Genomic DNA, 144,179 nt, shown 5'->3' with positions numbered 1-144,179 from the left:
TCTGCTGATTAGTTTTTAAAAAGAGAAAACTAGAAACCCTTGTAAGATATTTTGTATTAAAAATACAAAAAGATCTAAAGCCACAGATAGTGAAGTGATAATAATTTACAAAAAAAGCAAAGCCCATGAGCCTTGAAAACATTGCTCCTCTGTTCATACTGCATTCCCAAGTTCTGTGTGGAGGCTCCCTGGAGAGTTTTATATTTGTCGCAGTACTAGTTTAGCTTTCCACTGTACAGCAGCTAGTGTACCTTCTACACTCCAGGATGCTGTACTTTGGCCAAAGCAAACCTAATCAAGGCTCTGTGACTTAGCTCAGGCTCAGATATGACTGGGATCCTGTCAAACCAGGAACATCGAAATCCTGAATCCTCTCGTGTGTTGCTCACCGTAGGCATGCCTGTTTTGCTGCGTTCCCTGGAGAACTAAAATCAGCTCTTGCTTCTCTCTCTTTAACTTGGTTCATAGCACTCACCTTGGGCATCTTTTCCTCTTTACTTCTTCCCTCTGACAATGCTGCTCTTTTTCTTCACAACATATACAGGAAGAAAGGAACCACTATCATTTAAAATAAAACAGAATTAAAATGGTAAAAATGCCTCTGTATTTGAAAGAGAAATAATATAGAACTATGTGATTTTTTTCCTGGTATCAACTTGGATACACTGCTCAATAATTTTCTTTTCTGGTGAAATTACTGTGGCTCGGTTCTGGTGCCCCTTAGTCCTCTGAGTGAAAGAGTCTCATCCATCACAATATGTCAGCTGATTTCCTGACTGCTGCATCCATGGGTGTCCATTGTGGAGGCAAATAAAATTAAATTAATGACAAGTTAAGTATTTTCTCCATTTAAATATGTTATCCACCTCTCATGATGTTAGTTATTGGTCCAGTTGTATATTAGTTTTCTTTATGTTGAGAAATATTTAGTTTTTAATCTTTATTAGTAAGTGCTTCAAATTCTCTTCACAGTCAGCAAGCAAGGTTGTGTAATTTGTCTCTTCCAGTTTATTAGTGAAGCTTCCTCTAATCCTGGTGCCATATTCTACTACACATAGTCCAGTTTCTCATATCAAGTATGCAACACACAGATTGAATAAATATAGGGAAATAATACAACTCTGACACACACCTCTTGTGATTTTTAAATCTCTCAATATGCACTTGTTCTGGTCAAATAAGGGCCTCTTTGTGTGGGGTTTGCATGAATACAATGAAGTGTTCTGCACTTTCCTTTCTTTCCTATGTCACCCAGAGTTTTTTATATGATCCACACCTTCAAATGCCCTTGCAGTCAATAAAACACAGGCAAACATTCCTCTGGTGTTCGCTGCTTTCACCTGACATCAGCCATATTCCTTATTCCATGTCCTAAACCTGGCTTGAGTTTATCACTTTCAACTCAATGTACTGCTTCAACAAGTTTAAAATTGTTTTTCAATAAAGTTTTATTTGCATATGATATTGCTTGACAATTTCTACATCATGTTGATACTCCTTTCTTTGGAACGGGCATATGTATGGATCTTTTCCAGGTAGTTGGAAAGGTGACTGACTGTCTTTTGACTTCTTGGCATAAACAAAGGAGAGCTGCTAACCATCCACATATAAAACTCTCTGAACAGGTATTCCGTCAATTCCTAGAGGCAAATGCTTTCAATGTAAGAAAATCTGAAAGCAATTCTAAAATATATGAATTCCAACTATCTATCTATCTATCTATCTATCTATCTATCTATCTAAGAATACCCTAGTGATGCAGTAGGTTAATCACTGAATCACTAACTGTAAGGCTGGTGATTCAAACCCACCAGCTGCTCCATGTGACCAAGAAGAGACTCTCTCCTCCCATAAATATTTAGTCTCAGAAACCCTATGGAGTAGTTCTACTTTTCTTAAAGGGTCTGCATGACTCAATATCAACTAGATGGCAATTAGTTTAATTTGATATATATGTATGTGTGTGTAAATATACAAATTTGTATATGTGTGAAATACATTTAGAGTTATAGTGGATTAAATATATATCTATGAAACAATAGAGAAAATATGATTTTGTTTTTAAAATATTAAAATATAAAAAATAGTACAATAAAGATAATTTAATTTAGTGAATATGTAAAGAGAGGTAGAGATCTAAAGATGTAATAAGATAGGGGCCCAAAGTAGGCTTGAATATTGTTGGAAATACTAAAGTTACTCATTGGGTATGGATGTATAGTTTTGTTCAATCATATTCTTTTATATGCATAAAACAATTTGTAGTTTTAAAATACATTAAGAAAGCTTTTGCTATTATCCAAGGCTTATTTATAGCTATAACTTGTATTTTCAAAAAGTAAGGCATTGCCTTTGCAAGTAAAACTACATTAAATAAAATTAGCTAGAATCGCAACAACTAATGACCTTTACTTTAAGGTTCAAAGAGTAGAAGCAGTTCTGACTGAAATGAGGAATGTGCAGAATACATCTCTTTCCTCTTTCAGGCTCCCTGTTGAGAGTGTGAAATCCTGAGCACCAAGGGCAATAAGAGAAATGAGGTTTATTTCACAGAGGTAACAAATGCTGCCAAACCTAGCAGTGAGGATGAATTATCATGCACATAATTCAAAAGTTTCCTTATTTGGTCCAAAGGCAAAAAGAAAAAAATTCTTCTTGTTGAGCTGAGAGCTTCTGCGGGAATGAGACAAGTGGCAAGTGAGGGGGATTAAGTAAGTGGCTGCCTAGTGAGTGCTGTTGGGTTTGCCTCTGAGCATGTTTGCTTATCCACTGGGCTCACAACCGCTTCATTCACACACACACACACACACACACACACACACACACACACACACACACACACACACACGAGCATGTAAAGTATGTTTTACTGTTCTTTAAAAGGGCTCAGTGGTCTGGTTTGAAACCACACTGTGCACCTCCTTAGCAGTCTGACATCTCTCTCACTGTCCACGTCGTATCTTTTAAGAGACTGCAATTTAACCCAAACAGCAGAAGAAGACAGTGGAGCACAGGGACTTCTCAGGCACAACGCAGTGACAACATATTACTGTGCAAACATAGACTTTCATTCCCATTTTCAAATTTAGGTATTAAAGATGATTATGGACATCTATTTAGTATAATAAGGCGCCTTGGACAAAATGCATTGAAGCAGCGGCGGCAGCAATGGGCTACAAAAAGGAATTATTGTGAGGATGGCAGAGGGCGGGCAGTACTTCATTCTGCTCTCCACAGGGCTGCCAGGGAACAGGCCAATGGCGCAGCGCTTCACACCAACAGGGACTCGAGCCTCTGCAAACATCTTCCTCAAGCTGGGACCCAGTCCTTCCGATCGTCGATTACCAAAGACAAAGATTTCTGGTTTTGCAATGTTCCTTTCATACAAATATATGTTTTCTTTTTTCAAGACTCACTGGGAAAAAAATGGGAAGTTCTGTTGTGAGTTGTTCCCCTCCCCTATATTTTTCAACTTCAACTGTCAGAGAGAACATAACAACATAGCATAGCATAACATAACATAATATAACATAACATAACATAACATAAAAAACATAACACAACACAATACAACATAACAGCAACAGCAAAAACCTATAGTCCCTCCAACCCAAAGACTGAGCTCCCTATCTGCTGCTTCCCCATCTGGTTAGATGTTCTATAGCATTTTTCACATTCAAAGTACAATATGAGAAATGCATAACACTTAAGGCAAAATTTTGAGTTCTTTTGATTTCCTGAATAACTCATAGTCTAAAAACTTCTACAAATTATAAAGTGACCTCATAGTTTTTGCACTAGATTCCCTTCTACAGTATCAATATTAAAAGTAAAATCTCAAAATATGAATGCTTAAAACCCTCTTATCTAACAATATTTAGGTAGTTTGAATAGTTCTGCAATCGTTAAGAAGAGGCCATGGGTTTAATAACAATAATCTAAGAAATATTATATGTACAAAATAATAATTGAAAACTCCTCCAAAATTAGTTATTTTAATGAACTAAATAGTCAGGTTTAACATTTTTATGGCAAAACAAACGAATTTTTATAGCAAAAGGACATGGACAGTTTACATCATGTTTAATTGGAAAGAAAAATAAATTCAACATGAATATCATCCTTCAACAATAATAATTAATATATTTGTCAACTATATTTAGCCATCATTTTAGGGAGTTTTTGTCTTACTTTTTCACAGTGTTATTTATGTTTAGGAACATATGATTGCATTTTTCAACACATTCTACTTAATACATTGTCATAGAACATGTAAAATGAGGTTCCACTGTAATCTTTCTTAACTTACCAAATTATTTCACCAAAGTTGTTTGCATTGGATTTTAAAACAAACCTATGTTTTTGGTTGGAGCAGATATTATTGTTCGCATTTTTTTGTTATTCAGAGATTTTAAATAAAGGGTTTAATAATAATAAAAATCGTGAGTCTATTTTCCCCATTTTGAACCCATAGATCATCGATGAGAAAAACTTAAAAATATATATATTCAGCTAATTTAACTACTACACATCTTCCTCAAAGTTTTCCTTCTGTATTTTCTGCTGCTTATTTACAAATCGGCTTTTTGAACAAAGTAGGTTTGACCTAGTGGAATAAAACGTGTTTACCTTCTCAACTTCAGGATGAAGTTATCAGGATTTACGGGCAACTAACTCTCTAGACAAGTGTATTCAGCAACATATTTCCGAGAATAGAAAACAGGGTACAGTGTTCAAAAATAGCATTCAAGTAACAGGTTCAGAATGTAAGCGACCCTTATCCAGTGGTCCTCAACCTTCCTAATGCTGCAGCTCTTTAATACAGCTCCTCATTATTTTCATTGCTACTTCATAACTGTAATTTTGCTCCTGTTAGGAATAAGAATGTAAATATCTGATGTGCAGGATGTGGTTTCATTACAAATTGAACATAATTAAAGCATAGTGATTAATCACAAAACAATATGTAATTATATATTGTGAAATATTTATGTGTTTTCCGATGGTCTTAGGTGACCCCTCTGAAAGAGTCATTCAAACCCCAAAGGGGTCGCGACCCACAGGTTGAGGACCACTGCCTTACTTAACATTCAATGCAGTCAATAAGTTACAGTGTTACTTGTGCAAATAGAGACACCGCATCATTTGTACTCACAAAACAAGATTTGCCTATCAATACTCATGAGAGCAATTGGAATTTGCATGATACAAATATTCATTGGGTAAAAAAATTCTATTAAATACTTAAAATCTCTGGATGGTATTGTTTTTTTTAGTTTCTCATATCTCACTCTTTGTGAATTGACTTTACTCTTGACCATTGGAGACTTTCACTTTATGGTTACAAAGGGCTCCTTATTTTCACATCGTGTGGTTTTCTTGAGATGACTGATTCTTCAGCTTTAAATATACCAAGAGAGACATTGCTGGTAGACCAGGCATCCATACAGAATTACTCGAAGGAGTATGGATGGGGGAAGAAGTTGTATTTTTTCTTGGTTTAAGTGTCTTGCTCTCTAGAGCAATTACATGTAGACAAAATGGTAGAGTCTCATAATAGGTACTTAATAAAATTTTAGTGAGAAGAAAATAGGTCAAATTAGGAGAGTCAGTTCAGATTTTTCTAAATTAAGAAAAATTTCAATTTGATGCTTATAAAAAGTAAATAATATACATTTTAAAGTTTTACTACAAATTTTACATAGAACATAAAATAAGAATATGTACACTGAAATGATAATAAAACGTTGTTTAGTTAAAAATAACCCCTGTTTTCATATTATGGGTGAAACATTATTTTAAAATTTGAATTAATAGTCATGTGTTCTTATTTCTGATTAGTATATGAAGTCATTGCTTCATTTCTCAAAGTAACTCCAAGTATAGAATGTTTAGGTGGCATTTCCCCTTTTACAGGACAGTTTTGTTATCTAAATTATTTTATCATCATTGTAAGTCCAAGTTCCAAGGTATACTAACTTTAGTCAACAGTGAGCATCATTATACATAAGTAATATTAAAGTGTTTTTATTTGAAAATACATTCTATTAAAGGCTTGGCTACAATCTTGAGGACAACACAGATATAGTTTACGGATTCATAATGAAGGAAATCACAGACCAGAGAAAATGGTCTCATAGACTAGACCAGTGGGAAACAAATAGAGTGTTCCAGAAGCCATAATGAAAAACTAATGGCAATGAGAGCGTATACTACAAAATTTAAATTCTAACCTTATTGTCAAATATATGATATAAAAATTCCAACACTCTCTGCTGCCTCTGCTCCTATTTCTTCCCAACAGGTCCTTAACAATTTCCCAGCATGGCATTCCCCTGCATCTCTGCTTCAATGCCCCTTCTCTTTCCGACCTTGATTGTTTTTTATACTGATGTTCAACTCCTCACCTACAGAAAACCTATGACTCAAGAGCTTTAAAAAAATACATTTTACGAGATGGCATCATATGGGCCATGCCCTTAGCAGGATGATAAATATAAGTAATGCATTTAATATTCATAATTAAACTTTCACATCAGCTCCTTCCTCGAACGCTGCTTATAATCAAACAGAAAGACTTCCAGTTTCTGTGTTCTACATATTTCTCAAATAATATCCCAAAGCGGTGGTTTTCTTTAAGCCACCCCTGTCCTCCTTCATGCACTGCTTCAATGGTTTCCCAGCCCTTTCGGCCTCGCAACTTTCTCCTTCCACTGCACTCCCCACCATGAGGGAAATGTGACTTTGTGAGACTTCGGTAAAACCGTTCACAGATCCCCAATGTGTTTAGTGTGAAGTCAAAGTTCCCATCCAGGAATTGAACATCCATGCTTTCTCATCTTCCTGCTCTACTCAGTTATCTCCTATTGTGAAACACTTTGCAACACGCTTTCAATTCTCTGGATTTGTCATGTCTTCTCTGGCTCCTGAACTTCAGTTCAGACTGTCTGGTAGCTCTCCCACTTCCACAACAGACCTGCACTCTTCTCTGCAGAATACACCCATCTTCCTAGCACTTACCAGGTTTTTTGTACAATGAGAATTTGGAACTGCATCTCTGACCTGCTGGCCAATGTGAGGCCAGAGCGTACCATAGCTCATAGTTCAGAGTAGGCCCCTGGATTGTATTTGTCATGATATATTTTTTATCTCAATTAGGATTAAACTAAAAACTATAGGTGAAATAAGAATCTTAAGAAACATTTCTAGAAGTGGTTAAAGTAAAATATAATTTATTTGGCACACCATATAACTTATTGGCAACTTGCTGAAAGAATAATAGTCAATAAATTGACTTAATATTGAAAATTGCTTTAAGTTTAAGAGAGTAAACTGATAAGCTGAATTGTAAGGAAATTTGGCAATCACGCATAACAGAAAATTTTCAAATGAAGTATTTCATTTTCAAGAAGTGAGGGGCGTGTCTAAGAAGGGTACCTTTCAAGCAGGTGTCTTAGTGCATTAAAGCAAAAGAGACAGTATAGGAGCAGGATCTCTCCAGAAATGTCACCCAACTGGAGCTAGATTGATGTGTGCAGCAGAATGTGAGCTTTAAGTTCTACCTGTTGTTGCGTTTTATATAAACGAATATTTTTTCCAGTCACAAAACAGTGAATACAAAGACTTTTTTTTAAGGCTCAAATTTTGAATCAAAAATAGGTCTAAGATCTACCTAAAACCTAAAGTAGTCAAGTTTTATTAATTGAGTATTGGATTTGGGAATATTACTTTTATTATCCAATTAACTGGGAGTCGTAAGGAAATTCAGTGAGTCTTATGGCAGAGAAACTTCTGCACAGACTAGTGGAGCTATTTGAAAGGCACACATCGAGTGCTGCTTACAAAGTAATTTGATAAAAAAGAATGTGAGACAGAATACCTAGTAGATGATATTTCTGACAAAAGGCCTGAGAAAAATCCAAGTGTCTCCCATTTAAAGTTATTTTTTCCTAGCATGTATTCTGAGACAAAGAAAGAACAGTATCCCTTGCATTAATCAGAGTAGAGAACCATAATCAGTAGCTTCTAAGATTTGATATGGTCGCTGAGAACAAACGGGTGCATAAGGAAATGTGGCGAAGAAAGCTGATGGTGCCCGGCTATCAAAAGAGATAGTGTCTGGGGTCTTAAAGGCTTGAAGGTGAATGAGAGAGAGGCCATCTAGCTCAGAAGCAACAAAGCCCACATGGAAGAAGCACACCAGCCTTTGCGATCATGAGATGCCAAAGGGATCGGGTATGAGGCATCATCATCATAAAAAAAAATCTTACCATAGTGAATGAAGGGGGAAGTGCAGAGTGGAGACCCAAAGCCCATTTGTCAGCCACTGGAGATCCCCTCAGAGAGGGGTCTAGGGGAGGAGATGTGTCAGTCAGTGTGTGATGTAGCACCAATGAAGAATATAGCTTTCCCCCAGATCCTGGATGCTTCCTACCTCCCAACTAACATGATCTGAATTCTACCTTGCAAATCTGGATAGAGCAGAGGTTGTACACTGGTGCATATGGGAGCTCGAGGCACAGGGAATCCAGGACAGATGATATCTTCAGGACCAGGGGTGTGAGGGGTGATACTGGGAGAGTAGAGGGTGAGTGGGTTGGAAAGGGGGAACTGATTACAAGGATCTGCGTGTGACCTACTCCCTGGGGGACAGATAACAGAAAAGGGGGTGAAGGGAGATGCCATATAGAGCAAGATACGACAAAATAATAATTTATAAATTATCAAGGGCTCATGAGGGAGGGGGGAGCGGGTAGGGAGGGGGTAAAAAGAGAACCTGATGCAAAGGGCTTAAGTGGAGAGCAAATACTTTGAAAATGATTAGGACAAAGAGTGTACAGATTTGCTTTATACAATTGATGTATGTATATGTATGGATTGTGATAAGAATTGTATGAGCCCCTAATAAAATGTTTTAAAAAAAGATTTGGGAGAAGAAAATAAAAAGATCAGCACGTAAAATCTTTAGAACAGGAAGGGACACAATCTAACCCTGGGTACGTATTAGATAAGCAGCACAGGTGTAGTAGTGAAACGTAGGCATTGCCAAAAAAAATCCGTGTTCACAGAGTTTAAATAATCATTCAATGACTTGCTGATGAAAGAGCAAGATGGAACAGGCAAATCTAAATAGCTCTTTAGTAGAGAATGAGATTGAGAGAATATTTAATCGGGATACTTTTCATGCATTTAAGATTGTGTTGTCAAGAACCATACAATTAAATGTATATGTTTTGTTCCATATCATAATTTATATTCCTTATAGGATTTATAATTGATTGCAATTATTTGTGTTTGTGTAACTTTACATATGTATGTGAATCATGCTCCAAAAAACTGTGTATTATCGAAAATGTTTCCATAAGTTAAAGTCAACAGTGAAAATTTAATTTATCATTTGTACTTATAAGTGATTTACAACTGAAAATCATAGGAAGTGAATTAGTAATTAAGTAATTTCTGAGGATGGGTGACAGGACCTAAATCTGAGAAGGAAGAATGCTATTCAGATTATAGGACATGTGATTTAGGAATTTATTATAGAATAAGCCTTTTCATGATGCACGGGTCCTTCACATCTCAGAATCTTCTATTGCTTCTGCCAAACTTGAAAATCCAAACTATGGACATCAATTAATTCTGATGCAGTCATCCTATAGGATGGAGTATAACTGCCCACGGGTTTCTGAGACTAAATCTTTCCAAGGGTAGAAAGCCCCATCTTTCTCCCACAGATGGGCTGATGGTTTTGAAAGACTGACCTTGCAGTTAGCAGCTCAGCATGTGGCCTGTACTGCTCTCCAGGGACCCTTCTATAAAATCAGAAGCCAAATGCTTGACTCACTAGAAAAATGGAACATACGCCAAACAAGATCACCTGACCTGAAAGCATCTTTTTCATGACATTTCTTCAGTGATGAATAAGTGAATTAAATAGTCAGATAAGGTAATACATGGAATGGATAATTCAAGGAAACACAAATAAACAGATCTTAAAAAGTAGGTCCAATGAACCTGGTTGTTTATTTTAAACATCAGAAAGAAGAACAACCCTCCACCAGTTTATAGTTTCAAAATCCATGTGATAAACATGTTCTGAAATAATTATCATTATGGGTAAAAATGTATCCCTGCAGCCCACTAGCAATGTGGAGGATGCTTACTAGGGGTCAAGCAGTAAGTGGAAGTTCAAAACTCTTCAAATTTCATTACATGTAATGGACTCCGCTGCTGAGATTTCTCCCAGTAATGAGCAAGGGGCTTAGATCTTGTCATCTAAGAAAATCTTGCTGTTGGTTTCCTTTTATTTACCTTTGTGTGTGTGTGTGTGTGTGTGTGTGTGAAAAGGACATAAGAAAGACTATAGAGGCACTCCTGGATTGCTCTTGGGAGTCAATATTAAATCAAAAGCAACCCTGCATTCTTGTGGGAATCAGACAGTAAATCGGGAAAACTTTAGGAGTGATATTTCCTAGTATGTTTCTACCTAACTCTTCAGTTTGGTTGAGGCAGGAGATGGAGTGGTGCTGCAGAACTATGGAGTTTTATCTTGGATTTAATTAGATCATTTCTCCAAATGCAACTACTATCCCAAACGTGTTTTCCTTACTGAAGCAAATCCATACAGCCCCTGGCACCTGGTAGGCTGCTATTGATTCAGAGATAACTCCCCACCCCCCAAACCAATAAACAGAAAACATAAAAAAAGCCCTCTACTTTCACCAGGCAGGGACAGAAAGTCAGCAGGATGCATTGAACTTTAAAACACCATCAATTGGGGAAATTCCGGGAGAACAAGAATAAAAAGAACTTTCTTAAAAGTCTTGTTAAGTACATGGATAGCCACCCCACCTCCGAGAAGAATTTACTTCAGAGGATAGCACTGAAGCTACAGCTCAGGGAGAGGGACTGGTCTGATCAGAGTACATGGGAGCAGATGAAGGGGGAGGAAGAGAGAGTGGAGCACACCTGGCCCACCAAGCGTTGAGGAGGATATTCTTGCTCAGGGCAGCCAATGCACAGAGAGGACCATATGGCCAGCCCCACTATGAGACATGGCATCCTTCACTGACCCATAGCCCTACAGGGGACAACGCTGGAGACACAGGGTGGGATGTGTGACTGATCTGACCCCACCACACTGAGGCGTGCAATAGAACAGCAAAGGGAGCAGAGCAAGGAAGTCCCGAGGGAATACCAAAAATAGACTTTGGGGCCAGGGTGTTGAGTCATCAGACTCAACCAGAAAACACTCCTAAAGGTCAACAAACAGACCTTGAATTATTTACAGGCCCTTTTTTGTCAATTTTTTTTGTTGTTTTCTTCTTTTTTTGGTCCTTTGTTTTGCTCTGTGTTGTTTTTGTGCTTAGTATTATCTCTGCAGGTCTATCTAGATAAGATAGGTGGGATAAACAACCTGGAGGAGAAAACAATGGGCGAATGGTTCTGGGGGGACATGGGAGAGTGGGAGGTGGGGGAAAGAAAGTGGTGTAAAGAAAACCCAGGGATGAGAGAACAACAAGTGATCCAAAATCAGTGATGAGGAGGGTGTAAAAGGCCTGTTAGGGCTTGATCAAGTGCAATGTAACAGAGTAATTACTGAAACCCAAATGTAGGCTGAGCATGATTGTGGGCCAAGAGGAAAGTAAAAGGAAATAGAAGAAAGAACTAGGAGGCAAAGAGCATTTATAGAGGTCTAAATACAGGCATGTGTGTGTATATATATATACACACACACATACATATATATATGCACATGTATATACTGACAAGGAAATAGATCTATGTACTTATATTTATAGGTTTAGTATTAAGGTAGCAGATGGACATTGGGCCTCTACTCAAGTACTCCCTCAATGCAAGAACACTTTGTTCTATTAAACTAGAATTGCATGACGCTCACCTTTCTGGCACAATTGCTGAAGACACAGTGGATGCATAAGTAAATGTGGTGAAGAAAGCTGATGGTGCCCAGTTATCAAAAGATATAGCATCTGGATTCTTAAAGGCTTGAAGGTAAACAAGCAGTCATCTAGCTCAGAAGCAACAAAACCCATATGGAAGAAGCACACCAGCTTGTGTGATCATGAGGTATTGAAGGGACCAGGTATCAGGCATCAAAGAACAAAACATGATATCATTGTGAATGAAGGGGAGTATGGAGTGGGGAACTAAAGCCCATCTGTAGGCAACTGGACATCCCTTTACAGAAGGGTCATGGGGAGGAGATGAGCTAGCCATGGTGCAGTGTAGCAATGATGAAATATACAACTTTCCTCTAGTTATTTAATGCTCTCCTGCCCCCACTATTATGATCCCTCTGATCCCAATTCTACCTTACAAATCTGGCTAGACCAGAGGATGTACACTGGTACAGATAGGAACCGGGAACACAGGGAATCTAGGACGGATGAACCCCTCAGAATCAGTGGTTAGTGGTAATACAGGGAGGGCACAGGGAAGGTGGGGTAAAAAGGGGGAACTGATGACAAGGATCTACATATAACCTCCTCCCTGGGGGATGGGCAACAGAAAAGTGGGTGAAGGGAGACGTTGGACTGTGTAAGATATGAATAATAATAATTTCTAAATTATCAAGGGTTCAGGGGGTGGGGAGGTCAGGGAGGGAAAAATAAGAAGCTGATATAGAGGGCTCAAGTAGAAAGCAAATGTTATGAAAATGAAGATAGCAACAAATGTACAAATGTGCGTGACACAATGGATGGACGTATGCATTGTGATAAGAGTTGTATGAGCCACCAATAAATGATTTAACACAAAAGTCTTGTTAAGAAAAATACTTGCCCAAGAATATGAGGCAAAGTTCATGAAAATATATACTTAACCACTCACTAACATTTCTGGAAGACTAGTGAGTTTTCCATCGCTTACTGTTCTATTTAAATTAGTAGAAAATGTACCGTGTAACAATTGCACTAAGAATGATGTGAAACTTCAGAAATTTCATAAAAATTCAGAAGGAATTCTGGTTACGTTTTTGAGTGTTGTCCTGACTCATTTACTAAGTTATTGAAAGTTTTTTTTTTTACCTTTCTAGCCAGAGGATGATAGATTTTCCATCTCTTTCAAGTTTTAAATGGAGAAATTTGATATTCAGCCTTATAATCAAGCAGCTCCAATGATCCCTAAAGTTTTGGTATCTAAATGGGATGTAGTATTTAAATCCTTGCAAGCCCTAATAGAAGACCTGTAGAGGCCCTTGCTTCTTGCTTTCATTATAGTTATTTTCTTAAATAAACAGTGGATTTCCTTTTTAGAAATTTCTTTCATCACCTACAAGACACATAAAAATAGAGTACCTGAATATGGAACAAAATAGGACAACACACTTCTAAACCCCATTATCCACTATGGAGTGGGTGATGTCAATCTACTCATCCTCGGTCAACTGTGCCCTGCAGCACTCTATCTTCAAGTGAATGAATTTTAAAAGAAAACAGACCAAAAGATGATGTGAAAGCCCATTTTGCCGCCACAACCCCAGGTTACTCGCATTCCCTACATCATCTCCCCTGCTACTCCATCCTTAATCCACAATTGAGATTTCATGTAAAATATCTGTGGATAATTGAATGATGTGGAAAACATATGCTTACCTACAAATGGTTGTACTTAACATCAGTCAAAAATGGGGTTCTGTGCCATTAGAACTCCACGTGTTTCTCAAATCACTTAAATGGAAAATCTCTTGGTCAAAACTCTAAGTATATATTGACTTTCTACTTTGAAATAAGATAGTTTGAGATAGAATTCTTCTGGAACTCTCATGGGTATGAACAATGCTGTATCATCTTTTGTCTAATGATAAATGGCTTGGAAGGAATACAATTAAGGAATTTCTGATAAAGCTATTTTAGGAAGAAGCATATGATGGGACTTATAGATATTGTAAATTAATGTACTCTACCTATATACTTGTCAATGGAAAAGGCACCTCTTTATATGAACATCAGTAATCTCTGAATTAGAATTTGTTTTAACTACAGTTAAATAGTTCTATAGTTTATAGAACTATAAAAATACATAAATTTAAATACTACATTTTTTCTCTAATACAAAATGCCTTGAAATATGTTGTTTACAGGTATAATTGTAGCTTCAAATTCATGAGTGGACTACTCTGCTATCAAGTCAACTGTGACCCTATATCACAGGCTGAAACTATTCCTCTGGATTTCCAAGACCTAAGTTGTTATGGGAATAGAAAAGCTCATCTCTCTTCCAAACAGTGGTTACTGGTTTTGAACTGTTGACCTTGTGGTAATCAGCTCATTACCCACCGCACATTTTTTAAAAATTTTCTTTCCCTTTATTTGCATTACTTTTAAATACAACAGTCAACACATGGTCCAGAGTTGTTTGCATTCCAAACAAAACTTTAGCATCCATCCGGGAATGAAGGAAGACAGAAATACAAAAGGGTCGATGCATCAGCTCATTCAGCTCATCCTAAATATATGTACTTATATCTGTCATGACACTTTCACACTAGAGACTGAGGGAAGAGCTCAAGACTGAAGCATTTATGCTCCCACTGGTAGGGATAACTTTCATGACACTGGGAAATTCATTTCGTCTTTATTTTCTTTTAAGGAGCCCAGGTGACACATTCGTTAAGCATTGTGCTGCTAACCGAAGGACAGCGGTTCAAATCAGCAGTTCTACTTTGTTCTGTAAGGTTGCTAAGAGTCAATGTCAACTTGATGACAGGTTTGATGGCTGTGTATATATCTATGTCTATTTGATATGTTATTTAATTACTTGTACTTTTTAGAAAATTTACATTTTATTCATATTTTAAAAATTAAGAAGTACTCCTTTTCTTTTTCCCCCAGAGCATTTTGTCATGGTTTTCCAATTCTAACTTAGATATTAAGGCCTAGTGGTGCTGTCAGTAAGTATTCAGACTGATCCCAAGGTTGGCGGCTCACATCCACTAGCAGCTCCTATAGAGGAGAATGCAGAACTAAACTCACTTCCATCCAGTCAGTTCGAGCTCATAGTAACCCTGCTGGGGTGGGGTAGATCTCCCTCTGTGACTTTCAGGTACTGTGGAGAGCCCCTCTTTCTCCCACAGAGGGCCTGGTGGTTTCGAACTGCTAACCATGTGTCAGCAGCCCAACACCTAACCCCTGAGCCTACAGAGAAAGATGAGACTACCTGTTCACTTATAGATTTCCAGTCTAGGAAACCCGATGTAGGCTCACTGTGAGTCAGAATCTACTCAACGGCCTTAGGGTGAGTTGGAACCAAGACACACATGTTTGCTCACATTTTCAGTTTATCTATTTTTAATATTATTCTTTTTACTGAAATAAGGTATTCAATTTTATAATTTGTTATTCATTTAATTTAAAATATCATTTGCTTTCCTTCCTTTTTACTGTAATTATTGTGGATAGACTTGTCTACTGCATTTATGTTATTGTAATATTTGGGGAGTGCAGAAAAGGCACGTGAATATGTATGTCTCTACAAACACTCTTAATAAAACTTCTCCCAACCTTCCGGTTTTTTAATATTTATTTTAAAAGTTATTTTGCTGTTGTTGAGGACATATGAAAGGGGGGTATTCAAGAAGCCATGGGAAAACTTTATTATCCTTCAACTCAATTTTCCACAAACGTTTTGAAGGCCTTATGGTTACGGAAAGCATACAGTTAGTCAGCCATTTCTACATGTACAATTCACTGCCATTGATCTAGTTTTGGAGGTTGTCTTATTTTTATTTTGTTTTGTAATCTTGAGTTAAACAATTAATTCCTGAGTTATATTCTTTTTTTTCCTTAGAGAAAGAAAACAAACCAGATATTAAAACAATTCATTTAATTCTAAGTATTTCTTTTTTAAGCAGCACACACATTTTATATTATTATCTTTATAAACCAGTTCTGAATATTTAATATTTTGTATTATAGCTTTGTATTCATGAATCATTTATGTATTTTATTTAAATTAAAGGATTTAGAGAGTTTTAGTTATATATTTTTATTTATCTCTAAATTTATAGCATTCAGGTCAGCTATGAGATTTTATATTATATTGATGCTTTGGTGTTTGCTGAAATTTCAGTTTAGAATTTTTGCATTATATTAATTTAAAAGCCAACAAAGTAAAATTGGTATGTCGTTACTGTGAAATTTTTTTCCACAGTTAAACAATAATCCTCTTTATTTAAAATAAGTAATTTTGCCTGAAATTCTATGTGTCTAATATGGTGGTAAGTGTCCCATATATATTGGTCAGTATATAATTTCTGTATCTTTCCTATCTTTTAATTTCAATGTAAGTATGAATTATACTTTGTATTTGTTCCTTTTAAAAAAGTGTAGCTTTAAGGGTTATTAATAGTTCTGAAAATCATGTAGCAAACATTCTTTCTATTAATATTTGCTGTGATTTTTCATGTTTTCAAAATTCATTTCTATAATATCATGTTGCAATTAATATTTCTGCATTATTGAAGAACAGGGTATAAACTGTTAAAACTGGTTTCCAAAATAATAGTGACAATAATTATTCAAGTATGCACAGTCCACGAGTGGAATGCTGATTCCACAGTATTTTATATTCAATCCCTTTTCTTTGTCTACAGTCCTTAGGGTATGACCTTTGTCTACATAGTTCAAAACTCCTTTCCTCCATCAAGTTTGCATTGCAGCCTGAGAAAATTAAAAAGGGAAAGGAAAATCATTCAACTTTCTTTTAAAGAAGTAAATTAAAAGGTGACCATACATTTCCAATAACATGCCCTTGATAAAGAGGCATGCATCTGGCCACAACTAGCTACAAGGAGCCTCGGGAATGTGGGTATTATCAGTGTGGCCCTATGTCTAGGTGTTTTAAAAATTTAGGGAATCAAAATAATGGTGAAAATCTGGTATACTTTAAATGCAGTTCCTTACTTCAGTAGCTATAAGTATGATCTCATATATTTTTTTCATCTTTCTAGGAGCTTCTCTAATAGAAGAAGGACACTGCACTTACATTATATATATATATATATATATATATATATATATATATATATATATATATATATATATATATATTCTTTTGGGATCATTTCATTTGTGGAGTTGAAAATAAAAGAACAAATCCATCTTTAAGGAAGGAAGTAGACTTCTGAGAGATGGAAGAATGGACTTGCTGACTTTGGCCACATCAAGAAAGACTAGCCATGAGAAAAGGACAGTAAAGTTCAGTAAAGTATTGTTCGGTAACAAGAAAAAATACTTGTTTTCATTGGCTATGATTCTATTATTATATACCAAGTTATGGGTTTTTTTCCTCAAACTTGAATTTCTCAAGTCAGAATAATTTTAGCCATTTTCACATTAAACAATGCATCCTCATGATTTCCTTAGCAAGCAGATTATATTCAGTGGGAAGCCTACTTTCCGGGCCAGCTGTCCTCCCTAAAGTCATTTAGCAATCCCCTAGACTTGATTTGACCCATGGAAAGAGAAGAAAACTGAACAAGGACTTTTTCATTGGTTCTTGTAATACAGAAGTGCTATGGTCTCATTTCAATTGCCAGAGCCAGGGATGAGCCAGATCAGGTGCAGTACAGCACCTATGAAACACACAGCATTCCTCTAGGTTTTTAATGTTCCCCATCCCCATGCACACACCCACTGTCATGACCCTAGTTCTTCCTTACAAATCTGGCTAGACCAGAGCATCTACGCTGGTAGAGATAAGCACTCTCAACACATGGAATCCAGGGCAGATAAACCCTTCATGAGGGTAGGGGGAAAGTGGGGGAAGAAGGGGAAAAAAGGGGAAACCAATCACAGTGATCAATTTATAAACTCTCCCCCCTCAGGGGGATAAATAATAGAAATGTAAGTGAAGGGAGACAGTGGATGGTGTAAGATATGAAAATACAATTTATAATTTATCAAGTGTTCATGAAGGTGGGAGGGTAGGAGAGGGAGGGGAAAAAAGAGACGCTTATACCCAGGGCTCAAGTAGAAAAAAATGTTTATAAAAGGATGGTGGCAACAAATATACAATGTGCTTGATACAATTGATGTATGGATTATTATAAGAGCTGTCAGAGGCCACAATAAAATAATTTATTTTAAAAAATGAAAATTAAAATAATAAAATTAGCCCCCTAAAAAAGAATATATACGGAGATAAAATTTTTAATTTCCTTTGTTGGATAAAGAATTTTTGAGTGTATATGTGTATATTTCCCCTGAGTATATGGCCCCTGAAACTCTGAGACAAATATCCCCTTTTCTAAGCCTCATAGTTCATCATCTTGGTACTCCGTGACCCACCTTGATCCTGTAGGTCCTTCTCTTGGGCAGCATTCCACCTCAAGACCCTCCTGCAGAGAATAGTCCCAGGGTCCTCTCAGTTTTGAGTGAGTCTGAGAACAGGTGCAGTAAATACATCAGCATCCTCCAGTCCACTGTCACCCAGAAGGAGCCACCTTACTTGACCCATTATTCTACCAAAGAACATTTCTGAGAAGTTTGTTTAGAAAGCATCCAAGAAAACATGATCCAGAAACTGGACCTCCATTTATAGACTGAGGCAGGCTAGAGAAAGGAATCAGAATCCTAGAAGCCTGAAGGGAGAAAGGACCAGGTGTCTCTAATTCAGTGACCATGAGTCATTTGACTTCATTTTGTTTTTATTGTTTGCAATGGAGTGTCCACTTGATTTCAATTGGATATTTAGTTAGGACAAGGACTTACATATTTCTGGGATAAAATGCTAAGCATGTTCCTTCAGGAGTTTTAAATTAAACATACTGCTATGCTGAGCCCAAGCCCTCAATTACACTTCTGAAAGTAATGCTTCCATCTCTCTACCGCTCCCTGCGTAATTCTGCTCTCTTGGAGTCACACCTGTCGAGACATCATTGGGCGTCCTCAGGTGATATAAATCATGTTCATTTCAAATGGTCTTTGACTTCAGGGAGCAAACAGAAGATAGGAGAGGCAAGATCAAGAATGGAGTATGGTGGGATTCAGATTTCCCAAGGGTTCTCAAAGCACAACCCCTCTTACCCCCGAGACACATGGGTGCATTGCTGTTATGAGGTGGGATTGGGGGTGGGGGCGGTACTTCCTCAGTGCAACACCCTGGGCCTTTTTCTTAGCAATACAGCTTCCAAATTTCTTACAGCTTCTTCACAATAATCCCCATGATTAAGCTGTGTCCTTCGAAGGAATCTATCAAGATGACCTCTTTGGAATCCCAGAACACAATTGCCATACTCTTGTGTGTGTTTTGAATTTCAGGAGCCTAACAGAATCTTCAGGAAGCCACTGTTTGACTAGGTCTTTCAATTGAAGTCAATCCAAGGCTAAGACAAACGCATTGCTGTGAGAATAACTCCGCAGCTATTCACTGAGTATGACATGTTTTGACTTACCCGCATGTTCTTAGTTTTTGGCACCTGATGAGAATTTCATCATCTATTGACTTTTCTTTCCTTTTCTTATGAAATCTGTTTTATACTGATATTAAAATTTTTTTTTACTTGGCACACAGCTTACTATAATTATTCTTTCTGAATCTTTTCATTTACTCTACTTAAGAATTGGTATGTTATTTCAATTTAGGCACTTATATAGTCTTAATTATCTATATTTCTCAGCCATTACCTCACACAATTATAAATCTCTGCTAGTTTCATATTTATCCTCTGGTTCTGGAACACATATTATGTCTATATTGACTCATACATTGTCTTTGTTGTCCTTTAGAAAATTTTATCTTTCATAGGTCAATTTTCTATTTTTGCTGTGAAAAATTACTGCAAATTTATTGGCTTAAAATGATTCAAGTTTATCTTACAGCTCTGCATGTCAAAAGTCTGACATTAGTCTCACGAGGGTAAAATTAAGATGTCAACAAAGCTATGTTCCTTCCTGGAGGCGTTTGGAAAAATCCATTCACATGTCATTGACTGCTCTTTTTGTTTGTGACTTACTTTGTCCATCTTTAAAGCATACAATGCTATGTCATGTCCTTCTCATCCTCCTGGCCCGTGTTCTGCTATTGCCTCTCGCTCTGCCCACAGCTGGAAATCATTTTCTACTTCTTAGTATCCATGTGGTGTGAACAGATTGAACTAACAGCTCATGCTAACTTTCCCTATTTCATTTCCAACGTGCTTTTTTTTTCATATAAAAGCTTCCAGCATTTAGGACATGAGCGTCTTTAGGGACCATCATTCCACTTATTATATCAAGGTCCTGGCATGTAGTAAGCATTCAAATAAGGTAGCTTTCATTTCTATGTCCTTACTGTTTTTCCTTAGCAGGAACCTAAACATATCTAAAGTTAGATTTGAATCTGACTTTTCAGAGCTGTGATCCTCTAGGCCTTTAGTATGGTTAAAGTACGTGACAATAGTGCTCTCGCTCCCTCTCATCCTATGAAATAGAAGTAGGTATAGGCTCTCAAAATTGGCCAAATGATTACTATGCTGGCTCCTACCCTAAAAGTTGGAGGAATGAGGCAATCCAGGGCACTTTGGAAGAAAGGCCTATATTCTACTGAGAGAAAATGAAAAGCAGCCATTGAAAACTCTGTGAAGCACAGTTTCACTCTGACACCATCTGGGGTCACCATAAGTCAGAATAGACTTGAGGGCAACTAGTTTCAGGACTACTTGAGAAATTATAGAGTCTGTCCTGACAAAGTATATACTGTTAGTATATATAAATCATTTAAAGGTTAAAATAGTCCAATTATTTTGTGGACCTTTGCTTTTGGTCTGTAAGTAATAGTCAATATGTTGATGGATAGAGACTTGGAAAGGATATCGTCCCACAGCCAATTAACATATCATAGAGGAGCCTCATGTATATGTCCCCTGCTTCCCTCAAGACAATGGGGCCCTCAAGTCAAATGACCCCAAAGAATTCCCAAGGTATCATCTCTACTCCAGCAGATTGCCGCCACATCTGTCTCCCGCACAGGTGGGTTCAATCCTGTTTGCTTCAGTAGTTTGCCCCCTGTACTACCAGGGGGCAAACTAAAACAAAAAAGTGAGCCTGACATTAAATCAGTTCCATCCCAGATCAACCCTTTGTAGTTGTTGTTGTTAGGTGTCATCAAGTCAGTTGTGACCCTGTTTGTGTTCAACAGCACTAAACAGTGCCTGGCCTTGTATGGTCCTCACAATCGTCCTTACACTTAAGTCCATCTTGTCAATCCCTCTTGTCGGGCCTTTCCTCTTGTTTACTGCCCCTCATTTTTGCTAAGCATGATGTCCTTCTGCAGGGATTAGTGTTTCCTGACGTGTCCAAAATACCTGAGATCAAATCTCACCAGCATTGGCCTCTAGGGAACATTCTGTGTTAGTCTGGGTGGACTAGAGAAACAAATCCAGGGAGACTCATACGTGCATAAGAAAGAGCTTTATATACAACAATTGAATATTGAGAAAATGCCCCAGCCTAGCCGAGATCAGGTCCTTGAGTCCTGATATTAGCCCATATGCTCAATACCAATCTATAAAGTCCTCTTCAGACTCACAAAACACATGCAATGATGCCGAATGCAAGAGGGTAACAGGCCAGCGTGTGGGAAGTCTTGTGGATCAACTGGTGCTGTGAGCATCTCAGCCCTCGTAGGGGTCTCCATGTGGCTTCTCCAGTTCCGAGGCTCTAGCTGTCATGTGCTCTCGCTCCATGTGGTTTGTCAATGAGGATGTCTCACAGGGACTGAGCGAGCGTCCCGCCTCCAGCGAGCTATTTATCTTCTTAGCACCTCCAAATGAGGTCATCAAGCTGTGACCTGTCTGACAGGTAAAATCCACCCCTTCACTCGTAAGACTCAAATTGACAACAGATTATGTAACTACTACAACTTCTAAGACAAATTGTGTGCTTCTTTGGCAGTTGATGGTTCTTTCAATATTCACCATTATCATAGTTCCAATGCCTCAATTCTACTTCAGTCTTCCTTATTCAATTTTCAACTTTCAATACTTATGAGGCAATTGTTAATACCATGTCTTGGATCAGTCACATATTAGTCCTCAAAGTAACATCTCTGCTTTCAATAGTTTATGTCCTGATGGTGTAGTGGGTTACATATTGGGTAACACACCAGTTACTCAGCTGCGAAAAGACGAGGTTTTCTACTCCCAGAAAGAATTAAAGTCTTAGAAACCTATGGGGGCATTTCTTTCCTGTCCTTTGGATCTCCACGAGTCAGAATTCGCTTGATAGCAGTGGTTTTTGGTTGTGTACAGCAGATTTACCCAATGCAATGCTTCATTTTATCTCTGCCTTGATTGTGGATTCAAGTAAGACAATATCTTTGATAACGCCAATCTTTTCTCCATGGGTCATGATGTTACCTACTGGTCCAGTGTGAGGATTTTGGTTTCTTTGTATTGAGTTGGAATTCATACCAAAGATAACAATCTTTGATCATCGTCATCAAGTGCTTCCAGTCTTCTTACTTTCAGCAAGCAAGGCTGTTTCATCGGTATACTGCAGGTTGTGAATAATCCTTCCTCTAATCCTCATGCTGCTTTCTTCGTTATATAATCCCATGTCTCTGTTCACTCAACACACAGGTCGAAGTGGTAAATGAATATTTTCACAAGAAAGCTTGAGAAGCCAAGCCAAATATTATACTTAAATGTACAAAGACCTAGAGTTAGTAAATCAATTACGGAAGGACATGCTCAGCATTTCTTAAACAGAAAGAACTAAAGGGAAAAATGCTGCCTTGAGTTTCAATATTAAACTATCAGACAGGCAAAATATTGAAGGATGCAGGAAGCAAAGAATACACAAAGTCACTATACCAAAAAGAATCCTTTACAGGAGATATATATATATATATATATATATATATATATAATTTTTTCATTTATGGCAGCAATGAGAGCAATAGATGGTAGCTGCATAACAGACGTCAAGAGTCAGTGTAAAGGGGTTAGGCATATTGGGATTCCATGTTGAGCCAGTGGGTTCAATTAAAAGATTATTTGCTTTCTTCAATTTGTCAGCTGTTTCTTTGCTCAGTAATTAAATAAAACTTAACTAATGCCTTGGGGAATATAATTTTTAAGAAGAATAAAAATAGAAGCATGTACCATTTATTACCAACTTCCAATGTTTATTATTAGTATAAATGTCCTCCTTCTCAGTATGGAGCCTGAGAGGAATAGTGGTTACTAGTTGGGCTGATAAGTGCAAGGTCTGTAGTTCGAAACCATCATGCACTCTGCTGGGAGAAAAACTGCACTTCCTACTCTTGTAAAGAGGTATAATTTGGGAAAACCATAGAAGCTGTTCTACCCTTTTCTATAGAGATGCTGTGAGTTGGCATTGACTTGATGACAGTGAGGGGAATTGGTACCAATTACCAAATTAAATATGAACCATATTGATGATAACTCAGCCGTTGGAACTATACTTGTGTATGTCTGTATGTATCTAAACAATGGTGCCAGCCATTAACTTTACTTTTACTCATAACTGCCATGGAGTCAGACACTGACCCCCCCCCACCACCACCCCACACGCCCCCTGGTGGGTTCCTAAGACTGTCACTCTTTACGGGAGGAGAAAACTCTCCCATGCAGCTGCTGGTGACTGAAACTGCTGACCGTGAGGATCACAGTCCAACACATAGCCACGACGCCCCCAGGACTCCTGTGACAGGAAAGAGTAGACATATCCATAGGGTATCCAGGGCTATACACAGTTACAGCAACTTTTATTGTGTGTGTGAAGGTTCTGGTAGGTTCAAATCACTGATCTTTCAGTTAGCAGCCACGCCCTAACCATAGTAGTTGGTGAGTTGAAATGACACACCATTTGCTTAGCCATTGAGCACTTTATCCACTATATCATCAGGGGTGCAAAGTAAAACAAACAACCAAACAAACTTACGAACAATGAGTCAATTCCACCTCAGATCATCTCTATTCTATGGATAATATGTCACAGTCTTCCAAGTACATTCACGTGAGTCAATCAGTACATGGAAAGGAGAGAAGTAGAAATGACATGCTATGGAAAACTGCGTTCAACTACTGGCTCAAGCCTGAGCTGATATTCAGCTGGCAGAGCACCAGCCAGGTAAAGCAATCATCCGTTTCCTGTTGTCTTGGTGCTTGCAGTAGGGTTTGTTAGAAAAACAGAATCAGAAGACTCTAGCACCCATAAGCACAATCCAAATTTCTGGAGACCAACTCAAATTAAGGTCAGTTCTTGCTTCCTGTGACTTTGATAGTCTTGGGTGCTGTGCAGCAGTGCGGGCCTTTGTCAGGTTGCTAAATCTACATGCCTGGCCCCAGAGTCAGAGAAGAAGAAAGATATAGAATAATATTAAGCAGGTGCTGACCCTGTCACTGCCTTATGCCAAGGAGGTGAGCTAAGAGTTTTATAGTAAACATGTACAGGTACTAAATGGTTGTTCTTTCACTTCTGTTCATAAAAACTATCGCTAGCGAACATGCAAGAAAATAGAATTCATCCTGGTGCCATTAGTATTTACATTAATGCCACCACATAGTACCTGTTTGTCTTTTTAAAAATAGCTCCTCCAGGATTTCTTATATGCAAAATTTAGAGCAAATAAGATTAGAGGTTATCAGAAGGAGTATATTTCATTAAAAAAGCATAGCATCAAATATAGAAAGGTCTTGCAATGTTAGCACATTTGTTAAGTCGTGTGAATTTTTAAGTATTTCAGTAACTTGGGAAAGTAATAAAAACATATTTTATTGTAACTGTGCTCTACATAATTTCTTTCCTTACATTCTGCAAGAATGAAGTAAAATCATAGCAATCAAAAGTTTTTAATTACACCCCAAAATAAATTGCACAATGGGTCTATGGAATAGGAGAAAATCTATGAAATTTCTTAAGAATGCACTTCATTTTTTAAATACATGAATGTATAGTGCATTTAAAAATGAATTATTCATTAATGAATATAAAGGTATTTTAAAGTGATTACTAATTGTATATTATTCACTTATAAGCTCACACTATTAAACTGTTTTACCTCTTCTGAATCCTGGTTATCTTGAGCAGACTCCCTCTCATTCTCCCTTCCTCACCCATCCACAGCCTGCCCTCTCCATGAAGCAATAAAGCGAAGGCTACTGTTAATTCAATAACTTCCATTTCCTCACGAGGGTGACTATGCACTTTAAAGTCTGATAAGTAGCACAATCATTTTGAGATGACATAGTTAGTTATCTGCTTTTGTTAATCTTAATATTCATTGTAATTAAACACGGAGAATTTTCAGAAGTCATATTTACATTAATCATGTACTTTTTATGTCTATATGTGCATCTTGATATTCTTCACCTTTATACACTAGCAATACAAATGCTAAACATTAATCTATTACATGAGTACTTCATGTATTTCCTGCTGTTTAATATTGTTTAGGTCTTAAGTTATTTATTACATCCAAGTGGTTCATGTTTCCTCCTCTTACATTTTCCGAAGGGGGAATTGTTGCTTAAAAATCAAAAAATAATCCCCAGGTTACTTTTTAAGGCTGATTTCCACTGCTGTTTCACTCTTACAACTCAAAACATATGTACCACTACCTTAAAATTATTCATCTTACCTAGGTATTTCATAACTCACAAGGTAACGTTTTGATGGCAAAAATTATGTCTTTCAAAACAATATGTTATGAATAATTCTTTCAATGGGCATGTTTTTATATTATTGTACAATTAATATTTTCAAGTGAAACGGGGTATTAAAAACTTGATATGTTTTTTAAAGCTGCTAAAGCATATACTTAATTTTCCAACCACGGCTAAGACTTAGAAAAAATGCTATTTATTCTTTTTCTTATTTGTTGGGCACTTTTTCTTTTTAAAAGCTTTTATTACATCATATCAGAAATATTGAAAATAATGTGTGTAATATAGAATTAAGAAGTACATATACCAATCTATTACCCAATTTAATATCCGCGCATCATTACGATTACTGAATCTATTTGTGTGTTCCTTCTGCAGTATCCATCTTATTCTATTGCACCTCCCATTCCTATAATCTAGTTAGCTGTGAGCTGAAAAGTAACTAAGGGTGAAAACTATGTTCATCCTTCTTACACTCCACTTTAAAGAAGTAAGAATGTTGAGACTCTGGTCTCGCCTTGGCAATGTTGTCCAGACAATCCCTGGGGAAGGGCATCATGCTTGGGAAGGAGAGGGACAGACATAGAGGCAGGCTCTGCCACAATGGATGGACACCGTGGCTGCAACAGTGGGCTCAAACAAAAACACAATGGTGAGGCTGGAGCAGGCCTGGGCACGGTGTCATCCTGTGGTACTAGGATCCCTATGAGTCGGAACCAACTACATGGCACCTAACAGCAATAGCGGTGTTATAGCGCTTAACTATGCTTACCTCGGGCACATCTTTATAATAATGTACCATATTTTATGTAGTCCTTTGTAACTTACATTTATGCATAATTGGCTTTCTTCTGTAATTATCTAATGGTATTCTAGTTGTTAAACAAGCCACTGTATGTTTATTTATCTCACCTCTACAGAAAAGGCGCCCCTGCGGCACAGAGATTGTACCCCACCAAGCCCCTGAGTGATAAAGATCAGCCTTTCAGCGCCCTAAGTATCTACAGCCTCTGAAAGCAGAGAGGGCACTTTTACTCCTCCCTACAGAGTGGACTGAGTCAGAACGGACCGCATTGAAGGGAGTGGGGGTTTGGTTTTGTCTCATGAAAATTTGGGGTTCTGCTCTGAAGAATTTTGTACATATGTACTACTAAATGCCAAGTGATTTTTCTCTACTAAGTCTCTAGGGGTGGAATCTCTAGGTACCCGACCAGTCAGAGGTGCTCTGGTGATGCACTGGTTAAAGCATTGGCTGCTACCAAAATGGCAGCTATTGAAAACCTCCTGCTGCTCCCTGAGGAAGGCTAGATGGCTGGTGTCCACAGATTGACACCTTGGAAGCCTGATAGGCCAGTTCTTCTCCACAAAGGGACGTTATCAGTCTGATAGGATTCGTAGCAGTGGGGTTGGCTTTGGTAAATTCAGAGTGTGGCCAAATTTACAACATAATACAATTTGAAAACTAGTCCAATTTACATTTTAACCAGTGTACAGGTGTGTACACTAGCCTTAACAACAGTTGGTATTATCTAATTTACTCATTTTTAACAATTTAAGCCACACACTATTAGGTGGATTTCATCTTAATTTAAATTTTCCTGTTTAGTGATAAAGTTTAGCATGTTTTTATTAATTAATTGCTATATTTTAAACTAATATGAGTCTTGTTTCTATTATGTTTTTTCTCTTATGACATTGTCATATTGTTTTGTAGTTCTTCGTATATTCATGTCATTAAATTTCTTCTCTTAAAAATATTGATGCTGACTGAAGACAAATGTGTGCATAAGAAAATGAGGTGAAGAAAGCTGATGGTGACCAGCATCTGGCATCTTAAAGACTTGAAGATCAAGAAGCGGCCATGTAGTTCAGAAGCAACAAATACAAAATGGAAGAAGCACTCCAGCCTGTGAGATCATGAGGTGTCTAAGGGATCAGGTATCAGGCATCATCAGAACAAAAAAATCATATCATTGTAAATGAGTGTGAGTGCAGATTGGAAACCCAAAGCCCATCTGTAGGCAACTGGATACCCCCTTACAGAAGGTTTGTGGGGTGGAGACGAGCCAGTCAGGGTGCAGTGTACCAATGATGAAGCATACAACTTTCCTCTAGTTCCTAAATGCTTCCTCCCCGCATTATCATGATCTGAATTCTACCTTACAAATCTGGCTAGACCAGAGGATGTACATTAGTACAGATAGGAAATGGAAACACAGAGAATCCAGGACAGATGATCCCTTCAGGACCAGTGATGAGATTGGTGGTACCTGGGGGGTGGGGGAAAGGTGGGGTAAAAAGGGGAACCGATTACATATAACCTCCTCCCTGGGGGATGGACAACAGAAAAGTGTGTGAAGGGAGACGTCGGACAGTGTAAGATATGACAAAATAATAATAATTTATAAATTATCAAGGGTTCATGATGGAGGGGAGAGCGGATAGGGAGGGGCAAAATGAAGAGCTGATATCAAAGGCTCAAGTTGTACAAGACTCTAATAAAATGATTTTAAAAATATTGATGTTGTTGTGAACAATAATCATGTAAACTTACAAGGTAAATAGCTAGATCATGTCACACACAAAAATCCTTAATAGGAAGTTTATAGAACAGTTAAAATATAAAAAACTTATCAAAAATTTTTATTATGTATTTTTATCGTATTTTATTTTTAGATCATTTTATTGGGGGCTCTTACAACTCTTATCATAATCCATACATCCATCCATTGTGTCAAGCACATTTGTACATTTGTTGCCATCATCATTCTTAAAACATTTGCTTTCTACTTGAGCCCTTGGTATCAGCTTCTCATTTTGCCCCTCCCTCTCCACTCTGCCCTCCCTCAAGAACCCTTGATAATTTATAAATAATTATTAATTTGCCATGTCTTACACTGTCAAATGTCTCCCTTCATCCACTTTTGTGTTGTCCGTCCCCCAGGGAAGGGGTTATATGTAGATCTTTGTAATCCATTTCCCTCTTCTACCCCACCCTCCCTCCACCCTCCTAGTATCACCACTCTCACCACTGGTCCTGAAGAGATCATTTGTTCTGGATTCCCTGTGTTTCTAGTTCCTATCTGTACCAGTGTACATCCTCTAGTCAAGCTGGATTTGTAAGGTAGAATCAGTTTAATCATGCTAAGTCAAAGCATTTCTAAAATAATCAATCTGACATTTATTAACCTAATAATTTATGCATACAATTAAGTTGAAGGAATTTTATTTGGAATTTTCAATTTTTGTTGTTAAGTACCATCAACTATATTCTGTATTATAGTTCATATTTTACACAATTGGTTTTCAGAAGTCTATAGTTTCCAATGGGATACAAATACATTTTGGATCTTAGCATACATTCAACAGCCTTTGAGTTCTTTCTGGACAGTAGCCACTAATGTAAAATGCTTTGTCCTCCTGCAGTGTATTTGACTCCCCTAAACAACCCAAGGAGGAAAGTCTCACCCTCACAGATGTGTCCGGACATGCCCTTAATAGAAAGTGATGTATTCGTCTCCTCTGAGTCATACTTCTTAAGCTGAGAACTTCAGATCCAATCCTGTACACTTTTCTAATGTGCAATAATATCCCAATTATGTCTCCTTACCTGTTTCTGTGCTGAGACTGTTATAAATAGAACTGTGACACGTCATGATTTTGTGATGAATTTCTTTTGTCTTCCCTTTTCCATAACTAGCAATACGTCCACGAGTCCTTTGGACAGCTACAGTGTTGAGGTTGGAACACACAAGTTAGGTCTTCCTATTTGCACATGGACCGATCATTGGTTCATGACACAAAGGAGAAAGGTAGTGCACAAGCCAAAGAAAAATAAATTATGTACTCACTATTATGTTAATTGTCATGCTACAGTTCCACCTTTCTCTCTCACTGTCATTGAATCAATTCTGACTCATAGAGATGTTATAGGACAGAGCAGAAGTACCTCTGTGGGTTTCTGAGACTGTAATTGTATGTTTAAGTTCCTAATTTTAAATAAAGTTGTATATCTAAGATGTAATATTTAAGGTGGCTCTGTTTCTTTATCATATGACTCAAAATGCATTAATCAAAACCAAAAAATGGTATATAAATAGAGAAGTAGAAAGCCTCATGATTTTGCTGAGGAGCAGGAGGTGGTTTAGAATTCTTTACCATGTGGTTGGCAGCCCAATCCATAGCTGACTACTCTTTCAGTGTGTGAAGATTCTTATTAATAGTGTTATGTTAGCCAATAGAGTTTACTGTTTGAGACTTCTAGAACCTGTACAGGGAAAGGGAAAGGGACACTCTTGTTGCCCTTTTATCAGAACTAACACACCTGCAGGAGGAAGGGAGTATTTGTTCCCGTTGTATGTAGCACCATAGTCAATCATGCACATTTCTCCATAGGCATAGCAGGGGCCAATATATTTTTAAAACATCTGAAGCTTATTAAAAAAATCTCTGAGATCTATGATATAGTCTGTATATTTCACACAGGAAAAATACCCAGCAGAGTCTGTCTAAATAATGTTAGGTCTATAAGAAAATAAACTATGATTTACAGGGAAGCATGACCTAAAAGTCTCTGAAATTTGGGTGATCAGGCATTTCAATTTGTTTTTTACCCTCTTCTCAAGGTTACCATGTTTTGTTATGTCTTATAAATCAGATTCATAGGCCAGTCTGTCATTCTTATTGTATGGTAGCTGAGTTTTTCTAGCATTTTTCTTCTAACATTATTTCAATAGAGAAGTATACACTGAAATAAATAATATATTAACAAATCACTGCTTTGCCTCACAGAGGATTAATTTATTATGTAAGCCATTTCAACCATTGTTGATTAACATAATTTTCCATTTCATAGATGAGTGATTGACATTAATATATTAACAACTGTATGATAATTTATTCTCAAATAATTTAAATAAACAGTGAACCTATAGCTATGCTTAAAATAACCAAGAAATTTTATATTGTGATAAACAAGTCTTGAAAAGTGGAAAAGTAACTTTAATTGTACATATGGCTTTTTATATTTTTGAGGTAACTAATCATTAGGTTAATAATAATACTGTTTTCCTTAGAAAATACACTATGTGGCTAATATATTAAGTTCCTAATTTTTAATAAAGTATATTTTCAATGTAATAATTGAGGTGTTTCTGTTGGTTTATTCTATAAATCAGCACATTAATCTACAACAAAAAATGGTATATAAGTGGTTTTAAAGGAGATATTTCTCTAGGCTTAAGTCACTTTAAAATATGTTGGAATTTAATACCATGGGGATTAGTAGAAGATAATGAAGAGCTAGCTTTGCTTTTTTATCATTTAAATATCATCACATCCATGGTGAGTACCCAAACACTTAGAATAGTACGTTGTAGTTAGAGATCAGAGATTTAGACGAGATAGAAAGCCAGAGGCAAAGGGAGATACAAGGGGCCAGCAGGCAAGCATTGGGAGCAGCAGGATGTCTTCAAGAGTGATTTCAACAGTCCAGGATAATTTTAAATCAGCAGTCACCAGACCCTGAGCTGATTTTAAACTTCAGAGTCAGCGCACACCTGACGCTTTAAACTGACCCATTGCCTACAAGACCCAGCTGCAGACAGAGCATGATCAGGTTCATGATTGTACCTAAGATATGTGACCTGACCCTGGACTGGTCCATTCATAACCTGGAGACAAAGACAACCAAGTACCCCACATACAATAACATGCCTTAGTTCATTTTGAGAGTGAAAGTGCACCTGCTTCAAGCCATGTTATGTTCAATCACTTCATATGCATGCTTAAGCTGGGTAATCAATAAGGGCCTCTGAAGAAATGGTGCAAGTCATAGGTGAAGAACATGAAATATATCACGGACTAAAGGAAAAACCAGCATATTTATCTTGACAAAGTACTACCAGATCCTCTGTTGAAGTGAAAACAGCAAGACTTTGTCTTGCATGCGTAGATATGTTATCAGGCAGAAGCAATCCCCAAAGGAGGGCACCGTGCTGGACAAGTGGAAGCTCCTCAGTGAGATGGAATTGACACAGCGGCTGCAGCAGTTGCCTGAAACCCCGGAGCACTTGCGAAGGTGGAGAAGGACTGAACATAGTTTCATTCTACTGGACATAGTGTCTCTGTGATTTGGAATTAATAACACCGAAGAATGACCGAAAGAAAAAGATCGCCCAGGAAGTCGTAGTGAATAAAAATGAGTGGCAAAAGAGGGAAAGAAAAAACAAAATAAAAAACCCAGTCATGAAAACAGTGACTGGTGGCTTGAGCTACATCTCCAGTTCTGGAGCAACTGGTGGGTTCAGATCCCGGCCTTTCAAGTAAGAGCCCCATAGTCACCACTGGACCACTGGGGATCCTTCTTTAACAGGGACATGCTCCATAAAAGCACTGGTGCCTCTTGTGAGTGAATTCCATCATTAGAAGGATACTATATTGGACTTTTATATTTGGCATTCTTGAGGGATATTTAAGGATATATTTCACTAGAAGAGAGTTTTATTCCAAGCATTTATTTATATTCCAGCATCAGCATAATATTTATATCAATGTACATCTAGGTACACCAGAAAGAAAATATTTCTGCAATTTGCTTATGAGTGCCGCCATGGGTCCCAGAAACTTCTTTTTTCCAGCTTTTTTCTTTAAATAAGGGAATATTGAAAATCGTTCTGACTTTTCAGATGTTGAAAGACCTAAATATGAAAACGAAAGCTTTACCTATTAGAAAGCAGATAGAAAAATTTTGTAAAAGATTTGACAGGAAGAAGTTAAATAATATGTTATAAAAAGATGATTGATAAAATGAAAGGATGAGTTATTTTACTATATCAAAACTTATTTCTATCAGATGAAATACTCAAAATGGCAAGACTAAAAGAGATGCCCCATGGTGGGAAAAGGAAATATGCATATAACTGAAAATGAATCTCAAGAAAACAAGTGGTTAGTGGATTCAGATAACTGATTTGGGGTTATCAGTAAAGATTAGAACTACTGACATCTAGATAAGTTAAAACAGTATAGAATGATGGAAGCAAATCGTCAATAGGATATATTACATCATCAAGGTGATACGGTATTTTTCACAAAACATATTTGAAAGTTTACAAGAAACACTGGAGAGGGGATTTAAATGGGAAAGTAAAAAGGAATGCATTGCTGTTGCTAATTGCATTAAGGAGATTCCCATGCAGGGCACCTCTTGTCTTACAGAACAAAACTTCTTTGTTGGATTTTTCCTTGTAAATTTAACAGAAGCGGATCACCAGACCTTTACTTCTAAGGTATCTTTGGATGGGTTTGAACTTCCGACCTGCAGGTTGGCACTCAAATGAAAACTGTGTGCTTAGATTGGTGCTGCCATTGTGTGTTTGTGTATGTTTTGCAGCAACATAATAACACAAATATTTATTAATTAGTAGCGGTAGAAATAGAGGTGATATGTTCTTTTCCTCTTTGCTGTCAGTGATGTATCCCGATTCATTTAAAACATACAAAAAAGATGTTTTAGGAAACATCTTTCTTGTAGAAAGAATCATTTGATGTAAGGGAAATAGGTATCCTCTCTCCTTGAGTATCCATATATGGAGACTGTTTAGATTCTCCCACAAAACAGTGGGCCAGTGCTATACAGAGGTTGCCTTTAAGGAAGAAATAATCAAACTTGTTTTGTAGTCGGGAATGGGTGCAAATGGACACTTTTTCTTTCAAATTATTTATGATCTTTTAAAAGGAATTTCCATTGGCATCAAAAGTCAATGCATTTCTCCACAGGAGTTTACATGTGGGGAATAGAAAGGTGGTCTGAGGTCTCTGTGCATTGGCAGGGACTACACACTGCTGGAGCAGAGTGGTTCAGGCATAGCCTGTGGCTAAGGCTCAGTTACCCTCCCCAGACTCCATAAACATCTTTGTAAATCCTTACATCTTTGTGAAAGTAGGTAGTTGAAGCGGTTAAAATGATAAAGCTATAAAAACAAAGAAGCAGAATGTGAAACACTTATGTAACCCATATTGAGAGATTGAGATTGATTTAACCATTTTCTTAGCTATTTTCTTACACCAAACTGATGATGTGGTTCATCGGATTAGAGACATACTGCACTTCAGTTTTCGAAATAAATCTGCTAATGGTAGATCATTTTAAAGTCTTTACTACCACACTTGGCTCATCTTAGAATGGAGTGTGCTATTTCTCAACCTCAGATCTAAAACATTTGATCCTACATATTCAGACAGAAACAAGAATCAAATAATCAGTTTGACTTCTATTTTATAATAAATTATAATATACCATAGATTTCATAATCATTGGGAAGCATATTTTTATAATGGACCAGAAGTTCAGAGAGGTTTAGTCATCAACCTTTAATTCATCAGCCTGGTGATAAGAGGCAGGTCATTAGTTTTGGAACAATGAACAAATATTTCAGACTCAACACCATGCTTCCAACAAGAAATGACAACATGGTTTGTATTCTTTCGCCATAGTGCACACTAACATTTTATAAAATTTTGTACAATTTGTTGTACTATCTTAAGACTGATAATTAGTGTTTAAAATATTTTTCCCATTTGATTCACAGGACTTTTATAAGTTAATATTTTTTGCAAACCTTTTCTGCTTCATATATAGCATGGGTAACTTTTCATGCATGAATGAGTCATGAGTTTCAATTCAAAAATATTTCAATGAATCTCAGGAATATCTTGAGTAATATACATTCTGGGCACATTTAAGATGCTATTTAAAGAACTACTCAAGTTCAGCCTTTGGGGAGAAAAGGTTTCATGAGTAAGAAAAATGTTTAAGAGTTTACTGTCTTAATTATGAATTAAGGGATTGTCATACACCCCTCCCAGTTGCTTTGGGCATTGTATAGTCATTCAAAGAAAGTATCAATCACAGCAAACACTTGAAAATAATTGTAGGAATAGTTGCTTTTTGTTCTGCACATTTTAATTTTTACTTTAGTGTAGACCTTGTTGATTTAGTTAGTGGTTTTGAAATAACCAGGAAATTTTCAGAGATTATAAACCACAAGAGATATTTTGTTCAAATGTATACAAAAAAGTTGCCTGGTTTGGTTACTGTAGCTACGCAACCTCACCTTTCTGGACTGGACTTGAAAGTGGGACCTCAGGCCTGCTCTGGAAGTTCAGAAGCAAAAGGGGAACATCTTGTCTGCATCATGAAATTTGCAAATGTATTCTTTTTAAAGCATTCCATATTTTTGCTTAAGAAAATTAAATATCTGGCTTTGTAATAGTGATTTCTTTTTCTTCAAAGGAGTTTGCAAAGAGTAAAATTGAGCTCACATTTAAAAAGGAAAGTGATAATTAAAATGATAATGCCAAAGTCAAATTCCTAATATTTTGACCTAGTCTATAAGAGATATTACACTTTTAAAGGATCCACTCACTGGATCTCTGAGGGACTCAATGGCTCTCAATGAGTGGTTTACCAGTGTTTTCACTCAGTGGTAACCAATCACATTTCCTTTGCCTTATGGGTTTATAAATAGACTATAATTTTCATTTTCCACTAAGCTTTAAAAGAAATCCTGGCAAAGTGGTTAATTGCTCAGATGAAAACTAGTAATTCAAATGCACCAGCAGATTCACAGGCAAAAAGACCTGACAAGCTTCTCCTTAAAAATTACAGCTTACAAGAGAGTTCTACTCTGCATTACAATTTCACTCTGAATCAAAATAAACCTGATGATACACAAAAGCAAGACTATGCAAAGCTACTACTCGTCTGTCAGTATAGGCTGAGTGTTGCTGTGATGTTCAACAGGCTACAGTGAGCTTTTCAAGAAGACAGAGCTAAAAAACATTCTTAATAGAGAAGTGGAATTTATATAGGGATAATATCCATTGGCTTAAAAACTATCATCTAACAACCTTGACCCATTTGAGAAAGTGTCCTGGGAAACCTGGCTTTCCAGGAAAGCTCCTTAGCACTTAAATAAAGAAAATATGCAGAATTATTTCTTACTCAATATATTATTAAATTATTATTAATATGTTTGTTCTTTGTAGGTGCCATTAAGTCTGTTCTGATTCATAGCTACCCTATAATTTAATAATATAAATATATTTTCCATACATAATATTGAAATATAGCCAACAATTTTAAAAGCCTATGAATTCATCTTCATTTAAATATATATTAAAATAACATTAAAAAGTCTGACAAACACTAGCTTGGTGAGGTGGACAAGGTTAATATCATCAATTAAAAGTCATATTTATAGCATTTACCCGTGTCTTGATGTGATTAAAAATGATAATTTATCTGTGTTCTTTTGAAACCCCAGTCAAATCAAGAAAAATACATCAGACAAACCGAAATTGCAGTACATTCTACAAAATACATAACAAATACTTCTCAAAAGAGCAAATGTAAAAGATACAAGGGAAGGCCCAGAAGCTATTAGAGAGCAGAAAAGACCAAGTAGACATGACAGCTAAATGCCCTGCGGTATCAATGGGATCCTGGGAGAGAAAAATAAATCAGTCATTAGATGAGTGAAACTTGAGTCAAGTGTGAAGTTTAATGACATGGTACCAGTGTTATTTGCTTAGATGAGACAAATGTGCCATAATAATAGTAATAGTCACATATGTTATAATGTTTCTATTTGCAATACTATATATTAATAATGCCAGATATTAAGTCCAGGGAAAACTGGATGAGGTATATATCAAAGATTTTAATTTTTGAAAAATATTGTATACTTGCCTATTAATTAAAATGATGCTCAGCTCTTCATATGCTGTCTGATTTTCACTTTATTTGCTACTGCTATTCATTATGAAAAGTAGCTCTCCTTTTGTTTCTATTAGATTTTAAAATCAAACTCCCTGCCTTCTAGCTGATTCTGACATATAAACACTAAAAGACAGAGAAAAATTTCCCCATTGAGTTACTGAGATGGTCAATTTTTTAATGTACATCTTTAAACTGTAATTTACTAAAATTTCACTCATCAACAGAAACAATTTACATACTAGCATACAACACCAAGGACTAGATAAAAGCTCTTATAACCTTAATATTTTATATAATAAATATCTTAGACTGTTTTCTAGAGGAGCAAAACCAATGAATTATATATATATATGCATATGCATATTCTCTATATAACAAGTTTTCATAGAGAAAATGGCACACAGAGTTTTGAGCATGGGGAGTTCTCAGTTCATTGATAAGATCACAGAATGGAGGTTTTTGGTGACTCATGCAGCTGCATGAATATCTCATCATACTACCATAACCTGTAATGAAAGTCAATGGTAAACTATGGCAACAGGAATGCGAAAAAGATTATAGATGAAAGTGGTTTTAAATATCAGTTACAGTAACGACTGTAACAGCTTTGGTAATTTCTTATGTGCATGTTTACATCAACTATTCTTGTTTTGTTCACTTATACAATGTAACATAAATTAGGTTAGTGCATTTAAACTGTACGTGTTAATTGTGGTATGTTAGGTGTAAATATGACTTAAAATGTTTTCTTTATAGATCAAATATGGTGAGAAGAGTTGTATGTAGATATCAAACTGACAACAGGTGGATTTTGATCATTAAAGTTTTACTCCAACTTGGCTTGGTCAAAAATAGTCACCATTTTGACAGGTAAATCCTTTTAATCATTCAGGGTGAGCTCTGACGTAATATAATGACTCCCATGTGGAGGTTGTGGAGCTCTTCGACAAGTAGCCAGTCAGCTGAAAATGTTTCATCAGAGATATGGCTGCTTACCATGTAAGTAAGTAAGTGGGACACTGTGGCAAAGTTTGCTTTATTTTAATTGGATCTGGATCCTATGTCTGCCTTTGTATCCAACCTGTCATTCTTTGGACTTTTGTCAGTGACCTGTCAAGTTGTCTGATGATCCTGGAAGTTGTTAACAGCCTGCTATCTTTCTTTCTGACCTTGAATTAATTTACCTCTGCAACCATAGCGTGCTGTCATTATCCCCTGCATGTACATGAGACTATTTACAGGACCAAATGGTCTAATCTGGCTTCTGTGAAGCAGCTGGTGGGTTTGAACTACTGATCTTGCAATTAGAAATTCAACGTGGAACCCATTAGACTACCACAATTTTCTAGTAGATTTGTCTCATGTAATTTGAAGTCCCAGAATTGGGTAACTTAGATATTTAAGAAGGCTATATGTCCTTTACAAATTTAGTCATTTATGTAATATCCCTCTTCATCTCTTCTAATAATTGATCCTAGTCTACTTTGTCTTAAATATATTTAGCTTTGCTAGTTTTCTTTCTGAAATCTTTATGCATAACTTCAAAGCATTCTCAGATATTGAAAGCCTAAATAAAGGAAGCAGAACAGTGTTGAAGATGATGCCGGAGGATGAGCCCCTCAAGCCCAAGGGCACTCACATTGGAACTGAAGAGGGACTGATTTCTCCGGAGTGAAGAAGTCCGTGGGGATGTGAGTCAAATATCACCTGTGGGCGGGCGTAAAGCCTCCAGGAGCTCATTAGTTGATGGCAAATAGAAACAGTTGCAACAATCTGCTAATAATCAGAACTTAGAATGAATCTAGGAAAATTGGAAATCATCAAAAATTAAATGAAACACATAAAGATGGATATCCTAGGCATTAGTGAGCTGAAATGAACACATACTGGCCATTTTAATCAGGAAATCATATGATTTACTATCCTGAGAATAGCACAATCCATTCTGAAGTACAATGCTCTCTGTGAGAGGATTATATTTCTCTGCCTTCAATGAAATCCAAAAAATACAACTATTATTCAAATGTATGCACCAACCACATAGCTAGTAATGAAGAAATTGAAAAAATGTTTCCAAGTACTTTAGTCAGAAATTAATCGAACATGAAATCAAGATCAATTCAAAATGATTGATGATAGAATGCAAAAATTGGAAACAAAGAGGAAGGATAATCGTGAGAAAATATGTGCTTAGAGACAGAAATGAAGCTGGAGATTACATGATAGAATTTTGCAAAATCCATGACTTGTTCATAACAAATATTCTTTTCAACAACACAAATGGCGACTATATGTATAGACTTCCCCATGGAACACACAGATATCAGATTGACTACATCCGTGTGAAGACATGAAATAGAATCGCAATGTCAGTAGCTAAAACCTGGCTAGGGGCAGACTGTGAAACATACGTAAATACAGAATAAAGCTAAAGAAAATGAAGATAAATCCACAAGAGCCAAAATGCAACCTTGAGTCTATTCCACCTAAATGTTGCAAACATCTCAGGAACAGATGTGATGCTTTGAACACAGATGCCATAAGACTGATGAGTTGTGGAAGGACATCAAGGACATTACGCATGAAGAAAGCAAAAAGCCAATATAAAGACAGGAAAGAGAGTAAAGCTCAAATGAATGTTGGAAGACACCTGAAACTTGATCTCAATATTAGAGCAGCCAATGTAAATGGAAGAAAGAATGAAGTCAAAAAGCTGAACAGAAAATTTCAAAGGGCAGCTCCAGAAGACAAAGCCAAATATTACAATGAAATATGCAAAGACCTAAAGAAAACCATAAAGGAAAAACATGCTCAATGTATCTGAAACTGAAAGAACTAAAGGAAAAAAATCACACATCAAGTTTAATTTTGAAAAATTCTAAGGACAAAATACTGACTGATGCAAGAAGCATTAGGAGAAGATAGAAAGAACACACAAAGAAACTCTACCAAAAAGACGCATTGAATAGCTACCATATCAGGAGGTACCATAGGAACAAGAAGCTCTAGTGCTGCAGGAAGAAGCTCAAGCTGTACTGAGCGCACTTGCCAAAAACAAGTCGACAGGAATTGCAATGTTTGAGAAAGTGGAGGAAGCACTGGACGCACTCACTACTGGGCTATGCCAGCTACTTGTCCAAATAACAGGAAGATATCCATATTTGTGCCCATTCCAAAGATAAATGACCCGACAGCATGCTCAAATTACAAAACAATATCATTGAAATGCATGCAAATACAATTTTGCTTAAGATTATCCAACAATGGTTGCAGCAGTCCATTGATAGGGAACTGCCAGAAGTTCAGATCAGACTCAGCAGAGGAAGTGAAACACAGGTATCATTCCTGATGTCAGGTGGTACTTAGTGCAAAGCAGAGAATACCAGAAAGGTTTACTTATGTTTGGTTAGCTATGCAAATGTACTAGACCATTGGTTTTCAACCTTACTAATTCTGCGACCCTTTCATACAGTTCCTCATGTTGTGATGACCCCACCAATCATAAAATTACTTTCGTTGCTACTTCATCACTGCAATTGTGCTACTGTGATGAATCGGGCAAGCCCTGTGAAAGGGCCATCCAACCCACAGCGAGGTCTCAACCCACAGGTTGAGAATCGCTGTATTAGACCGTGTGCAGCATAAGGAATTTTAGATAACCTTGAGAAGAATGAGAATTCCAGGACATGGATCCTGAGGTAGTTCTAAGAACAGAACAAGGGCATATTGCATAGTTCTAAATCAGGAAAGGTGTTCATAAGGGTTGTATTTTCTCATTATGCTGGTTAGTAAGTCTTCTTCCAATCCTGATACCACATTATTTTTCATATAATTCAGCATCTCGGATGATATGCTTGCTCTTTAATGTTAATAGAGTTTTCCAGTGGCTTCTCATGGTTACTTAAATAGTATTTTTAAGATAATTGTTCATTGTCTATTTCCTTTGAATTTGTTTGCATCTCTGAATTTATAGTGCATCTCTTCCACAGAGCCTACTTTTATGTTTGCTTGCTTTTTAATTTCCATTAATGTCATCTTTTGGAGTGTAGTATTTGATGATTCACATTTAATGCAGTTATCCACAGCAGGATCTACTATGTTCATTGTTTTGTAGAGTTCCTGTGTTCTCTGTTTCTTTAACCATTCTTCTATAGGATTAATTTATAATGTAATTTATTATATATTTTTCATTTATTCTTTTGATATTCATAATTTTGTAATATTCACCTATGTTCTTCAATTTTATACTGGATCTCATTGAGGAATGCATTATATGCTTATAATATTAAACATTAAGAAAAAAACATGGTAAAGTGATTATAATGCTTATTTTGGAATAAGATGATAAATAACTTTTAGCACACTCCTAAATTCTGAATTCTTGAGAGCAGGTATTGATTTTATACTTCCTGTGGTTCAATGATTACATGTTTCTCTTAATGTTCATTTAGGTTACTCAGTCTAAATGCACCTATTAAGTAAAAAAGAATAAAATGCTGAATAAAATATGTAGGTAATTTGCAAAAGTATTTTATTAAATGAAAATATCAAAATGTGAGGTTATAAATTCCCCACATATCCTACATTTAAGCCTACACACATCTAAAGTTGGTGTTTTTATTTCTAGCCTTTCTGTAGGGAATTTGAACTTTGGTATTTTTTACCACAAAGTGGTGATTTGGGCATGCTTGAGTTAATCAAATCACATTCCTTTAAAATGCTCTTTTATTGGGAAGTACTAGGAAGTATGATGGGGAAGCACCAGGGCTATACAGTGGATGCGGTAAAGCTTCCCAAGTTGTCACAGGACAACTCTGCTTCCCTCAAGAATGAATATATATTCATTATTATACTGGGAGGACAATTCCTGCATGTGATTTTCCTGGCATATTTCTGTACCAAAGCTGTCATTATACTTTGTCCTTTGAAGATTACCTTTTTTGGTGTTTCCATAAAAAGAGCTTGTCAAAGTCTTCATCTGACCTGATCTCTCTGCCTTGAATTCATCTCTGCTGTCCCTACCATCCATGAAAGACTTGATCGACTCATAAACTACTGTCTTGTGTGGGATAGCACTCATGTGTGTTTGTTACAAAGCTTCAGTGCTTTAAATTCTTCAATAATTTGGTAAGCTCTCTATTTGAGTTAAAATTTTAATATTAGCCCTGACCTTAAAACAGTTTTTCCATGGCACAAAAAATATACTTCCCTTTTTTTTCCCTGGAAGACATCCTAACTAGACTAAGACAATTATATCACTGACAGACTTGTCTGTGCCCCTGCTGTGTTCACAGAGACATATAGAATGCAATTTTTTGGTAATTAACCTGTGCACGTGTGAACCAGAACAATAGTAGCAGCACTTAATGACTTACCTTGATATGAAGAACTTTCTACCTTAAGACACTGAAGTCTTTGGGAAAGTCTGATTTTAGAAAGGTCAGAAGAACATGAAAACAAAAAGTCACTATTTCTGTGAAGTCATTTACTGGTCATCGTCTTTATCTTTCAGGGGCAGTGAATTATTTAATGTGGCTCTTCTAGCTAAAGTCTCCAACCAAACATTTCCCTGCATGAATCTAGTAAGAAAGTAGGGGTGATACTGTTAGGATTCAACTGTGAGTAATTTGGAATAGGATTCTCTGGAGTGTCATCTGCTGTGTATAAGGTGAGCCCTCTAAGAAGCAGGAGAGGTCTCATTACCAGCAAAAGCAAGGGGTGGGGTGTGACCTCTGAACTTGGGTTATCCATTGGGCTAGTAACCTTAATGTCTGCAGTTCAAAACCACCAGACACACTGTGGAAGAAAGGTGAGGCTTTCTACTACTCTAAAAAGTTGACAGTCTCACACTCTGTCCTATATGGTCCCTATAAGTCAGATCCAACTCAATTGAAGAGTTTTTAATTTTATTTTGTGGTTTAAGGGATCATTGCATTGGGTAAATCTCATACAAAAGACCTCTTCCAAGTGCCAAGAGCTCTAGAGTGTGTCTGAACCTGTGACTGCATATGGATATAAAATATGAACAATGAATAAGGAAGACTGAAGAATAATTAGTATATTTGCAAATATGATATTGGCTAAGGATGATGAATATATCATAAACTTCCAAACTAATGGGCGTATCTGTCTTAGAACAAGTAAGCCAGAATGTTCCTTAAAAGATAAGATGGTGAGATTTCATCTCACATGCTTTTAGAAGGGATCAGAGCCCATTCCCTAGAAAAGGCTAACGTACTTGGTACCCTGGAACATCCAAGAAAAATATCCTCCATGACATGGATTGACACAATAATGACATGGATTGACTACAACAATGGGCTCAAGCTAGTAATGATTGTGAGAATGGCATATGACTGGGCAATGCTGCATTCTGTTCTGCAAGTTCATTATCAGTCAACACCGACTCCATGATATTTAAATACTTAACAACAATAGCAACTCCTTCAGTGTGAATGGACCAGGACTTATTTCTAATCCTTAGAATATGGAAAAGATAAAATAACATTGTATATGTAAGCATAGTTGAAAATAAACTAGCTTTAAGTAATGAAAGGGGTGATTATTGTAGGTAGACTTGATTTAAAAAGTCCTTTAAAAATCCTTAAGAGACAGACTGGGATCTTCATTAAGGCAGACACAATTACAAACCCTCCTTCAAGAAGAATACCTTCATGTTAAGTCAGAGAAAATGCCCCAAAACATTTTATTTCAAGGGAAGAGCAGAGATACCACACTCTGCAATGCAATACATAAACCCCCATGTGAACCACGAACTCTAGTCAGTATCAATGCTATGCTAAACATGGTTCAACATAACAGATAGACTACCTTAATGTAATCATCAATGGCACTAGAAACATGTTTGGGAGGTAATCAAAATACTTAAAGCAGATGAGTTATCTACAAAGATAGCATACTTTCAGCCAAAATACAAACTTTTATTAGGATATTTTCAAATCATGCCTTTTCTGTAAAAGGGCTTGGGAAAGATGAAAGCATTTATTAAGGACAACTCTCTTTGTTGGCACGGGAATTTGGCACAATCATCAAAATATCATGGTTTTCTTTCTTTTCCTTGCCAGAAGTGAAGCACCACAATGCTCACTTAGGCTCTGGCATTCTGAGGATCACTTTATAATTCTACACGATTCTTGTAGAATTTGAACTATCTTGAATGCCTGAGACATGCCTCTCTCTACTATAGGCTGAAATGGTCATTTGAATCACTAGAAGCAATGACTGACACTCCTATGATTCAGTTAACTGAGAAAATATATTTTAGCCATTTTTCAGAATGCACTATACTTGAATCAATTTATTGGTATTCAAAATATCAAGTTCTCAGAGTATGCACTTAAAAGGAAACTCACTTAAATATTTCTGAGATATATATATATATATACATATATATATATGCGTATAATTACCCGTCTATTAAATGTTTCATAAACAGCTTTTGTTTTTTGTATTTGTTTACTCAGAACAAGTCTGTGTTTACAATACAAAGTCATTCTAAGATATCTATACAAAGTATCAACCCAGGCACTATGAAAAATGTAACTTAGTTCTCACTTTTCCTAGCAACCTTGCTTTTCTTGTAATGATAAAATTAGACTTTCAACACTGAAATGTAGTCTTTAAAGTACAGTAAACATTTACTTTTATTATAGCTATTTTATTTCCTATAATAGTCGACTATAGGTACTGTAATAGAATATTAGCCAAGGCAAAGATGACTTTAGAATATAAGCAAGATACCGATCTATTAGAACATAAGGAGAAACAATTTTTAAATTCCAGGTTAGAAAGGTGTCACTTGGCAGAGGGTTAACATTTCAACATTATACTTAAATTATATATGTATATGATCAAATACATAATATATGTATGCATAGATGCATATTATAATAGGGTTTTTATGCCAACATGCACACATAAGAAGATATGAGTGGATTCTAGTCTGTGCATCAGTCACAGCATGATGGTGCCTTCTTCTTACAACCCAATGTAAGAAAACCAAAATCATCATCACTGGACCAATAGACAGCATCATTATAAACAGAATTTAAATTTTTGAATATTTCATTGCGATCATATCTGCAATCAATATTCATGGGAGCGACAGTGAAGAAATGAAACAATTTTTAACAGTGGATAAAGAACACTTTGTAGCTTTGAAATTTTACAAGAATTATTAACGCTCCTTGTTTCCTTTCTAAATATTTTGGATATTTAGCAGATGAACACAAATTTTAATTTGTATAGAATTTTAACTTTTTAAATATGAAACTATCACTGGTCTTTCCATGAAATAGAACCTGTATTCCTACCAATTTCCAGTTATTTCCCAGACTTCATAAGTATTCAAATTCAGAGTGAAGCAAATAAGTGAACTGGATAAAGGGATAGATGGAGACAGAGATGGTACTTTACCAGAATTAAAAACATTGCATAGTAGAAATGAGAGGAGCAAAGAATTTCAATAAGATGATTTAGATACTAAAAGAGGAAAGTAAGAAAATAAATACTCTTGCAATATTATCTAGACAACTTGAGACTAAAATTGTCCCCATTTTCTATTCCAGGAAATGGTGGTAGAGGTAGGTAATGTTGTTAAAGTTCTGTCCAGTCGGTTCTGACCCACGGTGACTTAGGTACAACAGAATGAGCATTGCCAGTCCTGCCCCATCTTCACAGTTGTGTCGCTGCTGGAGTCCACTGTGTCAATCCACCTCATCGAAGGCTTTCCTCTTTTTCATGGTTTCTCCGCTTTACCAAGCACAATAGCCTTCCCTCCTAATAGCATGACCCAGGCAGCGCTAGTGGTGGTAGGAGTACTGGTAGCAGTGGTTACTTAGTAGCAGATGATTGTAGCAGTACCTTCAGTGGTAATGGCGTTGGTGATGATAAAGGAGTAACAGCAGCGGCAGCGGCAGCAGCCATGATTTCTGCAGCATGGATATACAGATAATAGCAGTTTTATCTCATTAGATGTTTCAATGTTCCAAACACTGCATTGAGTGTTTGAACAGATAATGTTTTTCCAACACACCTTATATAGAAAAAGAAATTGATAATAAAGAAAATTTAAATTTCTCCTAACTGGCAAATTTTACCATTCAAATCTGCATTGGATTGAGTGAGGATGAGAGGAGGCCCAGGTTTTCGATATCTGCATGAGTCATGGTATGGTATAAATTAAAGAGATGAGGAACAAAACATATGTATATGTATAAATATATGTTTGCATAAGATCTAGGGCATTTCTCTAGATTTTAGGTTATACTACTTTAAATCATTGTTATTGCCATATTTGTGTAAAACATTTTTAAAAAAATGATTTCATCCCCTATCAGGAAAGGAAAATCTTCCCTTATGTGACTTATCAAAAATAAAACAACCCAAAACTTATTTGTACTTTTGGCCAACATGTTTTCAGTGTTTTCCTTTTATTAGTTTTTATACTCTTTCCCCTAATATACCACCAAAATTCCAATTAAAAAATCATTTTATTGGGGGCTCATACAACTCTGATCACAATCCATACCTACATCTATTGTGTCAAGCACATTTGTACATTTGTTGCCATCATAATTCTCAAAACACTTGCTTTCTACTTGAACCCTTGGCATCAGTTCCTCATTTTCCCCTCCCTCCCCAATCATCCTCCCTCACGAACCCATGCTAATTTATAAATTATTAATATTTTGTTATATCCTACACTGCTTGACATCTCCCTTCACCCTCTTTTCTGTTGTCCATCCTCCAGGGATAAAGTTATATGTAGATGCTTGTAATCGGTTCTCCCTATCTATCCCACCTTCCCTCCACCTTCCAGGTATTGCCACTCTCACCACTGGTCCTGAGGGATTCTTCTGTCCTGGATTCCTTGTGTTTCCAGTTCACATCTGTACCAGTGTACATCCTCCAGTCCAGCTGGATTTGTAAGGTAGAATTGGGATCATGATAGTCAGGGCGGGTGGGATTGGGAAGGAAGCATTTAAGAACTAGAGGAGAGTTGTATGTTTCATCGATGTTACACTGCACCCTGATCGGTTCATCTCCCCCGCGACCCTTCTGTAAGGGGATGTACAGTTGTCCACAAATGGTCTTTGCGTCCCTACTCAGCACTCCCCCTCATTCACAATGATGTGATTTTTGTTCCTTGATACTTGACACCTGATCCCTTTGACACTTCATGATCACACAGCTGGTGTGCTTCTTCTATGTGGGCTTTGATGCTTCTGTGCTAGATGGCCACTTGTTTATCTTCAAGGCTTTAGTAACCCAGATACTTAATCTTTTGATATTTGTGCACCATAAGCTTTCTCTACCACGTTTTCTTATGCATCCATTTGTTTTCAGTCATCATATTGGGAAGGTGGGAACACAATGATATGATTCTTTGTTCTTTGATGCCTGATACCTGATTCCCTCCACACCTCATGGTCACACAGACTGGTGTGCTTCTTCCATAGTGGCCTTTGTTGTTTCTGAGCTAGATAGCTGCTTATTTACCTTGAAGCCTTTAAAACCCCAGGTGTTATATCTTTTGATAGCCACGATATCTTTTGAATTTTTTAAAAAATTCCAATTAAAAATAGTTTTAAATTTTTTAATTTAAAAATAACTTTTTAATTGATTTTTAAAATCCAATTTATTATTTTCTCAAAATTCAAAAATTAAATCAATGAAATATTTTAAAATTAGTAACCTGACAAACTATGCAAAAATAATTATTCTCTTTGAGTCTTTCAAAAAATAATTAGGGAGTTAACAGTACCCCAAGAATTTGGGAATTTATCTTTGTAAAATCTCTATTACCAGTTGTCTAGTCTTTTCATATTGTTTGAAAAGCCAGAGGAATACCATCATGCAGCCCTGGCAATGAAAAATAAAGATACTTTGTGGAAGTTCTACTTACTCTATTACACAGAGGAGGGAGTGAAATAATTCATTTGCATTTTTTGTGATATGATAATTACTACAATTGTCACTCTCTAAAATCATGTATAAATAGTAGACTTCAGAGAATGCTTAAAAATAGGAAACCTTTAAGGCCCTTTCCAACCCCCACATTACTTAATTTCAAATGATGTTGTCTGGAAAGGCGGTGCTCCCGGGAGTGTAGGAAAGAGCTTGCATTCAGTTCCCTGTCATTTTCTTTGGGTACGTGCAGTACCAAAGGATGAAGTACTGAGCTCATCTGTGTCCCAGAGGAAGGAGAGAAAGTGATGCTTTCATGCCCCAGCAAAAACTGTGACCCAGTTTGACAGTACACAAAATAGAACCCCATCAAGATAATTGTCGTACTGAAAGCTCCTGTTGAAATATCTTACTTGTATATGTCTTATTTTTTATGACAGACTAATATTGCCTACTTATCCATCTTCTTGAATATCAACTAAACAATTTATCAGTTGGAAGAAGTGTAGCAATTTTGAATGTATCCTGTTTTTGACATAAGAGCTAGTCATTGACAGACAGCTTCTGCTATCAGAGGAAAACTATTTGTTATCAACCACATCCTCTTAAATTTCCTGAATTTTTAATAGTCATAATAATTGGTAGTTTTCAGAAAATTTTGAAGGGGAGAAAGATAAATGTCACTTTTCAAGCACAAACACACACACAAACACAAAACTTTTTGTTTTGGACACTTAATTACTTGAACACACCAAGGAAACAGGGTGAATGACAATCTGAGGTCACATTCTTAAATCATTTGCCTTTGAGAGATTTGTTAGAAGCATTGTATAATTCAGTATTTCTTAATGGAGAGTCCACATGTCCTCTAGAGCGTTAACACCGTGGACAAGAAACCCAGGAGCATCACCTGGGAGCTTTTTGGATCACAGAACATCAGGCCCCATCAATCTTGTTACATAGGGGAAAACCTTTACTTAAAGGAGGTTAATTAACTTGACAGAGGTTTAGCATTTATTAAGACTTAAACCATGATTTATCAACTATCAAACGCCACGCTTTTAAACTTTTACTAAAAACAAAACAGAACTTTTTGGTTTTGCTCTATATTTTTTATTCTTGGGTTTCCAGGCACAGAGGAAGGGCTGCATGCAGGGCACACTTGTTCTTTGCTTCGCACACACTAGCTCGTAGCTGCTTCTAAGCTTCGCACACACTAGTTCTAGTATTTGGAATGTGTTCCTCTATGTAGGAGGTTCATCTTGTGATTTCTTTTGGGCACCCACAATGGTGATGCTTCTCTGTGTTTTTATATTCTCCAAAAGAGCTTACTAAAAGTAGGACTTACCATCATGTAACTTAATTGTCTATATTACCCAATAAACTATGAGTTGAGAACTGCTGTGGCCGACAGAAGGGCAGTTCCACCCAGTCCTGTTGAGTTGCTATAGGTCATCATCAACTTGATGGTAATTCTAAATTTTTATGACAGAGTAAAATAAATATTTTTCTTAGTCAATGAATATGCTTTTGGTGGTTCCCAAGCAATCTCATCCCATTCCATTGTCCAAATTACTTCTTACCTGAGTTTTCTTCCTTTATAATCTACTATTGTCCTAATACATGAGTTAATATAGTCATTGGTATACATGGGTGACACGATCCTCTTTTTTCTTTCCCCAAAAACGTTGCCCTTATTCCTGACCCACTTATGAACATATTATTCTTTAGTCATCTCAAATGCCAACTCTTCTGTCAATTCTTCATTAAGTGTCCATTCTCACATTATTGTGGTTTATACATGCTTTCTTCTAATTTCATTTCTAGAGAATGAGGTTTTATATTATCCAGACTTACATTAAAAAGTTTTGACATAGCACTGAAATATGCTTGTTATAAATAATAACCACTATTATCTCTCACAATCATAAAGACCAAAACCAAATCTATTGCTAATGAGTAAAGCTTAGCCATTTTTTCCCCTTAAGATAGATGTACTCTTCTCAGTTATTTAGAGAAACACTACAAGTTGGCATGTCTGACCAAATGATGTAAGCAACCCTTATATTTAAAAAAATGTCAATTTTCAGTTGTAGGAAATTGGGTCACTTTCAGTGTACACATTCAATATATCTTTATAAATAATATATATAATTGTATATATATAAATATATACACAAATATATAAATATGCTGCACAAGACCTCTTTAAAGTGTTGAAAAGCAAGGATATTACTTTGAGGACTAAAGTATGCCTGACTCAAGCCATGGCATTTTCAATAGCTTAATGTACGTGTGAAAGTTGGATATTGAATAAGGAAGACCAAGGGAAAATCAACAGGCTAGAACTATCATGTTGGTGAAAAATATTGGAAAGATCATGGACTGCCAAAGGAACAAACAGATCTGTTTTGGAAGAAGTGCAGATAAAATGGTTCTTGACGGCAAAGATGATGATACTTCATCACTGGACATGTTATCAGGAGAGACCAAACCTAAGAGAAGGACATCCTGCTTGGTAGAGAGGAGGGGCAGGGAAAAGAATGTCCGCAACAGATGGACTGACAGTGACTGGGCAATGGGCTCAGACATAAGAACCACTGGAAGGATCACTCAGGCATGGGCGGTGCTTTGTTCTGCTGCCCATAGGCCTCTGTGAGTGAAAACCTTCTCAATGGCATCTAGCAACAACAATAAAAACATAAAATGTGAGGCAACTCAGAGTAAACTGAGCTCAGGGATAATCTGCCTGAAACACATGCAATTAGTTTGATTTTAAAATTTATTATATAGAAACTTCTCAGTGTGAACTAAACATTGGATCACATTCTGCATTCATGTTGTTCAATTAAAATTGGTTTCACTGAATATTACATTACTTTCACCTGTAGTGAACAATATCTATATTTTTAGTTCACTTTCTGGTTCTTTCAATAGAGTGATTAAATGATTTCAGGACATTTTGAAAGGAAAATAGCAACCATAGATTTTGTGGAGACATAACATACAGTGGGTATTGGATGCAGTGGGCATCTCTGCAGTATAGTGACAATATGCTTAAGCTATTTTATTGGGTACATGTATATTCCTTTTTAAGTACATATAATATTAACACATTATTAAGTTAAGGGAATCAAATGAATTAATGCACGTTGAATAAAAGTATCTGAGGACAAGTAAGTTCATTTAAAATATGAATTATTTTTAGTAATAGTAGTAGTAATAGTATAACTTGTGTTCTTTTTAAGGAGCCATTGTGTTATAGTGAGCTGATAACTGCAAGATTGGGGATTCAAATTCACCAGCAACTCTACATGAGAAAGATTGTGGGGAAAATGGCCAGCCCCCCCACAACTAAATTATATATATATAATTTATATACATATATATAATAAAGTCATAGAGAGCATAATAAATAGGAGATTGAAATAATGGAGTCAGACACATTTCATGGTTGCATGCTCACCCCAGTCCCGCTTGGTGGTCCACATGGAGATGGGAGACCAGAGGGCAGGAGAGAGGGACAGGGGAAGGAGAACAAGGGAAAAGGAAACAGGGGAGTGAGGACCTGGAGAGGAAGGGGTAGCCGAGAGAGCCAGGGAGAGAGCCTTTATTGCTAACTAGCGCTTACATATATTTGAGGGTCATGAAGGCTCCCTAATTACAGGTAAAGACATATGTAACAGGAAGGGGCTGCACTACAGGTAATACAGTAATGGGAGGGGGAAAACCTAGGGGTACACATGCAATAGGAAGAGGAGAAATTGGAGGTATACATGTGACAAGATGGGTGGATCCTAGAGTCAGGATGGCAGCCTAACTTTGGATTTCACTGAGCAGCTTTGACCTGTTCTCTGGCTCTCTATAGAAACCATTATCAATAGGGTGTGAACCCCACCTACAGAGACCACACTAATGGTCACAAGCCTTTAGGGAGAAGTTGTCCTTTGTCCTTAACAGCAGGGAGTAGGGCCCTATGTGGTTGGAACAGACAGTAGTCCGGCAACTGACTGCCTTCAGGGAGGATGTCTGTGAACATCTGACCTCCCACCATCTGGAGGCAAATAGCTTCTAATATTTGGCATATCTTTGGGAGAGACAAAGTTGGGGAAAAGGGTCTTTATAATCCCACAAAAGATGAGAGTATGTAAACTAGTAAGGAGCATGGCCTCTGAAGCCTAAAGAAGCCATCTTACTCTGACTTATGCAGTGGTTGTCATTCAAAGTCAACTCAATAACACTGACATGTACTGTATTTGGCAGCATGAAGAGGCCTTAACACTCTGTGGAAAAATTAAAAATCTTTGAATTCCCTCTTATTATTACTGTGAAGTCCTGGTGGTGTAGTGGCTTCCTGTCAGGCTGTGATCTGCATGATTGGCAGTGCCAAGCACCAGCAGCTCCACAGGGGGAAGACTCGGCTTTCTGTTCCCATAATCAGTTACAGTCTGCAAAACCCACACGGGGTCATTATGAGTCAGCACAGACTCGATGGTAGTGAGTGAGCGAGTGACATATTACTGATACTGTAATTCGTACTAATGACTAAATTAATGGTCCTAGATTATATTTTACCCTGGCTACTTTAATACATTTAATTAAAAGAGATAGGTTATAGTCTTTAATAAAGTGTAATAACTGTAGCAAAATGGATGGATAAGGAGAGTCAATTAGTGAATGTGAATATCAGAATGGAGAATTACTGCAGGGCACCAAACCAAACTCTCTGCTGATGGGGTTCATTCCGACTCCTATCACCCTCTAGGACACAACAGAACCTCTCCATAGGGCTTCAAAATTAATTCGACAGCAACAGGTACGTGTTTTGGTTTAATCTTCATGGAAGTAGATTGTTTCATCTTTTTCCTACCAAGTGGTTTGAACTGCTGACCTCCGGTTAAAACATAAAGCTGAAATATATCCCTGTTTACATTCAAAGTTATATACCATATGTTGATAATTTTTGCTTATTGTTCAATGTAATAATTGCAAGAAACAATAACACAAATGTCAAAACTAGTCTGTTGACATATTTATAGCAATGCACAATAATTCAGATAAAGTTAATTTTTACCACTTAAAAATCAGATACTTGATAAACTTCTAATTTTAGTATGGAATGTAATGATCGGAGAAATCATCACTCTCGACCTCACCCCCCAAAAAAAAAGAAAAAAGGAAAATCAATGAATTTTTTTAGATCCCTTAGCTTCATGAGAGATTGGAGGTCGAGGGCACACCACCACCCTGAAAACTGAAGAGACAAATAATCAGAGCTGAGAGCAGTTTCTCAGAAGCAGACGCTGGTAAAGTTATCAAGTGATACTCAAATGCTGTGCTGAGTTTTCTACTTGTAGCAAACCTACAAAGAGGGTAGAACTGACCTTGTGGGTTTCTAATAGTGTAACTGCTTATGCGACTACAAAGCCTCATACTTCTCTAAGGAACAGCAGGTGGATGCTAATTACTGACTTGTGATTGAACAGCTCAAAAGGTACCCACTATGTCTCCAGGGGTCTTCTCAGTAACTGATTTCAATTCACACCCCAACTTGATTTCACTAGTAGCAACCCTGTAACCCAGAGTAGAGCTGGCCCTATGGGCTTCTGGGGTTGTCACTTTTTACTGGAGTAGAAAGCCTTATCATTTTCCGCTGAAGGCTGCTGGTGGTTTCAAACTGCTCGTCTTGGGGTTAGGAGCTCGACACAACGAAACCACCAGGGCTCCTCAGTAACGGACAGGAATACTTAAAGGGTTATTGAATGGCTGGAGGTTCAGTGTGATAAAAGTTGAGAAGTTTTATCCAGGAGGTCTAGTCTTAAGGAATATTGCCAAGGTACACTCAATAATGATTTTTCACTTAGACCTAACATTTTGGTCAAAATATCAATAAAGACAAAAGAAATCTTTGTGAGAGGGAAGTAGCTTCTGAGTTTGAGCATTTAAAATCATTAAGTGATGAATGAAAAGGGGCTTCCAGACTTCCTCACTTTCAGGTAGGGAGGTTGTGTCATCTGCATAGCACAGGTTGTCAAAAGTCGTCCTCCCATCCTGATGGCGCCACATTCTTCATTCAATCCAACGTCTTTGATCATTTGTTCAGCATGGCTAAGGGTGAGGGAATACAAGTTTGACACGCCTTTCCTGATTTTAAACCATGCAGCATTCCCATCTCTTGGTACAACTCAACTGTCTCAACTCATGTCCAAGTTCCAAATGAGCACAAAGGAATTTTTTTTGAATTCCCATTCTTCTCAAGGCTGTCCATAGTTTGTTAGGATCCACACAGTCAATACCTTTGCATCATCAATGAAGCACTGGTAAACCTCTTTCTGGCATTCTCTGCTTTGAGGCTCCACCCATCTGACATAGCAATAATACCCCTTGTTCCAGATCTAACGTCAACATGAATCTCTCTGGAAGCTCCCTCTGAATATACTGCTGCAACTGTTGATGGATCATCTTCAGCAAGATTTTACTTGCATGTGATATCAATGATCTTGTCCTGTAATTGAAGCATTCTGTTGGCTCACTTTTCTTTGGAATAGGTACAGATACAGATCTCTTGAAGTCAGTTGGCCAAATAACAGTCTTCTAAATTTCCTGACATAGATAAGTGATTGCTTCCAGGGCTTAATCAGCTAGTGGAAATATTCAACTAGTTTTCCATAAAGTCCTGAATCCTTGTTTTTCTCTAAGGCCTTCAGGACAACTTTCATGTCTTCCTTTCATACCATTGATAGTTGATCATAGATTACCTCTTTAAATGGTTGAATGTTGACTAGTTCTTTTCACTACAATGACTCTCAATACTCTTTCCATCTTCTTTTGACGCTTCCTGCATCATTTTTTAAAAACTATTTTCTTGAGGGCTCTTACACCTCTTGCCACAGTCCATACATCAGTTGCATCAAGTACATTTGTACATATGTGACCATCATTATTTTCTAGACATTTATTTTCTATTGAGCCCTTGATGTCAGCTCCTCCTCCCTTCTCTTGACCACTTGATAAATTATAAATTCTTATTTTTGTATCTTCTACCTACCTCTGTCTCCTTTCCGTCATAGTTTCTGTTGTTCATCCCTCTGGGAGGGAGTGGATGAGTTATGTGCCAATCATCACAATCAGTTTCCCCTTCCTCCCCTTCTGTGCCCACTTTCCTCCTGCCCTTCTGGTATCTCAATTCCCATTCCGTGTGTTGTGAGCTCTTATGACTTATGTACACCTGTGCACATGCTCTGGTCCAGCCTACAGTGGAGGCAGGACTGGGGTCATGACAGTGGAGGAAGAGGAAGCCTCAAAGAACCAGAGGAGTATTGTGTATTTCATCGGTGCTTTTTTGACCATAGAATTTTTCATCATTGTACCTCAATGCTAGATTTTCTCTTGAGTTCTTTCAATATAAGGTATGCTGAACATGTTCTTCCCTTTTGGTTTTCTAACGATAGGTCATTGCACATTTCATTATATTTTGCTCTTTCTTCCCAAGCTGCCCTTTGGAATTTTCTATTCAGCTCATTGACTTCATCAGTTCATCCATTTGCCTTAGCTACTCTAAGATTAAAAGCAAATTTCAGAGTATCTTCTGACTTGCATGCTAATCTTTTCTCTTTCCTATCTTTTTAACGAGTTTTTGCTTTTTTCATGAATGATGCTTTTCATGTCCACTGTTATTTTGTTCAATACATCAAATTCATTCTCAAGCTATTCTTAAAATTCAGGTGGTATGGACTCAAGGTCTTATTTTGGCTCGTGGACTTGTTTTAATTTTCTTCAGCTTTAACTTGAACTTAAACATGAGCAACTGGTGGTCTGTTTCACAGTTAGCCTAGTTTTAACTGATGGTCTAGTTTTAACTGCTGATACTGAGCTGTTTCATTGTCTCTTACCACTGTAGTCAATGTGATTTCTGTGTATTCCCTATCTAGAGAAATCCATGTGTATGGTTGATTTTTTTTTATTGATTAAAGGGTATTTGAGATGGTGAAACTATTGTTCTCACAGAATTATATAATTTCAATCACCAAGACCATATTTTCCAGCTATTGTTCCTTCCTCTTTGTTTCTAATTTTTTTCATTTCAATTGTCAATAACTATCAATGCATCTTTATTACATGATTGATGACTTTTTGGCTGAAGATGTTGGTAAATTTCTTCGATTTCCACATCACTACTTTTAGTGGTTGGTGCATAAATTTATATAACAATTGTATTTTTAGATTACCTTGGAAGAAGAATAGACACAATCCTATTACAGTCAGCCCTGCACTTCAAGATAGACCTTGAAATGTCCTTTTTGACAATGAATGCAATTCTATTCCTCTCAATTATTTCATTCCTGGCACAGCAAAGCATATGATTTTCTGATTCAAAATGCCCAATACCAGTCCATTTTAATTCACTAATTCCTGATATCAATGTTTATGTATTCCATTTTGTTTTTGACATCTTCTAATTTTCTTAAATTCACACTTCATGCATTCTAAGTTCTGATTATTAATATATTTTTGTCGTTGCTTGTTCTCACCTTGAGTAGTCCCCTATCAGCAAATGAAGATGCTGAAGACTCCACTCCCACAGGCTTTACTCCATTCATGTCACAATGGCCAACCAGACTTGGAGAAAGCAGCTCTTCCTCGGTCAACTGTTGAGTGTCTCCAGACCAGGGGGACCCAATCTCCTGGTCTAGCTACAAAACCTTTCTGCTTCCATTCATTAGGCCTTTAGGATCTCACAATGTTTCAATGCTATGCATAAGATTATAGCAACTCCTTGCGCCAAAGTGGATAGCCTGCTACTTCTTCATAGTCTGTTCTTAGTCTGGAAGCTCTGCTAAAACCTGTCCACTTTGAGTGCCCTGCTGGCATTGAGATACCAATGATATAGGTTTTAGCAGCACAAGCCACCACAGTATCGCAAATTGAAAGTGGTAAGGGATCATCTTGAGGCCAAATGTGAAACCACTGCCATCAAGTTGATAACAAACTCATAGCAATCCCACAATAGGGTTATGAGGCTGTAAACACTTACATGGGAGCAAGGAGTTTCATCATTTCCCTTAGAGCAGCTGGTCAGTTTGAACTGACCACCTGTGGTTATCAGCCTACTGCTTATCTTACTATCACCAGGACCATAAAGTGATACAAAGTGCCTTGGATAGGAGCCTATAAATTAATGCCAATGGAGAGTAAACATAAGCACAGTAAAATTATTGAATTAGTTAGTTTATTGTGCCAAACTGGCTGATTAAATCATGTGGAATTCATTGAAGGGCGGAGGGATAAATGGCTCAGTGAGACTCACCTTTCTAGTTCTCGGGTCTCTTGCTTTCTGACGGTCAGACCAGGATGCAGCTGCCTTAGCCAGTTCCCTGCTTCAGCTGGCAAGGCTCAATTCCTGTAAGACATCCCTGAGGAGAAGCCACATGGACCTACCCTGATGCAGCCCTGGGTACTGGAGCAGCTCTGCGGAGACCCTGCCAGTGCTGAGATGCTTACATGTTCACTGAGTTGGCTTTCCACCTGTAGTTCGCATCATTGTGTCTGTCTTGTTAGATGAAGGAGGACTTCGTGGATTGTGTTGGGCATATGGGTTAATGGGTTAATGTTGGATTTGTGGCCTTGGGCAGCACTGGGTTGGGATGTTTTCTTGGTGCACACTTACCCTTTATATAAAACTCTGTCTTATACTCTGTGGATTTTTTTCTCCAAAGTACCCAGACTAACACACATTTTAAATAACCAGCTTACAATTCTGTTTCATTTCTAATTGTCACCCACTAGTATTTACAAAAATTATTATTAAAATACTCATTATGTAGCTAAACATTTTATTTAAGAAGCCCAATAGCATGATCACTAAATATTGAAATATTGAATAATTTTATAATTCAAAATACTGCATCCAACTATGTATATTACAGGTGATGAACTATACCGGAAAATTGACAACTGATTTAAAAAGTCTCAATGAAGAAAAATATGTATCATGATCCTAAAAATGTTTGATATCTAACATGTTAATAGCATCTTACAGCTCATATTTTATGATAACTGTTATATCTACTTTTTCATTAATTTTGCTGGTAAATAATCTTTCATAATAGCTATGAAAACATCTCTGTTTTCTCACCAGAGAATACAGTTCAATATGTTCAATACTTTTAAAATATTATTCTAAAATAGTATTGATATTAAAGAGCTCCTGAAAGTGTTGTGAAGGCTCTCATTGTTCTCTGGGCTAGACTTTAAATATCTGTTTATTCTGTATATAACTGGAATTTCAAAGATCCAAAACCCCATGACTTTCCAATGTCAATTTTTCAACTGAAATGATAAGAAATACTACAATTAATTATATAAGCATATTTAATTTTATCATATATATTGTATATAATATTTTCTTGCAATGCTCTTACAAGGATTTTACTTTGCAGCAATAAATAATTCAAATTAAATTTATCTGAGTTAAACTTATCTTGTTCCTGTTATATGTGCATTCAGGCTGACCATAACTCTGTACCCAAGAGAAGGAATCGGTGCCCCGATTCTGCATCAAACACTAGTGTTGTTAGCTTTCATCTCATTGCGGCAGTCATTATGTCAATCCACCTTGTCAAGGGTCTTCCTTCTTTTCGTGGACTCTCTACCTAGCCTGGTAATGTCCTTTTGCTGGACTGGTGTCTAGTGGCGATATGCCCAATCCTATCCCATTGCCAGCGAGTTGATGCCAACTCATAGAGACCCTTTAAGATAAGATTGAACTGCCCCTGGGACTGGACTTCTTTAAGGGAGTAAAGAACCCTGTCCTTTCTCTAGGGAGCACCTGTAGACCTTGTAGGTAGTAGCCCACGCACAACCACTATGCCACCAGAGCTGTGCAATATGTGCAAGTATGTTACATATAGGGTTGGCCTTTTTGCTTTAAAATAGTACTTCTTTCAAAATAGATTTGTTCACTTTTTATCTAAGTAGGAAAACAATAATAACAACTTAATACATATCTCAAAATATGACACTTACATGTCTGAGAACAAAATCATTTTTATTTCTTTCATATTGCTAAATATGCATGCATAAATAAGACTGACTATTGTTTATTTTCCTTCTCAAGATAAAAGAATTTGGTCACTAGGATGCTATCCTTTGAAGAAAGCATGAAAAGGTGAACTCTAGCACATTTCGAGCTCGGATAAGGTTGAATATCAGTGCATATTAAAGACAAGAGAAATTAACATGCCCTGAGAGAAAATTCAGAAGAAAGAAACTGAACACGAAGTTTTGAAGAGAAGGCAAAGTTGAGAAGAGGCTTGTCAAAATGATATTGTTCCTCATTGAATAAAGAATAATATATAAGAAACTTGGCAAATAGGAATTTTCTGCTTGTTGATGTGTCCAATTGGATATCAGTAAGGTGGTTTCTTTGTTACAAATTTGGTTGCAGAAACAAATCATGAAAATATCATTTGGTTGTCTGTTCAAAATATCTGTAATTAATATAGCAAATAAAGTAAGGAGTCGGTCAAACTCAAAAGCAAGTATTGTAAGATAAGATAGACCTTATCTTACAAATCCAACATGTCTAAGAGGGGCAGCTCAGCATTTTCACATTTCATTTATCCTCTACTCTAGCTTGAGTAGTCCACATTACATGAGAATCTTTGTGCCATTTCTGTAGAAAACGCTCAGTTTTGATGGATTCTTGTTGTGCAGCCCCTGCTATGGTTACGTTGGGTGGTGACGGCTATGAACCCTAACGTAGTAACAATGAACATTCCAATAAAACGTTTATGTCTTTTCAGCAGTTCCGGTAATACATTAGTTAACACATTAGTAACGGGACCTTCTTCCCAATGTCAAGACATCTGCATTGGCAGCTACACTACCAGATGGGACTTCCATATGGGAAGATTTCATTGTTTAAATTCATCTGCATAGAGGTGTTAATACAAGTGTACAATCTACAATTGCTGCAAGTAACCTTTATCATTGCCAAGTTAATGCTTTAATGTCCATTAACAATCACATAAGGCAGTTGTACACAAGAGGTTAACATAACCAGTTTAATCAAGTGTAAAGTTATATCTGAAAGGTGAGTGACTCATGCCTCCAAATTCTCCAATATAAGAAACCAGAGGCGGCGCAGCTAAAGGCCATTTCCACAAGTCCCACTGCTTCGTCCAATTGATGGAAACAAAACATGAGGAAGAGGAGGGGTGAGCCCACCCTCTGACAGGCCATCGATTCCATAGTGTGAGCCAATGAGAAGATCCTGGATGGTTCCAAATAGCATTCTGCACATAATCACAAAAGTTTCATTTACTTCCTCAGAACCATTTGTCAGAAATTTACCATAGGGATCCCAATCAATAATAGCGACAGAATCGTTAACAATAAATTTCCCATCGTTATTGACAGCATATTCAATGCCATTATTTCTGCATGTTATGAGCACATTCAAAGAGACTTCTCCTTGTGGTTTTTAAAAGATTCCAGCACTGTGGGGTGTTTTGCAGTCATTGCAACTGAAAGAAAAAACTTTACCAGTGTCGTCTGGTCCATAATCCATTTTATGGGATTGTGGAATGCCTACAACAAAAAAGTAAGTGAAGGGGAAGGGAGGGGAAAAAAGGACCCATATCAAGGGCTCAATTGAAAGTAAATGTTTAGAAAATAATGATGGCAACATATGTGCAAATATGCTTGATACAATTGATGTGTGGATTGTTATAAATGCTATGAGCCCCCAATAAAATTATCTTTTAATTAAAAATTAATCAATAAATTGATTTTTTAAAAAAATGTAATTCAAAAATTAACATCTTTTGTAGCCTCATTTGTATAAGGTGTAGCCCAAATAAATTCAGAACAATTGCTAATAGAGACATGCACTAACACATGTTTCCCCAAACTAAGTACATGGGTTGCATCTGTAAAATTCAATTCAGCTTGTGATAACACATTCTGTGCCACAATACAAGAAGTAATCTAAAAATATCCAACATTTACCTGAAGATAATTATAATCTAATTGCTCAGTATATTCTCAAAAAGCAATTGGCTAATTAAAAGTTTGTAGCAACAATGTGTTCATCTGAGATGGCATAGAGAAAAAGTCTTTATAATTGGATCATGAGCAATTAAATGTATATATTGAGTCCTGTCTTGTGTAATTAACTCTGCTATCTGGTCAGGATAAATTCTGTATATCTAGGAAAATGATTTTTTTTTAATTCCATTCTAAACATGCTTCCCCCTGTGTTAACACTCGTATGGGTAAAACAGGAAAAGGAAAAATAAATGCATCAATTGGCCTCTGAGGGTTTATCTAGACTATAAAGTCCTAATTCCTTGTTCAATAAATCCTAATTCATGACAAGATGCAGGGTTTAAAACTTGAGTCCTGCTTAAAACAGAATCTCCCTGAAGAATGGCCAAAAAAAATCTGGCAATCTGCTTGTATGGAAGCCTAGATATGGACTTACACAATTAATATTTGTAAAAAAAACTCACCTTTTAGAAATCATTAAAAGTTTATAAGTCAGCCTTTCTTAACTTCAATTTCCCTAAATATTGGTAAGGCTCTATAATTTGAATTTTCTTTAAGGCTATGTTTTATTCTGCCACTTGAATACCATCAAAGAAATGAACAAAGGGGGCTGACAATAAACCAAATCAGCAGCTCTCTGCAAATCAACGAAAACTCCATGCTTTAAATTTTCTCTTTCTGACCAGGCATCTTGATTCCCCCTCTAGGCCACCAGCTAGGGTGTGGCATATAATTGGAGGGTGAGATATAAACCCTGATCAGAGCTATCCAATGGGTAGAAGTAAGCCATTCCCTTTCAGCCACGGATTCTATCACAATGAATGCAAAGAGAAATGAAGCTCCACAACTAATTACTGCCTCTTTCACCTTGAAGAAAAATGTATGCACCGTATATACTCGAATATAAGCCGACCCGAGTATAAGCTGAGGTACCCAATTATTACCTGGGAAACCAGAAAAACGGATTGACTCAAGTATAAGCCGAGGGTGGAAAATGCAGAAGCTATTGGTGAGTTTCAATAATCAAAACAAATGAAAATAAAATTACTAAAAATTGAGACATGGGTGGGGTTATGTATTTAAATATTTATTTTAAATTAAAAAAAACATAAATAAAAGGACAAGTCATTTAACATTAGTAAACCAGCACAGTAAGTGGAAAATAGGTTCATCAAAAACAATAAGGTATCAACAATGATACTTTAAGAGTACTATTCCCTGAACTCAATCAGCAACCAAGCTAAAATGTAAAGAGTTAAAATGCTTCAAAACTGGATTCCTCATCATCATCCGTATCCCAATGCAGAGCTTCAGCTGGTGTGAGGTCATCATAGACGCTGTCCTCGCTGAGATCGCCGTCATCACCATCACTACTGCCATTTTCATACAAAGCGCAGTCTTCACTGCCATCCATAGCATTGATAATACTACATTTCTGGAAGGCACGTCGCACCATGTCTTCTGGAATGCCTTCCCATGCATCTTGAGCCCACTTTGCTATTAACTCTATGTCAGGCTACATGAGATTTCCTCCTTTAGTTAGTCGTGCTTGATCAGATGACATCCATTCGTGCCACATCCTTCGCACACGGTCTTTAAAAGGCTTATTCAAAGATACACATCATAGGACGGCTCTGATTGGTTAGATGTGAGTCAACAAACATTCAAAGCCCTGCAGTGTCAGCGGGCCTTTGAATGAACAGCGGAGAAACGGCAATCACCCATGAGATAGTGGACACTCGTCCTGTTACCTCTGCGGGGGGAAGCCCAGTGAGATGTTACACCTCGCTGGGATACCACTGACCCATGTATAAGTCGAACCCCAGTTTTTCAGCACATTTTTTTGTGCTAAAAACTCGGCTATACACGAGTATATATGGTCTATACAAGCCATACAATGTCTAGCTTATAAAACTCAAGGTTAAAATTTCATTTTGGTTGACTTCCAAAAACAAAACCCTAGCCACATTTGATGGAAGAGAAAAACATTTCCATCAATGTCCTCCTTAGGATGCTTATCTTTCTCCAATGTACTTTCATTTAATCCATAGGGATGCAGTCACTCTTGTATTGGATTATGCACAGATGGACCTCCACACGTTCCTTCTTTACATGCAACGACTCAAAACTGTTCAATTAAAGCTTACAAACACCAAGTGTCTGTCACAAGATAGATGCTCTCCCACACAGATGCAGTTTACTTGTGAGGAAAAAAAATGCTCTCTGCTTACATAAGTCAGAAAAAGCTTTAAAAAATTAACTGTTCTACTACAATTACTTAGACACTGCAACACCTGCTAAATTAGCTTGTCTGTAGTGACATTCCTTTGTTATGGCTCACAGCCAGAGCAACTTTTACAAAAGCTTACCTACCATACCAAGCTTCTAAATCAACTCTTCCCTTCCCCAGGAACTACACAAGTTCTTTTAAGCTTCTTCACTGTTCTGTCCCTCCTTGCTGGGACCAAATATTATACTCCCTAAAAAATGGAGGAAATTTTCATCCCAGCGTAGTTGTGTCACTTTGCGTAATCATGAGAGACAGAAGATGTGGTTGTAAATGAAATTCTGGTTACTGCCTTGCCTCATAACCCCAAAATATGCCTGAAAAATCCCACCTGTTCCTTATTTTCCTTATTACTCAGGGAACTCCTTCCTAGGGGCTTTCAGACTGTGCTGTTTATTCTGCGTCTAGTTACAGTTTCCTTGTTTCAGTTATAGATGGACAGTTTTTCTTTTTTCCTCTTTTTATGGGGCCTTACCCTCAACCCTGTTGGCTGCCAAATTGTAAGATAACATAGAGACCGGCTCTTATTTTACAAATGTAACAGGTTTGAGAGGGGCATAATCTGCAATGAGAAAACTCATGGATAAGAAGGATAGATGCAATTCAGGCATAGGGGACCCCGCAGTGTAGACACTCCAGGGTCCTTATGTTTATTCCAGGCAGGCTTAAATACCTTTACTGAACATGGCCTGCAACCCATGACAGGATTACATAATGAGGCAGTTACAATTCTTTGAAGGTTTACAAAGAAGCATTAACACATCAGCCAAGTTATTCACAGACAGGAGGGGAAAGGACAGATCAGAAATGAAGAAACTGATATATTTTTAGACGGCTGTCTTCTGCAGCTTTAGTCAGAGAATAGGAGTCAGGTGTCTGTTTATCTCAGGTGGAGAGACATGCCAACCTTTGGGACAGCTCCCATGGCTGAGCCATAAGATTCACTCACAAGTCGTGACACAAGGAAAGTGGTAGTCCTGTCCTATTTGCCTAAAAACAAACAACTTATCCTCACCGAGGTAACTAAAACTGCATTAAAACTGATTATTGGTATTTGATTTAAAGCCAAGCTTTATTCTTCCAAAATTTAGCTTATTACATGCATATCACTTGACATGTATTAAAGAACCAATTTTTGCCTGTTGGATTAGGCCAACAAGTTAAGTAAAATTAAGAGGTAAGGAATTAATTTCTCCAAATAGATTTTAAAAATAATTTCCTGAATTTTTTCCCTATTCAACAAATACAACCATATTGTTTCAGAGAATTTCACTTTAAGAATGTTTAATATTCATAGTATATTAGAAATCATTACAGTAGTCATTCCTTCTACTTATACATTTTATTTTCCTGTTAAAATGCTAATATATTATCTGGATGAATGAGCTCATTAAATCATTAGAGCCCATTAGACATGTAGCTCAATTAGATAAATTTTCTTCCTCTACTACTTGAAAGAATTAGGCCCAATTGATGGTGTCAGAAGGACTAGCAGTCAGAACAATGAGTCATTGACTTGAAAGAAAGAAAAGAATAAAAGCTCTCCTTCATAAGCTTACAAATGGGAGGCTTTAGGAATATTATAACTAGGAATTAATAACAAAATAAGATAATCTCTCCACTGCCATCAGGTCAATTCTGACTCACAGTGAGCCTGTAAAACAGAGTATAATTGCTTCTTAGGGTTTCCAAACTAAATCTTATGGAAGCAGACAGTCTCCTCTTTCTTCTTTGGAGCAACTGATGGGTTTCGATTGTGATTGTGATTAACAGCTCAGTGTCTGTCTCACAGTGCCATCAGGGCTCCTAAACTATAAGACACTAGTAATATACTTGACTGAAATCTTCACAAAATGCTTTACACTATTTAGAAATTAGGTATTTAGAAATCAGGCATTTTCATTTTTAGTTCTTTTAAAAAATAAACACATTTTAAAGATTAAAAGATCATTTTATTGGGGGCTCTTACACCTCCCTATATTAATTGTATCAAGCATATTTGTACATATGTTGCCGTCATTATTTTCTAGACATTTACTTTCTATTGAGTCCTTGGTTTCCGCTCCTCGCCCGCCCTCCTCGTGAATCCTTGCTAAATTATAAATTATCATCATTTTCATAGCTTACACTGACTGCTGTCTCCCTTCCCACATGTTTCTGTTATTTGTCCCACTGGAGGGTGTGTATTTGTGGCTATGAGTCACTCATTTTGATTGCTAAATTATAAATTATTATTATTTTCATAGCTTACACTGACTACTGTCTCCCTTCCCACATGTTTCTGTTGCTCGTCCCACTGGAGTGTGTGTGTTTGTGGTTATGAATCACTCATTGTGATCTGTTCCTCCTTCCTTTCCCCCACTCCCCACCTTCCCTCTACCCTTGTGGTATCCCTACTCCCATACCTATTGCTGGATTCCATGTGCCTTGAGCTCGTGTCCCTTATCTGTACCTGTGCCCATGCTCTGGTGTAGCTCAGTGTGAAAGGCAGCACTGGGGTCATGATAGTGGGGGGTGAGGAAGCTACAAGGAACCAAAGGAATATTGGGTGTTTCATTGGATTATTACTGTTCCCTGATTGATTTATCCCTTCCTTATGACCCTTCTGTGAAGGGATGTCCCATTGTCAACAGATGGGTGTGAGTCTCGACTCCGACTTCCTATATCCCATCTACCCTGCCCCCATTCTCATTCTCAACAATATTGGTTTCCTTGTTTTGGGTCTTCTTATGCCTGTTAACCAGTCCCTATGACATCTCATGATATCACAGTGTTCTTCCATGTGGGCTTGTGCTTTTCTGCTAGATGGCCCCTTGTTTAACTTCAAACCCCACATACTATATCTTTTGATAGTCAGGAATCATCTGCCTTCTTCACCACATTTGCTTATGCACTCATTTTGTCTTCAGCGATTGTGCTGGAAGGATAAGCATCACAGAATGCCAGTTTGTTAGAATAAAGTGTTGAGGAAGGATATGAGCAGAGGCCCAAAGTCTGACAACTACTTCAGTGTATTGCCATATAAATATATGTACCTATTATATTGACACATATACACACGTATGCTTATCCCTCTATCCATAGCTTCCTAGATTGTTCCTGTTTCCTTTTACATTCCTCTTGCCCCAATATCATGCTCGCCCTACTTCCACCTCTTTGTAATTATTTTCAGCTAGATTGCTGTTGTTCCAAGATCTCCATGATCTCTATGTCCTCCTTGTTGATTTTAATTCCCTAGTTGTTCCCTTGTCTATGGCATTGTTTGCTCACCACTCCCTCCCCCTGCTTCCTTCTCCCCCAAGTCCCTCCTGGACAGTTGGTCCATTGCTTTTTCCTCAAGCTTGCTTCCCATGGCTATCTTACATAAGTAGGCAAATCAACAATAACAGAAAACAAACAAAAAGAAAACAAAAGATTGAAAATAAAATAACATATTAATTCCAGGTCTGTCTGCTGACCTTTATGACTATCTCCCCATTGGTCTTGGGAGCATTCTGTGAGCTGCCCCTCCTAGCGTGAAGTCTATTTTTGAATGCATACATTCATGGAATCATGGGATATTTTAATTTTAAATTAGGTGGGTTTATATTTAAGATCACAAACTTTGAATTCAACAGTTGCACTACTCACCAACGCACCAATAGCTAATGCTTCATTCAGTCTCCATTTCTATTCTCCCTCTTGTGGATGAGGAAGTAATGGAAAGAAAATAACACTTATATTTCAAATCTGTAAAACCTACTCTAGTGACAGTCATTGATGTTTGGTTGTTTTTTTTCACAAAATCATTTTATCAGGGCTTCTTACAGTTCCGATAACCACCCATACATCAATTGTAACAAGCACATTTGTACAGAGGTTGCCACCATCATTTAAAAAATATTTTCTCTCTACTCAAGCCCTAGGTATCAACTCCTCTTTTCCTCCTCCCTCCCCCACACTCCCACCTTGGTGAACACTTGATAAATTATAAATGATTATTATTTTCAAATCTTACACTGTCCTCTCTCTCCCTTCATCTACATTTCTGTTGTCCATCCCCCAAGGGGGGTTATATGTCTATCCTTGCAATTTGTTTCTCCTTTCTCCAATTTCTCTCCCCACCTTCCCCCTACCTCATGGTACTGCTACTCCCAGTACTGTTCCTGGGGGGTTTAATTGTTCTGAATTTCATGTGTTGAGAGCTCTTATCTGTACCAGTGTACATCCTCCATTCTAGCCATGTTTGTAAGATAGAACTGGGGTCATGATAGTGGAGTGGGGAAGAAGCATTCATTAAAGAACTAGAGGGATGGGGTATATTTTGTTGTTTCTATACTGTACCCTGGCTGTTTCATCCTTTCCTTGTGATCTTTCTGTGAGTAGATGTTCAATTGTCTATACATGGGATTTGGGTCTCCAATCCACCACCCCCCTCAAATTCAAATCGATATGATTGTTTTGGGATCACGTGATCGTATCAACACCTTGTGATCACACAGGCTGGTGAGCTTTTTCCTTGTGTGTTTTGTTGCTTCCCTGTTAGATGGCCTTTTGTTTAACTTCAAGCCCTTAAGACCCTAGACCTTGTAATAGTCAGGCAACATCAGCTTTCTTTACCACATTTGCTTATGCACCCATTTTGTCTTCAGCAATTGTGTTGGGAAGGTGAGCATCACAGAATTCCAGGTAATTAGAACAAAGAGTTCTTGTGTTGAGGGAGGGTTTTGAATAGAGGCCCAATATCTTTCTGATATGTTGATACTTAACATATAAATATATGTACATAGATCTGTATTCCTAATGTTATATATTAATATATTTCTATATATACATGGCTCCTAGTTCTTTTCTCTAATACCTTTTAATTTCTACCTGTCCCACTATCATGTTTGACCTTCATTTGGCCTTCAGTAATTTGTCTCGGCTATATTGCACTTGATCAATCCCCACCAGGCATTCTATACCCTCCTAAACCTTGATTTTAGATCTCTTGTTGTTCCCTCATTCCTCGGTTTGTTGGATCCCCCCATCCCTTTCCCTCACCTTCTCCTCTCCCATGTTCCCCGAAATCATCTGTCCCATCGGACTCTCCTCAGGAATGTGAACAACCCTGCTTGTCTTATATAGCTAGACATTGGGGTCAAACAAAAAAACCCTATAAATAGTTCCGGGTCTGTCTGCTGACCCTTATGAATGCTTTCGGATCATTCTGATGAGGGGCCAGTACAAGTCTGTTTTTGGTACTCCTCAGAGACGTCATTGCTTTGCTCCCCCAGCTGCTCTGATGCGCTCCCTCTGCTTCACCATGCTGCGTGGGGGTCAGACCGGCACAGTTCTCACATGAGTGACAGTCATTGTTGATCTTCCAATGGAAAAGAAATACTTTCTCATTGCCAAGCCGGAGAGCCGGGAATGTCTCAACAGTTTTACAAGTGAAGCTAACCAATCTGCTGTGACGGTTTTTTAAGGCAATGTCATGGACCACTCTTTCAGTTATTATACTTAAAGATGGAAAATTATGCAGAAATAACTTGAAGCTTACAACTAAGTATTCCTTCTCAGCCATTATTTAATTAAAGTGTGTATAATTTTGAAATTTTAATCATGTCAGAACTTGGCTCATAAAATATATTTGCTATTAATAGATGAAATGTTATCATTCTTGGGGCTTCAGAAGTTTCATATAAAAATTTCTTTACCTTTAAATTCCATGAACATTTTGAAATTCTCTCATATTCTATTGTCTTTTGTTATTTAAACTAATTTATTATTTGATAGAGGAAAATAGAATTTGTGAGACCAGGATAAAAGTTATAGAAGTAGTTAGCAACAAGATATATAATAAAAGTAATTCCTAAAGGCAAATCAATTAGATTACTGATCCTAGATTACCTTAATCTTTTACTAGTACTCTGAAGTGGAGAATTCTGTAATGAAAATTTTAAGAAAATACTTTCTTAAACACTTTTCGGAAAGAGTTTTCATGACATAACAGACATTATTAGTCTATTGGTTATATAAAAATTTTTTTAAATTTGTCATTGAGTAGAGTTGGCCTCACAGAGATCCTGCAGGATGCAGTAGAAATGCCTCAGATTTCCTGGGTCATAACCCTTGACAGAGGCAGACGGTGCCATATTCTCCCAGGAATAGCTTGGGTGTTCCCACCACAAAGTCCGTGGTTAGCAGTCAGGAGCTTAATCACTGTACCACGAGGATTCTTGTTGCTGGGACACAGAATATTTGCCAAAAGTGGATATATTCCCCGTTAAATGTATGATAAGGAAGAACTTCTTAAACTAACAAGATCAGGTATAAATTTCAAATAATGAAAAGAAGTATATTTAAAAGTGTTATGTGATATATATATGAATTTCTAAATATTTATAAATGATATTCTTATTGCTTGATGTTGTTTAGTCATCTTCAATGCATGGTAACCATATATATATATAACAGACTAAAACATTGCCTGGTCCTGTGATGTCCTCACAGCAATTATGTTTGAATGAATTGCTATAACCACTAAGTCAACCCATCTTTCTTTTAACTGAATTTCTACTTAACCAGGTAGCACTGCCTGGGAGTTGTTAGACGGCTAATCCAAGGCCAGTGGCTCAAACCTTCCAACCACACTGTGGAACATGGTTGAGGTTATCTGCTTCTATAAAGACTTACAGCTTTGGGAACCCTATGTAGGGCTCTATGAGCCAGGAGCAATTCAATAGCAGTGGTTTTTTCTATATTCTTTACCAAACTAGCATGCTATTTTTACAAGAACTTGTCTCTCCTGATAACATTTCCAAAGTATATGAGACAAAGGTTCACCATTTGGGGAACAATCTAACTGTAATTCTTCAAGACAGGTTTCTTTCTTTATCTGGCAGTCCATGGTACTTTATTCTTTAGCAACATCATAATTCAAGTGCATTCGTTCAACTCATCATCCTTACTTGTTTTCCAGCTTTCATATGTTTATGGGTTAATTGAAAATACCATGGCTAGGGTCAAGGAGCCCTAGTCTAGTAGTGGTTAAACATTGGGATGCTAACTAAAAGGCAAGGAGTTAGAAACTACCTCCCACCCATGGGAGAACGGTACGGCTCATGTACAGAGCTACAGTCTTGGAAAACCACAGGGGCAGTTCTCCCATGTCCGGTAAGGTCACTATGAGTCAGCATCGACTGAATGGCACTGAGTTTGATTTGGTTTGGTGCACGCGATTTGCCCAATTCATCATTTCATTCCTGGCCTGTGCTTCCATGAATGTTAATTGAAGATTTAAGTGAAATAACATCCTGGACAACTTCAGTCTTCACTCTCTTTATCAAAATGTTGCTTATTGGTCCAATTTTGAGGACTTGTTTTCTTTATATTGAGTTCTAATCCATACTGAAAGTTAGAGAATTATATCTTCATCTGGTGCTCCACATTCTCCCTTTCAGCAGGGAAGGTATGATGTGCACATGACCCGTGGACGGTGCACCTTTCTCCAAGGTGGACAGCACTCTCTTTCTCATGTGGACCAATGACTCTGATTGGTCAGCATAAAGTTTAAATAAGTATGATAAAGGCATAAAACCTTGATGTCCATATTTTCTGAATTTAAATCATGCACCATCCCCTTGGTTTTTTTTTCTTTTCAAATGGGTGCTTCTTGATTTATGCTTGAGCAAAATGAACTGTTCTGAAAGATCAATTCTTCTCAATATTATCTATAATTTGTTGTGATTCACACAGTATAATGTTTTGCCTGCTCAATAAGACACAAGTAAATAACTGTCTTGTATTCTCTGCTTTTAGCCAAAATTAATCTGGCATCAGAAATGATATGAAGTTTCTCCATCATGTTTTTCATAGATATGGTTAATTTGATTTCTCTATTTTCCATCTGGTGAGGTCCACATGTACAACTGCTATTTGTGTTGTGGCAAAAAGCAGTTGAAATGAATAAACCTCTTGTTCTTGCAAGATACAGTCATCACATCTGTGTTAGGGTAGGTTGTCTAGAGACACAAGATTAGTGAAACCAACATGAGACAGTACTTTATATCAACAAAGTATCTCAGCCTAGTCCAGTTCAAACCCATGGGCCTGCTGTTAGCTGGAGCCCTCGTCAGGGCCATGTAGCTGTGGAATGATGACGCAGAAGATGAATCTGAAGCAGAAAAACCACAGGCTGGTTGGTACCGGGTCTCCTGGATAGAAGCTTGGTGGAACAGGGCAGGAGACTGACAACTCAGAGGTTGGCTTAAGTCTTCCAATCTATCAGAAGCTGTATTAATAATTAAGGCTAATTTTCTCTTGAAACTTTTCATTTTGCATCTTAAATTATAGCTAGAATTGGGTTCCTTATATGCAGGTAACAATGTGTAAAATCTGGTATAAGCCAGAGATCACAGGCTGGCCGGTTTCAAGAAAAATTTTATATTGTTCAAGAAAATTCAAGGGTATTAGTGGTGGTTAGGAAATCTTCCATGATGCTATATAATTCTGATCATGCCGACATGCCCAGGGGGCAAAATTGATCAAAGTGAAATCTTCAATATCCCTGTTAGGTTAAAGACAATTTAAGGGTTTATTTGCTGGTTCCATGAGGGCTGGGGAGTTCAGATAAAGTGCTATCTTCAGAGTCGGAGTGCAATGAAGGAGATAGATGTAGCCGTCAGCCGGGGAACAGAAGGGAAAGGAGCTGAAATTGGACATCGTACTTCTTTATTCTGCGTTGTTAACTTCATGACAATGTTCTATGTGGAAGCAAGTTTACAAAGTTGCTGATTCTTAGAACCACAATATACCAATAAAAATAGGAATCCTGGGATCCTCACTTTTCTTTCCATTTTTTAAATCCAGGAGTCTCTGCTTTCTAATTTGCAACATAGAAAAGTTAACTTAGAGAGATAAAAGCCAAAAAGTGGCCAACCAGTTTTCATACTACTTCAGATGAGGTTAGACCAGACTGCCAATAGCATGCATGATCAGGGAACATAAAGCTTATTCATGTAACAACTGGAATCCTAAAAGGAGGTTCCAAATCTCCTCTAGATAAAGTACTTACCTTCCAAAAAGACAGACCAAACACTTTCACTTAAAATTTTTTTAATTAAATATTTTTTTAATATCACAGGTTATCAAAGGAGACCACATCTGGGTCATGTGTTGGATGGTCAAAGTTTTGTTTTGAATGAAAGTGGGGAGGGCTCCAACACTTTCACTTTTAAGAGTCCAAACAAATCTGCATTAAAATACATTTAGCAGTGCAAAGGAGTGGAGCCTGAATTTAAGAACTGTTATTGTTTTGCCTTCCCCCTTCCATGATTTCCAAAAATCCATGCATGTGAAGAGCCCAAAGTAGTGTAGCAGGTCCCATGTCCCTGTCCAGATGCCATGGAGATTGTCAAATAGAATAATCCTCTTACTACCACCAAGTTAGTTATGACCCATATCAACCATATGGGACAGGGTAGAACTGCCCTGTGGGTTTCCAAGATGGTAACTCTTTGCTGGAAAGCATTACATTTCTCCACTTGAGGGGCTGGTGGTTTTGAACTGACAACCTTCTGATTAGTAGCCCAACTCATAACCACTACACTACCATAGTGCCTCATCAAAAATAATACACCTTTGATATCCCATTTATTTTACTAAAATTATCAAAAAAGAAAATATTGTATTATGTTAGGAGTAAACTTAAAGGAGTTTTGTTAAGGGGAAATATAGCTTGAAATGGGCAGTTTTCAATAAAAATACAAAGCACTTTGCTTTTTGTAAGGGTCAGCCATTTGGGTAGGAGAGAGTGAGTTTTACTCTCTGTATGAGTAGTCCCAGTCAATTCGTTAAGCGGATTCTTCCTAACAATGAATTGTTTAGATACTGCCACATTCTCCAGAGAGAAATTGTTAACACCCTGATCTTCTGCACCCTAGGAATGGATATTGATCCTGCCATTCCTGCTCTAAGATGTTGTCATTGATAAGGTTGCCATGGCTCAGAAGCGATTTGATGATATCCAACAACAATTGCATTCTATTTCTGTTCTGTGTTGATATAATCGACGCTCTATAAAGGCTACTCACATCAAACTCTTTTGTTATCATCAGAATGCACTTATATAAATCACTCTACCTCCAAAAAATAGGTCTCCTGTTATTAATTTATTTAAATTAAAATAAATTCTCAACTATCTTCTCCAGCCATTATATTTCATTAAGTATCTTATCTATTCCAACTGACTTTCTCTCTAGATCATAAGACATCTGTGTAGCCTTTTATTACCTTTATTTATTTTTCAACTCACTGATCTCAGGAATGAAGTATTTTTAGAAAACCAAGGAAGTAACAGGATGATTTAATTTATTTAGAAAATGTGTTACTTTTGCTATTGATTAATACATAATAATTATGATTGTTTTCCAAATCTTATTGAGGTAGCATCTTCAAAAAGATCCATTTCATCAATAGGTATTATCTGAGTAAGGTTTTGTGTGCCTAATCTGGTTTGTTTTTAATCTTTTCCTAATCCCTTCTTCCATTCAGCACAGTTGGTAGACCAATTTTAATGCAAAGACACTAGATGAAAAAACACTTTTTGTTTGCCCGTTTATAGAATGCCTCAGTTCTTACAAGGTTATTCTCATTTCCTTAAAATGAATCAATATGTGGTTCATGATCCTTCTAATAGGTAGCACTTAAACTGAATGGGGTTTCATATTATTATAGGGTTATGGTATTTTCAATATCTTATACCAGATTTTATTGGTTTTGCTTTTGAGTTGTAACTCAAATAAAATGAAGTGTTCTCAATATTTTTGTAAGAACTACTTGCTTAAAACAATCAAGCAAATAAATAAATACACTGAACAATTTTGAGTAAAGCCAATTGTCCCCAAATGGAATACCTGTAAAGTTACTGGTTTTTTTATCCTCTTTAATGATAAACTTATTCAAGAAGGTATTTGTGAATACCTGATACAGAATTTTAATTAACATAACTATTTGAATGGACTTTTAAAGGTGCAAATATATCTCTATATTCTTTAAATGTGTAAAATAAGAAATAGTAATTTTAACATGGAAATGATATTCTCTAAGAAGGGACCCCTGGTGGCATTGGTTTACAACGTGGGCCACTGACTCACCAGGTGATTGGCAAGCAAATGATGAAGCTGTCCATTCCCTAAAAGCGAAACATAGAAATCCTTGAAGGCAGTTCTAGCTTGCTCAATAGATTTACTATGAGTCAGAATAAGCTAGATATCAGGGAGTTTAATTTTCCTTTTTTTTAATCACAAGACATTAAGTTTTATATACCTATTTTAAAACACACCTGCATATGAAATAAATATTTGTTGTCATGAAGTTAATTTCTAATTACCCCCTTAAAGAAGAATTTAGAGTAAATTTCTTCTCTATTTGCCATCCTTATTATTAAATTTAATTATTCTAATCTGAAATTCACTGGTGGCATAATTTTATAAGGAGACTTCTTAGAATTCAAGTCACAGCCATTGAGTCGATTCCAACTCACAGCAGATCTGGTGGCTGTGGCTGTGAATTTGGCTGTAAACCACCCGCTCAAGACCACCAGGTTCTTCATGAGAGAAAGGACAAGCTTTCTACTCCTATGAAGTGCTGTCGCTTCCCAAATCCACAGGGATAGTTCTACCCTGCCATATGTGTTTGCTATAAGTCCTGTAAGGCAGTTTGAAGGCTATGATTGACTTTGTAACAAAATATACTTCTAAATGTTTTCTTGTTTTTAGAATATAATAGAATATCCTATTTTGTACTATAAAATTATTAATCATTTCTATAGATAGATCATTTAAAATATACTCCATGTTAAGGAATTTTTATAAGTCCATAATATGGAGGCATGTTTGTTTCTATTTTTTATAAGAATACATACAGCAAGCTTCCATATCGATGTTGTTATTTGCTGTCATGTTGAATCTGACCAATAGCAACTCCATATACAACAGAACAAAGATTTAAAGAGATTAAGTAATTTACCCAAAGTTAAATAACTAATTTTATGTCAAAATTGTTATCCTGATACCCAATACCAAATTTAACTTGTTAATATATCATAATTTACTGCTTAGGAAGCAATCCAAAGGAATTAACACAAAACTTTGCTTTAAGTTTGTTTCAAGGATTTCATTCTAAAATGGGAAAATGAAGTCCTGGGGTATTAGAAATAGTTACAACTCGTCCTTCAGTGCAGGTGAGAGTCTAATTTACTGTGGGTCATGTAAAATACCTAGGAGTAAAAAATCAACCTAAAGCTATAAAATAAAAGATGACCTTTAAAATCCAATATTACAGACAAACAAATATTGCCTCTGGAGACTATTGAAGGACAAAATTGGGATAGAAAAGTTCACTCCCTTTCTCTGATTTACAAATCAGTTTTAAGCTAGAGAGGCAGCCACTAGAATGGAAGTTGAGGTATAGACTTAGAATTATTAACTTCAGCATGAGGCTGTAAAATTTTTGCTTTTGAGTCCATTCAAAATTATTAACATCAGCATGAGGCTGTAACAAAATGACTACCCAAGCATCCATTTCCTGGAAACAGATAAACCATAAACAAGCAAACAAACAAAACCCCACCAGCTTCTAATACTAGTATCAAAATAAAAACTCATTGGGAGAGTTTTAGATATGCTCTCTTGTTCATTGTCAACATGAAAAAAAATAATAAAGCATCGTATTTAAAGAATGCACTTGACATAACAAGAAATCTATTGGGCATAAACAGTAAGGGTCATTTAACACATCTACATAGAAAAGCTACCACCTACTCTTGGAATCCTAATTAATGACATTTTCCACACAACCAGTGTGATTATTTAGTAAAGCATCTGAGCTTACTGTGGCAGGATTTGTAAAGAGTCTTGATTAGTCGCTATGAAATGAGCCCGGGTGCCAGAGTGGTCTATGCTCTGAGATGCTCATCAGAAAGTCAGTCCTGGAGCCCAGCTGCCACTCTGAGAGAAAAAGATGAATCGGTCTCAGAAACCCACAGGGGCAGTTCTATCCGGTCTTCAGTGTCATGACTCAATGGCCATGAGTTATTTGATTTTTAGGAACTACCAAGTAAGTGAACATTTTAAATGATTAAAAGTGTCCATTTTAAGTTGTTTTAAAAGATATTGAATTAGGGATAAAGGTGAAATTATTTGAAAAATTTCTTATACTTTGTGCTTTTCAATATTTTCATTAGAGATAGTTGTTGCTTATGGAAATATAATTATTGAAATCTTAGGCAGTTATTCTCATATGCAAACTTTGAATATAGTAGTGTAATTTGTAGAAAAAATAGCTCTTAACACTGTGTTTGATAAATAAAAGTAGGTGTAAATATGCATCGATTATCAACTCTGTTCCATGGCTCTCAATATATAAATTTAATAATCTTTATTCCATGAAGTAGATATCATTACCACTTTTAGTAAAAAGGAAGTTGAATTCCATCCAGGTTAAGTAAATGGCCTAAAATCACATAGGTTGTAAGAGGAAGACATGTGCACACCTTCAGCCAAAAAACACACACACAAAACTGACATTGAGTCAATTTCTGACTTACAATGGCCCTTGCAGGATCTGGTCGAACTGCCCTGTGGGGTTCCAAACAGTCACTCTTTCAGGGGCTGGAAAACCTCTTCTTTCTCTGAGATGGCTGGTGGTTTTGAACTAACTGCTTAATTTGAAGTTAGCAGCCAAACACAACCTACTACGCCATCATGGGTCCTGTAAAACTAGGTCCACTGGAATAATTTTTCTTTCCATTGGCTAGTAAATATCGCATCCCTGTCAGAATGGTGCATGAAAAAATTAAAAATATATAGCATAATGTTTTTGCAGATTAGGTGAGGAAAACATAATTAGTATGGAACATACTATGATCTTTCAAGTTAAAAAAATATGACAGCTAAGTAAAAATATTAGATTATATATTTAATTAAGATTATATGTATGCTATATGCATAACATTACTTTAGATAATGATATATTTATTTTTGCACATTTATTTATTGTTTATTAGCCCCACATTTTAAATATTATTAGGGTAATTATGAAAGCCTAATCATTTCTATAACTTGTGTATTGAAGTATAGATCCTGTGTTATAAATTATTCTATGTTAGTTCTTAATCCTTTAAAAAAATCTATAGGATCATTCACATCAATTCTTCTCAATCTTCACTGTGCACACAAATCTCATGGGTATCCCATTAAAATATAGATTCTAATTGAATAGTGTGAAGTTTGAGATTTATTATGATTCAGAAGCTCCTATGATATCTAATATTTTTGATATGTGGACCACACTTTAAGTAACACGAATATAAGCTACATATATGTCATGTTTGCAATGTGGTTCCCGAAGCTATGTTACCAATCTTTCAAATACCAGCAAAATCACCCATGATAAAGAGGTTTCAGTGGAGCTTTCAGACTAAGAAAGTCTGAACAGAAACAAGTGGTAGGCTACTACTGAAAAACATGTCCAGTGCAAACCTTGTAATTAGCGGCAAAGCATTTTCTGGTATTTGTTGTTGATGACAGGTGCTGCTGCCAAACTGGCTCCAATTCCCAGGTACCCGATGTATAACAGGAAAAAAGCAAAACCACAGGCACCTGATTTCTCACCCTCCTCATCATTGTTCCTGTGTGAGCCTATTGCACCCACCATCTGATTTCTCTCAATGACGGCCTTCCTCTTTTTCACTGACCCTGCACTGTACTTAACATTATGTCTTTCTCCAGTGATTGGCCCTCTTGGAGAATGTTCGATGCACATGAGACCAAGTCTCTTGGTTCATGTTTCTAAGGAACATCCTTGCTGTACTACTTCCCAGAAAGATTGCTGTCTTCTGGAAAGCCGTGATTTAGTCAACGTTCAATTCCCAAATCATCGTTCAAAGGCATACATTCTTCTTTGGTCTTTTTTGTAGATTGACCAGCTTCTACAAATATGAGGCCATTAAAAATCCCATAGCTTAAGTCCAACACAGCTCAGTCTTCAAATTTACATTTTTTCTTTACAACACTTTTAAGAAATATATTTCAGCAAATTTTCTTCATACTTAATAACCTTTGATATCCTGACTACCACTTCTATTAATATTGATTGCACATGCTAGAAGAATGAAATACCAGACAACTTCAATGTTGTCTCCATTTATCAGGAAGTTGCTCTTTGTTCCTACTGTGAAAATTTCTTATTATGATCATCTCAAAGTATAATCCATATTGAATGATATAGTCTTTGATGTTAATTAATACAGTGTCACAAGTTGTCTTCCCTCTCAACAATCAAGTTTGTATCATCTGCTTAGTGCAAGTTATTAGTGAGTTTTCCTTAAAACCAAATGATACATTTCTTATACAGTTCAGAGTCTCAAATTACTTGCTCAATGTCCTGCATAGAATTGTGTCTCTAAAAAAATTGGCTGAGGGAATTGTTCTCAGTGATTTGATGCAATGAATCAATTATGTAATAGTTGCTTATGCTTTGATCTGAGGTCATAAAAGGACTTGGGATGGGCTAAAACACCCTTAATCCTCTCACAACCTTAATCACATGTAGAGCAATTAGCCTGGATTAAGGCCTGTAACACATTTTACTTTAGAAAACATGGAGAAAGAACGAAACAGAGGTCAGAGTAAACTCTCAAAAAGGAAGAGCTAGAGCAGACTCTGTCCCTTGGACCCAGGATCCCCACTCCCATCAAATCCCTCTTTTGATGAAAATAACCTCCCCCTGGCGGTGACATACAGAGAGTCTGGCACTAGGAATGCTGACTTCTAAACTCCTGAAGTGGGAGCGTATATCATTCTGTTTGTTATCCACCTGTGGTGCTTTCCGTGATAGCAGCACTCGCTAATTAAGACACTCAGTGTGGAAATGAGTACATATGCTAAAAAGATAGCACCCTGAACCCCACCTCTCCTAGTTTTACACTATCCTCTGTTCTGTTTGAAGGATTTATTCTTGATTTATGTACTGGTTCTACATAAACACATTTGAGTGTAGTGGAATATCCATTATTTTCAAAGTTATTCATGTCTTTGCATAGCCTGGTATTTCCATTAGTATTCTTCACGTGATGATCTCTTCTGTCTATGGCCTAAATTTCTGGCAGTTCCATATTGATGTAATTTTGATTTTATTTTTAATTTGGGGACCATAAACTTATTTGTGTGATGTTAATGATGGTGTATGCTAATCGCCTCATTCTGTTGGATCTGTGTTGGGAGATGTACTGGCTAAATGTTACTTAATGAGGAAACTTCATTTCATGCATTTGGGCATTTTATCAGAAGTGACCAGCCCTTGGAGAAGACATTTAGCTTGGTAGAGTGTTAAGGAGAAATATGCACAAAGAGATGGGTTGAGATAGCGATTGCAACAATGTACTCAAACATAGCAATAACTGTGAAAATAGTATAGAATGGGAAGTGTCTGCTCTAAAGTATGATTCTAAAAAACCCCATGACAACGAATGCAAAAATAGACAAAAAGACAAGAGAAAGGAAATTTATAGAGAGCAAAATTAATTAACAGTTACCACAATCAAGAAGCAGAAGGGAAAGGGATTTAATGGTGATGAAATTATCATATCGATCAAGGGTAGGTTTACACAATTTAGTGCTAGACTTGCTGTCAATAAGTTGCACACTTGCAAATGGTTTAACTGGTAAAACATCACCAACAAAAAATAACTACTGAGAATGCTTATGCACCACCCCATAGCTCATAACATATCGTTACTGGGTTTGGAAGGTTAGGGCCATTGTTTTATGGGACATCTCAGTTTGTTGGCCTACTAATGTTTTCAGTGTTTCTGTTTTACTTCCCACTTCATAATTCAATGCATTGTGTTTTATGGTATAGAAATTGGTCTCTATGAATCTGGAGCAACAGAGAAAGGAGAGTCGAGAAATTGGATATGCAGCAAATTGCCTCCATGAATATCTGCCTCCTTTGCCATGAGAATAGAGTACTCAGGTTCCATAACTAAATTGGATGGAGGATTCACGGTATCTGATGACACTGAGGGAGAGGCAATATGTGAAATAGAATTTCAACTTCTCCCGGACTCTAAACTGTGGAGTCATGGGGGCGGGGGGGAGTGAATGAAATGCTGAAGCTATTTACCTAACATAATATGTAAATTTTAAGCCAAAAAATTCCCTGGAGTCATCAGACTACAAAGTCAATAATTAATCTTAAGCAAAGATAAAGGGGCCAATAAGCCAGAGTACTAGGTCTGGAGAGAACAGAACACAAGGAAAGAGAATGCTGACACATTTTTAAATATGTAACTTATGTCACTTAACAATATCCATATATTATCAACTATTTGTAAACTATCACCAAGCTCAAAATGTAATAGTTTACAAGTTCTTAAAAATTTTGTCTTAAAATGAATAAAATGTAATCGTTTGCAAGTTCTTAAAAATAATACATTTTCAAAGAACCACAACCAGCTGAGGTTCTTGCTGGAAATGAAAGGACTATGGACTGGGCAGCAAAAGTAGGTGGTTCAAAATACCATGTATGGCTATATGACCAAGTGTAGAAAGAGAACTGTAATTGTTATGAATATTTTCTCTTTGTATGTATATATGAAATATTTTTGTTTTGTTCATTTATAAAATATAAAATGTCAAAAATATGTAGTTTATGCATTATATTTTTGATGATTACTTAGATTTGTATTAAACACACTTGAATTTTAGGGATAATATTTTGGCAATTTCTATTCCATTATACTTTGCATTAATACTTCTTCAAAAAACATCTATTAAGGGTGCATTTTTATTGAGTTTATTTCTATCTGCTTTTTGTTCTCCTGCCAATTACTATTAAGAGTTAATGTGTTTTCATTGTTGTGTCTGTTGGTTTATAATACTATTGATCTGGTAATTTAATCTCACCCTAATCTATTTCATTACTCTGTTTCTGTAAATCTTCTATGTTTTCCTTGACCATTTTGAATTTATAGTTACATGATATCATTATGTACAAACAATTTAATTCCATCTCTTTTGTCTATGCATATTTATTTTATATATCAGTGTATTTGATACCAGATAAGTTTATTTGGTTTCATTTTCTTATACTGAGCAGTTATTTTTCATTCTTTATCAAATAAATTGAAAGCTTTATATAAAAATGTAGTGATATTGCTCTTAGAATTATTATGTAGCAAAGACAATATATATATATATTAAGCATTTTATTGGAGGCTCATACACTTATCACCATTCATACAACCATTCATTGTGTCAAGCACATATGTACTTTTGTTGTCATCATCATTCTCAAAGCATTTGCCTTCTACTTGAGCCCTTAATATCGGCTGCTCATTTTCCCCCTCCCTCCCTCATGAATCCTTCATAATTCATAAATTATTATTATTTTGTCATATGTTGCACTGTCCGGTGTATCCCCCCACCCTCTTCTCTGCTGTCCATACATAGATTCTTGTAATCTCATCTGTCCTGGATTCCCTGTGTTTCCAGTTGCTATCTGTACCAATGTACATCCTCTGGTCTAGCCAGGTTTGTAAGGTAGAATTAGGATTATGATAGTGGGGGAGGAAGAATTTAAGAAGTAGAGGAAAGTTATATGTTTCATCGTTGCTACACTGCACCCTGACTGGCTCGTCTCTTCCCCACAACCATTCTGTAAGGGAATGTTCAATTGCCTACAGAAGGGCTTTGGGTCTCTACTCCACACTCTACTTCATTCATAATGATATGATTTTTTTTGTTCTGCGTTTTTGATGCCTGATACTTGATCCCACTGACACCCCAGGACCACACAGGAGGGTGTGCTTCTTCCATGTGGGCTTTGTTGTTTCTAAGCTAGATGGCTGCTTGTTTATCTTGAAGTCTTTAAGACCCCAGACACTGTATCATTTGAAAGCCAGGCACCATCAGCTTTCTTCAGCAAATTTGCTTATGAACCCATTTGTCTTCAGCGATCATGCCAGGAAGGTGAGCATCATGGAATGCTGAATTATCAGAAGGAAATGTTCTTGCATTGAGGGAGTACTGGAGTGGAGGCCCAATGTCCATCTGCTACCTTCATACTAAACCTATCAATATATGTACATAGATCTATTTCTCCTTTTTCATATATAAATGTATTTGCATATGTACATGTCTGTGTTTAGACCTCTATAAATGGCCTTTGCCTCCTAGTTCTTTCTTCTATTTCCGTTTACTTTTCTCTTGTCCCACTATCATTTTCAGCCTTCATTTGGGTTTCAGCAATTCCTCTCTGTTACATTGCCCTTGATCAAGCCCAACCAGACCTCCTACACCCTCCTCACCATTGATTTTAGATCATTTACTTTTTCCTTATGATTGGTGTTGTCAGCATACTTTCTCCCCCCATCTCCCCCTCTCCCATGACTCCCTGGAACCATTGGTCCCGTTGTTTTCTCCTACAGATTGTTTGTCCCACCTATCTTATCTAGATAGACATGCAGAGATAATAATATGCACAAAAACAAGATAGAGGAAAATAAACAAAGCAACAAAAGGAAGCAATACAACAACACTCACACAAATGACAAAAAAAGGAAAAGCCTATAAATAGTTCAAGGTCTGTTTGTTGATACCAGTGTAGTCAGATGGGATGCCACACCATGGTCCCACAGTCTATTTTTGGTATTCTCTAGAGACTTCCTTGCTCTGCTCCCCTTGCGGTTCTGTTGCATGCCCATAGTGTTTTGCCTTGGCGTGGTGGTAAAGTTCTTTCTTATAAACATATGAATGCCTATGAATTTCTTTATCTAGTCTGCCCTGACTAACCCTTGTCTCAACATGGATCCACCTGGCTTGTCAACAGGAATGTGAAACAGAGAGGGAGAGAGAGGAAGTTATTAGAGTCCTCATGAGAAAGTCAGACCCACAAGGAGGCATCATCAAGCTGCCACCTTATTGACAGGCTAGACTCCACCCCTACACTTATTTATCAAGTTGACAGGAAATTATGTGACTACTACAGCTCCAAATACAATACTGAATAAGAGTGATAATAAAAGGTATCCATGTTTGACTAGTTTTATTGTTTCTAGCTATATCAATGAATATGAAAACATTTTACACAGTGAAAAATACACTAAAGAAGGAACATGCAATCTGTGGAGTCAGATGATACGTGGAAAAAACAATTCTAAGTCCACAAACCTGGAGAACAATTATGTAGCACCTGTGTTTCTAAATATGCTGAAATTATACACAGAAGGTGATGATTCCATTGTATTTTATTTAACTATATAATTAAAGTTCTACAGGGAGTCAATATATACTAAATAATTGAAAGGTTTGGGTTAACTAGCAAAATTCGTATAAAAATAATGTCAAATTTCTTGAGAATTCTTAAAATTCTGCAATAATTTTTTTCAATTAAATTTTGAAGATGACAATATTGCAAAAGTATATATTTATCATTGCAGAATTTCAAAATAGGATGTAAATATATCATTGAAAATATTGTCAAGAACCGGGAAAAAATGGCGACACAATAGGACTCACCCCTCCGGAGCTCCTGCTGCCAGACCAGAAAATTGGGAGATCTATCTAGATAAGATAGACTGGATGAATAGTCTGGAGGAGAAAACAATGGGACCAATGGTTCTGGGGGGACATGGGAGAAGGGGAGGCAGGGTAAGGAGAGGGTGCTGACTAACCAAGGGACAGGGGAGCAACAAGTGATCCAAAATCAGTGACAAGGAAGGTGTGAGAAGCCTGGTAGGGATTCAGCAAGGGCATTTTAACTGAGGGAAATTACTGAAACCCAAATGAACGCTGAGCATGATAGTGGGACAAGAGGAAAGTAAAAGGAAATAGAGGAAAGAATTAGGTGGCGAAGGCTATTTATAGAGGTCTAAAGACTGGAATGTGCATATGTAAATATATTTATATAAGAGTGTGGGAAAACAGATCTTGGTACATATATTTATATGTTTAGTAATAAGGTAGCAGATGGATATTGGGCCTCCACTCAAGGACTTCCTCAATGCAAGAACACGTTGGTCTATTAAATTGTCACTCCATGATGCACACCTTCCCAACACGATTGCTGATGAAAAATGTGTGCATAAGCATATGTGGTGAAGAAAGCTGATGGTGCCCTGCTACCAAAAGATATAGCTTCTAGGGTCTTAAAGGCTCAAAGATAAACAAGAGGCCATCTAGCTCAGAAGCATCAAAGCCCACATGGAAGAAGCACACCAGCCTGACCACAAGATGCAGAAGGGACTAGTTATGAAACATCAAAGAACTAAAAATCTTATCAGTGCGTGCCCACCTTCCTGATACGATCACCGAAGACAAACATGTGCATAAGCAAATGTGGTGGAGAAAGCTGATAGTGCCTGACTATCAAAATATACAGCATCTGGGGTCTTAAAGGCTTAAAGATAAACAAGCGGCTATCTACTTCAGAATCAACAAAGCCCACATGGAAGAAGCACACCAGCCTGTGTACATGGATACGCTTAAGAGCTGGAAACACAGGGAATCCAAGGCAGATAACCCCCTCAGGACAAATGTGGAGAGTAGCCACAGGAAGGTAAGGGGAAGGTTTAAGGGGAAAAGGGAAACCAATCACAATGATCTACCTATAGCCCCCTCTCAGGCAGATGGACAATAGAAAAGTGGGTAAAGGGAGACATCAGTCAGTGTAAAACATGAAAAAATAATAATAATTTATAAATTATCAAGGGTTCATGAGGGAAGGAGAGTAAGGGAGGGAGGGGAAAAATAAGGAGCTGATACCAAGGATTCAAATAGAAAGAAAACGTTGGGAAATGGTGATGGCAACAAAAGCACAAATGTGCTTGACACAATGGCTGGATGGATGGTGTTAAGAGTTGTACTAGCACCCCAATAAAATTACTTATTAAAAAATCAATACATAAAAATAAAAGGAAATAAAAGCACAGTTAAATATCTATTTTGTACACAACAACAAACAGAAAGAGCTTTATATACAAGAGCAATTGACTATTGAGAAAACATTCCAGCTCAGTCCAGATCAAGTCCTTAATTCCAATATTAGCTCATATGTCTGATACGAATCTATAAAGTCCTCTTCAGACTCACAAAACACATGTAATGACCCCAAATGAAGGAAGATCACAAGCCATTGGGTGGAAAGTCTTGTGGATCCGGTGGTGGTAGAAGCAGCTCAGTGCTGGTGTGGGTCTCCATGTGACTCCTCCAGCTCCCAGGGCTCTGACTGCATCAGTGTAGCTCCATCAGGCTCATCATCAGTAACGTCTTGCAGGGAGTAAGCCTGTGTCTCACCTTCAATGAGCTATTTATCTCTTTAGTGCCCCCAAATGAGATCATCAAGCTGTGACTTGATTGACAAGCTAAACTCTACCCCTTTACTCTTCAGTCTCAAATTGACAGCAGAATATGTAAGTACCACAAGACCTGTGAGAGACCCGGAGATGCTTCCACCACCATGTGATCCACAAGACTTTGCACCTCCTGGTCTATGACCTTCCTGCATTTTGAATCATTTAATGTGCTGTGTGAGTCTGAAGAGGAATATATGGACTAGTATCAGAGTTATGAGCTAATATCAAACTTACGGATGAGCTGGACTGTGCTGGGATAGTTTCCTAATATATAATTACTCTTTGATATTAAGTTCTTTCTTATATATGTGTGTGTCTCTGCATTTTTTTCTCTAGTCAACCCTGTCTAACACAAGAGCCCTAGTTAGAGGAATAAGGCAAGAAAGAAAGGGAATCCAAAGTGTTCAACAAAAAATAAACTATACCTAATAGCAAAATACTTTATGAATCATGGCAAAATGTTTTCTGGTATAATGCCAGAAACCCAAACACAACTTAGGAAAAGCTGCCTCATAAAAGTGGAGCTGACCTCAATCATACGGAAGAAACAACATTTTGAGCCACTCAGTTGCTGATGGGGCATGGCTCAAAATATGAAGAAATATTTCCAAACACCCAATAATCATCAGAATGTGGAATGTACAAACATAAATCCAGGGAATTTGGAAATCCTTCAAAATGAAATGGAATGCATACAAATAGATAGAGTAGGCAGTAGTGAACTGAAATGGACTGGTATTGGCCATTTGGGTTCAATCATGTGGTTTACTATGGTGAGGATGAAAAACTTAAAAGGGATGACATTACATTTTTCACCACAGACCTATCTCAAGTACATCAAGGTATATGATAGGATAATATCTATCTGCCTACAAGGAAGAACAGTTAATGCAACTATTATTCAAATGTGTGCACCAACTGCTAAAGCCAGTGATTTTAAAAATGGAAAAAATCACCAATATTGTCAGTCTGAAGTGATCAAGCATACAATCTAGATGTATTGATAGTTACTGATGATTGGAATGTGACATTTGGAAATAGAGAGATAGGATCAGTAGTTTGAAAATGCGGCCTTGGTAATAGAAACAAAACTGGTATCATGTAAAATAAATTTGTAAGATCAATTGCTTCTTGACTACAAATATATTTTGTCAACAACAAAAATGGTTACTGTGCACCTGGACTTCGCCTGATGGATAGACTACAAGAATTAATTGGCTACATCTGTGGGAAGAAGCAGCAGAAAAGCTCAATATAATCCACCAAAACAAGACTAGTGGATCCCCAAGGAACAGACCATCAATTGCTCAAAAGCAAGTGCAGAGTAAAGATAAAGAAATTTCAACAAGTACATGAGAGTCAAAACACCACCTCAACGATATCCCCCTGAATTTAGAGACCATATCAAGAAAAATTTAATGTATTGACACAAAAGGCCTAAACCCAGACTTGTGGGGTGACATCAAGAACATAGTACGCACTGTCTTTTACTTTAAAAAGACAGGTCAGAAAGAAGAATTCAAAATAGGTGGCAGAAGAGACCCGAACTAACTCTTGAATGCAAATTAAAAACTCACTGCGATCAAGTCAATTCTGACTCGTAGTGATCCGATAGGACAGGGTAGAATGACACTGTGGGTTTCTGTGACTGTCAACTTTTGTGGGTGTAGAAAGTCTCATCTTTTGGATTGACAGGTGATTTCTAACTGCTGACCTTCAGCGTAGCAACCTAATGCATAACCTCTACCCACCAGGAATATAGGGTAGGTAAAGCAATGAAAGAAGTGATAAAGAAAAATAACTGCACAGAAAATGTCAAAGATTCACTTGAGAAGACAAAAATGAAAGAAATATAATGAGCTGTAGAAATTTCCGGAGTTAGAAAACCAAAAGGCAAGAATATGTTCCACACTGCTCAAGCAGACATATTAAACAGAAATTCAAGCACTATTAGAGGACTCCATAGGCTAAATATTGATTGACACGGGAAGCATTTAACGAAGGGAAGAATATCCCGTTACTGTACCACAAAGAATTGGTCAACATTAAACACTTAAGAAAAGCCACGTGATCAAGAACCTATGGTATTGGAGGAAGCAGTTCAAGCTGGATTGACGGAATTAGCAAAAATAATGTTGACATGATACCAACGGAAATTTCTCACCAAATTCATGCAGCATTAAAATTGGACACAGTACTTTCTGTCTTAGATGGAAGGTATGTCAAAACAAGGAGTTTACATTTTGATATCTTGTTTAATAAAGGTTTCTATTGCAGCAATGCAATTTGACTTATCTTCACATAACCCTAAAGCATGTATAATATAGATATCAAATCTGTCATTCCTTATCTTGCTTAATCACAAGAGAGGAGTCTCAGCTGCTTATTTGAAGCTGACATTTCCTCCTTGACAATTGTGGTCATCCTCTATTCGGATTTGTGTGTTTTTCTCATTGTTTTTTGGATTGAGATGTTTTGAAATGCCAACAGGACATCTAATAGCACCACATGATCACCCCTATTCTATTTCCACAAAATATAGTATACACACTGAACTCTACATAGCATAGAATCAAATGTAGCCACTGGAGCTGCTTCTATGTAAGAATAAATTATCTCACAAAATTCAAATTCATAAAAAAGTTTTGCCATTTAAAAAGCAATATATAGCAAAATAGTATATGTTCACCTTTTTATTAATAACCAAAATTGATTATAAAGGCTTAGAAAATTTTAGGGAGATATAAAGAATAGAATATATCATTCAGAAAATGAGATATTCTTGTTTTACAACTTCAGCAGAATGTCTATAAATTGCTATTTGTTCTCTGAAGTTTGTAAAGTGTCAAGTTAAAAGTAAATTAACATTGGATTATGAAGATATGATCTTAATTTTTTTGAAATGTATTTTGGCTTTATTTTGTACTTAAGCTACCTCATATAAGCAATTGTAGTAGTAAGATTTAGATTTTGACATTGTGTCTTGATAAGGCTTAGTTCTTTTGAGCCTTAGTCCCTCATGAAAATATCTTAACTTGTCTAAAGACAAAGCATTAGCCCAGAGACTCTCTTGAGAACATCTCAAACTGCCTCTTTGGTTGTGCTAATTTCAACATTGCTTATTCAATACTTAGTGCATAACCTAAATATGTTGAAGAGGAATTAAGTAAGATTTCTGTACAGGTAACAAATTGAAATATTTCACTATACATATTTTAAATATCATCAAGAAAACAAGGCAAATTGTTAATAATAGTTACTGCTTAGAGGTAAGATAGGGCTGCTACGCCAGCCAGAGAAGGATATCTTTTTTTCATTTATAATTCTGGGTATTGCATAAATAATTCCATTAAAAAGTTTCAAAATGTGAGATTATACAAATTAAAACATTCATCAGAATAATAAAACACTAATTTTTTTAAAAGAATAATAAAACACTAATATGAAACTCAATTGGAGAAGTCTTATATTATTTTTATTATGTCTCCATAAGCTTTTATCTCTGAAAATACACCATGGCCCGAGACTGATATTTTTTTCCTCAAGGAAAAACAAGCAAGCAAACAGAAATAATAAACTTTTATTCATGTCTTGAATTTTTCTAGCTCTTGCAACTCTTGACATTTATTTAACCTTCATAATTGCAGAATAAAGTGACTTCAATTAACTATTTTTCTGCTGTATTTGAAAATGACTTAAATATTCATCAAAAATGGTTGGGGGAGGGGGAGAAGAAAGAAACTGTGTAAAAGGTATTTTCCCACGAGTCAGGTCTGCTATCATTAATAGAAAGTGTGAGAGAGTGTAAAAGCAGCAATCAAGAGATCCAGCAGTGCATTCCATTGGATAGATCTGGGCCATGAGAACTCTTTAAATGTTGAAAAGCAAAGAGGTTAGGTACTTTGCAGACTAAGGTGTACCTGACACAAGCCATGGTATTTTCAATTGCCTGAAGTTCATATTCATTTGAAAGTTGAACACTGATAAGGAAGATTGAGAAAGAATCAATGAATTTGAACCAGGTGTTGTCGAAAAATACTGACGTTACCATGTCAGGTGGGCTCAGTCCCTAGAGAAGGACCACATGCTTGGTGAAGTTCCAGGGCAGCAAAAAGGAGGCAGTCTCTTGACAAGGTGACTGGACACAGTGACTGCCACAGTGGACTGCAACATAAGAACAGTTGTGGGGACGGCGCAGACCGGGCCAGTGTTTGCTCTGATGTATGCATGGGAACAGACTCAATGGCAACTACCAAAAATCAGCCATGGTTTTACCTCTCCGGCGTTACTCCTTATTTTCTTGCCTTGGAACCACTAGAGACACAGATGCATCTGTAATCAGAAAGAAAATTGATAAAATGTATAGGGTTTGAACTATCAAAGTGAGCTTGTAGAGTGACCTTTATAACCTGAAGTTTATCTAGGTAGGTAGCATAGAGAAAAGCTGAAGTGCATGCGATCCTTAACTAATGCAATCCATCTTTAATTGGCGCCGAGTAGAGAGATCTATTGTGCTTCTTGGTCCTAGCCTATTTACCTCACCGGGTTCCTAGAGATACTTCTTCAGTAGTCTTTAAAGGACCTTCCCATGATGCTCTTTCTCACAAAATGTCAACCTTGGTGGGAACAAGTTCTAACTGTGTCGGCCTACTTCTATGTTGTGGTTTTTCCCTACCTGGCGTTGGAGCCGCTCATGCCCAAATGAAAGGATCACAGAGACGTTTAAGCAGGCCCTGGAAACAACTTGAGCATATTGCAATAGCAATATAGTTTGTTTTAATCCATTTGTATGTGGGTCCATGCAATTCAAACTCATATTGTTCAGGGGTAGACGGTGAATTATGGCAGGCTTCTTGTCCGAGGAGGTGGTTAGCACCCCCACCTCTGCGTTTTTCAAGGATCCACTGTACTCTGCTCGACTTACCAACACACAGCAGCTCTGTTCTGTTTCAGAAGCAGAAGTCTAACTGCATTTAAAAATTCAGCTTAATATTTATTAAGTATGAGAACAATGTGCAAGAGATTGCATTAGATGCTGGGGGAAAGAAAAGAGTTGTACCTCTATTCACTTCAATTAATAACTAAATTTTCAAGAGCAAGTTGTAAAATGTATAGCATTCAGCACTTCTTGGTGGTACTTTACCTGCTTCATTTAAATGTATAATATTATGTTCTACTTAATTGTGTGACATGACTCAAACCATCAGTAAGCAATGATTTGCAGATTTTTATTATATAATTTAGAGTTTCTCTGGAGGATTTAGAAACTATTACTTTTAAATGTGAAAAGCGAAAAATGGATATTTGATTTTTATAAGATTTTTAAAATGTTTAAATCCTTCGAAATAAGGCTGTCTCAAACACAGGTTTTAGCATCAATTAAAGGTTCCTGAAAATGGCATTACATTAACAGAGACTGACAAGAAAAATGTTGACTGAAAGCATGTAACATCGTGTGGTTATTTTAAATCACTTGTATTAAAAAGGATGATTTGAAAATACCTGTGACAAGGATTTACCCTCCTGGCTACTCTACCTTTGAATGGCAAGGCCCAGCTTTAACCACAGTGAATGATAATGACTTCGTATGAGAGATTGTCAATCTTTTAATATAATGGACTTGCTTTATAGTTTGGAAAACAACCTTGGGTTATTTATTTTCTCTGAAGAGATAAATGTGGTTTGAAATTAATGAGTTGTCCAATAGGTAGGTAGGATCTGTCCTTTTGTGGGCACCAGGGGAGATGTATATTTTTGTTCCTAAAGAAGAGGTCATTTTCACAAGCTGTGTTTCAAATGTTGGCATTGGCTGAGGTGCTGGGACGAAGATCATGTGGGGCAAAGAAAGAAAGAAGACATCTATTTATAATATAATTTAATAAAATAAAATGGCATTTCATTTTAAACTCACATTTGAGAAACAACTTAAAGAGTTGTTCCTGTGTCTAACCTGCACATAGTAGAAAATGTCAGAGAAGTATTGTTCGTGTCAACTGGACTAACCATGAGCTAGCGAACTTAATCAATATGCATTCAAAAAAGGGAGAAAGAGTATTGAGTAGAGAAACTAGGAATTTTTGTTAGTTTACTTATATTTATTACCTTTTCCCTTCCCTTCCCTTAGGAGCCCATGTGACTGTGGTTAGATTTTAGACGGCTAACCACAGGTTCGGCAGAAAGATGAGGCTGGTTGCTCCTGTGAATATTTACTGTCTCCGAAGCCCGGTTTGTGTTTGCTATAAGTCAAAATAGACTTGAAGGCAGAGGGTTTGGCTTTTTTGTTTTTTCCTCCCCACAGGCGCAACTCTACTTGCCCACATGCTACAATATCTTTAGTCAGAACCAAAAGATCTTTTGAGACAACCTTCTGAAACACGAGTCCATAGTTTCCAAATCACTAGAGTAAGTCAGGTTACAACTATCCATCTAGCATTTGTTTCCTTCAAGCTGTGTTCAGGTCCTGTGCTTTGTAGCATCTTCCTAGATTTTAATTCCAATTTCCAGTAGAGTCTATGTGATTTTGCTATTTTCTGGAAAATACAGGAGTTCCCAGAATCCCCAGGAGAAAGCCAGGCCCACACACAGGGCTTAATGGCTCTGACCTGATTTACAGGGTAGACTCCACCCCTTCACTCTTAAATCTCTCTCAAATTGACAACAGATTATGTAACTATCACAGGGATTAATCAGGTGGCAGTTTGATTGGAGGGCAAAGAGATAAATGGCTCTGCAGGGACCGCCCCTCTCTTTCTTGCTATGCACGAGCAGCGTGGCAAAGCAAGTCCCTAAGGGGCCTCAAGCTCTGGTAACACTATCCACAGGTTAGCCAGCCCACAGATGATGCACCTCAAAGGTTGAGGCAGAGAACTAGGTACAGCCGCAGTACATATGCTCCAGCAAGCTCTTATTACCAGATAGAAACTCGGAGGGGACATATATTATCCCTCCAGATGTATATTAATTCTATAAATACTCCTGTATTTCCTCCTTGGAGGCAGGAGATACTCTCTCTTTCTAATAAACCTCTTTCTACTATACATATGAGAGTGTCTATAAATTTGTTTCTTTAATTTACCTAGATTAACTAACACAATCCCAAATGTTCCTATTGACCAGGTTGGCACAATATACGTACAATATACGTACCTATCACAGTGTCTATAATTCAGGTCGCAGCTTGATGTCCTCATATGGAGCCACTAAGGAGATAAATAGCTCACTGGAGGCAGAACACTCAATCGCTCCCTCAGAGACATTCCTGTTGACAAACCACATGCAGTGATACTGATGGCAGCCAGAGCCCTGGAACTGGAAGAGCCACCTGGGGACCCATACCAGCACTGAGATGCTTCCACCACCACTGACTCCACAACACGTTCCATCCACTGGCCTGTGATTTTCCTGCGTTTGGCATTATTTCATGTGTTTGTGGCTCTGAAGAGGACCCACAATTACGAACTGGTATTGGACATGTGGGCTAATATTGGATTTACTTACTTGATCTGGACCGGACTGGGATGTTTTCTCAATATTCAATTGCTCTTGTATATAAACCTCTTTCTTATACACATATGAGTGTCTATGAATTTGTTTCTCTAGTCTACCCAGACTAACACAGTGGTCAGGGGGATTTCTCAGCTGCCAGTTCAGTGGAATCAGTATTGTGCTTCCAGGTGGGAGAGTTCCTTCCTTCGGGACCAGGACCTCCAGCCCTGAAGTTCATAGTGTTGCTGGGACAGGAAGCAAAATTCTGCAGTGGATCACTAGGAATAATCGTGAGTGGTGACACTCCAGCTTCCACCCCTTGGTTCCTGGACCCATGAATCCTGGCTATTGGAGACACAGCACCATACATCAGTGCTGATTTAGAACACATACAGCCTCCTGGAGAACCTTGCCCCAGCCCCGCAAGTTGTTGCCACCTACCTGCCACCATAGTTGTGGCTTTAGGAGGCCATTGCATCATTCTAGCAAGCCAGCAGCTTCAGGGATGATGAGGAACATGATATGACCAGTGGATTCCATGGGCATGGGCCCATTGCCGCACTGCATTTGCTGTGAAGTGAGTTCCTTGATCTGAAGCAATGCTATGTGGGATGCCATGTGAGATAGTTAAAGTTTATTGTGCCAACCTGGCTGATAAACACATGTGGGGTTAATTAAAGGGCAGAGAGATAAATGAGTCAGTGAGCCTCACCTTTCTAGGTCTCGAGTTTCTTGCTTTCTGATGGTCAGACCAGGGTGCAGCTGCCTTAGCCAGTTCCCTGCTTCAGCCGGCAAGGTTCACTTCCTGCAAGATATCCCTGAGGAGAAGCCGCATGGACCTACTCCAATGCAGCCCTGGGTGCTGGAGCAGCCCTGTGGAGACCCCTGCCAGCGCTGAGACGTTTACATGCTCACTGAATTGGCTTTCCTCCTTCAGTGGGCATCACTGCATGTGTTTTGTGAGATAAAGGAGGACTTTGTGGATTGGTGTCAGGCATATGGTGTTGGACTTGTGGGCTTGGGCAGCACTGGGTTGGGATGTTTTCTTGATGTGCACTTACGCTTTATATAAAACTCTGTCTTATATATGAGTTTCGGTGGATTTGTTTCTCTAAAGTACCCAGACTAACACACCATTCCAGTGGATAAAGCATTCTGTAAGTCCACGAATGGTAGTTTTGGCAGAAGCATCGTGTGCAGGGAAGGCAAATCCATATCCAGAGTAGGTGCCTATTTCAGTAAGATCAAAATGCTGCCTCTTCCATGGCGGAAGTGGTCCTATGTAATCAACAAATGTTTAATTAAATATGGATAATAGATTTTGCCAGAACAATGGGTAAAAATAAGCTTATTTATCTCATTTTTCTGATAATTTTTTCCCTGTCACCTCTTTGTAACTGATCCTAATTCTTCCCTGTTCCATTTCAAATTCCACTCTGCCTGTTAACAGATGTGAATTATTATGATGGAGCATTAAAATAGAAAAAATGGACAGCAACCATAACTAAGCATGAAATTTACAATTCAAAAATAATTGGTCGGAATGGTGAACACCTTCTTTTTAAGAAATACACTAAAAACAAAAAATGTGAATATAAAAATAATGTAAGCTCCATTCATTGAAGAAGCCAAAAGGTTACTGATGTTAAGATTTCCATATAAGAGTCTAGAGAGAGGTGAGCCAGTTGTTAGAGAGTTGTCAGGTTTGGGAGGGAATTTTGGCCATTCGGAAGAATGAGGAGACAGATTTAAATTAAAAAAAATACTGCTAATATTACTAAAATTGTACCTCTCTATTTAAAGCATCTATTATATCTAGATACTTTGTTACTTTATTTTATTATCCCAATTACTTTTGACTTATTCTGATTAGATAATAAGTCATTCCAATTATTGTATAGGGACTAATATTTCATCCAGACATAGTAAGAAAGGTCCACAGTCTCACAATGAAAAGCTATTCCACACAGAGGCAGTTTTTCTCCAAATGGTATTTTCTCAACTACTATGCATACAGTTTTCTAACAGATTATGTCATTGAAGGTGATAGAAGTCGGAAGGTTATTGGAGGTGTTGGAGAGAAGTGAGTGGTGGGAGGGACACAGCTTAAATGTGTTCTGATTGTGCTACTGTTGAAGATGAGTAGACTGTTCTAAAAGAATGGCATCAGTGAGAAAAAGCTATTATCATTTGTTTTGATCAAAGCACGTTGTGGGTCCGATAAAAGCTACAAAGCCTTGTCTCAGAAAAAACACACACATGTAAACACAAAAATTCATATATACAAATAAAATTGTTTTGCTTGAAAATTTAGAGACATAATAGAGATGTGTTGAAGAATTTCTGATAGAGTTTCAAAAAAAGGAAGAGAAAGTGATTATTATATGATTTATTTATTCATTCAAGCAATTTTATTGAATGCCTGCTGTATATTATGTACTATGCCCTATTTTAGTTTCAAAGTAATGACATCCAAACAAGACAAAATGCCTCCCTCGGGTAAATGAAGTTCTAAATAATGAGACAAACAAATAAAAATAAGTGAAAGTAATTTCAGGTAGTAATGAGTGCTGTAAAAACAATACATAAAAAGAAAAATGATGTGGTGGGGAGTGGGGATGAGAATAGTTGGAAGCCATCTCAGTGAAGGTGATATTTCTGAAGATACTTTGAAAAAGTATTAAAGAAGAAACCCATGATAAAATCTTAAATGAGAATTTAGATAAGATAAACATCCACTTAAGAACATATGCATATATATGTTCAAATTGCAAGAAAAACATTGTCTTGCTTACCTAGGGCTGCCATTACAACATACCACAAGGTGAGTGGCTTAAAGAACAGGGATTTATTTTCTTAGCGTTCTGGAAGCTAGAAGCCCCAAGCAGAGTACCAGCTGTGTCGAATCTTTCCGAGGGCTTTGAGAAAAGAGGCATATCATGTTCCCTCACAAATATTCACACAATATCTGTTTCTTCCTATTCATTTTCTATTTTCTTATCTAGTCTCTCCTTTTATAAATACTACTCAGAAGCAATAGGGACTTTGTGATTCAATGTTCAGTTGTAACCCAAAGGCTGGTGATTCTTCTGAGGACAAAGATGTGCCAGTCTGCTTCTTGAAGTAGTGTAGCCTTGGAACCCCTATGACTGATAGCCGTGTTTTGTTTTTGTTGTTTGTTTTGTTCATATTCCTCAGATATAATTAAGACTAGGGCCTACTTCAATGTCAAATCATTTAAGTGATACTATCATTAAAGAAATATCTTATTTTCCCCAAACAATCTTACATTCAGAGGTGCAGAGGATAAGACGTTAGTATTTATTTTCGGTGAACAAGTCACAGTGATGGCAAGAAAGGTGGTGGAATCGGAACTCTGTGGATGGTCCCTTCCTAGAAACAATGGAAGAGTGGTCAGAATCAACTTTATTAATTCTCGGAAATATGCTGAAATTTATAGCAACAGAGACAAAGGTAAATTAGGAGAAATGCCACTGAAACACAGTAGAAGAACACTGTGGTGTTTTAATTTGATTTTGCCTTAACCCCTCCCCTGAAGCTGGTGAGTTTGATAATGCTGGGAATTTAGACAAGAAAACGGGATGGGCAATTCTCTAATCTTAATTATAGACTAGTGTTTGACACTTTGGAACTATAGAAGAAATAAAATATGAAAGCAGTATTTTAGGAGTAGGGCTTTGATATTTGGATGAAGCAAAGGAGGAAAATGAATGGCAGACAGCCGCTGTTCTTAACCTCAGCTATTTCCCATTAAAAGGAAAAATGCGAATTGTCTTTATATAAAGGAGAATCAAAACTTTTGTATGCTAAAATGTCAGCATAAGCCTAAATTGGTGAAATATTTGTTTACTTCTTTTCTAGCAATTATAGAGCTCTCCCCCAATAGGGCGTTCTTTCACAATTCTATCACTATTTTAAAAAAAAGAAAGGAAAAGAAATGTAGGCGTACCCACTATCCACTGCCATAGATTCAATTCTGACCCTGTAGGACCAGTAGCACTAGCTTGGGGTTTCTGAAATTGTAAATCTTTATGGGGCAGAAAGCCTTATCTAGCTCATCAGGAGTTACTTGTGGGTCTGAACTGTTGATTCTATGGTTAGAGCTCATGTGTCCCCCATTACACCACCAGGACTCTTAAATATAGGACTAGAAATAGAATTTCATACAAATAAGCAAAGATAAAGAATAACAAATAACTTATTGTCACAAATTGACTTGTCAATTCCAGCAGACTCGCACTGCCCCATAAACTCCTAAGGCTAGAATCCTGACAGAAGCTATCTGCCTCATCTTTCCGCCATGGAGTAGCTGGTGGATTTGAACTGCCAACCGTGTGATTAGAAGCCAAGCATTCAAGCACTATGCTATAGGACTCCTTCCAATCAAATCTTAAGATGCCAAAAATAAATAGGGTATATGCCGTTTCCATTTTATTTTAAAAATATATCACTTAGGTTGTAAACAAACGTGTTTTATCCCCCGGAAAAGTAAAGCTAATCTTCAGAACTCTCAAGTGATTCCAACGATGTTTCTATTTCTTTTTAAATCTACTAAAAACATTAATGGCTTATTTATTAATGATTAAAATTGAAACAGACCTTAACAAAGAAAACAGAATGAACAATATTATTTTAGCACTTAATTATCTGGTTTCTATTGAATTTATTCACCATTAAGAAACACAACTTTTCTAAGGTTTTGATATTCATTAGAGAGGATTAGTGAGATGTTATGAAAATGAGAGAGTGAAATCAGCCAAACACATTTACATATCAAAATAGCCTTGCTGACATGCATCAGCAATGTAATGACCATCTCCCGTATGGTTAAGATGTAAAGCAATACCTGTTTTAATCATCCTGTTCATTGATAACGTTTGTATTTGTGTATCTGTAACTCCTTATATGTTGATGTTATGGTAAATGTAGGTCAGCCTATAATAATTCTGAGCGTCCTGGCATAGTGAGCTATTGCACTGGACCGCTAATGCAAAGGTCAGAAGTTCAAATGCACTACCTGCTCCATAGGAGAAAGATGAGCCTTTCTGCTTCTACAAAGATTCACAACCGTGGAAAACCAAAGGGCCAGTTCTAATCTCCCTGATAGGATTTCCATGAACCAGATTCAACTTTTTTTAATAATTCCCACTCTGACTCTGAATTTATTTCTCATTTTAAACAAGCAGAAAAAAAGGTTTCTGGACTAATATATTTGCAACATGTTACTGTTAGCAATGCTTCCAATATTTTATTTTGATTAAATTTTACTTATGATACCTAAGACTAATTTAAAAAGTAGGAAACCAAACCCACTGCCACGGAGTCGATTCTACCTCATAGACGTCTACATAGGCGTTCCCAGAATACGGACCGTTATGAGAGTAGAAACTTCATCTTTAACACTCCATAGTGGCTCACAGGTTTGAACCCATGATCTTAGAACCACTGATCTTAGAAGCCTTAGGAAATTTTGATTTTGAGTTTCATTTCACTGTACTTTTATTTAAAAACTAATGTCATAAAATTGTAAGACCCTCAAGAGATGAACTAACACAGTAGTTTCAACAATTGGCAAGCACAACATGACAATTGTGAGAATGGTGGACCATGAAATGTTTTGCTCTACTGTAAATAGAGTGGCTATGAGCCAGAACCATTTGATGAAACAACAATATATCATAAAAACAGTGATTGACTTAAATATAGAGTTGTTATTAATATTGATTTTTTTCTTTAATAATAAAATCTTAAGTGCATATACTATAGTAATTATGTAGATTAAAGTGAGTTAAAATTCTCTTTAAGTTATCCACTCTTAAACAGTATTAAACTGAGTATCCAATATTAAACTCAGCAATCTTGTATCTCACTCCTACTGCCATTGAGTCATTGCTGAGTCACAGTGACCTCCCGTGTGTTTCTGAGACTATAACTGTTTAAGGGAGTAGAACTGGTTTTGAACTTCTAAACATGCAGATAGCAGCCCAATGTTAAATCACTATGTCACCAGGGCTTGTCGAATCTGGTACAGATGAAGTAAATCTGAATTTGTATTGCACTACACAAGTCAGTTGCACGAAATCCTTTGAGCGTGTTAAAGCACAAGGATGTCCCTGAGGACTCAAATACTTCTGACCAAAGCCTGGGTGCTGTCAATGGCGTCATGTGCGTGTGAAAGTTGGGATGCAAATAAACAACACTGAAGAAGAATTGGTAACTTTGACAAAGGAAAATTAAAAGTGTCACGGACGATAAGAAGACAAACAGACCCGTCTTTGAGGAAGGTTCACCGTGAGCTAGTGAAGCTGGCGGGACTTTGTTTCGTCTACTTTGGACATGTTATCAAAACAGACCAGTTCCCCTGTAGAGCAGAAGGTCAGCGGAAAAGAGGAAGCCCTTCAGGGGCATGAACTGATGCAGTGGTATCTGTATCAATTCTGCACTGGGGAGAATAGCACAGACGTTTGGGGCAGTGTTTTATCCTGTGGTGCTTAAGGTTGCTAAGAATAACAACTACTAGATGGTGCCTAACTACAACTAGTAACAACAATTACTCATGAAAAAAAATCTGATATACATGTATGTAGATGGATATAGAAATAGATAGAGAGACAACAAAATATCCAAGTTCGTTTCTAGAATCTGCCTGGTGAATTAAGAGAACTAAGAAAAATGTGAACTTCTCCGCATCTCTGTCCCATTCTTAAAGCATTTCTCTGAGGTGAGAGAACATCTAAATAAAAGATCACCTGATGCTTTTCCAATTTCCTTTTAACTCAAGTTAGTACGGACAGTTACACTCTATTTACACATCCGTGTTTGATGCCTGTTCTACACTGCACTCCAGCATCGCCTCTGCAGTGGGCCTTGAAATGGAAACAGCAGAAACTTTTTGCCTCTCCTACTGTTGAAAACGACGTAAGAGGCTGTTGTTAAGATGGTGAACTAATGTGATACTCCACACTTTGATCTACCGAAAGACCAAGTGAAACAGACACAGACGATATTCTGAGAACCCTGAGTTTCAATCCAATGGATAAAGAAGTAGATTAAACATCTCCTGGAAGAGGAAGCCGAACAAAAGCAAAAGGCACGGAGCTTCCCAACTGGTTTTCCGAGGCGGCACAGCCACTTTGACTTATAGTAAGTCAACTTTATGGAATCCCCCAAAAGATATAGACACAGCAAAAAAATAAAAAATAAAGATATAGACACAGTGGAAACATATGCAGAGGGCTCTAGGATGGGAGACACCACACAGCCATACCCGCCATCCCAGTACCCTTTCCTGAATGAGTGTCACAATTCCCTCCGCACTCCTAGATTGTTGATAGACAATGCCCAGCCTTCTCAATTGCTCAATTGATCTCCTTGGCCAAAAAATAGATATTCATGCCCATACTGCCAACCACTACCAAATTTACCCAGACACTTGTGGAGAGTACATCAGTGTTGCCAAATAAGAAGCCAATGTGGCAGGCCTGTTTCACTTGCCTGAATATAAGAAATTTAATATAAAATCAGGATGAAACAAACCTACAAATAAGTAGATACAACAACAACACAATATCTCAGAGACAGCAGACAACTTCAAATCTCTCTCCCAATCACACACACACACACACACACACACACACACACACACACACACAAAGATTGATCATGCACGTGTTTAAAAACAAGACCAGAAACTTCTGGAGAAAGAAATTGCAATGAAACCACATGATAAAGAATAAAATATTATTATACTTAATGCCTTTCAACAGATTAAGAGATTAAAAAACAATAACAAAATGGAAAAATACAGACAAAACTCTAAAATAGTTCAAGCACAATTCAGACAAATGACCAAAATGTATATAATTAAAAACCATTAAAAAATACCTATTAACATTCAGATTAGGAGTGAAATTTTAGAACTAGATCATACTAGATAAAAGATGTAGCAAAGTGTCAAGGTACATATATAGAATATAAAACTTAGTCAGATTCCTCTACAGTAGCAATGAAAACATTGAAAAGAAAATCACAAAAATAATTGAATCTACAGTGGTCACTGAAAATTAAATATGTAGAAATAAATTTAATCGGAGACATAAAAACATATATAAGCAGAACTATAAAGCACCACTCGAATAAACCACAAGATACCTACATAAATGGAAAAATAAACTTTGCAAATGGACAGGAAGATATAACATTGTGAAAAAACCAATGCTATCCAAATCTCTCTACACATATAATGCAATGCTGATCCATATTCTGACAGGATTCTCTAAAGAGATGGAAAATGAATGATCAACTTTATAAGGAAATGGAAGATTCCACACTAATGTTACAGAGGAACAAATTGGTGGCCTCACATTTTCCAAAACCTGAAAATGCAATACAGCCACATAGTGAAGAAGATAATGTTAAAAGGGTAGGTGTTGGACAGTAAATATTTCTTGTTTCATTTTGTCACACTTTTTCCATTTTTAAAAGTTAGCATAACATTTTTAAAAAAGTTTTGCGTTATGAAAAATATTTCATTCAAATGGGATTCTTCAAATCAATTTATGATGCAGTGATTCATGTACTCAGCATTTTTAAAGTATAAGCTATGTGCTTACTAGAAGCGATCCTCAAGGAAACGATGATGCACATATGATTACACTGGCCCTAGTATTAACATATTTATTAGTGCTTCCAAACTCTCTGTCATTTAATGGGAAAGAAGTAAAGATGTACTTAGAATCAGAAATATCCGAAAATGGCCTAAGAAAGGGAAATAAAAACAGCCTGTGTTCGTTTCCAAGGCTCAACTGCAGAGACATTAAAATTGAAAGCATATCATTGGAAACACTTTGCATAAAGAGCAGTATTAAAATAGAAATGCAAAGGTGGGGATCCATGGGGGTGAATAAGGCTAAAGGCAGGGCAGCTCTCCAGGGGCTGTCTCTTTCAGGTCGGAGGACAGGATCACTCTCCTGGGTGCATTCACAAGGCTCACATCTCTCTCCTTTTTCTGTCTCCGAGACTCCTCTTTTGGTTCTGTGGACTCTACTTCCTGGCCATTTTTCATGTGTTTTTTTGGTCTCCTCCAAAGAGATCATTTTTGGTCCCGAACTTTCCCACGGCCATGTCATGGCTTTGTCTGCTGTCCAAACACAGCGTGTACTACGTGAGACTGTACTGCTCCAAAATTCCCTTTCCCTCATTAAAGTTGCTTGGACTTACAAATATGTGTCTGCTGCATGAATTGTGTCAGTAGTGAGAAGCAGGAACGGAGGTAAACCATCTCAGAAACCTAACTGGGAACCCACCCTGGCAGTTCTACCCTGTCTGATAGAAGCTCTGTAAGTAGGCATCAACTGAGTAACAGTGAGTTGTTTGTTTGTTTGTTTATTTAAAATTGGTCTAGATGGTACGTTTAGTTATAAGGACTTCTGTGAATTAAAGTCAATTATGCGTTCAGAACATCATTTACAGAAGTAGATGATTCTAAGAGTACTGTGAAAAATAAAATCACAATATTAAAATAGGAAAAGTGAACCAAGAGATAGCTGTGGTGTACATTGGTTATAAATTTTTCTTTTGGGAAATATTGAACTTATTTTTCTGACATTGAAAAATGAAATGTTAATATTTATGGCATTCCAAATCTCCCTTAGTCTGTTTATTCTGAAATCCTGATGGAATGTTAAAGTTGTACCCCATTATTTTTGCTCCGAGAGCAGACCACAAGAGTAAGGTAATAACCTCTAATTTAGGTTCCAGGAGAATTGGAACCCCACTTAAGAATTGAGACCTATATTGTTTCTTCTAAATTATCATTTTACAGAAAACTTCAATCCAAGACTCCTTTCTGGAACTATAGCCCATATCATTGTATCACATCTACTTTCAGCATGCACTTGGAGAATGAAGTACATTTATCCTATTGTTAGACTAATTTATAATCTTTTCTCTGAGTTTTAGAATAATATTGAAAATATAGACAACATTGTCAACAAAAGAAGGCTGAATTGAGTTCAAAAGATTTTCTCAGTATATAGGTAGTCTCATTGTTTTCCAATATCTTTGTCCATTATGTATTCTAAAAACAGAACTATTTTTCTTTTCTTGGTTATCCTTTGATAGCATATGGTAACATAACCAATGTACTGTTTGTTTATATGCTTGTGGAATAGGGTGGTACAAGATAAAAAACTTGATGTGTTTATAAACTCTATTCTGCCATATTTTCTCTTGACTTTAATTTACAGACTATCTGTGTTTATATCCTGGAGTATAAAATCTGTCTTTGAATTTATTTTTAGGACAGCACTGCCATGATTGATGTAAGATCTACTATCTTTACTCTTATAAAATTGTACTTGCCACTGAATGCACACACTCTTTACTAAAAAAATAACTCTTTCAGACACAAGAAAATGTAAACAATTATACCCTGGCAATATGTGGGGCTTTATCTTTCATAGTAAATGAAATAATAAATATCTGTTTAAATCAATTAGGGATCAGCTTTTCAAATAAAGAGATAAAAATAACCATGGAAGTAATAAATGTCAGATTTTAGCAACATAAAAATACTTTTTTTTCTGATATACTGTTGGATGTACTGTTGGACTGGGTTGGACCAGAAGAAAAAATCCAGAGATGGTCATATATGTATTAGAAAGAGCTTTATATCAAAGAGTAAATGTTTATTAAGAAAACATCCCAGTCCAATCCAAATCAAGATCATAAGTCCTATACTAGTTCATAAATCCCTCTTCAAACTCACACAGCACATGCAACGATGAAAAATGCAGGAAGATCACAGGTTAGTGGGTGCAAAGTTCTGTGGATCCAATGGCAGTGGAAGCATCTCCAGGGCTTTCTCAGGTCGCATTGTGGTTCCACGTGGCTTGTCAACAGGAAGGTGAAGCACAGAGATGGTGTGGCCCACCACCAGGGAGAAAGAGAAAGAGGCCAGCCTCAGAGAGCCATTTATTTGCTTGCCCTCCAATCATGCTGCAGCTTAAATGTCTTTATAACCAGGCTAAACTCCACCCACATATTCCTATGTGGCATGTTGGCACAAAAAATCTAACTATCATAGCCTACCCCTTCACTCGTATACCTTCAAGTTGACATGAGCTTGTGTCCCTATCACATGTACCTTTTGTTTCCAAAAGAAACTAGACCGATGAAATAATTTTTCAGTATATCGGGGTAGTTTACTTATTCTTAAGTATTTATCTTGGCCAACGATTTTCAGAGAACAACTCTCTGACTTAATGAATGTCCCTCCCCAGTCATTTTTTTACTAACGATACTTCAGAAACTTCAGCTCAAGTTCAGTCTCTCCAAACACAAACCAAACCCACTGCCATCAAGTTATTTCCTATATAGGCCTCAGCCTCATCTTTCTTCTGTGTAGTATCTGGAGGTACCAATTGTCTGTGAGATAGTTAGTTTACTGTACCAACCTGGCTAATAAACACAAGTAGGATTAATTGAAGGGCAGAGAGATAAATGGCTCCGTGAGCCTCACCTTTGTTGTCTCTCGCTCTTTGATCATCGGACCAGTGTGCGGCTGCCTTGCTTGTTCTGTGCCTCAATTTATGGGCTACCCTACCTGTGGGATGCCTAGCCTATGGACTGTGTCACTGTAAGTTGAGGTCCTATTAAGACCACACGATTGGAATGTACATCTCTTAAGCTGGGGAATGACTGTTGGTGATCTGGCTGGCAGTTGGTGACCTGCCTTGCTGTTTGCTGCCTGTGCTGGGATAGCCCAGCTCTCTCTACAGAGGACTACCTGGCAGCCCTCAAGACTTGAAGAACTGCCAGTGTCTCACAACTCTCTCACAGGAGTGAGTTGCACTGAGCCATTTGTACTGCTTTATAATTTAACTGCTCACTTCTTATATTATATATCTATCTGTATATAATTTAACAGTTCATTTCTTGTGTTATATATCTAACTATCTTTATAAATACATATATAATTATCAGCAATCTGGGTTTGTCTCTCTAGAGAACCCTGTCTAACACAGTAAGGTTGCTTATGTCTCCTTGTGAGTGTTTCTCTGATGCTGGCAGTATGTCATTGGTATTCCCATACTAGTGGGGTCACCCAAAGTGAACAAGTAGCAGCAGAGCTTCCAGACTAAGAACAGACTTTGGAGAAGGAATGGGTTGTCCACTTAGCTACGGAAAGCCTTATGGATCGCAGTCAAACATTGCCATATTCTGAAAACATAATGACTAGCAACCTAACATTGTTAGACATAATGCCAGAAGATGGGCCCCTCAGATTGGAAGGCAGGCAGAATATGACTGAAGAAGTGCTGCCCTTTCAAAGTAGAGTAGAAGAAAGCCTTTGGGAGTAAGTACCTTGGTATCTTTATTTGCTGATGGGCACAACTTTAATGAGAAAAAAAAACAATTGCCAGTATTGATTAATAATTGAAATTTGGGATGAATGAAGTATGACTCTAGGAAAACTGGCTATTATCAAAAGAAATACAATGCATAATGATTGATATTCTAAGCATTAATAAGCTGAAATGGACTTGGTTATTGTCCATTTTGAATCAGAAAGTTATACAGCTTACTACACCAGGAGTGGCAGATTCAGGAGGAATAGCATCACATCCATTGTACAAAAAGACAGCTAAAAATCAATCTTGAAGTACAATGGTGTTTGTGATAGGATAACATCTATCTGACTATAAGGAATTCCAGCCAATACAAATATTATTCAAATGTAGACATCAACCATGAAAGCTCATATCCTAGAACTTGTAGACTAAAAGGAGGAAGGAATGCTGGAGACCATCAAGATAAACTGTCTACCAAAGTCTATGCAGTTATGAATGATTGTACCAAGAAATGTAAATAGACGTTTTAGTTTAAAATAATAGACTTTATGGAGTTGCTTTATAATTAAGAGTTGTAAACTAATCCAATGTTCATAACCTGGGGACTGCCTATCCAGTTTACAAGCAGCCAAAGAATGTTCAGTATTGCTTGCTAAAAAACACAATGTGGGAAACTTTTGTAGGACACATTGCAGGTCCACCAGAAATAATTGACATGTTAGTAGACATACATACCCTCATTTGAATTGCTACCCTCCAGAACTGTGAGACAATACACATCTGATTTTTAAAATTACTCACTTTGTGATATTTTGCTAGTACAGGTCAGAGGAACAACTATAATATCATTTATCAGATAAATGAAGTTCCCTTCTATAATCATGAAACAATGTTTACTTTATCAAAATTGTTTTAGAATTCTAATACGATGATTATATATATTTATTCTAACAGTTAATTATACTTTTATTTTACATTTTAAATAAAATATGAGATAAACTTTTTAAAATGTCATTTCATGCTTTTTTTAATGCCCCCAGAATAAATTTGTTAACATTGTTTTGTACATAACTCTAAAATAATGACTGGGCTGACCAATAATTTCATTTCCTTTAAAATTTAAGAAAGAGTTTACACTATTTACTTGTATATTGTGGTCTATTTCTACCAATAGAAGCAGAAATCTGGGCTGGCAGGTTTTATCTTTTGACAGTTTGAATATATTATCCCATGGTCTCCTGACTTTCATCATGTCCAATGAAATGTCTGTCTTATGTCTTATTTGTGCTTATTTGAAAGTTATATAGCATTTCTTTTTTGCAGGAAAATTTCATTTTATTATTGACAAAATATTCTATTAAAATTAAAATACCGTAATAATAAAGTATTTTAGATAACATACATATATATTACTTTTAATTTATTCTCTAAGTATAAATTTGGGATTTATTTAAAACCAAATGATTTCTGTTGATTATGGGAAATTTATACATTAAGTGGAAGCACATATGACACAAAATTTAATTTTCAAAAGAATTGAGAATATCAGAGTGGTGATTAAAGCACTTCCATTTAAAATTTTTAAAAAATATTAAAAATGTGCTTGGCACAATGGATGCATACAAGGACCGCCACATGTTCTTCATATCGTCAGGCGTCTCTGTCCACTCTTTGTCTCTCACACTCACTTGACGGTTTCCTTTCATATGTCTCTTACCTCATCCTCATTACCCTCCTGTGCAACCTGGATTTCTGTGCCCAGCACCTTGCAAAATGACTCTTGCTGAAGTCCCTAGGTTGCAAACTGAAGGACAATTCAATCTTCATCTTAACAGACAAGTGTCAGTTAATATTAATGATCATTTTCTCCCTAAGAATTTTGTACCCTATCTTGTAGCAGCCTACATTTATCTGCATAGCATTTCTTATATCTCTTTTTAGGATTTTCTTTTTATCTTTGATTTTTATTGTGCTGGCACAAACTGTTAGGTGTGATTTTTGTTGAAAAATCTGCCAGATGGAATCCAATTGCCTTGTGAATCCTCTTTTACTATGACTTTAGCTTTCATGTTTTGAAGAAAATCAAAATATCTCCTCCAATATGGCTATGGCTTCCTTCTGTCAGAAACATCTAGTGACACCTAAAACCAGCAGTGTTTCAATGACATGCTGCCGTCTGGGGTCTGAGGGTATGCGAAGTCTAGTGTGCTTATCTTTTTCCTCTACTGGACTGTGACTTCTGTAGAGGACTTGTCTCACCCTCTGGTACACGGCATAGACGCCCAGCAAATGCTGGTACTTTAATTCCCTTTTCTAACCCCTATTATACCCTTTCCAACTAATTTTGAAGAATTTCATGCATCATGCCTTATAAGAAATATTTAAGACCAATTATATCTTTCAAGCCTGGATGATTGCTATGAGAGTTATCCCCATCTCCCACCCCGCAACAACACAACATTTTTTTTTATAAAGGAAACAAAAAATCAGAGTGGGAAAGAAACTTTCATAAGCTCATGCATAAGCAGAAATATAGATTTAAGCCCAACTAAAGTCATCTTTTAAAGGATAAAGTAAATTAAGTGATTTGGAGTATACAAGATTCTTCAGTGTTTGGAAGAATATTTTGATATTATTTTTAAAAATTGATTTGAAGATGCTTTGACATCTTACTGTGATGGGTTGCACATTGAATTGCTAACCATAAGGTCAGCTGTTTGAAAGCACAGACTACTCTATGGGGGAGAGAGATGAAGCTACTGAGTCCTATTAAGATTTACACTTTCTGGAGAGTCCTGGCAGTATAGTGAACAACTCACTGAGCTGGCAACCTCAAAATTTATAGTCTCAGGAATCCACAGGGCCAATTCTACTCTACAGGGTCACCATGCATCTGAGTCACCTCAATGGCAGGAGTTTAGCTTTGTGTAAACTAGGAATCATGACTTTTGGTGAAATTTGTGAAAAATAAAGCAATTCATCAGGGCTTACAATGTTTCTACCCACCAATATGGTTTACAATTAAAATAAAAATCAGATTCGGGTTATTAAAGAACATGAATTTTTTCATGATATCACATATTAATTTTCAATTTGCACAAAATGTTCTGATAGCATGCAATTGATGTTACTGCATTTGATTTTAAATAGTTCAAACACAATATTTCGTGACACGCAACAAACAAAATAATGTAATATCTTAATTTTTCCAAATAATGTGATTTGCTTCATTTATCAAAAACCATTATAATTGAAATATAGAAGACATTGTTAAAAATTAGCGATCATCAAATGCCATAGCTTGCAGTGTAATTCCAACATAAGAAATGTTTTCAATACACATTTTGATAGATCAAAAAGTTTGCTCTATGGCACATTTGCTACATTGCATCAATCTGCAGAGCAATGGAAACATTTCATCTAATTAATTTCATTAGGAGTTCGATTCAGCATTAGAGATAAATACATGGAAAATGTAGCCCTTAAAGAAATAAGATTAGAAGATTCTTTCTCTTGGCATATTCGCTTCACAAAGGTTTCTCCATAGAGACTTCTCTGGGCAATATGCCTGCTAGATTATGGGTCAGTCCAACTGTGCCCTACATTTACCCTACAGCTCAAACGGATGAGCGGTTCTTTAAAGGAAATGCTAATTCACATCCAGAGTCCTATGCACAGCTTCTTTTTTATGAGACCAATGGGAGGTGGACAGTGTAAAATAAAACCTGCATTGACTTCAATCTTTAGCCTCTATAATTTGGTCTGAGTACTCCCTTCAAATACTATTGTATTTATGCATCTAATAATTAAACTCATCATTTAAATTTAGATTATTTTGCCTTTCCATTTCTTTGTTGTATGGATTTGTGTGTTTATGATAAAATTTAAGTTCGTGATTTTACAATATTTTTAGACTGAACCAAGTTTTGTAAAGGATGTGCACAGAGGACTCATCTAACTTAATTCCAGTTTCTCCTCATAGTAATCTGTTGTACTAGTGTGCTACACTGGTCACAATGAACAATACTGACATTTGTTAACTGAAGTTCATATATTAGTCACGGTTCCCAGTTGCCCCCTGATGTTCGTAAACTCTTCAAGGATCCCATGGCTACAAACCCTTCTCAGAGTTCCTTTCTTGTTTGATGGTCTTGACAGTTTGGGACAGGACAGATCAGACGTTCTGTAGAATCTCTCTCTGTTAATTTAATCATTTTCACAATGCTCTTCTCATGATTAGACAGAGATCATGTGTTAAAACAAACCAAGAGGGCGGTGCCCATTCTCATCATGATATCATCTTGGTTTCCTAGGGTAGTTTCACCAGATACACCACAAGTGTGTGGCGCTGAAGAACAGAAGTTTATTTCACACAGCCTGGAAGCTAAAAGTCAAAACCATGGTTTCAAAACAGAAAAGGAAAAACAAACTCACTGCCTTCAAGTCAATGCTGACCCATAGTGAACCTATAGGCAACGCGAGGCGGCTGCTGTGGCTTTCTGAGATGGATTCCAGGAGTAGAAAGTATGTCTTTCTCCCACGGAATAGCTGATGGTTTCTAACTGCAGACCGTGTGGTTAACAGCCCCAGGTGCATCCACTGCAACACCTGCGCTCCTTCTGTTTCCTTAATTTTCTTTGAAGGAGGTCAACGGTCAAAATCAGGGTCTCAGTACTTCTGTTCCTTCCTTATCTGTATGTTCTTTGGAAATGTCTTAATAAGAACCAGATCATCCCCCAAATACATTTTATACTCACTTCCCCTAAACTCCCCTCACACCCGACTCCCTAGCTCAAATATATATATATCTTATTTGAGAAAGGTTTCCCAGAGGTTATAAAATTGTTCTTCTCTATGTCCTGTTGTTAAATATGATTTTTAGCCAACCATTTGAAAATAAATGTAGATGGAGAAAAATTAGTGCACACATATACATACAAACACAAACGTATTTTGTATAATTAAATAGCTCTTTGGGGTGGGGGGAATCTGGTAAAGGGTTTAATTTTGACTGGCTTGCATTTGATTTAATATTGATATAGCCTGAAAGAGAAATTTCCAAAATTTGATGCTGTATGTAGCACACATTTAGGATGCTAACTCTAAAGAACAAACTATGACTTGAAAGGTAAGATCTCTAGCACATCAGTAGTTCCCATAGTGATGGGTGCCTCTAATTCCCAGGGATTTGAAAAGCAGTAGCATATACTGCCCAAGGCCTTGGTTGTACCTCCACTTTAATATGCATAACAAATGCCAAGTACTATTAATAATAAAGAAATATGTCCTCCAACACAAAAATGAGGCAAATGCCAGAAAATAGACAAAAATATACCCCATAAAATTAAAGTAAAAGAGACAAAGATGATAAAGAAAAATTCCACATGATGCTTACTGTTTCCCTCCAGCAATAGAGTTAATGAAGATATTTGGAAGCAGAAGTCACTATGCATAACAGAGAGCAGTTTTCATTTTGACACTGAATCATTTCATTTGAATTGAATAAAACTCATATATATATGTACATTATTTTTAAAGATAATTTTATTGTGGGCTCTTACAGCTCTAACAACCCATACATCAGTTGTATCAAGCACATTTGTACATATGTTGTCATCATCAGATACGGATTTTGACCTGAATAATTATAGAAACTGGAATCGCAACCAACTGGCAGAAAATGTATTCCAATACAGAAAACCCTCCAGGACAGAGTTAAAGCTGCCCCTTGGATTTCCGAGGTTATAAATCTTGATGGAAGCAGAAGGTCTCATCTTTCTCTCTTGGATCTACTGTAGGTTTTTGACTGCTGATGTAGCAGTTAGCAGCCCAAGGCCTAACTGCTCCTAAAAAAAACCTGGGATAGATCATAGGAAACTGAAATAAAAATCATATGGTAATACCCCTCGAACTCTCTGGGAATGAGTTTATGTACATGCAAAGAATGATTTTAAGGAACAGAACGTACACAAATAACTTTAAATCCAAGATTTAGTCAAAGAACGCTTCATTAGCTAATTATTAAAGTGAATAATAAAATGCTAAATAAATATAATACTGGTTATAAAAATAAAATATAGGCAAGTGTGTAAATATGAGGTGGGGATGGCCATCCTGAATAAACATTTTAAGCTTGAAAGAGAACAAGGTATAAAAAACGATCCATCATAATTGAAATTCAATGCATCAGCAGAGTTGGTAGAAGACAATGAGGGACAGACATATCAGTTCAAGAACACGAGAGGTCTCTAAAGTCATCATTCTTATCTACAAATTTCAAAAGTTACAAGTGCATTGTAAAAAGTAACATTAGAAGACCTTGGGTGAAGTGGGAGAAGAGGGTGAAATTGAACTAAAAGTAACAAAACAGAGCAGGATTACTGGTAATAGACATGTAGATCCCAAGACTAAAGATTTACCACTTATATCTGTAGCAACATCTGCTTAGAAAAATCCCTCATTTAAGATAAAAAGTACAGCATTACCAAATGACAAAGTTTAAAGGTTAGAAAAGAAAGTGGAATGGAAACAGGAAACACAGATAGAAAATGGGATAAGCTATGGTACATTGCTACCACCTATCTGTCCGTTTTTCATATGGTGGTGGCTTCTGTCTTGTTTGATGCTAGACGTCTGTCACTGGTATTTCAAATGCCTGCAGGGTCGAATGAAGTGAGCGGTTTTCAGCACAAGCTCCAGACTATGGAGAAGAAATCGGCTCTCCATTTCAGAGGAATTTGGGTCACAAGCAACGCGATCAATAATTACTTAACACTCTGACATTTTAAATGCTCAGTTTATTCACTTCAAACACACATCAAACAATCTAACAATATTAAAGTTAACTTAAGTCATTTGATGTAAGGGCAACAGAAGATTAATTCAGCATCATATCAGTTACTGGCTCTGAGTCCCGTTAGGCATTGCCTTCATCAGTGAACTCACCCAGGTGCAGCTGGAGAGAGCAGGAGCCGATGTCTCCTCCCTCCTTGGTTCCTAGCCCCCTGAATTCAGTCTCTCTACCTGGGCCTGTATAGGCAGACTTGCTGGCTCTGTGACATCATTCTGTTGTTCTCCGAGGTCTTATCAGGGTCCCCCAGATGTGTGTCCAGGGAGTTTCTAGGTGCTGCTCTGGTAGGTGGTTTACTTTTTTTCAGTGAGTGTGTAGTGATTCGGCATTTCTTACTGGGCTTTTAGTCTCTCTCAAAATGGTCTCATTCAGCATCTTGCAATCAAGTTCCACATCTTGTAAGGTCATTCCTTGTCTTTGCAAGGCAGTTCTGCATCTTGTAAGGCAGTTTTAATACGCTCTCATCAATTAGCCACTGGAAGCTTTATGGATAGCAGGGAAATGTCAGATACTGAAAATCCTATAAATGGAAGCAGAACATTGTCAGAAACAGTGCCAGCTGATGAGGCCCCAGGTGGGAGGTCACTCAAGATATGACCGAGGGGTAACGCTTTTCAAGCTGAGTTGATCATCAGGGTGTACATAGGACTTCCTGTGGGAATAACGCCTTTGACCTTCACTTGCTGATATAAAACAGCTGGGACTGAGAAGAAACAACTGCAAACATCAGTAAACAATCAAAGTGTGAAGTATGAATCTAGGAAAATTGGAAGAGGTCACAAATGAAATGCAAGTAAAAAATATAGGTATCCTAGATATTAGCGAGCTGAATGGAGAGCTATTGGGCATTTTGCATCAGAAATCATATGGTTTAAGAGCAAACCAGTAATTACACAATCATGAGGAATAGCATCCCATTAATTTTCAAAAAGAGAATTTCAAAATCTGTCCTGAAATACAATTCTGTCTATGATAGGATTAAATCTATCTGCATATACGGATCTCCAGTCAATACAACTAATTATTCAAATTTTGCAACCATCACAAAACCTAGTGATGAAGAAATTGAAGGATTCAATCTGAAACTGATAAACATGAAATCAGGTTGCATAGGTGTTTATTGGTAGTTGGAAACTGAGGGAGGAATAATAGTTGGAAACTTGCCGAGAGAAATGAAGTTGGAGATAGCGTGATAGAATTTTCAAGACCAAAAGCTTCTTTATATTGAATACCCATCTTCTAAAACACAAACAGTGGTTATATACATGGAAACCCCAGATGGAATCCAGAGAAATCGAATTGACTAAGGCTGTGGGAAGAGAGAATGGAGACGTTCAATACTGACAACTAAAACCAGGCCAGGGGCTGACTGTGGAGCAGGATGCCAATTGTTCATATGAGTTCAGGTTGAAGCTATAAAAATCAAAATAAGCCATGAGCTTGTCCCTCCTGATAACATGCCTAAAGAATGTGAGATGAAATCTCACTTTTCTCTCTTCTAAATAGCATTATGATTGTACTTCTTTCTAAACATATCTGTTCATGCTTCTGGCAATCCAGTTTATTTAACACTCTTTGCCAACACAGGAATCAAATGCATTCATGCTTCATTGGGCTTTTTTATGCATGTCCAACTTTCATATCAATCTGAGGTATTGAAAATACTATTACCTCAGTAAGTTACACCTTAGCCTTTGAATTGATATATTTGCTTTTTTAACATTTAAAAGGGTCTTTTGTAGATCGCTCAATTCAATATACCATCTGATTTCTTGACTTCCATAGGCATTGAATGTGGATCCAAGTAAAATGAACTTCTTGGCAACATCAAGTTTATTTTCTCAGTTTACCACAATGTTGGTATACTTTTTTTAAAAGTATAATAGATGTTGAGGGCTATACTCTTAACTTCATCAGTAAGGTCTTCCTCACTTTCAGCGAGCAAGGTTGTATCATTTGTATATCTCAGTTTGTTGATGTTATAACTGAGAACAACTTTTCAGTATAGTATCCAACTGCTCTTTCTTCCAAATTTTTAGCAAGACTCTTAAAATATTGATAAGAGAAGAATATCAGTATAAAAGTGAGCATTGTCTGTACTTCTCATGACTTGTTTTGTTTCTAAGATCCTTGGAAAATAATTAAAGCCAAAGCAAGAATTGAGTCACATTCATAATTAACATTAGACCAAAACTTAAATATAGAAGAAGGAAGAGCCAGAAACATATCTGGGTTCATTTTATCAGAAGACACCATGTGAGTCACAGTCTTTTAGTGCCAGCACCTATAATCTGGAAACTGTTCATCAAAATAGAATGTGCAGCATTGTCTTTGGGAGCTGTGTTAAGCAAACAATGACTTGAAAACGTGTAATCTTGGAAGTGTCTACTCCAAAATAAAAACAAAACTATATAAAATATTTTTATTGTTGCTATTATCATTATCTAGATAAGTTCTGTGAGGATTGTACAATGTAATTAACTAGGAAAACTGTTTAACATGTAAGTATTAGGAAAATGAAGGTATCCCTCTACCTTTCCAAGGAATAAAAACCCAACTCAAAGGCACTTGCAGTGCAGCTGCTCGGTTTGAACCTTTGACCTCATGGTTAGTATTCAATTGCTTTCCAGACAGCACCAGCAGGGCTCCTTCTGCTGGTGATGGAATTGTCATTAAAACAAAACAACAAAATCACCCAGACGAATGTCAGAAATAATAAGTGACTCAGCTCACTGTTTGTTAGCAATAGAAATGAAAGATTCACTTTGTACCAAAATGAAACATAAGAGAGGTTTTGAGGAAAATATCATATTTAAAATAATGAGGAGGAGAACATTGCTTCAAAAACTCTAAGGGAAAATATCTAAAAAATATTACAGAATGGTGTAAATGCTGTGATTTGTAAGCTTATTAAAACAAAAAAACATTGCTTTGCAACTGGGTCATTGAAGATTATCTATGTTATATCAAGGAAAGTTCTCTAAATTTAATTTTGATATCTCCCTACCCATTATGCAACCCAATGAAATCTACATAACACTTAACAAAATGATTCTGCAGCAATTATGAAAGAATATAATTGCAAGATTATGAAGAAAGATGCAAGCAGAAGGGTAATGAGGGAGTTTGCCCTTTAGATCTCAAAACCTATTTTAAAGTCACTATGTTAAGATTATCTAACATAAGGTTAAAAAAGGCTTCAAATAATAAGTAAAAATTATCAGTTTTTACCTGTGGATGCTTAAATTCTTAAGTCAAGTGTGGATTATTAAAAAGTTTTACAGATCACTATGGTGAATACATTTATTTTTAGGAGCTATTAAGTATTTTTATTTATTTATATTGAACTCAAATTAGCAAGGATTTTTTTTTATTTTTCTATTTGTTACTGATTTGTCATTTCATTATAAACCATTATATTCTCAGGTAAAATATGCTAGATAAATTGTATGATAAATAATGTTTTTCTTATTTAGAAGAAAGTCTGAGTTGCTCAGAATAATAATAATAATGTTTAAGTACATTTTTCATTTTGTATGACAGTGTATGAAATCATTGGTAGTGTTAATCTTAATCATATGGTTAAGGTAGACACTTTCAGAATTCTAGTCCATGATTCAATAGCTGTATCCAACATTTCATTTTTCTGACCTGAGCCACTACCACCTGCGCACATTCCAGGGGACAGTATTTACATGTGGTATTTGGAATTTTTTAAATATGCAATTTTTTCTCTTCTCTGCATATTTTTGAATCCTTTATTTGTATAACTACAGACTTATGGATTATGAATTAAATGAAACACTATACTATACATTGTGTTTCTGAGATTATTCAAATGTTAGTTATCGAAAAATCTTTCAGGTTGCTTTTATATTCTTTTTGACAACTTTCTACCCTTTTGCCATTTTTACTGTTTCATACACATGATACAAAAATTCCCCCTTTTCAATTTATACTTGTATAATGCGGTGGCGTGAATTGTATTTCCAAAGCTGTGCAGCCACACGATCAGCCTCCCAAAAGAAACTCAGTAGGAATCAAGCACTGACGTCCCTTCCTTCTTGCTCCAGCACGTGGTACCACTGACCAACATCTGTTTCTCTGTCCTTGACTACACTAGGTCCTTCATAGCAGGATGACTGTGCATTATTTTGGAATCTGTGTCTAAGCTTACCTGGAACACTATTTTCAAGGATCGTCCACGTCAGAATGCCACTTTGCTTTCTGGCTGAGTAATATGGATAAAGAGGGACTTGTGACTGCTAGTTTCGTATTTGTTTTAGGAGTGTCAGTCCTACTTTTGCTGTCATTTCTCATGTTGGTTTTCTATACTTCCCTGCTTGGTTTTACCTTTATTTTTTGTAGGAATCATTTCTGTTTTCTAATTTATTTTGTGTATATTTTAGAAATGTTTTTATTGTGGTTCCAATAAAGATTACTTTCATCTTAGAAAACATCATATTTAAAATAATTTAAAATATTTAAATCATTCTGTTTTTTAAGTCATTCTATTAGAGGCCCGTGCAAATCTTATCATAATTCATACATACATCCATTGTGTCAGGCACCTTTGTACATGTGTTTCCCTCATCATTCTCAAAACTTATGCTTTCCACTTGAGCCCTTGGTATCAGCTCCTCAGTTTCCCCTCCCTCCCTCCTGCCCTCTCATCCCTCCCCCATGAAGCCTTGATAATTTATAAATTATTACTTTGTCATGTCTTACACCATCTGACGTCTACCTTCACCTACTTCTCCGCTGCCCGTCCCCCAGGGAGGAGGTTACATGTAGATCCTTGTAATCGGTTCCCCCTGTCCACCCCACCTTCGCTCCACCCTCCCAGTATGGCCACTCTCACCACTGTTTCTGAAGGGATCATCCACCCTGGATTTTATGCGTTTCCAGTTCCTATCTGCACCAGTGTACATCCTCTGGTTGAGTCAGATTTTCAAGGTAGAATTAGGGTCATGATAGTGGGGGGTGGGGGGAAGCATTCAGGAGCTAGAGGAAAATTGTATGCGTCATCGTTGGCGCATCACACCCTAACTGGTTCACCTCCTCTCCGAGGCCCTTCAGTAAGGAATGCCCAATTGACCACAGATGGGCCTTGGGTTGGTCATCTTAATTTTTAAAAATAATACAGTTTCAATAGATACTAACTTAACTTCAATACATACAAAATGTTTGTTCATCTATTATATATCTAAATTGTCACAACACACATCTTTGTGCATTGTGTCTTCAATAACATACATTTATCATTAATGTATGAATTTACCTTAAATGTTGTGTAGAACATAACAAGTAAAGTTAGAAAGCATAAATGCTGTAAGCTGGCCTTTGTACCGATCCTGGAGACTATCTTGGGAGAACTCTGGCTCTTCATACAGCTTTCAATGCCTGTCCAGTGTTATTTTTCCTGCCCCCATCTGGAAGTGCCCAGTGCCACTTCTTGTGAGATCTCAATGCCAAGGAGCTTCGCTTGTATGTATTCGGGGAGATGTGGATTTTAGCTAGAGGTGTTTTTTGTTGTTGTTACTGTTTGTTTGTCATCAAGTGCTTTGAATGTGCTAGACTCTTTTGTGACCTTCGTGATTTTTAGGCAAAATGAGTCCCCAATCTTAGATGATCACTTGGATATGGCAATTTTTCTCTTGTTTTTTTCCAAGATGGATCACTTTGTCTTTGTTTTTCAAGTGTGTAACTAGAATTTGTAGAGGATCTCTCTGGGCTAATATTACTTGGAATCCCTTGAGTGTCTTAGATACATACATTCACATTTTTTAGGTTTAATTTATTTAAATCTTAGCTTTTTCCTCTTTTCCCTCTCACTTCTCTCCCTGAGATTTCTGTCATGAGTAGGTCAATCCACATGCAGGCGTTCTGTGAGGCGCTTATAATTGCTTCACGTTCCCTTGCCCCTCGTCTTATTCTTTCCTTCTGATCTGCAGACGTGCTCAGTTCAATGTACCTCTCTTCAACTGCACCCATTCTTCCTGTTAGCTCAAACATTGTATCCTTCCAAGTGACCTTTTCATTTGAGTTATTTTGTTTCACCTTTAGATATTCTGTTTTTTGTTTTAGTGTTTTTTTTACAATTTCTCTTTATTTATATTCTCACTTTACTCATAGATCATTTTTCTGGATTACATTTCTTGGTTTTGGTTTGTTTGTTTTTAGTTCTTTGAGCATATTTAAGGTAGTTGTTCTAAAGTTTTTATTTAGTAAACTTATTATCTAGGATTTCTCACTTTATATTGTACCTTTCAATGCATCATCCGTCCTTACTGCTGTGTATGCCTTCTAATTATTTTCCTGTTATTGTTGAAAATTGGGCATTTGAGTAACATAATGTGAGGAGTTTAGAAACCTGATCTCTCTCTTTCTCTATTTACACCGCTAGATATAGTTAAAATTTATTTTACAACCTGGACCATAAACACATGGCGTTAATTGAAGGGTGGAGAGATAAATGACTCGGTGAGCCTCGTCTTTCTAGTTCTCGGGTCTCTTGTGCTCACTTCCTGCAACACATCCCCAAGGAGAAGTTTCATGAACCTACTCCAATGCAGCCCTGGGTGCTGGAGCAGCCGGGTGGAGACCCTGTCAGTGCTGAGATGCTTACATGCTCACTGACTTGCCTTTCCTTCTGCAGTCGGCATCATAGTGTGTGTTTTGTGAGATGGAGGAGGATTTTGTGGATTGGTGTGGGACATATGGGTTAATGGGTTAATGTTGGACTTGTGGGCTTGGGCAGCACTGGGTTGGGGTGTTTACTTGATGCACACTTACCGTTTATATAAAACTCTCTCTTATACATGAGTTTCTGTGGGTTTTTCTCTCTAAAGTACCCAGACTGACACACCTGGTCTGAGCTAGTTTTCTATTGTGTTTCAGCCCTTCTCTCTTTCCCTGGTTTAACCTAAAGTGCTCAAGTTGTATACACCCCTCCTCTGCCCAGCGATACCTTCCCAATGGATGAAATAGAAATGCATGCATTCCTTTATATCTTCAGGAAGCCTCCCAACATGGGAAAACACACAATTTGTGTATAAAGTGTGGAGTACTCTTTTTGGAAACCTGGACCAGGATTCCAAGATAAAAACACAGTTGGTACTCCAGGCTGGGTGTCAAACATTGGTGGAGGAAGGACATGGTTCAGAATATGAACCAGTCATAACTCTTTCCCATGTTCACATGAGACTGTGTACACAGGGTGCCTGTAAATGCCCAGCTGCTCACCAGGTTTCTGACCAGGAGAGTTCTTACAGTTTCGCCTTGTTCAGGATGTTTCTAAGAGGGTGTTTCTGGAGCTTCTCTTTCTGCCATTTGGCGATACCGCCGATAAGAGTGAGTCAGAATGGCCAGTTTAACCTTGCCATTCTGATAATGATGTCTAGTGTCAGGAACTCAACGGAGGTGTACATTCCTGAAGCAAATGATTGCAATGTTAGCTTCATCAAAAGGGACAACGTTCTACCTTGTCTTTCCTCATATAGATCACTTTAGAGTGAAGGAGTGTAAGAAGAGCTGGGCCCCATAGAGCAGGTTCAGTCTTGGTTGGTGCTCTCTTGTAGAGTGGTAAGTTGTTTAGAGCATCCAAGTTGCTTGAAGTTCAATGCTAGATCTCTAACGAATTTCTCAATATGAATTATAATGATTATGGCACTAGAAACACATACATAAAAGAGAGAAATTCTATCTCTCAAAGGAGTTACCTGGGAAAAATATGTTTCCCAAATCTAAAATTAGTAATATCAAGGATCATGTCAGAAACTTCATGGTATCTCAGTGATGGACAATGAACAAGAGAAAAAAAGGTTTTAAAAAATTATCATCTTCAGAAAAATAATCTATCCTAATTTGTTATGCTAGCTATGTTTGTGAGAGATGTGAGTATATTACTTTATTTTAAATATCTGGAGAAAAAATCCATATGTGCAAAATCTCTTCATCAAAGTGAATAAAAACCTTATGCAATCAAACATCTTAATTTCCATTTCTATCTAGCGTAACATATTTGTGTCAAACAAAACCTTCCCTGAAAATGTGCTGCATCCTGAATTCTGTACCATATTGATAACTAAGATAACTAATTCTATCTCACATTGATAACCAAGACAACTAAGGTATGCAGTGATGGCCTTTTTAGAAAAAGGATGTGAATGCGTCTAGATTTCACTTTGTATATGTCTACACCGGAGAAGAACATTGTGTTTAGTAAAGTGGAGGGGCAGAGAGAGAGAGGAAAGCCCATCCAGAGGGATGGATTGACACCGTGGCTGCAACCATGGCTCAAGCAGAAGAACAATTGAGAATGGAGCAGGACTGGGCAATGTTTCCTTATGTTGTGCATCAGGTTGCTAGGGGTCAGAACTGACTCGATGGTACCTAAAAACTATGAAAACAGATTGGTCATTGCATGTGTGTGTGAAGTTTGGACAATTAGCATCTAAGGTTAAAGAAAAATGGACGCATTTGAAGTAAGATGTTGGCGAGTCTGTCTTGGAAGAGGAACAGCCAGAGCACTTCTTAGAAGGAAGATGTTGAGACTTCGTCGTATGCATTTTGCACCTGTTATCCGGAGGCCCCCCTCCCTGGAGGGTACATCAGGCTTGGTAAAGGAAAAGGTCAGTGAAAAGGCGCAAGATTCTCATGAGATGGACCGGCGAAAGGGCTGCCATGGGAGCTCAAATATGGCAATGATTACTAGATGGGGCAGCCCCAGGCAGTGTTCTGCACATGGGGCTGCTCCAACCCAGAGCCCACTGGACAGCACCTAACAAGTGTAATAATCATAGTCATGCACATCTCATTTTGGTAACGTAGTAGTTACACCTTCAGGTCTCATGGTCAGCAGTTTGAAACCACAAGCTTCCATCCTCATAGTCAACAGTTCAAAACCACCAGTGTCGCCATGGGAGAAAGAAGGGACTTTCTATTCCCATAATAATTAGTCTCTGAAACTGACCAGGGGTCACTATGAATTGGCATTGATTCAATGGTAGTCAGTTTGGTTTGGGTTAAATTATGGGGAAAAATTGAAGCTTTCTACTTCTGGAAAGTTAGTTTTAGAAACCCCCAAAAGCAGTTCCACACTGCCCTGTAGAGGTAACTACGAATTGAAATTGACTTCATAGCCATGAGAGTTTTTAGTTACGTATCTAGTAAGGATTCATGGTGGTGCTGTGGGTTAAGCACTTGGCTGCTAACCAAAATGTGAAAATACCAGCCATTCCGTGGGAGAATAATTAGGCAGTCTATGTACAAAAAGATTCACAGCCTCAGAAACTCTTTGAAGCACATATGTTCTGTTCTATAGGGTCACTGTAAATCAGAATCAACTCCACAGCAGTGGGCTTTATGTAGTTAATTTGCTCATTAATGTCTCCTAATTTATCTTTCCACTTTCACTGTATGATCTTCTCTCTTCCTTGATTTTATGTTCATTTTAGTATTGAGACTGAATCCATTTAATTCCTAGTTGGTTTACTTGCAAACTTGATTTCCAGAGGCAGAGATCCAAGCTCAGGCCTTTTAAATTGCTTTCCTATCCTTTGGGTTTCCACTAATTTCATGAATATTTTTACTAACCTGACTTAAGAAACTGGCATATTTTCCTAATAATAGGAGTCACCATATCTTTTTGTTTGTGGTTTAATACAATCTAATACCCTTTCATGGGAATGTGCATGTCGGCACCTCAGATGTAATTTATAAACTTGGAAACCACTTGAGACAAAATATGATCTTGATTATTAAGTCTTGGAACAACCATATATATCTAAGTTACAATCTTTCTTTTCCCTTACTGACTTTTAACAACAAATGAAATTTTGAAAGTCTATCTGGTGCTGTCTACCTAGGGACACTAATAAATTAGAGTTGAAACCTCATACAGACACGCATGCAGCATCTTTGTAATTTAAAAAGCAATAAATGTTGTGCTCAACAATGTATAAAGAAGATTTCATTTTGCTGCAGCATCCTCTGCGACACTGTGTGAAGTTACCATGACAACATGGGATATCACTGCCATTTCCCTCCATCTACAACCACCAATGAGATCTCTGGGCCATTTGATTAGACTTGAGAAGTGCACGCCTCAATTATGACCATAGGCTTCTAATGCTGAGCTTCTAAGAAGACCAGGGACCCCAGCACTGAAATTCACACCCAGAAGTTAAAAGTCACTGAATGCTCCCTGAGGGTAGGGACGAAATGGTGATTCAGTAATTAAAGATAATTCCTTTTTATGAAAAAACAGGCACAAGGAGAAGACTGCAAATAATAATAAAATATTAAGGAGGTCATCTCAGGAAGAATAAAAAGTAGAATGATAGAAGACTGATGGCCAGAAGAAGAAAATGTATTAAGATAGTTTAAACAGAGAAATGGAGTGTTGTATTAATTCTCATATATCTTGATAGTTAATAGTTAGTAATTTTTGGTTGTGATTAGCATATGCCTACTCTGTTAAACAAAGGGGTAAAACATTAAAGTTTCAAAAGATTTCATTTTACTGAGATCCAAAATCAATGTGCTTGTAATCAACAGTCATGAAATCAAATGACGTGTCCCAAGAGCAAATCTCCTGCCAAAAAAGATCTCTCGAAATGGGAAAAGCAAAGATGTACATTAAAGGCTAAGTTTCACCTCACTCAAGTCATGGTATTTTCAATCACCTCATATGCCTTCAAAATCTGAACAATGAATATGGACAATTGAATAATTGAGGCCTTTGATTTGTGGTACTGGTGAATAATGGATCATGGACTGTCAGGAAGCAAACTAATTGGTCTTAGAAGAAGTATCATTAGAATGTGACTTAGAACCAAAGAAGTCAGACTTCGTATCTTATACTTTACACGCGTGATCAGGAAGGCCTAGCCCTCAGAGAAACACCTTATGCTTTGTAGGAGAAGATCCTTAATCACATGGACTGACACAGTAACTGAATCTATGAATTCAGCCATAGCAATGGTCCATTGATGACGATGGCACAGGACTCGCTCCATGCTCATTCCTTCTCTTGGACCTGGCATCTCACAATAACAAAAAACGCTATGAAAAACTTCTTTTTGTTCAAAATTATATATAAATACTTATTTCCTGCTCATTGGGGGGGGGGGGTTCCTACACCTATGTGATTTTTATCTTGTCTGTCTTGATGAAAAACACCTATTGTTTACTCCATAATAAATAGAGTGAATTTTTGAACACATGATTCTGAAGCGAAGATAGCCTTGTCCTATTTCAAAAGTCATAGTAGAGTAACAAATTCACAAATGAAATACAAGCAAGACATTTTTCCACCGTGTTCCCTGCCTCTATTTCTGTGCCGTGTCTCATATCATCTATCAGATATTCACTTCCTGCCAAAAGATGCCATGGTGGTTCTCTGACAAATCTCAGTATTAGGTTCAGCAATTGGACAGTGATTTAAAAATATTCAACTTTTATCCTTTTTAGACAATGTATTGTGAAATAGGTTTAAAATTATGAAGTGCTGAAAGAATTAGAATAATTTCCAAATTGGAAAATGTCATATTGTCCAATTATGAGCAATTAATATGAATTTCATACAGTTTCAACAGATGAAAACCTCAGGCTAAAATAAACATAAAGTTATTATACTATAAACAATTACAAAAGCTGTCATTTTATTGCTCGTGGACCAAGATAAATGTCCCACAAGTACAGTGTCCCAAGTGATTCAGAGAAACAAAGATCCTCATCTAGTATGTTAATACTCATCTAGTGTGAAAACAGAACTCGAAATGGCTTTGAACTGGTGGCTATCAATATTGCTTCATGTTGATCAAAAAAAAGAAGAAACAGAAAGATTCAATGTGTGCAGCCAGGCTGACTCGAGAAAGAAATGCAGTGACACTCAATATAGATGTAAGAAACACATCTGTATCAGAAATAATTCCACCCCCCCCCCCAAGCATTCCAGCCCAGTCCAACTCTGCTCTGCAAGTTCAATACTAGTCCATCAGTCCCTGTTCAGACTCACAGAAACACACACAATGATGCAGAATGCAGAAAGATCACAGGCCAGTGGGTGCAGTGTCTTGTGGACCTAATGGCAGCGGACCCATCTCCAGGCCTCTGGCTCCCATCAGGGTCAGCCAGCAGAAAGGTGAAAGCAGAGAGGTTCTGAGGGTCCTTCTTATGAGAAGGCCACAAGGAGGCACCATCAGGCTGTGACATAAGAGACAGTTTAAACTCTACCCTCACACTATTAGATATCTTCAAGTTGACATGAAATTATGTAACTACAACATCAACTTAGTCTAAATTAGATATCATCTGGGGCAAATTGAAATAATACTTACTGCAACAAGCAGTGAGATTAAGGGCATAAACCCAAAACCAGACTCATGCTGTCAAGTTAATTCTGACTCATAGTGACCCTATAGGACAAGACAGAACTAGCCCTATGGATGCCCAAGGTGGTAAATCTTCATGCGCATAGAAAGTCTCATTTGTTTACCTTATATTGTTTGGTGGTTTTGCACTAATCACCTTGCAGTTACCAGCCCAACACATAACTCAGTATCCTACCAGGGCTCCTTAGTTAAGAACATGGGTTCTAGTAATTAAATCTCACGTTGAACTTCTAACCTTTATGATAACGGGAAAGTCATTTTTCTGTTCTTCTGATTCATGATTTCTATATTAATAGGGCTTGCTCATAGATTTTATGCTGTATTTAATAGTGACAGAAATATATTCAATGTTAATTAATGTTTATAATTATGCTTAGTGGTGGTTCATTATCATCTCAGTCTTTTAAGTGAAGATGTTCACATACTTAAATTGAGTTCCTACTCCACGCCTGGTGAATTAATCTAGTTGATAAGCAATGTCATCCTTGTGAGTTCTCAGTGTCCCATTATAAACTTGGGTGGATTTCCCTCAATTTCTTTACATCTCATAGGGTTACTATTCAAAGCTAAGGGTATATCTGACTTCCACTGAAGACCAGGGACTACTTTATTATGGAGCATTGTAAGCCATTGTTATAAAACAGAGGTCAACCATTTTCTACAGTATCTTTCAGTAATTCTCATTAGCCATGAACAGCTGTAGTAGGGCCAAGCCCATCTATCTTGTGCTCCCTGATCCCCCATCTCCCCACATAGGCACTATCTACTCTTTTCTCAAATCTTTAGAGAAACTGAATTTCTCACTTAATTATGAAGATTAATTTTGGTCTTTTTGTGTCACTGTTCTGATTTCCAGGCCATACCCTATGGGTATATTTTAGGAGCCAATTAACAACTCTGTGCTGTTCTGAGTTAATAATAGAAGATAATTGTTTTAGAGATGAAATTAATTAGGACTTATTAACACTTATTTTATTTCAGGAACATTTTTAGTTTCATAAATAAATAAAAATATGTGGCTTAGAAGTAGCAAAGACTATTTTATGTTACTTATATATCTAGAAGGAGGTAGGTCCAGAAGTTGGACATATGCTCTGTGTGCCACACACTATTGAAATGTTCCTTGATAATTTAGAAATATAGAACACCTTACAATTTGTCAATCAGATTATATCCATATCGTGCCACTAGAGAGTAAGTAATTGATTCAATTTAAGATAACAATCAAAGAATTATCTTATTGAATGAATACCATTCCAAAGAAAACATTAAAGAATAAAAAAATAATCAAGCTGAGAGTGTCTTACTTCTCTGTTGCAGTATTAAAATATGGGAGGAATTGAACAAGAAAAATAATCTATACCTTACTATAAAGTATACCTTGGTATAGAGTAAATATTTGTTGGAAATTTATAATTTGGTCACATTAATGGAACCACCTCTGATTTGAAGAACTGATGGAGATTTTTTTAAACACTGTTGGAAGAATTAGTCTACTTCTGTTTATAACTGTGCCAAGAACGTTGGGGATAATTACACAAAGTACCATGGAAACTTGTATGAAGCTTCCTGCAAAGTCGTGAACGTTTGGGATGTAGAAATGCTTGATACGTGCCATGAAGAAAAGGGGTGTTAGATATAATGAACTGTATGGAAGAAAAAGAAAAGAAACACTTTAAGTAAACCAATGAATGTATGTGGTTTGTAGGTGCCATCCCATTTATTTTCACTCAAGCACTCTTATTCACAACAGAAGGAGGCATGCCCGGTTCTCCACCATCCTAACGATTATGGCAGCTGCCGCGTCAATCCAATCGGTCTCCGTAAAGGGCTTCCTCTTTTTCCCTGACCCTTTGTTTACCAAGGATGATGTCATTTTCTAGGGGTTGGTCTCTCCTGATAACAAGACCAAAGTATGTGTGACAAAGTCTCACCATTTCCCTTCTGGCTGTGAGTCTTCCCAGACAGATTTGTTTGTTCTTCCGGCAGTCCAAAGTACTTTCAATATCTTGGATTAATATGAGGTAATTGAACCTACTGTGGCTGGTGTTAGGCATACTTAGTTTTCAAACTGCTAGCTTTACTTTTTAGAAGAGGATGTGGAACAAACTATATCACTGTTGCTGTCAGATTGATTTGGCTCAAAGCAGAGAACATCAGAAAGATGGTGAATTGTGTTTTATTGACTATGTAAGGCATTCACTATGTGTATCACAAACAAATTGGATGACCTTGAGAAGAACCATGTTCTCATTCTTGCGAAGAACTTGTACATGGATCAAGAGGCAGTTGTGAGAACAGAATAGGGAATATTGCATGGTTTTCAATCAGGAAAGGTGTACATCAGGGTTGTAACCTCTCATCAAATTGATTCAGTCTGAATGCTGAGCAAATCATCAGGAAAATTAGATGATATGAAGAATAATGCAGCATCTGGATTGGAGAAGGCTTATCAACAGCCTTTGATATGCAAGTGACACAGCCTTGCTTGCTGAAATTGAGGACTTGAAGCACTTGCTGTTGAAGATCAATGATGGCAACCTTCAGTAAGGAGTACAGCTCAGTTTAAATAAGACCGAAATCCTCAAAACTGGGCCAATAGATAAGGTTGAAGTTGTCAAGGATGTAGTCTTGCTTGGATCCACAATGAATGCGCATGGAAGCACCAACCAAAAGATCGACATATGTATTACATTAGCTAATTTTGCTGCACAGTACCTCTTTAGGGTATTGGAAAACAAGGATATTACTTTGAGGAGTAAAGTGCACCTGACCCAAGTAAATTGCAAGTTGGATATTAAATAAGGAAATTTGAAGAAGAAATGATGCATTTGAATTGTGGCACTGGACAAGAATATTAAAAGTACTATGAACTGCTAAATGGACAAACTAATCTATCTTGGAAGAAGTACAGCCAGAGTTCTCCTTAGAGGCGAGGATGATGAGATTTCCATCTTAATTTCTTTGGACATATTGTCGGGGGAGACCAGTCGCTAGAGAAAGACATCATAGTTGGTAAAGTAAAGGGGCAGTGAAAAATGTGAAAGCCCTCCAGGAGATGAAGTGACACCTTGGCTGCAATGGGCTCAACCGTAGGAGCAATTGTAAGAATGGTACAGAACCCAGCAGTGTTTCCTTCTGATGTACACGAGGTTGTTTTGAGTTGGAACTGGCTCAATGACTCCAACAACAACAGAGCTACTTTGTGCAGCAGAGTTTTCCAATGCACCATGTCATTTGGTTTTTTGGATGCTATTTCCATTAACATGGATTATGGATCAAATAAAAATGAAATCCTTGACAATTTCAAACTTTTCTAAATTTATGATTGCTCCAATTGTAAGGTTTTTAATTTTCTTTAAATTTATTAAATTAATAGTTAAAATAAATGTTAGAAAAATTGAAAAATAATGGAATGTATATACATATATACATATTGGATTGGAAGGGGAGATGAAATCATAGGAATAAGACTGATGAATAAGGTACACATCATGAATGTTTTTTCAAATAAAATAGTATTTTAAATTTAAAGGTGATCCCTTATATGGTCTGATAATTGCTTATTTTATTTTTTTTCTTGACAATAATTTCATTGCCTGATAGCTTATTTTGAATTAATTTCAAAGGACTGAACCTGAGTCCAAGAAATTCATTTACTAAATTCTAAAGTGTGAATGATATGATAGGGGAAATGAGGTACTGAAAGTTATGAAAATAGTATTTCTTTGAATTTAAAGTATCATGTAGAACTACTCCATGTGAAGAGAAAATCCTGAGGAATTCTGTGGAAATATCATTGTTCTAAAGTTAAACATCCTAGATTAAGTGTAAGCTTCCAAATCAATACAAAGTCAATGGAATTAGATATATAGGAAAATAAGTGTAAAGCAAAATTCAGTGTTGAAAGTAGGTGTGCTATTCTGGGTTGCCTAGATAAATAAATCCAGAGACACCCATATGTGTGTAAGAGAGAACTTCATATCAAAGAGCTATTGTATATTGATAAAACATCCCAGACCAGTGCAGATAAAGTCCTAAACTCCTACATTAGTCCATAAGTCCAATACTAATCCATAAACCACTCTATAGATTCACGTAATCACATGCTATGATGCAAAATTAAGGAAAATCACAGGCCAGTGGGTGCAAAGTCTTGTGGAGGTGAATGCATCTCCACGCTAGCAGACAGGGGCTGGTCTCCACGTGGCTCCTCTTGCACTCAAAATATGTCTCCTCAACAGAAAAGAGAAACAGAGAGTGTGTGTCCCACCTCCAGGGAGAAAGAGAGGAAGTTCCTAGAATCCTCATGAAAAGGCCACACCCCCAAGGAGGTATCAGGCTATGACCTGATTTACAGGTTAGACTCCACCTCTTCTTTCTTTTTTTTAAATCACTTTATTGGGGATCTTACAGAGAGTATAAGAATTTATACATCAATTTTATCAAACGAACTTATACAGAAGCTGTCATCAAAACATTTTCTTTCTACTTGAGACCTTTGAAATCACTTCCTCTTTATTGCCCCCACACCCTCATGAACCCTTAATAAATTATATATATATATATTTCATATCTTTCATCATCCAATGTATCCCTTCACCAATAGTGCTGTTATTTGTCCCCCTCAAGGGGATTGTACATCCAGCATTGTGTGATGGAATGTCTAATTATCAACAGGTGGCCTTTGAGTCTCCACTCTGAACCCTCTCCTTAACATCAATATAATTGTTTGGTTTAGATTCTCTGAGACCTGATCCCGTCAACACCTCGTAATCACATAGGCTGGTGTGCTTTTTCTATGTGGGCTTTGTTACTGCCCTGCTAGATGGCCACTTGTTTAACTTCAAGCTTTTAGGACCTGAGATACTTTATCTTTTAACAGCCAGGCACCGTCATCCTTCTTCACCACATTTGCTTATGCACCCATTTTGTCATTAGTAATTGTGGCAGGAAGGTGAGTATTATACCATACTACATTGTTAGAACAATGTGTTCTTGTGTTAAGGGAAGACTTAAGTGGAGGCCCCAGGTCTTCCTGCTACCTTCGTGCTTTAACATAGAAATGTATATACATAGCCCAATACCCCATCCCTATATATTAATATATTTATATATATACATGTTTATATTTATACCTCTCTATGTATAGGTTTTACCTCTAGTTCTTTCCTCTATTTCCTCTTACTATCCTCCTGTCCGACTGCCTTGTTCACCCTGCATTCAACTTTGGTTACTTCCTCTTAGCTACATTACAATCGATCAGCCCCCACCAGGCACTCTACACTCCTCTCAATGTCAATTTAGATCCTTTGTTCTTCCCCTGACACTGGGTTTGTTGGCTCACTGATCCCTTCTCCTTTCTCTTCATCTCCCATAACCTCTCTCCCATCCCCCGCCACGCAAAGGCATCTGTCCTGTTGTTTTCTCCTCAGGATTGTTTATCTTGCCTATCTTATGTTGATAGAAATATGATAGGGGCTGGGATGGGGGTGACAGCATGTAAATAGTTCCAGGTCAAACTGCTGACCTTTATGAATGTCCCCAAATGGGGTCAGGTGAGGTGCCAAGTACTGCCCCCTGAGTCAGAAATCCATTTTTGGGATTCCTACGGGACTTTGCGATTTTGCTCCCCTTGTTGATCTTTTATACTTCCTTCTGTGGAGTGAACAGACCAGACACACTACCTGCTCTGTCTCTGGTGTTGCCCTCTGTAGCACTTGGGCCAGTGAAGGGATGCTGTGTCTCATGCTGGGGCCAACCCCATCATCCTCTCAGTGCTTTGGTTTCCTTGAGTAGGGGCATTGCCCTGGAGACTTCATACACCAGGATAAAGTCTCTCTCTCTCTCTCTCTCTCTCTCTCTCTCTCTCTCTCTCTCTCTCTCTCTCTCTCTCTCTCTCTTTCTCTCTCTCTGCTCTTATGTAGACAGAACAGACCTACCACTCTCCCCCATCCGTATTTTCAGTGGTGTCCTCTGGGAGGAGGGGAAAGAGCATAGCTCGGTTTGGGGCTGGTCCCTCAGTCCTCTCTGTTAATAAACTGCTCCACATAGATGTGTTGTTCTCAAGGGTCGGCTCACCAGATGAGGTCTGGTCCCTCTCTCCCTTTCTATGGAGACAGAAATAATACCTTCCCTGTAGTCATTTTCATTTTTTCCTTCCCTACTCCCTCTGTGGTCCTTGAGAACATGGGATAGGTGAGAGAGATAACTTTCAGTGCTGATGCTACCTGCATTTTCTTCTTATTATTATTATTAATTTATTTATTTCTCTCTCTCATACCCCTCACTTCTTTTTAGTTAGATGCCATATGCATCCCTAGGTTTGGTCTGACCTCTGCCATTGTACCAAGGTCTTGGCCAAGCACTGATAAGCTGAGCTACTATACCTCTATGCCCACTGTGTTGTCTGTACTTACATGCGTGGACTTGTCCTTTTGTGCTTGGCTAAGTTCACTTAGCATAATTTCTTCCAACTCTTCCCACAAAACGATACGCTTCATGCATTCATCACTGCTTTATAGGGAAGTGCATGTACTCCATTGTTTGTCTATACTAATTTTTTAATCCATTTGTCAAATGATGGAAATTTTGGTTATTTTCAACTCTGCAATTGTGAACTGTGACAACATAAACAATGGAGAGAAGATGTCTGGTGGTGGTCTGTTTACTTCTTGGTATATGCCCAGTTGCAGGATTGCTGGGTAGTAAGGTAGTTTCTATTTACTTTAGGCATCACCAAATCACTCTCCATAGTGGATGCACGTACATACAAGACTACCAACAGTGAAGGAGTTTCTATCTCATCACACTCCCTCCAACATTTGTTGATTTCTGATTTTTTGAATTGGGCTATCTTTGAGTGACATAGGTATTATCTCATAGTTGTTTTAATTTGCATCTCCCTAATGGCTAAGGACCAGGGACCTTTTCTCATATGCTTATTTGCCACTCAGGTTTCTACCCTTATAAACTTCTGTTCAGGTCTTTTGCCACCTCCTCAGTGGGCTATTTATTTTTTTTTATTGTAGGCTCGCAAGGTATTTTATATTTTAGTACTAAAACCTTTGTCTTATATGTCACTGCTAAAAATCTTTTCCCAGTCTGTGGGCTCTCATCACTCTCTTGGTGAAGTCCTTCGATGTACATAGGTGTTTTATCATGATTATATACCACTAGTTAATTTGTGCTATTTGTGCCTTTTCTGTGTGTGTGTCCTTCCCTATTTCCAATAGCCTATGTAATCCCCGTGCCAAGGTCTTGGGTTTGTGCAGACCTTCTTAGTACTTTGTAATACATCTTTTAATTTGGTTAGTGTCTGTTGTAATCTCCTGTTTCATCTCTCATCCTGGCTATAGATGTTTGCTCTTTCCTTTCTCTGCTTAAGTTTGCCAACCGTCTGTCAATTCTGTTGATTCTTTCAAAGAACCAGCTTTTTACTGCATAGATTTTTTTGTGTGCATTTTTTCCTTATTTTCCCACTCTTTTATTTCCACTCTGATTCCTATTAGCTCTTTTCTTTTCATATTAGTGGGTCTTTTCTGTTAACTCTGTCTAATTTCTGGAGGTTTTGTGACAGCATATCAATCATAAACCTCTCTTCCTATTCCATGCGTGCATTTATCGCTACCAAACTTCCTCTGATGACTGCTTTTGCTGTCCGTTTGTTGTATTCTCAATCTCATTGATTTTTAAAACTTCCTAATTTTTTCTCTAATCTGGGCCAGTACCCACTCATTTTTCAGTAGGGAGTGATTCATCCTTCAATTGTTTGCCCTATTTTTTGTCCTTTTGTTCATTTCCAGCTTTATGATGTACTGGTATGTGAGGGATGTCTGAGTGGCCTCTGTGTTTGAATTTACTCAGGGTCGACATGTGTCCTAACATGTGGTTTATTTTCAAATATGTGCACTAGTAAACTGCATTTTTTTGCCTTTGGGTGGAGAGCTCTAAAAATATCTATTAGTTCGAACCGCCTAATTATAGAGTTTACTTCTTCTTGGGGAGCTTATTTCCAAGTGATCTTTCTTGGAGAGCATTGTATTAAAGTCCCCTATTGTTAGTGTTGGACCTGCGATTTCTTTTTTCATCTTTGAAGAATTTGGTTGATGAATATCGCAATGTCTCTCTTTGGGCATGTATATATTTAGTATGCTCACTGATTCTAGGTCTACCGATCCCTTGAGCATTATATAATGCTCATCCTTATCTCTTTTTATGGTTTGCATCTTGAGATCGATTTTGTCAAAGGTTAGCATTTCAAACCCTGCTTTTTAAAAATTACTCTTTGCTTGGGATATTTTTTCCCAGTCTTTTAATTCTCAGCCTATTTTTGTCTGTGAGCTTGTGATATGTCTCTTGTAGACAATAGATTGATGGATTATGTTTCATAAGCCAGTCTATTTTTTGTCTTTTAATGGATGCATTCTGACCATTGATATTCACAGTTAAAACATCCATTTGTGTATTATTTTATTTCATTTTGCACCTTTTGTGTTGGGTGTTTTCCTACCTCCCTCTCTATTAGTGTGTTGTGTATGAATGTGAAGGTTCATTCTTGCCTTCTTTTCAGCATTGAGCCAGTGTTATCTTGGAGATTGTTGTCAATGTGTTGACACATGGGTGGGGTTATGCTATCTGGTGGTATCCTATTTATCTTCAGTGTATGTTAATCTTCTGACCACAGCCAGCAGACAAGGACTTTTTGTAGAGATGGGTTTCTTTTAGCATGTTGTTTTTCCTTATCTGGAAAGATTCTTACTTCTCTATCTTGATAGGTAGTTTGGCTGGGTAGAAGATTCTTGGATTTGGCATTGTTCTCTTTCAAATTTTGGAAGATGTTACTCCACTCTCTGTTCTTCATGGTATCAGCTGTTAAGTTTGAGCATATTCTTGAGTAACTTTATAGGTGACTGCACTTCTTTCTGTAGCTACTATTATGATTCTCCCCTTTCCTCAAAGTTGGATAATTTAGCTATTATTTGCCTTCGTGAGTTCTTCCCAGGTTTACTCTGGTTGATGCCCTCTCAACTTCCTGAATGGTTGTTTGATTCTCATTCCCTAAGTTGAGGAAGTTTTCTTGCAGGAATTCCCTAGCAATTTTTGCAGTTGACTTCTTTGTTGTTTTGCTCTGATATCACAATTATTTTAATATTGTTCCTCTTGGTAGCGTCTGACATTGTACTCAAGTTTTCTTCAGCTTCATTGAGTCCTAGTCTTGTGTGATTGTTTTTCCCACTTCCTGAAATCTTTCTATCCTTGAGATCGCTGGTATGGTTCTCTGCTTCTTCTAATCTGTTGGTCATGTATAATATCTTTTATTTCTGTCAACTCATCCCTTTTGTATTTCCCTTTGGTGTGTGGACTTTACCACCTCTATTATTTCACTCTTTTTCTGTATTGATTCCCTCATATCCTGTTTGACTCTAAGCATCCTGATTATTAATTTCTGTGGCAGATCAATGCCTAGATCGTCTATGAGCAAAGCTATGTACACCTGTACTCCTACATTGCATTTTTTCCCTGTTTTCTTGTATAGCAGGGGTTCTCAACCTTTCTAATGCTGCCACCCTTTCATACAGTTCCTTGTATTGTGGTGACCCCCAACAATAAAATTATTTTCATTGCTTCATAATTGTAATTAGGCTATTGTTATGAATAGTAATGTAAGTGTCTGATATACAGGATGTATTTTCATTGTTACAAATTTAACAAATTTAAAGCATAGTGATTAATCACAAAACAATATGTAATTATATATTGTGAAATATGTGTTTTCTGGTGGCCTTAGGAAATCCTGTGAAAGGGTCATTCAACCCCCAAAGGGGTTACAACCTACAGGTTGAAAATCGCTGTTGTAGAGGTTGCTAATGCAGGTTGCTGCCTGTGTGTCATTTTGGGGGAGCTTGGTGCCATTTTCCTGAGAGTCAGATGCCCTGTAGTCTAGTAAGGAGTTTTCTGTGGACTGCCTCTAGCCAATGGTTTTGGGGGATTGGGATGCTTCTTTATCTCAGTAGGGGTTTATTCTCACCCTAGACAACTGGAATTACCTAGCTGGAGGGCAGATCAGGTGGCCTTCTCAGGCAGCGCACATAGGGAAGCTACAGTCGGCAAGGGTGGCACTGTGCAGGTCAATCACACAAGAAGCTGCAGTCCCTGGGTTCTGTGGGGGAGGGAGAGTGGGGGTGTCTATGATGGTAGGGTTGCCCATGGTGGCATGGAGTGCCACGGAATGCAGGTGGGGTTGCTGTCAGCAGTGGTGAGCACCGGAGGGGTTTTGTGGGAGTGCCCTCAGCAGAGGAAAGCACCCCAAGGGGTGGGTGGGGGTGTTCATTGCATGGAGAGCTCCCCAGCGGGTAGCTGCGATGGGTTAAACTAAAGCCTGAAGCAGCCCAGAACTGATTATGGCAGCGGAAGATTAAAGCAAAGACCCTAGCCAGTTGCAGCAGTGGCGGGAAGGAAGAAGAAAAAGGAAAAAAAGAAAAACCCAAGCCAGCCTGGCATTTGAGGGGTTAAGAAAGAGAAAAAAAGAGAAACCACAGCCCTGAGCCGGTTGCTACTGGCCCAGGAGAAAAAAATCCCAAAGCTCCTAAAAATCCGTGACATTCCATGGTCAAAATACATTCCTGAGCGATGCCATGGTATTGGTGGGATTAAAACAAAGTCTCCAGCTATCCGCAATGATGACGGGGCTAAAGCGAAACCCCGAACCAGGCACTGCAGTAGGCAGCCCAAAGCCGACCGCCCTTTTAAACCTAGTGAACCTAGGTCTGCTTACCTATATGATCCTACTCCTGGGTCCTAGAAGAGTGCAGTATCCCTGTCAGTGGTTCCCCCGCACTGGTTTCCATGGAGTCCCTCCGGTGTTTGTTACTTGGTCACCATCTTGTCACCTCCCTTATCTCCCTACACTTTTAATATCCTCAGGTTGACACCAGATTATGTAACTACCATGGTAGGAAATCTTGTTAAGCATATAACTACAAGCTGAGGAAAACCTGAGTGTGTTATTCTTTTTGTCAGACAAGACCTAAAACAGCACCAGCTAATTAGGACAAAGGAATTAATTTTTCAAAGAATCGGACTCCTCTCAATACGCCCATTGCAAGGAGCAAGAACTAAAGGCAACTTCAAGGTGGACGAAGAGGAATAGTGGATGATTCCAACTCACACTGCTTTCAGTTGTTTGCTAAAACAGAAGTTAGATCCTTGGTGCCATGCACACATAGACAATAATGTTTAAGTGGCTTTGAGTTGGGTTAAAACACACAAAAATTTACATATTCACAAATAACTAAGAAGAGTAGATTTTGTTATTAAATCTTTACTTATAGTTTCCCCGTTGTGTAGAATAGTTTCATTTCGATATCAGTGTTGACAATCGCAAGGCATGATTGGAGGATCCCCAACTCAATCGGATCTTGAACTCCTCCAGTGTAGTAGTAGGAAAAGTACCATCACATTTTCACAATAGTCTGAAATATAATAAACCCAGAGTCAAATAAGATACTGAAGCTCATTCCAAAATGCAGCAATTTCTACCTCAAATAGTACAAATACTTGTGGGGGAGTTGAGTTGCAAACCTTAGGGTTGAAGTGATAGTTCTTTGTTAAGCAGTCTTCTCACAAGAGGAACGCCTTTTTAGTGACTCTTTGGAAATGGCAGAGGCGATTAATTATTCTACACACATGCACACACACACATAAACAAGTGCCCCCCCCAATGGAACTTATTTTCAAAGTAATGTATTTAAATTTTTTAAAAACTAAGCTTATCACCTTCAAAATACACTTCATTACACTTAGTACATTCGTCAAAACTGTGATCCTGTTCTTGGAAAGATTTTTCAAACTCATCTGTTTGGATGGCTGATAGGACCTCCCGTGTTTTTCTCTTTACCTCTTCTAGGTCATCAAATCTCTGTCTTTTCACGTTGTTCATCATTTGTGGAAACAAAAAGAAGTGGCAGGGAGCAAGCTCAGATATGTAAGGTGTGTGGGGCAAGAGAGGCATGCTGGATTTTGCGCAAAACTGGAGCACTGAGACGGCGTGTGGGCAGGTGCATTGTGGTGGTGGCAAAACTGGTCCCCATCTGCCACAAACCAGGCCCTTTTTGTTGCACACTCTTAAGCTCTCTTTCCAGAACCTTGAAATATAAAGCTTGATTAACAGTCGAACCTGGTGGAACGAACTCAAAACATTTTTGTCTGTTCAGGAAGTTGACAAAAGTTCAGAAAGAGATTTGAAATCAATCAACATTTCACCTTTTTTTGAAATGAGAAAAACACTTGTGTTTTTGAGTTTTTCCTATAGCGGTGTCCTTGCAAGCTGTGTTCAACATCACAACCTTTTCGGCAACATTTTCCCCAAGCAGGAAACAAAATTTCACAGCGGCACGCTGTTCTCACAAATCGACCATCATACACACAAAAAAACAAGATTAGAAGGAAACTGCTTTTATGAAAAAAAAAAATTCACGTTACCAGAGAGAACCATCTCTGTGATGCCACTGGGCGCACTAACTCGGAGCGAGTTGCTCCGTGCTCGCCCAGTGGGAAAAATGCCTACTTCAAAAGCTCTGCTCTGCCCAGTACAATTCAGGTTCTTAGGGGGGAACCCCTCACATACACTCATACACACAAACACACATTGTTTAGGGTCATACTTTTTATATTAATTAATTAAGGTAAATAAAAGGCAACAAAATAACTCAAATCTCTTTGAAATTAAAAGAAATTACAAAAGTGAATTCCAGATAGTTCTAAAACTTCACCATTCTGTAGAAATTTGCCTCCGTTTTGTCCTTTCGCTTGATTTCATATTAATTGGGTGGATAAAAGTAACCAACTGTTTAGCTGAGAGTGGAAAAATCGGTATTTGGAACCCTTCAGGAAAGCTGCTTTGAAGGAGAATGATGTCACAGTCTGCCTCCGTAGAAAGTACAGACTTGGAACACTATGGGGCACATCTTCTGTCTCATAGAATCACTACGAGGCAAACTTGGACTTGAAGGCAATGCATGATTGTGGTAAACTTTGATCAATTCTGTCTCTTAAAACCACTGTCCTTATTTTTAAAGTGAATGATTCAGAGTTTAGCAATTTTTTTCAAGCCTCGATAAAGACATGATGCAAAAATAGTTCAGATACTTTGATAAGCACCTTGCTATTTTTTCATGGATTTTCACTTTTCAAAGAGGTGCAAAATTAATAAAAACTAATGAAAATATATCTGAAACTTGCATATAATTTCAAGAAATCCATGTATCTTTGAAATATTCTTCACTGAAGACAACCTTTAGAAACTTTAGAAAACTGTGTATATACAACGAGTAGTGAATTTAGATTGTTGCCATGTTTTGTAAAATTGAACACTACTTCGCACTCTCTGGTGGATTATCTTAGTCATCCTGCCTTATACCATTTTTCAAAACCAGTTAGTTTTATTTGGAATTTTTTTTGTCACTCGTGGTTTCATCAGGTTTGAAAAACCATACGAGAATGACTGTCACCTTTTCCTGTAGATAAATAACTTAAACAGCCTTAGCCGGAAGTACCAAAACTGTAATGAGTGGCTTATCCAGCAAACCCATGTGAAAGTGTCAGAAATGAAGCATGTGGGTATAAAACTATGTAAAACTATTTCACATCCTCCAGTGATTCAAATTTGAGTATAAAGTTGAATTTTAAATGAAAGAAACAATACCCTAACACATCTTTAAGAGTAACAAAAGAAAAACACGCAGTAGAGAAAAATCCTACAGAACAAAACTCTGTGTTCAAGATGCAAAACATAGAAAATGCAATTTACTCAACATGTAGATGAGTATGAAAGCATATATACTACCAATATTGTAACAAAGTTCTGTCATTAACTTGTACATTACACGAGGCAACTAATGGGAATCAAGCAGTGCTGAGTTTCAGCACTACTTCTTTCTTTCTAAATAGTAACTATGCAAATCTTATCAATAACTCCTGGTGGTTGGATAATCTTATGTTGTCTTTAAATCGTTTTGATATTTGTTGAAGGCTAGTAAATATTTTCTTCATTTGAATAATTTCCATTTTGCTAAAGCAGAGAGAGAGTTTATTGCTTACAGCTCAAAGATCAGTTCATGACTTGAGCTACTATCCTTAACGTAATAGAAAAGAACATAATATAATGAAAGGTTTTTGAACATCACTTTGAATTTTGGTCAGTAGATGAATAATTTTATAAGTTATTCTTGGGATATATTCTGCTACTAATCAATTATTTCTGCATTAATTTTTCCTGCTCTATACTTACAAATTCTCCAAATTTAGTGATGTAAGATTGAAATTTGCTTTTTTAATTAATTGTTTATTGTTAGGAAATGACATAGTTCCAAAAGAAGACTACACAGTGGTCTGAAACATGGGCTTTAATGTGACAGATGGTTTTAAATAGGAACCTCATTAAAATCAAGGACGATTCTTTAGCCATGTTTCCTCTTTTGTGAAATGATACAGCAACAATGACAATAATTTACTCATTTGGTTATTATAATGATGAAAACATGTATATGACATGTTTAGAATAGTTTGATTCTGAGAAAGCAGAATATAGATATTGTTTATTATTTACTTACTTTTTGTTATTTCTGTATTCTCAGATAGTTCTTTAATTTTAGCCATTTTATGACATAAATCCTTATCTAATATCTTCCACCAAAATAAATTAAAATTTTATTTTAGGCAAAAAATGTAAAAATATAAAATCTTAAATAAAATAGTTTGAAAATCAATAAAATTGAAATTGTCAAGGACTTTAACTTGCTGGATCCACAACCAATACTTGTGGAAGCAGCCATGAAGGAATCACACGACACATTGCATTGGGTAAATCTGCACAAGATTTCTTTTAAGTTTTGAAGAGTAAAGATGTCACACTTCGACGATTATAAACCATGCCTGGCCCAAGCCATGTGATTTCAACTGCTTCATATGTGATTGAAAGTTGACATTGAGGAAGACTGAGCAAGAGTCAATGCATTTGAGTTATGGTTCTGCTGAAGAACGTGGAAGATGCCAATGACTGCCAGAAGAACAAACAGATCTGTCTTGCAAGAAGGACAGCCAGAATGCTCCTTCAAAGAAAGGATGGTCGGGTGTCACTTCACCTGCCTTGGACATGTTATCAGAAGGAACCATTCCTGGGGAAGGATATCATGCTTGGTAAAGTAGAAGGGCAGTGAAAAAGAAAACGACCCTTGAAGAGATGGACTGACACAGTAGTTACAACAGGCTCGAATATAACAATTGGGATGATGGCCACTGACCTTGGTTACCTGGGATCCTCATTGAGATATAGTTAGGATTAAATAATAAGATATTTGGGAAACACAAAGTATGCATATATAATATTCTCAAAATAGGTGTGCTGATCTACCATAATTGAAAGTTACAACACTATAGAAATGCTTATCTATTATGCAATGTTCCAATTATTCTGTATACATTAACTGTGTTTTAAATTTTAAAGGAATACCTGTTTACAGCTATCATAATGCATATTACATTGTGACGTCAATGAGATCAGGAAGGTGTAGTGATCTATCCAATGTCACACATTTGTTGGATTTGAACCCACACAGTCTGACTTCCTATTCTACTCCCTTAAAAATTAAACCACAGGAAAACTTATTTCAGTCAAATATATAAAAATTTGGTGAACATTGTTCAAAATATTGCAATTATAAAAATTTATATGAGGATACAAATTTAAATGATAAATAAAATAAGTCTAAAAGTCTCTAGATTAAGTTTTTAAATAAAATTTTAGATATAGAATAAAATATAATTACTAAACATATTTGCTAAATAAAACATCCAGGATACCTACTAGCATAATGAGTTACCTCTTGGGGCTACTAATGTCAAGATCAGTAGTTCTAAACTAACAGCTGCTCCTAAGGAGAAAAGTAAGACTTTTACTCCCAGTACAATTTACAGTCTCAGAAACCACAGAGGCAATGCTTCCCTCTATAGGGTTGTTATTAGTTGGCATTGACTTGATGGCAATTAATTTGTTTGGGGGATTAATTTAGAAGTATGATATAGAAGGAAAAAAAGCAGCATTTTTAATTGTCATTAAATAAGTTGCAAAGTTTATCATAATAATTTAAATTTTATAGTAATCTCTTAATGTAGTGAAAATTTACATGCTATTATTCTTGCACACAAAGGAAAAGATAGCATAAAAATATAAGATCAATAATTATTCTAGGTATGAACTCAAACTCATGACTATTGAGCCCGTGCTGACTCATAGTGACACCTTGTGGGTTTCTGAGACTCTATTTATGGGAGTAGAAAATCCAGTCTTCCTCCCCAGTGGTGGTTTTGAACTGCTGAACATGTGGGTTGAGACCAACGTGTAACCACTAAATAACCAAGGCTCCATATTAGAGTGAAATACTTTTGTAACTACTACTGGTAATATTTCTAGCACAATATTTATGAAATAAAAACGTGGCAAAGATAAAAAAGAACTGATGTGTTCATATAACATTACATATGTTATTTTTAGAAACACATTTAGTGATATTATATGAAGTATATAAAAATATAGACTATCTTTATTATGCTATAGTGAATATAAGTTAACAACAATTAAATGCTATCACAGAGAAAGTAAGAAATTACATAATGTTTAGAATGACATTATTTATTCATAAGCCAATGCTTTAAAATAAGTATATAAAGTTTTAGATATATATACATATATATTTTACAAAACATTAGCAGTAATAAGCTATAAATATTCAGACCTCTACATTTACATCTAATAGCATTACTATTAAAGTTTAAAAAATATCTTCTATGAGGGGCTAAACCCCCAAATCCGATGCTCATTTGATTTTTGATGTGAGGGTGACAGTGTATTTGGAGTTTGCTCCACCAGGTCAGACTCTTAATCAAACATTCTATTTAGAGATTCTGAAAAAAAAGAGTAACAATGTACGACAAAAACAGGCCTAATTTGTGCAAATGGGAGACTGGTTTGCCACCACGACAATGCAACTGCTCATGCAGCCATCTCAGTGCACCAGTTTTTGGCAAAAAACAGCATGCCTCTCTTGCCCTACACACCTTACTCACCTGACCTCACTCCATATGATTTCTTTTTGTTTCTGTAAATGAAGAAGGACATGAAAGGACATTAATTTGATGATGTAGAAGAGGTGAAGAAAAATGAGGGAGGTTCTGTCAGCCATCCAAACTGATGAGTTTGAAAATGTTTCCAAGAATGGAATCGCAGATTTGACAAATGTATTAAGTGTAATGGAGAGTACTTTAAGGTGATAAGGTTGCTTTGTAAAAAAAAAAATTAAGTGCATAGCTTTGAAAAAAATCTATTTGGGGTGGGGAGGCCCTCATATATTCTGATTTTCTAAAATATGCACAATGAACATGTTGGTTGACAATAAAAAAGGAGTAGATTCTATTTTACATTAATGGCTAAATATTTGGAGAATATACTCATAATTCAACTGCAGTCAATAAATAACTTATCTGAAGAATAATATATTTTGTCAGGAATTTTTATAAATGTTACAAAGAATGTAACATTTCAATTGTAGAGGATTCTAAGTCAAACTATTTAATAGTTTATAATAGTTTTTCCCCTTTTAGCTTCTTTTGATGCAATCTCAAACTTCAGAAATTTGTAAGAATAGATTTTTTTCTGCCTTTGAGTAGCGAAAATTCATTGATTTTCATATTGAATAAAATGGTATTTTCCTGGCATTTATAAAATTATATTGAATTTTATAACAAGACAGACTGCACAAATCATCCGATTTTGTAGCACAGAATTATTTCTCTTGAAAGTTAGAACTTACTTTATTATATTTTAAACAGTTTTTAGAATCCCCATTTGTGTTTACATATTCCTTTCCTTGAATAAATATCAACATTCCCTTTAATTATATTATTACAATTTACATTTTCAGGGACAATGTCAATTTATATAAAAAATACAAAGGTAATTTTTTCTCCATCTGACTTATATTGAGATCTACTAATTTTACTAAGGAAATTTTGTTCTATTTTGCAAATCAGACATGTTTTACATGAGTGAAATTAAAATATGTATACTTCTAACGTTGGGGTTGGAGTATTAAATAATTTTGTTTGATGGGCATATGAAGATTTGTTATCCAAATGTTTTCATTGAGAAACTAAAATATGAGGTATTTTCTCTCGTTCTCAGTTGCAGCATTCCCACTGGGGAAATATCAGAAAAAATCTCTCAGATTCATTAGTAAATACAGTTTCAGAGCTTAGAAAATTTGGTAGATACAAAAGGAGTATCACAAAGGCTGGCTGAAGGGAAATATGTTTCCAAAGAAGGGATGTTTAATCTCATAAGAGATTCTGTAGTACAGAAGGTAACATCTCAAGGTTAACCATGGCATCTCTATCCAGTGGCTAATAGTATTACCACAAGTGATCAATTTTAATAAACAAAAGTTTATCTTCTCCAGTTTAAGAGACTCAAATTCAAGTGTATAGGGTTCATGGTGTCTATCTGCTCTGGAGGAAGGTTGCAGATATTCTTCTGCTCCTGAGAGATCTCTATGTGACACACCATGTCTCTTCCCTCATTTCTCCTTTGTCTTTTACATATCAAAAGAAATTGCCTCAAAATATACTTTATACCAATCTAAGTTCATTGACATAGCAAAAACAATTCACCCAACTGGGATTCTAAATGAAGTCAGATAAGTTAGGATATACAAGGTACTTTTGGCAGGGAGAGAGGCAGGATATAATTAAATCTATACTATTCACACCCTTTGGATCCCAAAATGCTATTGTTACATGCAAATTACATTCATCCCCCATATCATCCCCAAATTTTTCAATCCAATACTTCATCTTCTGAATGAACTAAATCAAATAGGCATATTCCTATATAGGCATATTCCAACCTGGGGTAAAACTTTCTTCATTTGTCAACGTGGACATGGAAATAGCGTAGGAATGAGATCTGACATCCTCTGACTCTCGTGGCTGATTATCACAAGGCACACACCAGCCACATCTCCACCTGTTTATACCTCGTTCTGACATCATCTGTCCCTCCCATCACACTACTTCTGTGACTGGGTTAGATATTTCACTTCAATGGCTACACACAATTCACAGATGATACTCGTGATTACAGGGTTTGTTAGGGAAAATGACAAGTTACAATTCAGCTTAGAAATGCTTCAAGATACAATTGATCATTCAGAACAGTTTCTTCTTGTCATACCCACAGGTGGCCTCTTACTGCCCTTAACTACGTGACCTGACCTCTGCCTGCTCCGGCAACATTCCACAGTTCTTTTTGGGCTCCTCAAAGGCATGCCCACCATTGGCCGGTCAATTCCTAGTACTGTGCTAGCTCGAGTGTTTCTGGAATGCTGGATAGAGTGCCACTGCAAATCGAAATACAAGCAGGGACACCCACGCAGAACAGATTTCTTCCAGACTAAGAAGACATTATGTAGAAGGAATTGAGTTTGCACTTCAAAGGAAGCTACCTGGACAGAGATCTATGTTTGCACACATTCCAAAGAAAGGGAACCCAACAGAGTGGAAATTATTAAATGGTATCAGTAAAGTAATATCAATTGCACATAAAATTTTGCCAAAGATGATTCAACAATGGTTGTAGTAGTACATAAGCAGGCTGTTGCCAAAATTCAAGCTAGATCCAGAAAAGGACATGGAAAAAAGGGCATCACTATCGATGTTAGATGGATCTTGGCTGAAAGCAGAGAATATCTGAAATATTCATCCATGCTTTTATTGACTATGCAAAGACATTCAAAATATGAAAATTTCACAACACCCCATTGTGTCCATGAAGAGCCTGTATATAGATCAAGAGGAAATAATTTGGGTAAAACAATGGACTACTAATACTACAGAGTTGAAAATCAGAAAATGTATGCAAAAGGTTTGTATCCTCTTACTGTGTTTATTCAATCTAT

The sequence above is a fragment of the Tenrec ecaudatus genome, chromosome 10 (assembly GCF_050624435.1).
Source record: "Tenrec ecaudatus isolate mTenEca1 chromosome 10, mTenEca1.hap1, whole genome shotgun sequence".
Lineage (NCBI taxonomy): Eukaryota > Metazoa > Chordata > Mammalia > Afrosoricida > Tenrecidae > Tenrec > Tenrec ecaudatus.
Note: the sequence above shows the minus strand (reverse complement) of the source record.